This window comes from Crassostrea angulata, chromosome 1 (genome assembly GCF_025612915.1).
Source record: "Crassostrea angulata isolate pt1a10 chromosome 1, ASM2561291v2, whole genome shotgun sequence".
Taxonomy (NCBI): Eukaryota; Metazoa; Mollusca; class Bivalvia; order Ostreida; family Ostreidae; genus Magallana; species Magallana angulata.
Window position 1 is genome coordinate 32,986,282 of NC_069111.1, and position 144,179 is coordinate 33,130,460.

At 32.3% G+C, this 144,179-nt stretch overlaps 5 protein-coding genes and 1 pseudogene across 11 annotated transcripts; 2 read left to right on the forward strand and 4 right to left on the reverse strand.

Annotated features, from left to right (window-relative positions):
- Positions 1 to 18,155: 18,155 nt before the first annotated feature.
- On the reverse strand, positions 18,156 to 20,631 carry LOC128193216 (thyrotropin-releasing hormone receptor-like). Its single transcript, XM_052866551.1, has 2 exons — positions 20,191 to 20,631; positions 18,156 to 19,161 (listed from the first exon to the last, which is right to left on the reverse strand). The coding sequence occupies exon 2, from the start codon at positions 19,099 to 19,101 to the stop codon at positions 18,196 to 18,198; it is 906 nt and encodes a 301-aa protein (XP_052722511.1). The 5' UTR covers positions 19,102 to 19,161; positions 20,191 to 20,631; the 3' UTR covers positions 18,156 to 18,195.
- Positions 20,632 to 28,595: 7,964 nt separating this feature from the next.
- On the reverse strand, positions 28,596 to 31,314 carry LOC128192176 (P2X purinoceptor 7-like; annotated as a pseudogene).
- A 14,299-nt stretch (positions 31,315 to 45,613) lies between these two features.
- On the reverse strand, positions 45,614 to 58,631 carry LOC128173900 (uncharacterized). The gene is made up of 5 exons (XM_052839574.1): positions 58,088 to 58,631; positions 49,204 to 49,363; positions 48,605 to 48,726; positions 48,131 to 48,254; positions 45,614 to 45,971 (listed from the first exon to the last, which is right to left on the reverse strand). The coding sequence occupies exons 1-5, from the start codon at positions 58,143 to 58,145 to the stop codon at positions 45,629 to 45,631; spliced, it is 807 nt and encodes a 268-aa protein (XP_052695534.1). The 5' UTR covers positions 58,146 to 58,631; the 3' UTR covers positions 45,614 to 45,628.
- A 23,955-nt stretch (positions 58,632 to 82,586) lies between these two features.
- Positions 82,587 to 110,925, reverse strand: LOC128173812 (ETS-related transcription factor Elf-3-like). 7 transcript variants are annotated; one of them, XM_052839493.1, is made up of 10 exons: positions 110,875 to 110,925; positions 91,094 to 91,129; positions 87,796 to 87,869; positions 87,197 to 87,584; positions 85,531 to 85,773; positions 85,264 to 85,407; positions 85,037 to 85,141; positions 84,732 to 84,926; positions 84,421 to 84,613; positions 82,587 to 83,732 (listed from the first exon to the last, which is right to left on the reverse strand). In XM_052839493.1, the coding sequence occupies exons 1-10, from the start codon at positions 110,906 to 110,908 to the stop codon at positions 83,624 to 83,626; spliced, it is 1,521 nt and encodes a 506-aa protein (XP_052695453.1). In that variant the 5' UTR covers positions 110,909 to 110,925; the 3' UTR covers positions 82,587 to 83,623. The 7 variants fall into 7 exon arrangements, with proteins under 7 accessions (XP_052695453.1, XP_052695460.1, XP_052695480.1 ...); XM_052839500.1 differs by lacking the exon at positions 110,875 to 110,925 and adding an exon at positions 104,647 to 104,757; XM_052839520.1 differs by lacking the exon at positions 110,875 to 110,925 and adding an exon at positions 96,236 to 96,349.
- A 19,760-nt stretch (positions 110,926 to 130,685) lies between these two features.
- LOC128173911 (temptin-like) lies at positions 130,686 to 132,151 on the forward strand. Its single transcript, XM_052839582.1, has 3 exons — positions 130,686 to 130,900; positions 131,637 to 131,787; positions 132,037 to 132,151. The coding sequence occupies exons 1-3, from the start codon at positions 130,724 to 130,726 to the stop codon at positions 132,117 to 132,119; spliced, it is 411 nt and encodes a 136-aa protein (XP_052695542.1). The 5' UTR covers positions 130,686 to 130,723; the 3' UTR covers positions 132,120 to 132,151.
- Positions 132,152 to 139,091: 6,940 nt separating this feature from the next.
- On the forward strand, positions 139,092 to 140,705 carry LOC128173931 (temptin-like). Its single transcript, XM_052839598.1, has 3 exons — positions 139,092 to 139,338; positions 140,197 to 140,347; positions 140,565 to 140,705. Exons 1-3 carry the CDS (start codon positions 139,162 to 139,164, stop codon positions 140,645 to 140,647), a joined length of 411 nt encoding a protein of 136 aa, XP_052695558.1. The 5' UTR covers positions 139,092 to 139,161; the 3' UTR covers positions 140,648 to 140,705.
- Positions 140,706 to 144,179: the final 3,474 nt, after the last annotated feature.

Below are 144,179 nucleotides of genomic sequence, written 5' to 3' on the forward strand. Positions count from 1 at the left end.
TACAGGGAACTACTGGGACGATTAAAACGATGCATTACTGGTCCGATTTACTGACGCCAAAAAAATCCGTTGAATGAATGCATGTGCAACTAGTCCGAATTTTCTATTCACACACGCCTTGCCGGTAGAGCTCGCTTCGCGCCGGCGCTGCGCGCCGGCGAGCTGCGCTCGCTATTATTTCATTATTATATCACACGACACGTTCCATGAGAATCTTTTTTGTATCTCCTCGTAATAAAGAGTCTCCTCGTAACAAAAAGTTCCAATAAAAAATATTAATTTTATAATTATTTTAAAAATGATTAAAATTTAATTGGATAGGGTTATGTGTCTAGATGGCCGAGTGGTTAGAACCGTGGCCGCTCAGTGTAAGAGGCATATAGGTTCTAGAGGTCGTGAGTTCAAAGCCCCGCCCCGGCTGAGATAGAGTTCAAATATAGTGAATTTCACTGTGCTGTATATGTATTTATTTTTATATCAGCAATTCAAGTGTATTTTCAAGATTATATAGGAAATTACATACTCTAGTGTTTTGCAAAAATGTCTGGTAAGGTACCCTAATTTTTTGCAAGAAAGCTTGTCAAACTAGTAGTAAACCATCAACAAATTCCTGAAACAGGTTATATAAAATTGAGGAACGTGTCGTATGATCTTAAATTAGCAAGAAATTCTCACTTGATAAATAACAATATATTTGAATAGGTACTTCAGCAGTTGAAGAATAAAAAATGTCTGTACAAGTCATGAGTCTTCTTGTCATAAAGTACCTTATAATTGCTCTGACGATGCTTAGGCTCCGTGTGTAAGCATTTTTATATCATTCACAGTTGGGACAAATCTTGCAGTAGTATTGCTTACATTAGCTTTACATGTGAATTAACATACTGGACGGCCCCGGGCCATACCCCGATTTATATTATTATACCTCAATATGATATGTGTCAGGGCAATAAAACTTCATATTTCCCTGTCATCGTCATATTCTTCATTATATTTAACCCCCTCGAATTTTCATTCCATGCTAATAAAAAAAATCGAGGATGAGCATACAATTGTTTTGAATCCTTTTTATATCAGAAGTTGTTATAGAAAAAAACATGAAAACATTAACTACGTTAAGCTTTACTAGAATTGAAAAACGATTACAAACCGCAGCATTATATAAATAGTGCCTGTTTGGGAGGGTAACAGTTGAAACTGACACCCCTCGAAAACCATTGTCAACCGACGCGAAGCGGAGGTTGACAATGGTTTTCGAGGGGTGTCAATTTCAACTGTTATCCTCCCAAACAGGCACTATTTATTTTGTTATACTGAATGTCTTTTTTAAAATTTTTAAGAAAATTTTACTGCTTTTATATAGGAATAACGTGAATTCTACAGCGAACCGTACGCGCATAATTTTCGCGCATGTAACATTTTTTAATGTTACCCGTTGCCAAGTGCGTTGCTAACGCTGAGGGTAATAGTAAATATTATTAACTGCGTCTTAACCAATCAGATTTCAGTATTTAACATGAAAGTATAACAATCTAAATTATCACCTGTCGTCCGGTATAATAAACAATTTATTGCATGAAGTTTCGAGAATAATGAAGATTTATTCCCTTAGAAAAATCCTATTTCCCTCGGGCGTTGCCCGCGAGATATTTGATTTTCATGGGGGAATAAATCTTCATATTTCCCTCACAATCGTGCAATAAATGTATAATGTTTTAGCAAGATTGCTCAACAAGTCCAATTTTCAAACGATTTCCATATCCCTGGTAATAATAAATAAGGCCAGCATATGTTCGTGAAACACTGATACCATGTATGGCATTTTATGGCCAAGACAAGTCTTACAAGAGTAGACTAGAGACCAGGATCAATGTCATATTAAACACTAAAAATATTGTTATGTGATGTCCAAAGGAAATTAAAAAAACAAAGCTGTAGCCCCTTAAAGTACGTTATAGCAAAATAGAACAAAATCCAAGATCAAATTATGAATTACAAATGAAGTTCAAAGAACATTGGTTTGTGACACTAAAGAATAAATCTTCTTTTTTATGAAAGCGCTACCGCCTACCGTTAAAACTTTTGTTTCAAATGAATCAGAACTGTTTGACAAGATAATTACGAACGAGCTCGATATTTCTCAACATTCTCAATATATAATTTAAAGAAAAATCTACGTCATTTGAGTGTATTACTATAGGATGATTTTACTTGGAAGAAAAAGAATGAGATGCGCGCGCGGTCGCGCCGATTACAATTAGCCCATTAAAATTCCTGAGCAGAAAAAAATAATAAGATAAATATACCCCCCCTTCCCAGCCATAACCCTTGCCTTACATGAAGGTGACATGAAATATCATTAGAATTTTTTTTTCAAATATGCAGTCAGTTTTTATTCTGTATCAGTACACATTTTTAAAAAATATTCTATAATTTTATATACATTAACATTAAATGACCATTTTAGCCACACCCTGCATTAAGAATCCCTACCCTATTCACTTTATGAGTGTTTTGGTATCTCCCTAGATTAAAATCCTATTAGGAGACCTGGGGCTCGTAACATAAAGCATGCTAAGATTTTGACTTAAGTTTATACGTAGGGTCATAAGTAGGACTTAGGCGGATCTTAGGACCTACATAAGTCCTGCTTAAGTATGTCTTATACCGTAACATAAAGCAAACTTAGCAATGTCTTAGCTAAGTCTTCCTTATGTTAAAAAGTAAAACCAATATTTTCATTTCTTTTGTCGAATTTGAATGCATTGGTAATCAAAATATTGTCATAGGTTAATATTCTGTTTATTCTTGATATCTTTGATATTAGATGGGGTAGATGTAGTCGACACAATTCAAGTTGGCATGAATATACATACATATGTACCTAATTTTAAAAAAAAAAGCTCATAGGATGGATCTTACGCAATGAATTCAGTCTATTGTTGTAACTTCTTTGTTTTGACGAATATTCACTAGTCGTTTTCGAAGGCTGCCTGTGGCGTAATATGGCGATGCCGTTAGAACTTGATAGAATAATATGCTCAGTAGTGAATTTCTTTAAATGTTTTGTTATTATCTTACCTCACAAATACGACAATTCACATACTTTGAGTATACTTTCATCGTGAAGTCAATATACATTGTAAAGAAATGAGTCAATTGTCGTATATAAAATCGCAAAGGTTTTGTCCTTTTTTAAATTTCTTAAGTTTCGCGAGTTTACATATATAGTTACTTCTTCTTAACTGACCATTACGTGTTGACAACCTATTCAGCAGCCCAGCTGCATACTATATGAAAAATGTTACAGCTCATTACGACCGTTAAATTATATACCAATTAAATCAAAACATTTATATTGGCGAACATTAAGTTATTGATTTTGTGTAAATATGCGATAAATACACTGTATTCAAATGCTGAATTGAAATAATAAACAATGGAACTTCTAAATGTATGAAAACAATACTTAAGATATACTTAAGTCACCTCTACCGGCCGCCTACGTGTTAGGTATAATCACTCTTCTAGTTACGGACTTAAGTCTAAGAATGAACATAAGTCATACTTAAGCACTGTCTTAGACTTTAGTGCCCTTTATGCTACGAGTCCCTGAAATTTTAAATTTTGATAGACGGCATTATTTTCTTTCTTTGCATGCAGACAGTTTTTATTCAGTATCAGCAGAAGTAAAGAAGATGATTTTTTAAAAACATTAATTGCATAAACACTACTACCATTTTGGCCCCGCCCTAGAGTCAGAACCCCAATCTTTAGGGGAAATTCTTAATTTTGGTAGAGGGCTTCCTAGTCTACAAAATTATGAATTCAGTTTTCCTTATAGGTGTGTTGAAGTTAGAGAAGTTATTTTCTAAATATTTAATGCATTAACACTTTACATCCATTTCGGCCCCGCCCTAGAGTCAAAACCCTTACTTCAGGGGACATTAAATTTCTAATTTTAGTAGAGGACTTCCTGGTTAATATAATCATGAAGTCAGTTTTTCTTACAGATGTGTGAGAGTAGAGAAGAAGATTTAAAAACATTATATACATTAACACTATATGGCCATATTGTCCCCCTACAGCCTTAACCCCCTAACCCAGGGGCCATGAATATCACAATTTAGGTATAGAAATTTGTAGCCATCATAACAAAACATTAAGTTTTCCCCACATGCGTGGGAGTAAATAAAAAGATTTTTTTTAGGATTTAATACAATTTCACCAAATGGCTATATTTGCCCTGCCCTAGGGCCTAAACCCCTTTTTCATAGGTCATGAATTTCACAATTTAGGTAGAAGACTTCATTTCCATGATTTAATTTTTAACAAACATATTTGGGAGTAAAGGAGAAGATTTTCTAAGATTTTAATACATTTTCACTTTACGTCCATATTGGCCCCAACCTACAGCCCGAACCCTTGACCCTGAACTATGAATTTCACAATTTTGATAGAGGGCTTTATGGACATCATAACCATGCGTTCAGTTTTTTCCTTACATGTGCGGAAGTAAAGAAGAGTCTTGAAAATTTGGCATGTTTTTGCATATTTGGCCCCGCCCGTGGCGCCCCAGGGGTGGTAGAGTCATGAATTCAACAATTTCGATTCTCCATACCATAAAGATGCTTCACTCAAAAAATGGTAACAACTGGCCTTGTAGTTTTCAAGAAGAAATTAAAATGAAAAACTGTTAACGCACAACACACGACGCACATCGCACGACGACGGACGGAGACCAATTCCATTAAAATAAAGAGTAAAATTGAAAGCCATAAAAATTATGTGGAGTTTCCTACGGACTATGAAGGCAGCGATCACTGTTATATCCGCATGAGCCACCGAAGAAGGCATTTACATGAAAGTGTTTAATAAGAATGGATTATTCCGATTGCCATAATCATCACAATTCTGCATTGGATGCATTCATTTTAACTATTTTTGTACCCTTTTCATTACTTTAAAAGTCCCACTGTTGGAAAAAAGATCATAAAGTTATAACATAACAAGAGGCCCATGGGCCACATCTCTCACCTAAGCAACAAAAGCCATAATGGAATCAGCTTCATGAAGTCATATACAAAATATCTGGACAATGTAGTAGAATAGATCCTGTATAAAAAGATTTTTCCAGATATTTTCATGTTATATATTAGCCACCTTTTGTGACAGGATGATCATATTATCATATAAACCTACATCAAACTTTGAACCCAATGAAGGGCCCCATAATTGTCCAGAGGCCGCTGTCTTAACGATTGAGATATACATGTAGCCCTATGCCAACTTGAAGATTCTTGCATATAAATCTTTCAAAAATGATAAACCAATTTTTCCTATGCAAAACTTAACCCCTTAATTTGGGCCCACCCTACCCCGGACATCATTATTTTGACAATCTTGAGTCTACACGATATGAGGTTGCTTTTACTAAAGTAACAGCTTTATTACATCCCTGCGAATGTGTTCGGAATGTTTTCTTTATCGTTGCTAAGTATGTAATAAATCCAGAGGTGCTCGAATGAAAGTTTACGAGACTTCACCGAGATTTGTTCAGTTCCTGTGAAATTTCGAGCGGAAGTATAAGTGTTCGGATAATATTCTCAAAATACGCAAGTACTGGTCGATTTTCGTGTCATATCCTACTTTGATTTATGTTAAAACATCAACATCTTTTAAAAATTTGTCTTATTTTACATTCCAGCGGTTTTTTAAATTAAACGATGATATTCAGAACAGAGTTATCGTTCGTGTTCAACCACATGTAGAGTGGTTGGTAATTAAACATTGGGTTGCTTAATAAAATCATAGCCATGTTTGATGTTTGTGGTGTGCAATACCATGTTTTTTTTAAAACAAATGATGGGTGAATGTTTTGCATAAAATCTTAGTATATCGAGCCATTTTCAAGAAACACTCTGCATAAAATCGTACAGTCTGTTTTACTATTGATGTTATTACTAGGTCAGGCGCGGATCGAAAATTAATTCTTATGGTGGATCTCTACAACGCATGTTACATGTAACTGTCGCAACAGCAGAAAAAAACTATTTTTTGTATTGTTACATTTATTTCTAGAACACATTTAATGAAGATAAAGTTTGAAATCAATAAATCTCTAGAATTCATATTTGACTACAAGTACGTAGATTCTCTAAAATAGACTATAAACACGAGGCACGATTTTTACTGCGAAACTGCAAGGGTCAAATAAAACCATGTGATCTAAAATTTAAATGACAATAACATTCGCAGGGGTGTATAAGCTCATTGGTTTTGGAGAAGAAGATTTTAAAATATTTTTCTCTATACATACCTCTAGAAAATTTGACACCACGTTGTGGCCTCACCCTACCCCAGGTGATCATGATTTTAACAAACTTGAATCTTCCCTTACCAAGTAAGCTTCCACGCAATTACTCTTTTTCGGGAAAATGGTTTTAAAGAAGATTTTAAAGGTATCCCACTTCTCAATGTTCTTGTATCAAGAATTTCTTGATAGGTATATCATTGAAATCTGTAGACAAAACACTCTTGAAAAATACAATGGTAATGGGAGGTCAGTGTTCATCCCTCTGAGTTATGTCCAATTTAATTTGACAATTTTGCATTTAATATGCGATTTCAGCCTGATTAGGATTTGTTGTTAGTATTTTTGATAAAGCAAACTTTTTCTTGAAATATTGCTTTTAATTATGCACTATGGTCACACTGAAAAGAGGGATTACGAGAAAAATTTGTACAAAAGTGCATACATTTTTGTGTGACCATTTTACACATAAAATAGACAATTTCCATAATAGATACAGTTTGATTAAAAAAACCATTTTTAACATCAAGAATTTGAGAAGATTTATGCAGTTTGCCTATATATGTATTCAGTATCATTTTGACTAGTAAAACATGGGGGTCAGTGATGTCAAATTTTAGGTACATGACTTCAAAGGTAAAACACGCAAAATATGGCTTCAAAAAATTAAGACGTTTTCTAGTTATTTTGCATGATTTTATGCTAAACGACTATCACTCTCTCAAAATTTAGTTTTGAACAAGTCACACAGGACCTATAGAAAATGTCACAAACCCATCAAATGTTAAAAATGTGAATAATGAATTAAGTATAATTAAAAGAAAAGTATACTGAAAATTCATAAAATTGCTTGTTTCTGTCATTTTCGACTAAAAAACCTTCCGCACGAGAAAACAATTCCCCTGTAAAACTTGTTTGTTTCTGAAATTCAAATGGATTTTCTTTATGAATGTTGTGTAATTATGAAATTACGATCTATCTGTGAGGTTTAAATTAATAAAATCATATTTTAGAAAAATGTAATGAAAATCTGCACAATGAAATCAAAACGTGAGGAGTAAGATACCTTTAAGGTTTTTTTGTAAATAATCCTGTTAAAAAAATTCGCCCCCCCCCCAAAAAAAAAAATAATAATAATTTGAACAAACTTGAATTTACACTACCTGAGGATGCTTCCACACAAAGTTTTCTGGCCAAATGGTTTCTGAGAAGAAGATTTTTAATTTTTTCTCTATATATTCAAATGTAAAATTTGAAAACCCATTGCGGCGACACCCTATGGGGGAACATGATTTAAACAAACTTGAATCTACATCACCTGAGGCTGCTTCAAAACAAGTTTCAGCATTTCTGGTCAATAGTTTTTGGAGGAGATCATTAATCGCATGATCATTTTAAAAACAATCTTTCAACATTTGTACGCATGCCCTCAAGTTGTTTTTGCATGTGGACAACTTGAACAAGGGTTTCCTGTGTCTTATAATTCACATTAGTAATTGGAAACAGCAATTATTATTTGCATATTGAATTGACTTTCATTGTATTATAATACAATATAAAAACAAAATTTCCTAAGAGAATTTTAAAATTTCCCTCCTAACTTAAAAAAAAAATCGAATACGATACAACGGGTCAAAACAGGAGTAACTCCAAGTGGAGCGTCTCGAAAAAAGGAAATGTTTTTTACGTGTTGAAATATACATGTACACAAATTAAGTCCAGTTTGTAATATTTTTTTTTTAAAAATATGATGTTAAATCAGAACGTATTGTAAACATTGGTTTAAAAAAGAGGCCCAGGGGCCACATCACTCACCTGAGCAACAATTGCCTTAATTATGATCAAATTAGCATCACAGTATCAAAATATTTTGACAACTAAGTAAAGTAGATCTTGCAAAAAAAAAATTGAAAATCTGCCAATTTTGATCCACCTCTTATTTTTTTGGTAAATACCAAGCCCCTTCTGTTGTTGTACCTGTAAGAAGATTTTTCTCTATTCCTAAATACCCCCCCCCCCCCCCCCCCATTTCGTGGCCCCACTTTTCTCTAGGGAATCATGGTTTCATCAAACTTAAATCTGCATAACCAGTGCTTTCACACTAAGTACTGAGTTTTGGACTTTCCCAGAATATTTTTAAAGATTTTCTCTATATATTCCTATGTAAAAATTCAAACCGCCATCACGGCCCCGCCCTACCACTAGGGACTGTGATTTTGCAAACTTGAATTTACTCTACCCGAGGATGCCTCTACACAAGTGGCCAAATAGTCTTTAAAAAGAAGATTTTTAAAGATTTTCTCTACATATTCCTATGTAAAAATTCATCCCCCATTGTGGGCTTACCCTACCCCTGGATTATTATTTAAACAAACTTGAATCTATACGATCTTGGGATGCTTCCACTCAAATTTAGACTTTCCTGGCTTGATAGTTTTGAGAAGATTTTTAAAGATTTTCTTTATATATAGAAATATATCCCCCATTGTGGCCCCGCCCTACCCCCAGGGACCATGATTTGAACAAACTTGAATCTACATTATCTGAGGATAGTTGCATGCCAATTTCAGTTTTCTTGGCCAAATAGTTTTTAAAAGATTTTTTAAAAAGATTTTCTCTATATATTCCTGTATAAAAATCTATCCCCCAATTGTGGCCCTACCCCTGGGCACAATGATTTGAACAAACTTGAAACAGTACTACCTGAGGATGCTTCCACTTTAATTTGAGCTTTTCTGGCTTAATAGTTTTTGAGAAGAAGATTTTTAAAGATTCTCTCCATATATTCCTACGTAAAACTTGATCCCTCCATTATGGCCCCACCCTATCCCCGGGGACCATGATTTGAACAAACTTGAATCTACACTATCTGAGGATGCTTCCATTTATATTTGAGCTTTCCTGTAGATTTTTAAAGATTTTCTCTATATATTCCTATGTAAAAATCCAACCCCCCCCCCATTTTGGCCCCACCATACCACCAGGGACTATGATTTCAACAAACTTGAATTAATACTACCTGAGGATGCTTCCACTTTAATTTGAGCTTTTCTTGCCTAAAAGTTTTTGAGAAGATTTCTAAAGATTTTCTCTATATATTCCTATGTAAAACTTAATCCCCCAATTGTGGCCCCACCCTACCCCCCGGGGACTATAATTTTAACAAACTTGAATCTACACTATCTGAGGACGCTTCCATTTTAATTTGAGCTTTTCTGGCCTAAAAGTTTTTGAGAAGAAGATTTTTAAAGATTTTCAGGTAGTGTAGATTCAAAGTTGTGAAAATCATGATCCCTGGGGGTAGGGTGGGCCACAATGGGGTTGGAAGTTTTACATAGGAATATATAGAGTAAATCTTTATAAATCTTCTTCTCAGAAACTAATCAACCAGGAAAGCTGAAACTTGTTGGAAGCATCCTCAGGTAGTGTAGATTCCTAGTTGTGAAAATCATGACCCTTGAGGGTAGGGTGGGGCCACAATGGGGGGTCGATGTTTTACATAGGAATATATAGAGTAAATCTTTTAGAATCTTCTTCTCAAAAACTAATCAGTCAGGAGAGCTGAAACTTTTGTGGAAACATCCTCAGGTAGTGTAAATTCCAAGTTGTGAAAATCATGACCCCGGGGGTAGGGTGGGGCCACAATGGGGGTCGAAGTTTTACATTGTAATATATAGAGTAAATATTTAAAAATCCTGCTCTTAGAAACTAATCAGCCAGGAAAGCTGAAACTTGTGTGGAAGCATCCTCAGGTAGTAGTGTAGATTCCAAGCTGTGAAAATCATGATCTCGGGGGTCAGGGTGGGGCCACAATGGGGGTCGAAGTATTACATAGGAATATATAAAGTAAATCTTTAAAAATCCTCTTCTCAGAAACTAATCAGCCAGGAAAGCTGAAACTTGTGTGGAAGCATCGTCAGGTCGTGTAGATTCCAAGTTGTGAAAATCATGATCCCTTGGGGTAGGGTGGGCCACAATGAGGGGTCGAAGTTTTACATAGGAATATATAGAGTAAATCTTGATAAATCGTCTTCCCAGAAACTAATCAGCCAAGAAAGCTGAAACTTGTTTGGAAGCATCCTCAGGTATTGTAGATTTCAAGTTGTGAAAAATATGCCCCCCCCCCCCGGGAGTAGGGTGGGACCACAATGGAGATTTGAAGTTTTACATAGGAATATATAGAGTAAATATTTAAAATTCTTCATATCAGAAACTAATCAGCCAGGAAAGCTGAAACTTGTATGGAAGTATCCTCAGGTAGTGTAGATTCAAAGTTGTGAAAATCATGATCCCTGGGGGTAGGGTGGGCCACAATGGGGTTGGAAGTTTTACATAGGAATATATAGAGTAAATTTTTATAAATCTTCTTTTCAGAAACTAATCAACCAGGAAAGCTGAAACTTGTTGGAAGCATCCTCAGGTAGTGTAGATTCCAAGTTGTGAAAATCATGACCCTTGAGGGTAGGGTGGGGCCACAATGGGGGGTCGAAGTTTTACATAGGAATATATAGAGTAAATCTTTTAGAATCTTCTTCTCAAAAACTAATCAGTCAGGAGAGCTGAAACTTTTGTGGAAGCATCCTCAGGTAGTGTAAATTCCAAGTTGTGAAAATCATGACCCCGGGGGTAGGGTGGGGCCACAATGGGGGTCGAAGTTTTACATTGTAATATATAGAGTAAATATTTAAAAATCCTGCTCTTAGAAACTAATCAGCCAGGAAAGCTGAAACTTGTGTGGAAGCATCCTCAGGTAGTAGTGTAGATTCCAAGCTGTGAAAATCATGATCTCGGGGGTCAGGGTGGGGCACAATGGGGGTCGAAGTATTACATAGGAATATATAAAGTAAATCTTTAAAAATCCTCTTCTCAGAAACTAATCAGCCAGGAAAGCTGAAACTTGTGTGGAAGCATCGTCAGGTCGTGTAGATTCCAAGTTGTGAAAATCATGATCCCTTGGGGTAGGGTGGGCCACAATGAGGGGTCGAAGTTTTACATAGGAATATATAGAGTAAATCTTGATAAATCTTCTTCCCAGAAACTAATCAGCCAAGAAAGCTGAAACTTGTTTGGAAGCATCCTCAGGTATTGTAGATTTCAAGTTGTGAAAAATATGCCCCCCCCCCCCCCCCCCGGGAGTAGGGTGGGGCCACAATGGAGTGTTGAAGTTTTGCATAGGAATATATAGAGTAAATATTTAAAATTCTTCATATCAGAAACTAATCAGCCAGGAAAGCTGAAACTTGTATGGAAGTATCCTCAGGTAGTGTAGATTCAAAGTTGGGGAAAATCATGATCCCTGTGAGTAGGGTGGGGCCACATTGGGGGGGGGGGGGTGTTAAAGTTTTACATAGGAATATAAAGAGTTAATCTTTAAAAATCTTCTCAGAAACTAATCTGCCAGGTGATTCTTTATAATTGTTAAGACTTTGGCTCCAGGACAATTCTTCGGCTTCACAAGAAGGTTCAGAGTTTGATGTAGCTTTATATCCCATATATAAACAATTTTTAAGGATCTTTTTGAGAAATGCAATACTCAACTTGTGATATGAATATAAAATCATCCTGTTAGAAAAGGGACTTATGATGATAAACATAAAAATATCCAGGGGGGAAATGGATTTTATTTATACAGGATCTACATGTAAACTGATTGACCGCGATTATTTCTTTATTTTTATTTTCGTAAATTAATCAAAATTGAAACAGAATTCGCCGATAAGTTTTGCAATTTATATTTTCCTTTCCATAAGGATTATTTATGCAAAATTACGTTAAATTTGACTCAGTAGTTCTATTAAAATGCACCCCCCTTTTTCTACAGTTTCGATGTTTTCTCCGTTTTGAATAAAGATCGGTCTGTCATTTCTGCAATTTATATTTGCCTTCTCATAAGGATGCTTTATGCCAAATTTTGTTGAAATTGGCCCAGCAGTTTAAGAGAAGAAGTTCAAAATGTAAAAAGTTAACAGACGGACAGACGGACGACGGACAAAATGAGATCAGAATAGCTCACTTGAGCTTTCAGCTCAGGTGAGCTGAAAAATCGGTTGCCTCTGATTCACAAACAGACAGAAGTCCTTCACAGTCCCGCAAACCAAAACTTATCTGTAAGAAAGCATCTCTTTCGAAATCATATTATATTCAGAGAATTCCATTCGCATTTTTTACAGTAGAAATTGATACAACCCCGGTCTTACAATAGCGAATCTTAGCCATAGCTATGAGATCGTCTCTGAGCCAATATTTCTAAATCGGATATAATTGGAAACGATCCTCTTGTGTAAAAGTCTCTTATCAACAAAAAGACAGCTTGTAGAATGAAATGTCCAATTCTAAATATTTATGGATTTCTACAAAATCCCTATTGATTTCCCAATTCGGTATACTTGGTGAAAAAAAAGGAAGTGGGTGTAGTATCAATGCTGATATTAGTGTTTTCGTTTGGTAGTGTTTATGATGTAGTAGTAAGATGAAAAGGTTTTAAATCTTACCGGTATTAAAGTCACTACATTGCTTGAAATTTTGATGTTTTTCAAACTGAAACTTGAACTTAAATGAGAAGATTTGACATACTTTTTTCCGATATTTAAATGTTAGAATCGCAGGAATTTTGTTATTTGGCTTTTACGTGATCCATTGTCTCATTTTTTTCAGTTTAAGAAATCATTCTACCAGTAAAGAGCTGCAATTTTCTGCAACATGTAATAATACCTGTTAATGAGTAATACAGCTAAGTATGTTCAAAATTAATGCTACGTTTAACGTCACGTGAACACGACTGGGTTCGTGGAAAATATGCACCCCCCCCCCCCCAATAAGTGTAATCCACACCTCCCTTCCTCTCTTCGACCTAAGTCATAAATCTTGCTATTAATATAATTTATATGACTGTATTATAATTCATCAACATGTTAAAATGTTTAAATATTTCAAATGCAAGAAAATTGAAGTCATTAGCTTCTAATAATGACTTAATGAATACCGTAGGGCTCATGCGTATTTCTTTAGATATATGTAACATCTCGTTTTGGGGGAAAGGTGGTTCTAATTTGTGAAAAAAACGTCAAAAAAGAACCCAATCTCAATCGACATAAAAATCTCAGTCATATCGCCAACTTCGACCGTATTGTGACCTACAGTGTACCAATGGTAGGTCATTTTTAACGAGTTTTCTTTTTCTGATATTGGCGTAGTGTCCCTTTTTCTTCGTATTATGAAAAATTATTAAGTAAAGACCACGATGCTTTTTCTCTCATGCAGGATGTAGAATTAAGTCGCGATTTGAATAAACCAAACCGGCGCTACTACTTCAAACCCGGATTTGTTTTTTTGTTTTTTCTCAAAACCTACGGTTGCGGACGTTGATAAACGTAAAATCAATTTTGAATTGCGTAAAGTGACACGTTAACTCAAAAATACATGTTTCACTTTTTGATTATGACAACGAAAATCAGAAGAAATATACTAAATTTCATCATACGGAAGGTTTCACGTATCATAAGTCATCATTTATCAGTTTACAAGTCAATAAAACTAATCTGGAAAATGCACACGCTAACAAACCGAGTTGTTTTGGACATTGGATTTAGTGTCACGTGATTGCGATTGTTGTCTTAAAATAGTTACAGTGGGGTTAACACACTGAGAAAAGAATTTTAACGTGAAACTATTCGATGTTTGTGGTAAGAAATATCCATTTATAGAGAGTGCATATTAATAAATTTAAAGTCCTTAAAGACATCAGGTTTCAATGAGAGTCCATTAGCTCATAATATATGCCAGGCTGCATTATTTACATTCTCCTGCACTTGCGTGGCTGTTAAGCGAACGGGAAACTCAATTTTTTGTGTTGGCCCAACACTTAATTATTTTTTCTCTTTTTGATTTATTTTACTTACCTTTGAACACTGCAATTTTTCAAAAGTTCACATTTTTAAGATAAATAAAAATGTGGAAATCGTATACAAATTCAATATTTGCTAAATCATTGGTTTGTGTGTCACCGTGTCTCTTTATTAATTTATTTCAATTAAAGCAGTATTGCGTCTTAAATTTCGTTCAAAAGATTTCAATTTTGATATACTTTTTAGGGTCTAGAACTCGAGAAAAGTATATTTAATTTAGCTATATGAGTCATGGGTATGATGCAGTACTGTAGTTGAAATAATTTATAACGGGGATTGCTGCCACATACATACATTTAGAGTAAAATAATTGTTTTAAAAAGGTAAAAGCAAGACAAAACATCAATCTATTTCTTTTTATTTAACAAATGAGTGATTTCTCCGGTCATGTATAACTAGACACTGAAGAAAAAATACGTAAAGGGAGTATATTTTTTCTGCAATGATTGCTACTGGTATGGACGTTCATAGCTTGCATGAACCATCAAGGAAAGCGTTTTACCTAATTGATATAGTAAAACAATAAAACTATTTAATGATGTGGACAAAACATCCAGTGATTCTGTCGTCAGTCCGTGGAGTCCGGTGCTTTCAGTATTGCTTCGATCGACCTCGAAGAAGTCGGTGAGGTGTTTTAACATATGTTTTATACATGTTAATGTGAACAAGTGGTTTGTTTACTGAATTCAAATGCGCTGAAAATTATTGAATTTGATAAAATTCATGATCTAGTCTTGTTAATTGTTTGTCTCTACCCGATAGTCTATTTATTGTTTATATAGGTTTTAAAAAATATTCGATAGAAGTATTTAATGTAAATATGATAAATAAAAGAAACACTGGGCACAAAAGGTTACAAGGACACACCTAAACCGAACGAACCGCGCGCGTAGGTTAAGGGTAAGTTGGGTTTTGAAAAATACCAAAACAAACCCCGATTTTATTCTCCCCCCCCCCTCCCCCGCTTATTATTCTAAAATACTGTATTGTGAAGAGATTCAAAATGTTTAAAGCATTACGGACTGTAAATCAGACGATAAAATACTAGGATTATCAGGAAAGATAACGTTTAAAGAGGTAAACTATGTTTAGTTTGAATACTCATTGTATTTGTATTAATGTAATTTTAATGTTATCGTCCTCCCTCGTAGATTTTGGTATTTTGAAGTGACGTTAAACGTAGAATTAAATGTGGGCGGCCTTACTGTACATGCACATCGTTATGTGTAATAACTTTTTGATTCCTCATGTCACAATGCATCCAAAATTTACAAACCGATTATGTTTGACAAAATTTTCGTGTTCGTAATACTAATTTAACATTAAAGAAATTAGGGTAAACTTTAAAATTACTCAGATAGTGAAATGTATGCAAACTTTAAGAGATATGTTTTTGGTGAAATACTTTCAAAAGATCACAACTGGTTTGTGTTTGTTTATTTCGATATTTGCATCAATATCCTATTTAAAAGTTGAATAATAAAAACCAGATCCAAACTATGCCAAGGTAACATTGTTTGTAAATATACTTAATATTCTTATTATTTTATTACAATACATGTTTATTTTTAAAAGGTTTTTGCACATCAAATTCCGTAGCTTAAACATATGGCAAAACCATCGACGCTTTTCAAATCTGGTAGAAATTTCACCTTTTATCACGTATAGATTGCTATCTTGTTCATCTGGATAAATTGTGTTTGTTTCTGTGATTTAGATCAGATTAGTTAGTTCAGTTAGTTAAGATTCGATCTAATCGTTCCACGGCCTCACTTCAAGTATTCATTACCTCATGCCTAGATCTTTAAGGGATCTGCCCCCTTCCTGCCTTGAAATTCAGACTAATAAAATCTCAGCTGGGATAGTGTTGTACGGTTACAAAAAAACTCCTTCAGATGGCCCTTCCCCCCCGCCAAACAAAACATTCTATCCGATACCCCTTCTCTCGCCCATCAGATGGAAAAACCTGAAACCTTCATTGTGCATTTTCTAGATATTTTAACCTTTTTAACCTGAAACTTGCTGAATGGCTTAGTGCAGTGTCAGTATCCTTTTTATATTATCCGCTATTCGATATTACTTATATTTTTCATTAAAGGGTGTTTGTGTTTGCCTATATGATTAATCATATTTCCTTAATCAAGTTCAAACGGGCAAGAAGTGACAGTATTTTAATGTTTCAGGTGATGCACGACGTAAACTACGAGTCTTTAATGTCGCAATCAATAATTAGATTCTCTCTATTTCTCTCTCTCTCAAAGCATGAATGGTATTGTCGCGTTTGCGTAGACTAATTTTGGTTTTCTTTTACACCTTTATATTGACAAATTATTTAAAGTATCCAGTACTTCGAAACGTTTCCAATCATTGTGGACTATTAAAAAAGACACACTTTTTTTTTTTACATAAGACTTATTCAATTTAAGGAAAGAATACTCAACTTAATAAAACAACAATATGTTGAACGTTAAGGTTTAATTTGTGATTTGTTCAGTTTAAAAATTCATAGAAAAGGTTTTTTGAAAAAAAAAATGCAAACTTAATTCTCGACAGTTTGTTAAAATTCTTTCAGTAGATTCTGAAGAGCTTAGCAGACGAATTTTCCCTCCGACAATTAAAAAACAGCATTTTAACCTCATCTTCGTTCCTCAGAATTACATAGTTTGGCAGATCTGTTATAAAAGCAAACTAAGTTGCAACGTTAACAATAGCAATTTGTTCTCAGCATGTTGAGAACATGTTCTTGCATCAAAAAGAAAAAAAATATATTTCAATACGACCATTGCATTTCGTTCTCCATCTGAATAATATTCCGGTAATAAATGTTTAGTATATGAATTTCGATCTGGGTTGTTTTTGTACATGTACATTGTCCATTTTCTATAGCAAGGACAAATTACGGTTAATAAGGTGGTACCAAAAAACGCATGATAATCTGATAATGACTAGCCCGAGACAGAGGAGATTCGATTTATCAACTGCTGTAGCAATTTGCTTGTAAATTTACGGAGAACGTTGGAGAAGAAAACTGTTGAGTCAGGGCAGATACAGTTTTAGATCACAATAGACGATTTGAGATCAGCAAGATAAGCATAAGCAAGATAAGCATAAGCAAAGATTACGTTTACTTAGAGACTTAACTTTCATTACGAAATTTTCAATTGGTTTACTTCAAACTTGGTTTGAAGGTTCGCTTTCGTTTTTGTGTAATAGTATTCAAATATTCTGTTGATAAAAATATAAATTATTGGTTGTCAAGCTCTTTTGAAAAAATGTTTGATTGCACAATTAATTTAAACTTTGATGGTTTGTTTCGTTTTTGGTGTCTTAGAATTCAAATATTCCAGCGATGAAAAAAAAAGAAAGGTCGTCATGCACAATTAAAAAAAACTGTTTAATTGCACGAATAAATATTAAACTTTGGATCGGAAGGTAGAAAAATTACATGTCATTTACTTTTAGAATTTTCCGAAAAAATATTTGAAACTGTAATGATCAATCAAACATATCGGATTCGCAACTGAATATGTCTTTGAGTCGGGTAATATTTAATAAGTCGGTGGAAAAGGGGGAAACAGTTTTGTCATGTGAACTTAGCTGAAATGTACATTTATATTTGACTTTACATGTACATGACAGAACATAACGTTCTTTATGTGAAAAATACCGTAAAAGTGTTTCAATGCCAAGAACTCGGTTTGTTTCGGCCTGCCTACCCCTGTAAAGCGTTTTAACAGCAACAGATATTCACAGACTTGTATTCCACAACTATATTGAAATACAAGTAGATAAAAAATTAAACGAAAAAAAATGCAAAAGCAAAATATTTTTGCAATCTAAACAGCAAGACTGACACTGAACATATTTTAAAAAATATATTTTATAAGTAATACATTACTTACTTTAATAACATATTTTTTATACAACAACAGCGTAAAACGAAAAAAAGCACTTATACCTACATATGTAAACACAATATTATGAAAAACATAAATGAAATTTACTCCAGTGTCTTTTCTGTGGGTTTGACATTAGAAAATAAATAACAGGATTTATACTGTTTCCCACGCTTAGCATTAGGTGAACGATCAAATCCGTTACGTCTGAGGTGTTGGGCACAAATCCTTGAAACAACAGAATTATGACCTTGACAGCAATAGGAACCATTGTTATAATCTGAACAAATATGACAATTCCTGATATAAGCGTCATCCTTTTCGTGATTTGTGTGCACTCGTGAGTCCGTGATTTCTTCAAGCGATGGATTTTCAGTACATGCAAAAGAGCAATAGGAATCATCGTTGCTGCGATCAAATAAGAGATGTATACGATTTCTAGCACAAGAATATCAAACTCCTCCGTGATGAAAAGTCCGCACATACCGTAGAGAATTCCAAGAAAGAAACTCAAAGCCCATACTGCCACTGAGGCGTATACAACTCGTTCTGATGTGATGGAAAAACGACTCCATAATGGGTGCACCAAAAGAGCATATCGAACGTAAGCGAATAAAACAACGTGTAGACACGAACTTTGTACAACGACCATCCCAACTCCGGCAGAAATCAACTCGAACTCGACCGGCGATGGCAAAACATCCGGCAAAAAGACATTCCACGTCAAAATGATGAATCGCACTACAATGGCGCACAGGTCAGCAATGGCCATGCATGCTATCAAAAGGTAGGTGGGAGTCTTCAAGTGTTTATCACTGAATATTGAAAAAATCGTCAGTATATTTCCAATGCACCCAGTCGCCAAAATTATAGAGGATATTAATTTCCAGGAAAACGGTACAACCGGAGCAGATCCATGAGTTTTAGCCAGATCTTCCGTCAAATTTAGAGTTGCATTTAAAAGCTGTTCCAAAGTATTATTTCTCATTGTTCTCCATCGGCGAGAGTGTGTCTGAGAATTCAGATACAATCAAATGATATTAGTGCCCTGAAAAGAAATAAAAGTAAAGTCTTTTTGGGTTTTCCATCAAGTCAAAGCGATGTACATGTCAAGTAAATTAATAGAACCTCTTAAATGGTCCCCATCAACTTCGTAATTGGATTTTTCTCGCTGCGAGCATTTTGATGAAGATGTTCTATTGAGAAAAAGATCTACCACGTGACCAGACTTGTAATGACGTACATGATTTACTTTATCCAATGCTACAGATCAGATGACTTCCGAGTGGCTGAACACTTTTTCTGTGTATGTGATTTTATGATGAGAATAATTGATAGTCATCTTTTTGCAATTATCCGCCAATCGATTTGTATCGATTGGAGAATTTCCCCTCATAGGAAGTGGCATCAAAGCCTGTGGAGGAGACTTAACGAAAAATCCCCCACCGTACGTTGATGGACAATTAATTCATCGAAAGTTACTAATATTATCCGACATGAAATAATAGTATTAAGATCATAGACAATTTCTTTAATGTCTAGCTTTGTAATTGAGCCCATTTCAATTCATATGAAAACGTTTCCCTATGCATGGAAAATTATACTTATAATCAACTTTCATGAATATTATTTAGGTTTTTTAAGTGTTTGATTTGAGATTTCGCGTCGAGTTATGACGGAGACATGTACATTCATAAATTTTTACACAATGTACGAAAGTAAAACTACCAAACTTGAATATTGTATAATATGCATAATTAACATTTAAAAAAAATGAAGTTACAAGTAACAAGTTCTAAAAGTGTTTTTTTTTTGCATATAATTATGCTTAAAGTCTGTTTTGAAGTTATCATAATAAACATTAATGTTGCATGTCCATCCAATTTCTAATATTGTAAACCAGTTTGATTGCAATTAAATTGAAGTCTCTGTTCATTACTTTTGTCGTATCAAATAATTATTTGCCGAAAATCACGATCCTGTGGAAAATGTTTCAGATAATTTTTTTTAAACAATACACAGTTATCAAAATGACATAATGTTAGAGATAATTAAGAAATAATAAAAAATGTCTTACCAGTCAAGGAACTCTTGAGACTTGACCGTTTTTATGAATCATGAATTATCATCCTCTTGCACCGTATTGAATTTTCCACCGATTGCGTTTCACAGCAATTCAATTAATTCCTTTGCGGAAGCTGATACTGTAAAAATTCTTAAAAACATCCGACAATAAATTTCTTGTAAGAGTCACTCCCGTGGATATTAAAGTTCAGTTCTCTCTCTCCGGAATACACTGTACATCTGGTTGCTGGTAGCGTATAAATAATCTCTATCGATGTGTTCTCGCTTTTCACAGGCGCGACACCTGTTGATCCGAGAAGACGAGTAATGGCCGGGAAAACTTCTTGAAGGAGTCTTTCTCCGTCTTTTGGAGTGCAGAATGAATCTCTATTATAATAACAGTAACGTTTTGGGATTTAAAAGACGACCTGATGCTGTCATGTGCAATCTTAGAAATGTTTGCAGGGAAGAAAATATCTCGCTACGTTACGGTGGCGTACACTCCAGAGCCAAAGATTAATCACGTCGTCTTCAAAATAACGTCATAAAAAGTTTTTTTTAGAAAGTCTGTTACAAAATAATGACGTAAATTGAAAGATTTCCTTTAAATGATTTTCAACATACAGTTTGATTTTGTGTTTGTCTTGGAAAAATTACACAATTTAAAATGATAATTAAAAAAACACTTTGTTTTTGATACATAACACAATATGAATACTCTGTATTTGTACATTTGCAAATATGTCATTCAATAATTCACAGTCAGGTATTAAGGTAATAATATATTCCATACTGCCGAAAAACTATTAAGTATAATTTTCTAATTATATAAGCTTATTTTATTAAGATTAGAATATACTAAAATAAGCATAAAATTCAAAACTATTATCATACATAACATAAAAATCTACGCTGAATTTAGCTCTTCATTATTAATATAATTTACAAAATGAAGATTACATTCAAAGTTTCCTTTCCTATTTTTAAATGTAACTAAACATTTTGTTTTTACAAAACTGGAACAACCATTTTTACAAAGACCAAAGAAAAAGTAAATTGATAAGTTATCTATTATTGCTTCATTTAAAGGGTTTGAAGCCGGAAAATAAATGTCTAAGAAAAATCTCAAAAAAAATAAAAATCAGTCAAAACAAGATTACATGTAATATCAAAACCAATCCTCCCTTGTGATCTAGAGCAGAAAAACAATCAACAGACTGAAGGCTAGGCCACAGATGGCGAGACCTTTGTGGGATGACAGAGAGCCTTAAGTTTACGAGGTCCTGTCCACTGTTTAGGATTAGGGGGTGAGTCTGATGATGAAATGAGCTGGGATTATTATTCCACGATTTCCATTGTAAACATCCATCTCTGTCAGCGGTATACGGACTGCAGGACCATTCACTTAGAGGGGTTATGTAAAACGGATGTAGCAGACGGGGCCAATCAAAGGACACTTCTACAGTCACAACCAGAATAGTCTGATGGATAAATTCTAGTCTATTTAGGCTGTATTAAAATTATACATGTTAAAATGATTTTTTAAACAATATGTTTACCTACCGACAATATACAATTAACGGAAAGTTCATCAAATCAAAGATAGAAAAGAGTGTTATTTTTAAAAGTAGAATTAGGGTTTTTTGTAATATAATCTCAAATAAAATTTAAGTGCAAATTAAAATGTGAACAGAATATGCCAAAGCGTCTTTAGATTCATGATTCAATTAATGAACCAATTGTGGAATGTCAGGGGATACAAGGCAATGCTGCCGTACTATAGCTGTCCATTAGTAGCTGACGACACATTTCCAAGACAGAAACAGCGTTGCCAAACAGTGCCAATGACATCAATTAATGCTTCATTGTCTGTTGTCAATATCGCGTTGATAATTTGATAATGCTCGGGGATCTATACTTGATGCACATCAACTCCAACTGGCATTAACCTGTGCTAAGTAGACAGAAGAGGGGAAAGTGATGACGTCTGTATTAAATTACTCCTGTATGACATTTGACACTGGAAAACAGATTTTGCCTTCTTCGCATTAACAATCTTAGTTAAACATTCGTCTTTTTAGTTTGAGTACTAAACCGAGGGGAAATCCCCTATTTATGGTCATGGTAAAGATTTACAACTGCTATCAAATAACAATTATAAAAACACTTTAATATATGAAATGATAGCGTTATCATTTCACTTGCAGCAGAATCAATGGTTGTTAGTTTCATACATGATCTTTTTTCAAAATACTGCTTAAAGGGCATGGTCAGAATACTGGTCAATTTTTCCCCAGATTATAATGTTTACAATGCTTCAGTAAGGCATTTTAATAGGCAACCAATATATGAGTGTCATTTGTTGAAATACCCGTTTGCTATGTAAACAAAGCATTTGTTTACATTGTAAATGCTGAAGTGAAAATTCCTATTTTTGACCTAAAATGCGTGTGATAAACGTTAAAAACTGTTTATTTATGATTGAAGAATAAGAAGATGGACAAATCAGCTTGAAAAATATTTTTACTGGTATATTGAACCTATGTAAAGCAAAACAGGGCATGAGCCCTGTTTACACGATAAAGAATTATGAGCTCTGTTTCTTGCTTATTACTTAACGACTGACTCAAATTTCATTTGATCATTCCAAATGCATTACTAAAGCATTGCAACTAAAAAAAGCATAAAGGTATTTTCAAATTGCATGATTACACAATATTTACATTCCACTGTGTTTTTCCATTAAATTCTGTGATGTTTAAATGCCACTAAATGCAACACCTATTTACTGCGTATGAATTTACAAGTAATTTACATAAGTAGTTCTCAAACAGTGATTTCTGTGTTATCGGTTAAAAGATGTACATGTGTATTTTATAAATGTTGTCAAAACACCATGTTTTATAATTATTCAACAAAAAAGTTGACTTTATTGTTAAAAGCAACATTTCAGTAGTTATTTTTCATGGATTATATTTTCATGCTCGTCGATCTCATCTCAACAGTCTCTGTGATAACCAGTTTAAACCGGTTTTACAAATCAGCTGTTCTTGCTGTTACTAATTTACTCCCTCCGTGATCTGCACTTTATATCGATTTATTTTAGTAAACAATTGATTTCTTCAGTAAGGGAATGTAAATATAAGCATTAAATGATTTATTTTTGACGTCGTCGTGTCAATAACTGCCGTCAGGTGAGCAGACAAATAATCATAACGCGCTAACGCGCGTTATTCAATTTGTCTGCTCACCTGACGGCAGTTATTGACACGACGACGTCAAAAATAAATCATTCAATGCTATAAAAAACCCTTTACTTAGTGATTACATCTTTGATATGAAAAAGGATAACAACAAAGCCCCCGACTTATTGAATTATACAAAGTACTTTGAAAAGTGCGAACGTATCTCGATGGATAAAGTTCTACTTGACCTCTGGAGAGCTCTGCCAAAATACTTACCTATGATCTGACGCCCCTTGGTCCTCTAAATCATAAGCTTATTAGACGTTTCTGTTGAAATGGAAATAACAAGCTTATCACTGGTCTAATTACACGCATACCTCTGCAAATCACAAGGCACCTGATCCCACCTCTATCTATTTGGAGGTCCGTGTTGCTCTGCTTTGAATTTGTATTTATACCCCCGCTCCGAAGGAGAGGGGGTATACTGTTTTACCCTTGTGTGTCTGTCTGTCCGTCCGTCTGTCTGTCTGTCCGTCTGTCTGTCCGTCCGTAACAAAAATTTCTGTCGCATTTATCTCAGCAACTATTTATCGCAGATGCTTGAAATTTTAACACAGTGTTTGTTAAGGCATGCCATATCGTGGAATATATTTTTGTAGCAATCGGACGTCAACTTCCTGTTAAATGACGACTTTGCTTATTTTTTAACCAAAATTTTCAAACAAATTTTCGTCAAAGATTTCTCAGCAACTGTTTATCGCAGATGCTTGAAATTTTTACACAGTAATTGTATCGGCATGCTATATCGTGGGATATATTTTTCTACCAATCAGACGTCAACTTCCTGTTTAATGACAACTTTGTTTATTTTTAGCAAAACTTTTCAAACAAATTTCTGTCAAAGAATTCTCAGCAACTGTTTATCGCAGATGCTTGAAATTTTTACACAGTATTTGTATAGGCATGCTATATCATGGGATGTATTTTTGTACCAATCGGACGTCAACTTCCTGTTAAATGACGACTTTGTTTATTTTTAGCCAAAATATTCAAACAAATTTTCCTCAAAGATTTCTCAGCAGCTATTTATCGGAGATGCTTGAAATTTTTACACAGTGTTTGTTAAGGCATGCCATATTGTGGGATATATTTTTTTACCAATCGGACGTCATCTTCCTGTTAAATGAGTACTTTGTTTATTTTAGCCAAAATTTTCAAACAAATTTTCGTCAAAGATTTCTCAGCAGCTATTTATCGCAGATGCTTGAAATTTAAACACACTATTTGTTTAGGCATACCATATTGTGGGATATATTTCTGTACCAATCGGATGCCAGCTTTCTGTTAAATGTCGACTTTGCTTATTTTGCATATTCACATCAGAGCGGGGGTATCACTAGAGAGCATTGGCTCACAGATATCTTGTTCGTTTTATGGATTTTTGAGATGGTTCACGGTTATTTATTGTCATGTTATCTTTATTGTCAATCATTTCTCACGGGATTTTTATTATGATACACAAATCCCCAACAGTTGGCCACAGTAACTGATGTTAGTTTCTGGATATCCATTTTCGTTTTTTGAAAAAGGTGTTCTTAAAACATAAATCTGATTTTATTAGTTCGATGTTGTCTATTTATTAAAATTTTCCAGAGGAATTCAAATTTTGATCCAATTGATGTATATCGATCCAATAGATAATCAAACAGTTTCATTTTGTTTTTCTATATGCAGATACCTATTTTGCAAGTTATTTCATAGCAATTCCATTGAAAATTCACGTGCAATTATAAGGTACTTGTAGTCCGAAACACCCAAGAAATTAATTATTTGAAATATTCTCTCAAATACACAAAATGATTGCTTGGTATTATGTCAAAGTTAATTTAAATCCATTATCTTATGGAAGTAATATAAATCATCTCCATCAATTCCTCAAGGCACAAAAAATTGATATTTTGATAATTTCAAAACCTTCATTCGAATGGTGGTATTTGTTTTTTGTGCAATTTAGCCTCCTATCATAAAACAATGTGTACATGTAGCTTGTTTTCCATTCAAAGTGAAAATCTGAAACTTGGATATAATTATCACAAGTGTTCAGACTTTATGCCCATCAATTTTCAAGGTCAAATATGAAATCAATGTTAATCTAAAACCTACAGTCAAATTTTAATTATTTTCATATATTTAATTATGGGAATATGATACTCATACTTTTGAAATCTATTCGAATATGAATTTGCAATTTCTTCCTAGAGACCGTCAAGTGCTGCAAATTTTGAAGCGCTATTTTTACATAATATTACATCAGAAATTAACTTAAGTTTCAGTGTCTGTAAGGTGCTGTATAAAAAGCAGCCAAACATAAATGATATTTAAAAACGTAACTCACATGTAAGTGCAAAGCAAACTCTTAATTGTCAATTATGACTTTTTTCATTTGAGGCGATGTGGGCAAAAATTGTCAGGTCAAACTTATTTCAAATTTTATATTTTAATAGATTTCATTCCAAATTATCAGACAACTAAATTAAACAATTCGAAAATTTTAGTTTATATGTTTTGTATTACCTTAGAAAAATTAAATGGCCTTTATATTTATCGGTAATCTAGCTTATTAAATCATTCTTGCAAATAACAGGTCATGTACATATCCATAACGTCAAAATAATAGGAACATCTGTACACATTTATGGTTCAATAAATTGATCTCTTCACGTTCTGTCGAAGCTTATAGTTTTTCTTTAGTAAACCATTGTGTACAATATGTTTCTTTTCTGGTGCCCTCTTTTTATCTTTCTGCAAGAAGAAATGTTGATGTTTATTGGTAAAAGGAATGAGCACACTCCTCGTACATAAAGATAAGCACTATGCTAAGGACCAATTAGTCAGCTTGTGATCAATCATTGGCGTTGAAGTTGGTGAAAAATTATTCTGAGAGAGAGAGAGAGAGAGAGAGAGAGAGAGAGAGAGAGAGAGAGAGAGAGGACAGAGAGAAAGAGACCCACTTTCTCTTAAATATTAGTTTTATAGTGTCATTTGCCACGAAATATTCACAAATAGTTTTACTTAATTATCGTTTGATTAGGACATTTAAATGTCACTATGCTTCAAGATTTCAACAAGTGTCTGTAGAGGTAGAAAAATATTTGGACAAAAATCTAATCTCAATGTACTCTACATTCTTGTATATACTGCATTTCAAGAAGTAATTATAAATTTGATAAAATATTAATTACATGAGATCAACAGTGTTTACTGAAATGTCTTAACGATATATCATATCGTTACACACACACACACACACATATATATATATATATAAATTCGACCTGCATTTGCACTATAATTTCAACCTCATGATTTGTTGTGGCGGCGACATGCTTTTGATCCCGGCGAAGTTACAGGCCGACTGAGTCTAGCGAGCTGCTGACGTAAGCATTGGCTATCACCAAGTGGCAAAATAGACAGTATTTTTAAACGAGCTCTATACACTGAAGCAGAGATTCAAAAGATTTTCTGCATTTTAACTATTCACCCATTTTGGCCCCGCCCTAATGCCTTTTGGGTCATGTATATCACAATTTTTGAAGAGGGCTTCATATACATTAATTTCTTTTTAATCTACATGTATCAACTAAGTGGCAACATTTGCCCTGACCAAGGGGTCGTGAATTTCACTATTTAGTAGAGGTCTTCATAGACATAATATTAATAAAGCATTTTTTACCGCATGAAGATTTTTAAAACGTTGATTTTTTTTTTTGCATAATTGGACCAGTCCATGAGGCTCTGAAGGGATATAAAAGTCATTATTTTCACAATTTAAATTCCTTTTATCTTAGATATGCTTCAAACAAAAATTGGTAACTATTGGCCATGTAGTTTTCAAGATTTCAAGAAAAAGTTAAAAATGTAAACACTTCTTGTTTGTAGTTTAATGTATGGAAATATTTGGTAAAACTATAGTTAGACAAAATAAATTAGAGTGTTACCATTAAACAAAAGGATTTATCTGAGGTATCCAGGCAATCTATCTTAAAATCATGGTCAGTGGTACCCATAAAGAGATCTAAATGTCAAAACAAGTTGTTACAGTACCTGAGTAAATGTACTACATTTAGGTAATTTTGGTCCAATACTTAATTAACTTGCAGTATAGAAAGCCTAAATAGATCTACCAACTTTAATCATAAATGCTATTCATTCAATATAAATTTTCGGCTTCAAATACACAACACTTCTACGATATGTATATAATGTGATGAACATTAACTTATCCATCTTGATCTTAAAAATTTACACAATTGGTCTCCCGGCTACATATACCGTTTAATTATCGTTTTCTTCGGAACCGCTTCCTTGTTTACATGATTTTCTCATATACTAATACAGGAGTATAAACTTTGTACAAATATAGGGGAGACGCCGAATGCATTTAAATTCTAACTCCTCTACAGACTTTGAAGAAGAAAATGTCTTCGAAATCGGAATTACATGAAATTGTTCAAATCGTGAGCAATGAGTTAAGCAATTGGAAGATTGGTCTAGATCAAGTATCGAACACGAACATAGTACATGTACATTCTGATAAAAACTCTCTCTAGATTAGCAGAATAAACCTGCAAAAACGAGGAGGAAAACTTGCTTATAAAACATTTTATGAAACAAATTTTTATTAGCATTATGATAATACCTTCATTAAAATATTTTTGCTTGTTATAAAAAAAATTTATGTCGATTAAGTGTTATAAACTTCCAGACTACAACTGGCATTCACGGTGTAATGAATGATCAGGTCTTAGACTATTTACATTGAGCTTCACGGGAATCTATTCCATTCCGACACTTTATAAATGAGTGTGTCAAGAACCGAACTGCTTCACAGTTGACAGCAATCATATCACCGTTTTTTTCTTGAACAAACTTATTAAAGATATGATTGATATTTCGCGATACTGACGTTGACGATACCAAACGGATTTTCATTGTTATTTTTTTTCTGCGACATTTTAGCAATGTTAACGTAAAATCTATTGTAAAAACAATCAAATTTAAGTTTAATAGATGATGAAAACCTCCATATTTTATAACTTGTGGGGATGAAAATTTTTTGTTAAGTCCATCTTGTAAAGTTTTTGGTGCTATTTTTTTCGCTGATTATTTCGGAACTGATTTGTTAGTAATTATCTTCTTTAATTCAGATACAAATATTGATTATTTTTTCATTTTAATCCAAACGTCCATCTTTAAAGCCTGTGTATTGTCCAAAGCTGTCCGGGAATTTGTCTCTTATTTGCCACACACAGCAACTGGGCACAACACGCCTATTCCCTGCACCTAATCTACCATAGTGCCACAAGATAAACTGGCGGAAGGCTGTGTGGCGATACCCCCTGTTGACATCCTGGTCCCTTGGTCCCTTGGTACTACCAGAACATCTTTTTTGTATCTCTGGGCAATGGATAGAACTGCTTCATCTAGGACCAACATGCCATAGTCCTGAAATCATTGTTACATTATTTGAACAATCAATTAATCTTTTCATGTATGGAGAAGATGTAGATGTATTCTCAAGAATATTTAGCCATTGCGTATAGTATTATGGAGACATTTTATCTATTCTTACTGGCAATAATGAAGAGCAGTTCTCTGGGATTTGCTGACAGCACACCCTCTCTATGTCAGAAGGCATCTGCTTACAATTTCCACACGTTCACCAAGATGGTGCTTCACCTGGTGGAGGATGGTACCCTTCATGCCCTGATATTTGCTCCGACGATTCATCTAGAATATCGAAAACCAACGAGGGATCCCTATCACAGAGTTTCGCAATGAGTTGACAACTCTCACCTGTTAAATTGCTAACTGTTTCCTAAATTCAAATAAAGACTTATTAATGATAGTCAATAACATAACTTCTTAATCAGGCCTAAAAAAAAAAAGTACTGTGTGTTTAGGGTAACCCGACCTAATCTACAAACATGCCCCGATCCTAATATTTTTAGATGCATGTTTTTATTCGATTGTGATTTTCATATTATTTCCATTAAAACCCATTTTATGCTCACCGAGGCGAAGTCAGGGGTTGCTTATGCTATATCGTCGGCTTCGGCGTCCGGACCTTGTTAAAGTTTTTGTTGCAGGTCCTGTATCTAAGTTACTTCTTGTCCTATCTTCATCAAACTTGCATGGATGATGCATCTGGACCTACATGTGGACTTGAAAGACGGACCTTGTTGAAGTTTTTGTTGCAGGTCCTGTATCTAAGTTACTTCTTGTCCTGTCTTCATCAAACTTGCATGGAAGATGCATCTGGACCTACTTGTGGACTTGAAAGACTTGGATGCTGAATCTGGGCCATGAATAGCGTATGCTAGAGGATAAGGCTTTTGGAGCAGGCAAAAGTTTTTGGTGCAGTTGTCCTTTGATTGCACTTTCTAAGTAACTAGTGATACTAACTTCACCAAACATGCATGAATGGTACGTCTTATGATACTGATGCACCAGACAGGCTTGAATGCTGATTCTGAGCCATAGGTTTTGGATGCTGGATGAGATTTAGTTTTTTGGCACAGGACACATGTTTTATAGATATTAACTTGCATAGTTGATTTAATTATGATTTAAATGAGTTGCAGAGGAAGCTTCAGATGCAGAGCCTCATCTCCATTATCAAGGATGCTAAAAAAATCTCCTACCTCACTCAAACCTGCTTAATAGATATGTTTGTTGTTAAAGGATACAACATGATTCCTATGATATAGTAATATATGGTACACTATTATTTTATATGATACAATATCATATCATATCTTATATTGTAAAAAGTTATGTGATACAATATGATAGTGTATCAATTATTTGTACATTATGATGTGATAATGAATCATAATATTGTTGTGTATAGTATTGTATATTATGATACAATATTGTAAAATATAATATTGTATATACTATTTTATTACATGATATTGTTTTATATGTTATTGCAATACATAATATTGTATCATATGATACAATATTATATAATGCATCATATGATACGATATTGTATAATATATAATATCATATGATACGATATTGTATTATACGATATTGGTTTATATAATATAATATCAAATGTTTTAATATTGTGATGTATTATGTGATATGATATTGTATCATATTTTAATACATTATTGTTCCATATGTTATGATGTTGTATTATGTGATCAAGTACAATAATGTATTTACATGATACAATGTCATATTTTATGCTACTATATCATATTGTACATTATTTATTACATCATTGTATTGTAGTATATGTTATATATTGTAAGTATCATAGGATGCAATATCATTTTTTATATTATTGTATTGATAAATATTGTATCTTATAATACCGTATGAAATGAACATATGATTTCATCAGTCTCCATGTATATCCAAGATCATTAACTATGATTTTCATATAATATGATAAAGGTGATCTAATAAAGGTGATGCCTCGTCTCGGTGAGCTTTGCAATCTGTGATTACCTACGTTTAAATATTTAAAATAGGATTTTATATCTGTGTTTGTGCCCTCATGCTAAAAAAGTATGATAAAAAAATCCCAACCTACCTAACCTAATTTTTTTATCAGTGTTACACTAAACACAATTTTTTATTAGGCCTAACTGAATTAAAGTGTCAAAGCATAAGGGTTATAACTGTTTGTTAATACACACCAAAATATTTTTCTTTCAGTTTATGTTCAAGAAAATTTAATTGACAAGGGAACCAAATTTGGATATGTGAATGTGTAAAATAAAGAAACGCTGTTCAAACTGGGTGTATGTAAAATCAAAATATTTTGACTTGGAGACAGTTAATTTTGAGACAGTTATTTTATGTCATACGTGTAGTTTCTGCTTTCTGGCATTTAAAGCATCCTGGAGGTCTCGAACCCTCTTGCTCGTCATTCGTTTACCTCCTCTGCCCCGGCCTCGTTTTCTTGATCCAGCAGTTTTTAGTTTTTTCTATTGGCAAGCCAATTTCAGAATTTTGTAAAGGATTTATTTGCATTACACCAAACTAACAATATTACTGCTACTGCAGTATACGTTTAAAAACATAAAAATTGCGAGCACATATGCTGGCAATACTGTAGTGTACAAATTTCATGTAAAGTGTAGGCCCAGAGTGAAATACCTGCTATATGTGCATATATTTGCCTATCACAGAAGACCGTAAAAATACATTAATTAAATCTGATTATTTTTAAGACAGGCAGCGGAAAAAATATATTAGAAAATTTCAGCGATAAAGAAATTCTAATTAATCCATTTTTAAATTTCTTTACGAGTCAATAGAAAATAATTGATTTTGCATTTTACGCATTAACCCTTGGGGGCCTCTTTTCGTTATACAGTGAATCAGAGCTTAACGTTTTCGTTATCAATCGTCAATCAAGTAATTATCGATCTATATATTCACAAGTATTAGCTTGAAACATCGTAGCTAATAACAAAAATTAACTTTCAGTAAGACTTGAGTTAAAATTCATTCAAAGTTCGGTTGCAATCGTAAGTATTGTGTATACCTCAGCATCCATATTTGATGGTTGACCTCAGTTGACTCGAATGATTGACGTCCAAAAAATGGCAAATCTGCTGCACGTCGTGATTAAAAAAACACGCTGTTGCAAGTTTAAGGTGGCTCTATACACCCACGGTTTGTTCCAATTTTCAATAGAAGACCACAAAACATATACTTATCAAATATTAAAAGGATGATAGGGATACTATAGGTATTTTAAAAGAATTTTTTTTGTCAGATAATGGATATTTCCTTCGGACACTACTTGTTTATTTCGATAAATAATACGACACAACGTGAAGGTGTCAGATAACACATTACTTGTTAAGTAATGAAATTTCAAATTAAATTAAATATATTCATTTAACAAATTTTCAAAAGAGCGGTCCCCATATGATTCGCCTCAGTTTGAATCAGCCAGTACCAGAATTGCATTTTTCCAGATTTACCTTTTTGCGTACTGCGTCGTCAAAAAGTGGTGTATAGAGCCACCTTAACTCAGTTAGGGAATTGTTCTTAAGCCGTTTTATGCCGAATGTAGAATTAAACTATTATAAAATGGAACATATATACATGAAGTTTATTTGTTTGTACCAAGATGCAGCTCATATTGCTTCAAGTAATTCATTTATTTACTGGAAAATTTTACGGGTTAATCTCGTTTTCATATGTCGTATACATCTTTGTAAAATCTTGATATCAAATTACAATGTACTTATTTCTTTCTTACGCTTAGACTGAGAGTAATTTTTGTAGCTTCTTGGGGAAAATAATTGAAAATCGTTAACTGTTCTTTGAAATCTATAATTGGCATCTGTCACGGTTGAGTTATTTATTTAGAAATACATTTAGCTAAAGGCAAATAATGATAAATAATAGATTATTCATTATATAGGTTTCTTTCTGGAAAGTAGGAAAAACCCAGCTTACTATAGTTCATGTAGTCTAGAGTAATTCATGATATTTAAACATTTAGTCAATATTTATCAGTGTATATTTATTTTGGCGAATCCTGGCTTCGTGTGATTCAACTGTAATTCGATTATTGTACTTTATTTCACCATTTCCATTCATACCAGACATGACGCATATAAATTTAGCATGACTTTGAACTTGCCCAAATAACCTTGGGTCAAGGTCTTAACATACCTTCTGGTCATAGGCAATATTTGAGTGAATTAAGATTTCAAATGTTTCTCCATAAGAAAGACATAAAATAGACATAAATTATGTACTTTTCCCGCCAGTGACCTTGAACTTACCCGAATGACCCTGGATCAAGGTCATGACACACCCTAGGCCCGAATGACCTTAGGTTAAGGTCATGACACACTCTCTGGTTATAAGCAATATTTGTGTGTAGTAAGAACTTCCAATGTCTTCCATAAGGTATGGAACGGACACGAATTTTGCTCAGACAGATGGACAGAGGGGCAGACGGACAAAGTGATTTCAATATACCACCCTTAACTTCGTTGGGGTGAGGGGGTATGATAAAGACAAATTCTAAAAATAGAATCAGACGAGCAAAGAGCAAACGTAAGATATTAGATTAATAAGTTTCTGAAAGTCACAAAAACAAATCGCCCCCAATTTGACATTTTTCAATAGTTATAAGCAATATTTGTGTGAAGTAATAACTTCCAATGTCTTCCATAAGGTATGGAACGGACACGAATTTTGCTCAGACAGATGGACAGAGGGACAGACGGACAAAGTGATTTCATTATACCACCCTTAACTTCGTTGGGGTGAAGGGGTATGATAAAGACAAATTCTAAAAATAGAATCAGACGAGCAAAGAGCAAACGTAAGATATTAGATAAATAAGTTTCTGAAAGTCACAAAAACAAATCGCCCTCAATTTGACATTTTTCAATAGTTTTTGGAAAAAAACTTAACAAATTTTTAAAATGATAAGATGCCAGTGGGTGGTTAATTACAGAATTTCAGACAATTTGGGACAATATTGTTACAATTATGGACAATCCTGCAGGTTGCCAAGTCTAGGATGACTAGAGATGGAAAATTTTAGTCTTAGAAAGTCCACTGAAAACTCGCCAAGCTTGCTTTGAGAAGTCGCTGCCTTATTGCGGCTTTAACTGGGATTGAGAAACACTATATTGCCTGTTGTATTTAGTCTAAATTGATTCTGAATCAATTTTCAGACGGATTATCTTCCTTCAGACGACGTACAACGTAACCCCCACATTAACTGGATATAAATCTCCATATGCCATACCCAACAGGGTCATTGAAAAGACATTTTACTTTTTATCACAACCAACAATATCAAAAGATTTGAAACTATCCAAGAAATGGTGTTCAAATAGACAGAAATAATTTCGGTCTTTGAATTAAAAAAGAACGTAAAATCAGTAACGTTTCTGTATTAAACAAGATTTTTTTTAAAACCACTTATGCCCCTCCTTTTGAAACATCTCTGAAGAAAACAAACGGAAACTGCAAATAATAGAATTATTCAAAATTAAACTTGACCTAGATATTATATTGATAAACCTGTATACCTAATTTTATTTCAATATGTTTATCCTCTGCGAAGAAAATGAACGGAAACTGTTTGTGGACCGACCGATTTTAAAAAATTTCATACTTTCATAGTTTTTAATACGGCATGTGACTGTCGAATTAATGTCATCCGGAAAGTGATAATTTGTTTTTAGGCAATATGGCCGACGTTCGCTCATTTATCTCGACATTTCATATTATTACGCCCCCTTTGAAGAAGGGACGGCATACTGCGTTTCAGCTGTCAGTCACTCTGCCCGTCGGTCGCTCGGTCCAACAACAGTTTCCGCGAGAAAACAATACTATAGCATCTTATAATTAAAGGGACTTGGACGCAATTTTTAAGTCAAATATTGAGTTATAAGCAAGAAACAGAGTTTGAAATTCTTCTGTGTTAACAAAGTCTAAACATTGTTATTGATTACGTATGTGTTTTATTGTTAAAAGTTTCAATCAAATGTTGCTTTAATCTGTTTATAGTATTATTTGCGAACACGTGAATCAGTTTAACGCATTTGCCACGAGTCTTTTTGTCAAAGAAAATATTAATGGTTATTCCATACTTTACATTATTCGTAAACACATACAAGACTCGTGCTTACATAACAATGAAAAATTGCTTCTTTATCTCTCTTAATTATGACTTGACTTCTAATATTCCAATTTTGGTCAATCCATCAAAATGCGCGAGTAAATTAATCTAAAATCGTGTCTTAGTCCTTTAAATAATTGTGTTATAAACACTGTGCCGGATAATTATGCCAGTGCCAAGGTGGCATTTTTGCACCCGCATAAGATGCAGTGTCGGAAAAAACCATGTATACCAAATGATAAACCATTGTCTAGAGAGTATATAACCACTTTTGTTTTTAGTGTGTTTCACCTGACAGGTGAGATATTTACCTTTGAAAATTAATATCCCATCGGAAAATGATAATTCCCATAGGAGAATTGACTCTCCTACAGGAAATATTGACAATCCTATAGGATTTTTTGAAAGTCCCGTAGGAATTATATTTCCTATAGGAGAATGGTAATTCCTGTAGGAATTTGATTCAGACATGTAGTTTTCCTATAGGATATTAAGTTTTCCTATCGGATTTTATCAAATCCTATCGGAATTTAAATTCCTATAGGGAGTTCTTGTATTCCGATAGGAAATTTCAAATTACCTATAGGAATATTGATTTTCCTATGGGAAAAATTATTTTCCTATAGGAATTTATTTTTGAAAGGTGAATATCTTACCTGACAGGTGAGATACACTGATAACAAAGGTGGTTGTGAACCCTTTAAGCAATGGTCTATCATATGGCATATTTGAATTTTTCGATACATGCAGCTTAAGCGGGTGCAAAAATGCCACCTTGGCACTGGCATAAATATCCGGCACAGTGTTAATAGTTGTCAAAATGAAGCGAAATGTTTGTACTCAGATATCAACCAAATTTGTCTTTTTAATGTTTGTAACAAGTTAACGTTTCTTAAAGGGACTTGGACACGATTTGAGATCAAAAAATTTATTTTTATTTTTTATGTATAAAATGGTTCACTGGTGCATTCTAAACGATTGACCAATTAAATGTTAAAGTCAAGTTACAAGCGAGATACAGAGGTAAGAATTGACTGTTATGTAAACAAAGCTCGAGTCTTATAATTGTCTCCAAAAAATGTGATGTAGAGAATTACCATTCCTTAGACAAAATTACATGTAAAAACAAGTAAAACTTATTCAACATCTTCATAAATACTATTATCAACAAAAGAAATATACATTTGATTAAAACTTACACCAATACAACACATGACAATATTCGAGCTTTGTTTCTAAAACAGAGAATTGAATTATGAATTTTGTATCTTGCTTATAACTTGATATTTGACTTTCAAATTTTGATATTGCATTAAAACTTCTTTATTTATCAGGATAGACACTGAAAATGGATTTTTTTTTAATTTAAAATTTCAGTAAAAGCGTGTCCAAGTCCCTTTAAAGGCATTTAGCCCAATAATTTCTATATTTTTAATTAGTAAAAAGTTATGAGTAATGTTAAAGGTCATGTAGGACGGTCCTAAAAGTGGGTAACTAAAAATTTGGAAAGAATCATAATTAACCAATCACAATTTGTCACCTATATGTGGGAAGAAAGGAAAATGGAAACACTGCGTGTAAACACAGAGAAAACGAGAAATTCATCAATTCATCACTTCCCAAAAGGATCCATGGTATATTGCAATGACTGAATGACGATTGCAAGTTTTGTTAAATTAAATATCTGTTGTCTATTATCACTCGGATTAGGAAGGCGCGAGTTTTATATGACAGGGAGATATAGTTACGTATTCCGATTTTTATTAACAAGCTTGGATTCACAACCGACACGTTTGCTAAGTTAATGACACTTGTTTTAAAATAACGAATAACTGTGTTGGCGGTGTGGTTGTAGCTACAGTGTTTATTTATCATGGCAGCATATCATTTCCTCGCGGAAAACCAATAAAGTTAACATGCTGAGGAAATTCATTAGTTTTAAAGAAAAGTTGAATGTTCAACAATTTGAATTACCAATTTGCGTATAATTTTTGTTCTTCAAGATCATTTGGCTATACATTGTTCTTCAATTACTCCTCTTTTTAAGTAAACAAGAGGCCCATGGGCCACAAATCGCTCACCTGAAACAATTTTATCTATATTATACTGTGGGATTGTGAATGTGTTCAATCTTTTTTAGAAAATTTTAAACATTATTTAGAAGAAAAAATCAGCTTTCAGGTTACATTTACCAAGAAAATTTTCATTCTAGGCATCCTTGGTACAAGCAAAGATATCCTTAATATCATTTTTCTTTGGTTAAAGTACTATATTTACACAGCAATGTGTACCGAGAAAGAGTTGAGTGTTTCTTATGCAATGTCGTCTTTAAAGCTCTTCTATGAAGCACAGAAATTTATTTCTTATAAAAATGGTGAAAATGAGATTTTTAATACTCATTGGAACATCTGGAATCCAATTTTTACTTGAAATCCATATCTCTCTCTCTCTCTCTCTCTCTCTCTCTCTCTCTCTCTCTTCCTCTCTCAAAAAAAAAAATTTGCACTTCTGAATTATTATATTTAAAGCATCATAATCATGCATGGTATGTCTGCAGAATGTGTGAAAAAAACAAATAAAAAAACAACCAAAAAAAAACAATTTTATCTTTGGCATGTTATTATTCATAGTTCTTTTACACATCAAATGAGACTGAATTTTAAGCTCTAAAATACCCATTTGCAGTAAAAAAAAAAATCCCATTTCACTGAAAAAATTGAAAAATATTCGTTAAATAATTAAAAGATGATATTAGCATCTGTTTTGTATTTCAATCATTAAATACTTCTTTATCGATTCATCAAATAAAAATATTGCAGGTGTGATGAGGACATTAGGCATGTTAGATTTTGCATTCTCATCGATCATCTGTTTTATAGACTAAACTCAAAAAACATGGAAAGTCTATATATAGTTGATAAAGTCTATCAATTATTCCTACTTTTTTTCCATAACCATTTTTTATCTTTTGTTCCTTTATCTTTCCTAACTGTGTGTTTGTGAATCAAAACTTCGTAAGAACTAAGATCCACACCTTTTTGAAGTTGTTTGAATTTATGATCTTTGATCCCGATCACTTGGATCCCGATATGTAAGTAACTGATGTTGGGATCGAAATTCAAAAAAAAAAAAAAACAAAAAAACTAGTCGATAAACATATTTCCAGATAATTTATCAATGATAAACTTATCATGGAAATTTCTTTTTTCTTTTTGAATACTTCTCTTAATAAAAATGATTTAAACAATTTAGAATCTGCACTATCTTAGAATGATTGCACAGTAATCTCACAAACTGTAGCATTGTAATTCTTAAAAAGAAGAGTTTAAAATCATTTTCCCAATATATAAGTCTATGTTAAACTTTGAACATCTTTTAGAGCCGTACGTAGTATTAGTCCGGGGATCACGGTTTTCACAATTTAGAATCTACACTATCTTAGGGTATTTGTATATTGATCTCACTAATTTTAGCACTGTAGTCCTTGAGAATAAATTTTTAAAAACATTTTCCCTCATATATTTCTGTTAAATTTGTCTTTTTTAATCAACTTTGAACCCCTCTTGGGACCCCAGTATTGACCCGGGGGATCGCGAATTTTACAATTTAGAGTCTTCACTATCTATACAAGCTTTGGTGTAAATAATGGCATATCTGGTGCAGTGGTTCTTAAGAACAAGATTTTTTAAGACACCCCCCCCCCCCCCGAATTTCGCAGTTTCGCAATTATCTCCCTTTTAAAAAGGGTTGTGCCCTTTATTTCAACAATCAAGAATACCCTTCCCATAAGGATGCTTTGTACCAAGATTGGTTAAATTTGGCTCAGTGGTTCTAGAGAAGAAGTCAAAAATGTGAAAAGTTTACAGACGGACGGACGACGGACAACAGGTGATCAGAAAAGCTCACTTGAACCTTCGGTTCAGGTGAGCTAAAAATCTATAGACGAGTTACATTACTTTTGAGGTTTTAAGATCGTCATCGGAAAACTTTTCTCATATCGGTGAAACAAAGCTTAATCAACGGTGGGTTTCCGATGTCTTTAAAATCGCATGGTCATAATTTTGGTCTACAGGTATATTTATTTATTATTCTTTTGGTCGTCGTCCATCCTGCATTAACAGTTTTACATTAACGTCTTGAAACTACAAGGCAAACTATTAACTTCTCTGGGATGAAAGGATTGTAAATTGTAAAAGTTTTGATCATACACCCCCCCCCCCCGGAATCTTATTGGCTTGGCCAAATAAGCAATATAGGGTAAAATTTTCAAAAATCTTCTCTACTTTCAATAATTTTGGAGAAAAAAAAACTATATGGATGGTATGATGTCCATGAAGCTTTTTACCTTAATTGTGAAATTCATGGACCCCTGGGCGCGGGGTTCAGGAACCCTATGTAGGGCTAATATTTATTGCCCATAGTGTAAAAATATTGAATTGTTCAGTCACACGAGTCACAGACAACCTATTTGAATTGGTCTTCGTCCGTCGTCAAGCGTTGTCTGTCGTTCGAATACAGTTTTACTTTAACATCTTGAAAAATACTATGCAAATTATTACCATTTTTGGTTTAAAGCATCTCTGGGATAAAAGGATTGTACATTGTAAAAGTTTTGAACATACTTCCCTAAATACCCTACACTAAAACATCGGCTACCATTAATTTTGGAAAAACTAAAATCCATGATTATCATGTCCATGATGTCCTCTACCTAAATTATGAAATTCCTCACCCCTGGTTCAGGAACCTTGGGTAGGGCCCATATTGCTACATAGTGTATATGTATTGAATTTCTCGGTCACGGAGTCTCTCAAACGACATTTTGCAATTGTTCTTCCGTCGTCATGAGTTGTCCGTCGTTCATTAACAATCTTACAGCTTGAAAGAGGCTTTTTATCCGTATATCGAGCCAATGTAAGATAAAACATGACACGAACCGTTTGCATAAAAAGGTATGGTGAGCTCTGTATCTTGCTTAATAACACTCTACAACTGACACTTAAATTTTATTTGATCAAATATTCATTACTAAAGCATTTTAAACAATTAAAATAGAAAAAAAATTGATCAAAATCGTGACCATACGTTATATCTAAATCAAAAGTATTTTTGATAACTCCTAAATGGGCTTCCATACGACCATGCCTCTTTCACTTGTTCTTCAATAGTATATACAAGTTCTTTCCAACTTTCTGTTAGTAAGGCGCAAAATGGCTTGAAAAATTGTCATTACAGTCTACTGATAAGCTAGCAAGAAAATACGGAAAGCAGAGAATTCAGTATTTGGAAAAAAACCACCAATGCAATAACATAATTTTGGTGCCAAGAAGAGGAAACGTAAACTTTAAGATAGGACAGCTTGTAAGTTGTATGGAACCAAAAAGGTTTGTAAATAATTTAGATCTACTCGGAAGGAGATCCACTGGCATCTGTTGTGACCAAATGCATGCAAGGTTAAAATAAATCGGTCACACACTCCCTGGATGTATCATTTTGATCATCCGCGTTTTGGCTTGGTAAGCTCTTTGTAAGCTCTTGGTAGTCTTTGACGAAAACGCGTGAGATCCTCTGTGAGGAATATAGAGGTGTACTTTTTAATTGCTTTTTTTTTGCCTATCGGGTGCGATCGAGATACATCAACTGGATACCACGTTTGTCCTTGCACAGGTCGATGACCATACCATCAATGTCAAGGGTTCTAGTAGGTACGGAACAGTTATAAAAACGTAGGAGTTACGTCTATCTTACTGTTATATGTCCACCACTCTCTCCTCAAAACACCATATTTGTTTCAGAAAATGTTATTTCAGTGTCTTCAGCCATCTTACCATCTTTATTTTATCTTTTGGTTAATCTGTTCAGCCATAATCGTAGTGAAATATTCACGGTCGTCTCGAATGTGCGAAAGAGTCTTGCTTCGCTCTTCAGCTTCATGCATTGTTTGCTAATAATGTAGCATTAACCCAATTAATGTATAAAACAGCACAATTTTAAACCCATGAACGTTCCGGGAAATTCTAATTTTTGATATGAATACATGTTAGGGGCGCCAACAACCGCATAAAAAAGTTGCACAAGGTCATGTGGCCTCGAATTAAACCTTGATAATTTTAAAGACTATTACTTGTCGTAACATAAAAACTGTTGATATGACGTATGCGTTAGTTACATCAAATCAGTTTTCCGCATTTAAAATGGAATACTACACCAAAATTTTATTTTCATATTATATTTTATTCGTTTAAGAGACATTTCTGAACATAATTCCGTTGTTCAAGGAAGAAAATATATGCTCTCAATTATTTTTGACATTATATTTTGTTTGTATTTTTACGAGGAAGTTGAAAAACTGTTTTGGTTGCAAGTAATACACTGAAGGGATGGAAATTTGGTGTTAAAAAATGCATGATAAAAATATCTAACTAATCATGTCACGATAAATTGTGTAAAAATAATTGTTAGGTGTAAACTTGAATTTGTCCATAGAATTCCAGGACAAAATTACGGAAAACTGTCAAGCAATTTTACTTTGTATAGTGAATGCCATCAACTTTCCGAAGATCCATAAAGAACATTCAAGGCATTCGTCCAATTAATATTTTAAAGGTTAAATTTCTCAAAATCAATTGTCTCCGTTTCCTAATATTTTTTTGAAATATTAATTGCTCGTAAAGACTTGTTGGAGCTCAGCTCCAATCAATCACTCCAGTTTGCGCTCTTCCTCCGTTGTTTATGCAAATTTTTCTTGTCTGGGGGCACTGCTATTGTCATTTTAAACGTTGTTACATCATATCCACAAATACATATTTTTATGCTGCTGTCTAAAGAATTTAGACGGCATTCACGAGATGCATTCACATTCTAGTCTGAAGCAAAACAATAAAATGAGAATTTCAGAAGTCATGATACAAACGAGATATAGAGCTCAGGATTCCTTTGATGTGTACATAAGGTTCAGAACATGTTTGTTTATGTTATATTTATGTACATGTATGTTACACTTGAACCATCGTATTAATCTGGCCATTCCTATGCATGATTTATCACAATATCTTAATCTGTTTGTCATGGCAAGTACATGTAAATTGCAAACAAACACGCTTACAACGTTTACGTGGTGACTTGACAATTTTCACTATGCTATTATATCAGAAAACTACAAACGAATCAATACCCGCGAAAGTGCCAGGCAACAATAAATGTACACTTCCAGTAACTTAAAGCTTGCTTAGGACATTAGGGTTGGCAAGTCCTGTACATGTAATTTTTGTAATTATCCAATTGCTGCTTTTACATCATAATAGAAGTCTCTTTACTCTTTTTTTTTACATTTTGCAAGTATACAAAATCGCACTTGAAAGTGGTAATATCACGTAGTATGCGTGTAAGTAATCAGCAACGTTCTTAACGCACAGAATAAAACGAATTTACGGAGTGTTTACTTAACTTATTATTATTTGTTAGTGAGTTCAATAAAAGGTTAAAATACAAGCAACTACACTATTCATCTTTTGAATAATTGAAAGGTACAGATATACTATATACTACATGACTGGCAAGCTTATATAGAACACCCCCACCTGATACCAAAAGAAACCTAAGGTCCATTCTGCATCTTTGGCGATGCTAAAAATAAAGATTCTAAAATAAACCCAAACTTAATTAACATTTGATTACATGGGAACTATTTAATTTTTAGAATTGTTCTGTTATAACGTTAATAACATTTCCTACTATTGTATGTAACTATGCATCACTTTTGTAAAGAATAGCATATATTTAGAAATACATTTACCATATTGTGAATGACGACTTTAGTTGCTTTAAAACTCAAAATTAAAACTGCAACAAGTTGTCACATTGCATATATTGTTTCTAAACCAGATAATTAAATTCAAATTACAATTTGAAAAATGTATGTACCAAGATTTATTAATATAATTTATATTTAACTTCTAAATAGACTAATAATTATTTGTTTTGTTTGTTTGTTGGTTTTTTTTTTTTTGGGGGGGGGGGGGGGTAGGATACATGAGTAACTAACTGTCATTGGTCGTGTGTTCCTGTACTGTGAATCATCACCTGACAATGAACACTGGACTGGATAATTATGCCAGTGCCAAGGTGGCGTTTTTGCGCCCGCTTGAGATGCAGTTTCTAAAAATTCCTTAAAATATTTTTTGTGACGTTATCTTTTGTTAAACCGTGTCCAGAAAATCTCCTTCTGTCCTGCAACCATCAAATAAGTCACCTGTAGCTGTCCAAAAAGTTTCTACTTACTGGACGTCTGCACGTGACATATTTGACTGCTAAAAATAAATGAGGTATACACAAACTCACAGAAAAAAAATTATAGGAGAGAGAAAATAAAACTAGTTTCTCCAATTACACGGGAATTTATCAGCTTTAACGTGCAAACTGCGTCATATATTCATGAGAATTGAAATTTGCAGAACCAAACACGAAGAGAAAATTCTGGCAAAATCAAATTAAAACTCTTGCATCATTTTTAAAAAACACAAATTTATTCAGTTGGAAGTGCACGATTAACGTTGTTCTTTTGTATGAAATTAGATCAGAAAAGATTTCAAAATCAAAACGGACATTCTTAAATCCATGTATTGACATTTTAATCCGACATAATCTCACCATCCTCTACCGTTGTTTGTACAAAAATGATCAATGTGGACTAATAAGACAAGTGCAAAAAACTTTTTATGTAAACATGTATTGGGACTCCCATCGTTTGATCTGTTACACCTTCACGTACAGTGCGTAATAGAATTATTGATTATGTATAGAAAACTGTCCTTATGAGTTACCTATAAAAATCGGAAAATCAGGCCATTGCTACAGTTTCTGCCTAATGTGAAAAACGACGTTTTATGATTACAAAATGCTATCCGATACCCCTGCGCGTTTGCTCCATAATACACAGAGAAAACGTAATATAAACAGGCATATTAGGCCTGCATCATTAAATATTAACTATGACGACAGGTCACAGTAGGTTACAATTGCTCGTAGACTTCTTTTGAAACTTCTTTTAAAATTTGTTGAAGATGTCTTTCGTGGTAATATTCGGACGTTTAATGTTAAGCATCCTAAACTGTAATTAAGGTGGATCTCTACACCAAATAAGTGTAGGAGATTTTTGTTGCATGCTTTTGTTACCAATACTAGGCACAGTATTCAACAATAAATAATAGACCTCAAAATACAATACACTATTTTCTAGAGAATTTTTAAAATATCAGTCTGGTTCCAGATAACCCCATATTTACCAAATTTTTAAACATTTCTGTTTTAAAATTCTTATGAAAGTGATATGTTATTAAGTTAAGAAATGAAAAACAAAAAAATCATGAATGAAGTTTGTATGATTTTTATTGGAATCCACATAAATATGAAACTAAAATATAAAAAAAATTCTTTTAAGGCAAACTGCTGGATAAAATCCCACAAAAACCTAAAAATATAAACAATATTCGTTGGTTAATGGGATGAAGAAAAGAAATTGAATGAAATTGAAAAATTAAAGGAAATACTTAATTATTGCAAAAATCTTGGTATAAAAGATCCTGTTTAAGAGTTGTCTTTCTTTATTTTACATGGTCTCAAATATCTTGGGATCAATTTTTTCATTAATAAAAATCACGAAGAAAAATTAAAAAAGGAACAAGTCTATGCTAAATATGTAGATATAAGATTAGTAGTGATTATGATAATGTTTGAAGCTGAAAAATTATATTTTTGATGAATGCATTATATATATTTAACTCTTTAAAACAAAATATTAGTAGTTAAATTGCCTTTAACTTTTTTTTATGTACAATAGCAATTAGAAAAAAAACAACCATACGCATATTAATACATACATTAGATGTCCATAGTGATACACATGCACGTGTGGAAATGAAAAACATGCTCCTTTTAAGAATTCTGTCTTTCCCTCATTTGGCTTTCAAATCCGGGCCTCCTGTGCTATTGCTACCTAGCTGTATTTATTCTAACCAAAATACATTAGTTTAATGTCAAAGTTTCATTGAAAGATTTTACTGCAAATGTTTTTTTTTTAATTTGGGAAGTTAGGATCAATTCAAGAGATCGTACTACGGTACTTTCGTTTTATATTCATCATACATATATAGTTTAAATGAAAATTTGACATCTGCTTACCTATATCGATAATCCGCCACATATGTGTGATCGTCTGTTGCAGATGACATGACAAAAATGTATTGCCAATAGCAGCAGAGCAGGGAAACTGTATATTATTTAGATTCCACGTTTTCCGTACAAAACAGCTGATAATCAATGTTAGTTAAAAGCTTTAAACAGGAAGAAAATTGACATATTTTCTAAGCGTTTTGGTGATTTTATTCCTATCTCATCTCCTTAGTTAGAAGAGTTCAATTAAACGGTGTATAGCTATTTTGTACCACGACATAATGTTATCAATCCGGAACACAATGGCGTTTCGAACGGAAGTCAGACATGTTGTGACGATGTAGCCTTCCACCTTAAAGTCAACGTTTAGAGTGAAAACCAAACCAATTATAAAACAATGTAATTTATTAGAAAACTTTCTTTAATATTACATATACACTTAAAACAATTATGTATAAGCACCCCGTCATGGCCGACATCCTGTCTGTTGCTGCACTAACCGAACGCTTTCCTTTCGGACTCCCCTTCCTCGTTGTAAAATCAAGAGATGTTGCTATTGTAGTTGTAGATTTCGTTGTTGTAAAAACGGATATGTCGTCATGAGGATGACGTATAGAACAGCGGAAGTCTGCCCCATTAAATGATAACGACATTGATTGGTTAAGAATGTTAAAGTAAGTGTCTGCGGCTTCCATGGAACACTGTAAAGCCGTGACGAGATACACACATTTCACGTACTCGTTAGTGACTCTAAATGCAAATATAAATTCATTAAACTCCTCAATTTCGAAACTCGAACTTTGTAATTGTGAATTGTTGAAGGAGACTGGATGGTCAACGATCTGCTTTAAACTTAATATATAAAAGTTTTGGCCATGACCTTAAAATTAGGTTAAATCAAAATCCAAATATTTTCAGCAACATCCTAGTCATCTTCGCTAGCCAAGGGTTTACGGTCCGCTTCTCTCCTTCAGTAGCGACGACTTTTCGACATTCAATGTCTGCACTTTGTGTTTCAAGTCAAAATCGATCTTTGACAATTTGTTCAATTTAGAAAAACAAAACCCACAAACGTACTTCGATAAGCCATCATCATCTCGTTTAGTATAACCTAAAACTTCTGTAAGTTGAGATGAGACCCCGAATGTATGTGTAAAAATTGTTCTGCGGTTTTTCACAGGCAAAACCTCATGGCAAAGCCTGCACACCGCCATTGTTGTACACAATTCTCAACCGTCAAGACTCTTTTTTCGAACATTAATATAAGAGTTCAGAAGATTTAGGTGGCAGGGGACAGTTTTTTTGATACAATTCATTGTAGCCAAGGGATGCATGTCTTCGGAACTCTGTAACTAGAATTTCCTCAGTTCCCATTCAGCACAAATACCGTTAATTCACTCTTTATAAAGCCAATAACCAATTTCTGAAGAAAATTATTAGTCAAAACCTGTAAAATTCTCTACATACTGTTTTTTTGAGATTTTGACCCTTTCATATTTTGCTAATTTTTCATGATTTTTCAGCTTTTTAGACCTCCCCCCCCCCCGCTAATTCCCTGCAGAGGGTTGGCCTTCCGTACCGCGTGCATGCTGCTCTATCACATGTCAGAAACTTACCGGTGTATAGTTTACAATGTCCCATCCACCTACTTTTCGTGTTATTTTACCTCCCGTCTGTAACTTGCAATTTCACTGTGTAAAGTCAGCACAACGGTCATAGCCGCAGGTTTCGCATTTTACTTCTGATTCTCGTGTACCTAACATAAGGGGCCTACATATTGCATATCAATTTCAACAACAGACACCCCTCTTACTAATGGTAATCATTAAAAATCATTTCATGAATTTTAGCAACACTCATAAGCCTTCAAGTACAGCAACTCTCAATTTTACAAAAATATTGACGGGTACTTTATTCGAAACTGTCCCTTGCTACCTTAGACTAGTTGTTTACACATTCTCTCTTCTCGCACGTGGTCGAACATAAAACACTTTTTGATTGTAGATCAAATGTAGATAAGTGAAGCTACGAAAGGAGAACTAAATCCGCCAAGGGTTGTAGAGGAGAGAAGCGGATCGTAAACCCTTGACTAGCGAAGATGCATCCTAGTATATCTTTATAAAGAGCTCTTTTTAGGAGGTAATTATAGCCTTAATGAAGGTCTAAATAATAAAACAATCAAAACATAATATTTTTTTCTTCTATCATACATATACATATTTTTGCATCTTCAACAAGAGTGTTGCATAAGCATAAAACACTGTGCCGGTAATTATTCCAGTGCCAAGATGACATTTTTAAACCCGTCTTAGACTAAATTTTAAAAAAAATTAATCATATGAGAGACCCCTGCTTAAATGATATTAACCACTTTACTTTTTGATGTATATCATATGTCAGGTGAGATATTTAGTTTAAAAAACATATTCCTACAGAAAAAATATTCTTTTTCCATAAGAAAATATTTTATCTATAGGATATATGGAATTTCCTACTGGAATAAAGGAACTTACTATAGGAATTCTGTTTTCAAAAGGATTTTAACAAAACTCCCATAAGGATTTTAAAAAATGCGATGGGAAATCTTTTTGTTCTATAAGAAAACTTCCTGTTGGAATTAAATTCCTGAAGGAAATACTTTTCTCCTATAGGAAATATAACTCCTATACATATGATTATTAGAAAATCCTATAGGAGTCCAATGTTTCCTGTAGGAAAATCATGTCTCCTATTGGAACTGTCATGTGAGACATTAAAAACAAAAATAGTTAAATATTCTCTTGGCAATGATGTATCATTTGGCTTAATATATGGATTTTTTTTAAAACTGCATCTTAAGCGGGTGCAAAAATGCCATTATGATATTGGGACAGGCAAAATTATCCGGCACAGAGTTATAACTAACATACTCGCATATTTGTAAATTATATTGGTCCTCCCTCTTGAGCTGGTTCACTCTGGCTTGTCTCCTCTGGTGGCAAGATTTGTACATTAGCATTTGGTGGTTGAAGCAGTTTCTGTGCTTCAAATAATCTAGAATATATAACATAATAAACATATAAGTACAAAGAATGACAACTCTGGGATAAAACGTGCTTCTATGTACATTTATATTACACTGAGTGTTATCTTTCCTAGAACTAAGTCCATAAATTATGTTCGAGGAATTTGTTTCCGGCACATTAAAAACATAGTCCCTAAGAAATGAAAAAAAACTATCAAATTGTTTTTAAGCACAATTATCAAGAAATATTTATTAAGCAATCGCAGAATTCAAAGTTTTAAATTGTCTTCACTTGTCACACCACTTGGTCCTTGCTTATTACCTTGTTATAAAAAATGATGGACAGAACATTAAATAAATGAATTAGATGGTACTGTACCCTGGTAGTATGTCCCACAGACAGGCAGGAAGACGCTGTGCAATACCTGGATGTTTTGAATTGTATTCATGTCACATCCGTTTGTAATTGTTTTGGAACAATTCTGATACTGGCTCACTAAGCTTTGAAATCAAAACCCTGATTTTGAATGAATTCGTGTAACATTTTAAAATGAGCTGCAATTTTCATGTTTACTTTTTTTATACGAAAATATTATTTACCTACTAAAATGACAAAAATATTATGGTTTTTTAAATTTCTATTAGTTATATTTTGGTTGGAAAAGTTGTTAAAAGGCCTTAATTAAAGCAAAATTAAATTATATAATTGTTGTACTATACAAAAATCTATCTGCTATATAAAGAGAAATCTTTCTTTTGAAAAATATTAAAGGTTTGTTCAAATTTTACTTATATTTTATGCAGACTTATCATACTAGCAAGTTTTTGCAGCAAGATAAAATTCTAAAAAAAATATATAGCTTTACAAATCCCTATCAAAGAATCTTGACGAATTCGTTGCGATTTTTGGTGGAGAAAAAAAATATATATCAACAAGAAATAATAAATTTCGTTGTTATGCCATACTTCGGTTTTTACCTGCATATGTTGATGAGTTCTGATTCATTATATGCTGTATAGAATCCGGCGAGGGGAGGTAACTCTCTGACGTATTGCTGTAGACGTTGGGCCGGAAGTAGACACGTTTCTGTGAAAGACTCTGGACACACACTCAGAGCAACTTGTACCAGATACAGGACTAGCAAAAGAATAAAAAAAATTATCAAAAGAACTCGGCAATGATATTTCACCTTAACCATTTATTCAACCCTGCAAAGAGAAGTATGCACATGTATGTAACGGAATACAGGAAAATAAAAACATGCCATTGGAAGACACAATGCAGGCACAAATATTTGACGGGATACAATCAATTAAATCCAGAGAGACAAAATTTCTTCTCCCCCGCAAAACTGGGCCCTTGACCGAGACAAGTATATACATTAAGCCTCCGAGGAAATATGGATTGCATGCGATTGTTGTTAGATTTAGTGTTAAGCTCACAGAGCTATGTATGTCGGCTTTATAATGCATACAGAATTGCAGCACTGTTCTATTTATTGTCAAAAACTTACTAACACAGAACATATTTTTTTTTTATCAGCAATTGAAGGGATTCTCTTCGGTGTTTAATCTGGGTCAAATTCAGTATATTTACATGTGTCAAAGCTGTATGTCCGTAGTTGTATGGGAAATTTTTTTGTTTACAGTTTCTAAAAGTTCTCAAACTAATATCCCCTATAGAAATAATATTTAGTATTCCACATTCAAGTTTGAGTATACATGTATGAAGAGTAATTGATGAAATATTTTGACTTATGTGAGAAATTTTGTTTGATTCTTTTCAACTTCTTGTCACAAATCAGATGATTTTTTTTCCAGACAAGTCTGAGTGTCATTGTCAGTCCTACAAAATACTTTTGGCTTTTGCTGTTATGTCTAATTGCAACGATATATCCCAAGGCGCGCTTGTCACACATATGACATTGTCTATTAGTACAGTTGGCTGCCACAATCCTTACGAATACAATATATCAAACTTGTCTATGATATAAAATGGAAACAAATTATACCCAGCACTTGAAAATAAAATACGTGTCCAAAATGTATATTTTCTCTTTATTACAATTAAAACTTAAGTCTAAAATGTCCATCAGAATTCATTATAAGCTATGTATGTTTAGCAAAAATCAATTTTCGATAATACTTTAAAATTATGATACAAATAGGTGTGTGCATGCCAAATACTTTGAAAGATTTTTATACAGTATTTATAAGGACTCTAATGTCCTTTTTTTATAGAGTGGGTCTGCGCTCTAAGATTTTTGTCATTGTTTTATGATGATATCAAGTATGTTGAAAAAAAGAATACGAAATATTGTCGTAATGACCCAGAAAACTTCGAGACATTAGTTTGTATCCAAAATATCGAAGACACTAGAAAAAGAAAAAAAATTAAAAAAAAAAAAACAATATGTGCCTTCGTTAATGAAATTGATTTAAGGTTTCTCCACCCTCGATGTTTTTATGGTTTAATCTGTGTAAGTTTTGTTTAAATTTGATGATTAATATGCAAACAATCAAATTGAAGTTAAATATTGGTATGTTGCAAATATTTTGTTCATGCTGTAGGAGCTAACACAGGTACTCTATCAGGACAGTTATAGCAACGACTGCTCTCTTATCAAACATCACATTTATTTTAACTAATTTCGATATAATAAAGCAATTTTTAAAAGAAATTAATCGCAATCCTTTATTTTAAGTATTTTAATATTTTAAGGCCATTTAAAATTTGCCAGTATGAAAGCTATCAGATTTACAGTGCATTTTGATACGATTTTTCAACAATGAATAAGTACAGTTTAGCAACATAAAACGTCTATAACTTTTGAAATAATGGTTCAAACTCACTGAAAATTGGTACATTTGTAATTCATTATATATCCTATCGAAATCTGCAAATAAATGTTTACCTTGCCTGGTAAAAAGTTATGAATTGTGGTCTCTGTCAAGTTTGCCTTTATACGGTTTTATAAGTTTTTCATTGAATTCAGCGATTTCAACTCAAACTACTCTCTTTGAATTGTTAAACATTGGTGTCATTCCACTTTACATAGCTTAAAATGTGTTAAACACAAGTATAAATCAAGAAATATTGGCAAAACTATGCACCACATAACACTATTATTATAACCGATAACGGTAAAATATTCCGGAATGCTCACAATGACGTCACACGACAATCGAAAGACCTTAATGTTGCATTTGTTCGGACTTGAAACAAAGTACATGTAGGCAGAGCAGTAGAAATATACAAAACTTAATATATGTTTTGCTTAAAGAATTGGGATTTAACGTTATTTTGTGTTATATGTTAGCATAACCTGTCAATTAAAAAACATATGACTATGATTTGAAATATTGCTTAATATCATGATTTCAGTAAAAGTTACTATGATTACAAACAGAAGTTTTTGTTATTTGGATAATAATTACTAACTAATGATTAGCAATAAAGTTTGGCTAAAAGACCTCTGTAATTGACTTTTTGTATGTCGTTGCTTTTGACGTGTCAAAGACAAATTGAGAGACCGAAAGTTGTATTTAAAATAAAAAATGCATAATAATAGATTTTAAAAATAGTATTTAGACTGCATACTTGACATTTGGAATATTGGTACCATAAGTGCAAGTAAGGTTCACTGTCTTCCATTACAAAATGGGGGAGAAAACCGAAGTCGTGGTGTGAAATGATATTGATTCATCTGATATAAACCTATGTTCACTGTTCCATGATCTGGCCTCTGAGAAATGAACAAAGCCATAATAAGACGTGCAATATTTTGTTTCGTATCAATTTTAATACAAACTGACATCTGCATTCATTCTTTTCTTACAATTATTGGATCTCACGTTTCGTCTCATTACTTGAACGTGCGGGGAGCTGTCTCTTAGTGTTAGACCGTATGGAGGGAATTTGAAATCTTAGATGTAGAAAGACCGTGGACAAAGGTTAACAGACTCTGTTAGACATTGCTCAGGTATCGAACAACATCATAATCTCAAGATAGATTATGTATTTCCAAGGAAAAAATTAGTTTCTTATTACATGATTTTGGCAGTAGAAAGGTAAACGATATCAGAATTATACTGTAATTGTGAGTTGCAAAGATTTCAAAAGACATTTTAAATATTCTAGTAATGTACAGTGTATTAATATATAATATCAGAAAATATTTGTAACATTAATTGCATGTGTCACTGTATACGATTACATTATTTTGGCATTTTGCACAAATACATGTAGCCTTTATTTTTTTTTATTACAAATCAATAGCCTTTATTTATATGAACATTCTTATTGATAATAAACTTTATGTTATAATAACATGCCTTTTATACAGTTTTCATCATAATTGCACCAGCTTTACGATATTTTACGAATACAAAACCTGGGTTTTTTTACATCATTATTACAAGTACATTGCCCAATTTCGTGTTTTAAAAATATATATAATTTCAGTATATTTTTCGGTAATAGCGCTTACTTTTTACGGGAATCTAAACAAATAAAGCACAACTAGCTACTAAAGACTTCTGTTATTTTTTGTCGAACAAGCGCTGACAATATCAGAATATCGGCTCGTGTTTCGCCGTTCAATGATACATTCCAGATTGCCTTTCCGTAGCAATAAATAGAAAGAAATGTGTGAAAAATGAGGTTTTATATCTTTTTCTTGCCTTTTTATTGATAGTTTTGCTGTTTCTTTTGTATAAAAACAATGAGTGGAATTAGTAGCGCCCGCGCTCAGAATGCCAAGATTTGGCCGCCATCTTATCGACTCTGTCTCGCGTGCAAATGATCGCACTTCACGGGATTGAATGATAAATTGAATTGAAAAGGCGACCAATTTTATTAGTATTCAGCGGACCAAATATAATCTTTCGATTGGAAATACCCAAGTTGTCTTTTTCATTTTCTCGGAAGCCTCGAAAAGAAGAAGAGGGGAAAAATAAGTATCGAATGAGAAAAGATCCTACAAATGGTATGCTTTATGTTATTATATCGTTTAGATGAAGAATTGTGAAAGCCTTTTGATGCAGAACTTTTTCAAATACAATGAATGGATTTAAACACATTGTAAGGATTGGAATCATATACAATAAACCAATAGCCAAAATTAGCTTTAAGAATGATTGCATTTATGACAAAATGAAAACAAAAAATATCTTTTGATACAAAATAAAGCCAACTTCATCTCAGGATCAAATTCCACACTAGTTACATGTATATCCTTTGTTTTTTAATTGTAACCACATTATTATGAATTAAATCAATTAAAATAAGTTGTTTATTAAAAGTCTGTTGCGAAAAAAAATCATAAGGAGACGAAAACCTGCATAATCGAATACCCCCTTCCCAAACCATCCTTTTAATTCACCAACTCCAATGTTTTATCAAATTATCCCCACTCCTTTATCATTGACAAATCGTTGTGAAGATTTTTGATCGTAAAATCACACTGTCTACAGTGTTATTAACCGTATGCTGTCTGGCGAATTCCTTGTTTCCATTCCACAAACGATAACATTTATTTCAACACATTGGCCGGTCTGATGAAGTGGAATCAAAATCGGAATTTTCACTTCCGCTGTGTAACGTCTGCGTGAAAGTAGATGATGCGTGCGTTGCGGGTTGGAATCCGAATGTCCGATCTAATAATGAAGCCGTATAATCAAGGAACCGCAGAATTGGTAATGATATCAAACTAATGCTTTCGATATTGTAACAAATAAGTTGGGCCTACTATATGGTAAAGAACGTTATGGCCAAGGGTCAAATTTACATAAAGGCCATTATTGTGAATATAAGATTACATTATTAGGTCGGATAACATGATTGAAGCATCTCGTCGAATGTAAACCGGTTCGATAGCTCAGTTGGTAGAGCACATAACTAGAAAAATTCAAGGGACCTGGTTTCAAATCTCGGTCTGGTCCGTCGTTATTTCTCCCATCCCGTTACAGAAAGTTTAAGTACCCTATTTGTTCGAAATAATTGTCAGAAAATTACGAAATCAGAACAGTCGCAAATTATGTTGTGCAGTGCAATAAATTTCAATGTTGCTAAATATATGACGATGTCGAAATAGTCCAGGAAGGATAAGCTTAATAAAAATTTGATAAAAAGGGATAAATAAAATTCCATCAAGAGAAATTAAATTAATTAACAATAGTACAATCCACACTTTGCAAAAGTTGTTTGTGGGGTAAACCCAAAGGTCAAAAGGGAAAAACTCAACTTTTCCCATATTTATGCTACCTAATATTTGGGCGTCCTGTGATGAAAAACTCTTTGAATTTAATTTATTCCTTCGATGTATAGGTTGTCCTATCCTTGGGCAATCAAACTACACAACGGAAACGGATTTTTAATGTCAAATGACAAAGTTACAAACCTCTAAACTACAAAGGCTATTGCGAGAAATCTACCGGGTTTTTTTTTTCACTCAAAGACGCGGCTTGGTAAGGAACATAACAACTTTTGTCAGGTGTGGATATGTCTATAAACTAGAAAAAACACCGTATTTTTAAACGGATATATCCAAAGCTGTAGAGAAGTATTATAGAAATCATTGCTTCAGTCGAATAGAATTCATATTTTATACACTGTGCTTAATGTGATGGACGTACTGAGTGATGCCGGGAATGATAGAATAATGACGTAATTGATAAAATAAAATAGTCGAAATAACTTAACAAATTCAGTAAAGATTTGGAGACACCATAAATAGATAATGAATTAAAAGGCACCGCGCTAGCTATAAAAGAGGAATAAAAGACTGGAGGGAAAGTGTTCAAATACTACCGAGCCAGCAGGTCCTAACAGATTGCAGATCAATTACTAAGGCCATCTTGCAAACATTAAAAATTGATTCCATCAGAAGCTTCCAAAAAGCTGCGCCCCCTGTATTAACTAACAGTCTATAATATAACCTAATAAAATCTCTATATTAGGCGCTTGTATTACATCGCTATTCTGGGGGTAAATGTCTTGGATTCATTTTGTCTAAATTAGATAAAGATTAGCAACAGACTGATTTACATCAAGCCATAAGTTCCCACTTTGTAATTGTCGGTGTCCATCGATTGAGCCCCAATACATCTCTAAATCTTAATTTGAAGACAGCGGGAGTCGAGCTCGACACCTAAACATCTAGGAGTTAATCAGGATTTAGCAAGGGAAACTCTTGATGGGTGAACTTTGGATAAAATAGCTCCAACTATTTATATGATTGGTTTGGTTTGTTCGGGACAACATTTCAAACAAATTATTTGTTGAAATTATCTGTGTGTGAAATTACATCCCCCCCCTCCCCCTTCCCTACATGTGTGCATCTCAATTTAAATATTTGCACCCGATGTGAAAAAAGTGGTAAGTGTTAACTTTACTTCTCTCAAATTCACAAATAGAAGTATATAATATAATGTATTTATTAACAAGTCTCAGAACGTCATAAATTGATTTTAGATTGCGTAGTACATTTCTTATATCCATAATAAAAGTAATACGGCTCCCAGTAAATTAACAAAAAATAAATTTCGGAAGTTTTCTTTAATACTAATGCACCATGCAATAGAAAAGAGTAGAACATGATAGTGAAGTGTCATTCGGCTGAAAACGTGTAACATGTATTTCACCTCTATTTACTACACCGATTTAATCTTTCTCCACAGGATCCATAAAGAGTGATATTAAATACCAATAAAAAAAATCAATTTTTTTAAAAACACGTTTTCATAGGATAAATACATGTAATGGATAATGTTGTCCATTATTCATATGTGTGTTTACTCTTCACAAATGGATTAAGGTTTTTGAGTACTGGATACCTTTTTTATTTCTATTCAAAGATAAAATAAATCACTATAAAAGACACTTCTGCTTTCACCTGTACATGTTTACGTAAGTCATTGATGATAGGAAATTGTTTGAATATTTCATTGTCAATTGGTCAAATATATTAAAGAGGGGGGTCACTTTTACACATGAATATCATTTTACCAACAAATTTGAACCATAAAACTGAAATAAATGCATTTTCGGAATTATAGCATAGAAGGCAAAATATGACCAAAAAAGATGTTGTTTAGCACAAATACTATACCTGTTATGTTGCGGACTCTAAAATAATGGTCATCGACACGTATTTAGCTTACGGAAGTTATTTTTATCATCATTCATTGTTTTTAAAACTAAACATTATAATATACATTCTAATCACGCGTCTTTCTCATTCAAATGTCGTTTTTTGATAAGGACCTGTACACGTCAAAAACCAATAATTACACAACATTCCCTAGATCCCTTGGTATTTTGTTATAAATAAGGGCATATCCTATTCTCCCAAACAGGCACTGTTCGCCTTAACATAACGTAACTTTATTATTTCTCACATTTCTAGATATAATGAACAGAATTCTGATAGAATATAAATATACACATAAAACGTCCTTTAATTGTCACCTACCACGAGAAAAAAAAGGTCATTAAAAAACATTCTATTTATAAAACGTACTATCTTATCTACCCTCATGAACAATAGATTGTACGAAATTATTAATTCATCTTATATAAAGTGAAGAATAAGATCATTATTAGACTACGGTGTATGCCACAATTATCATAGAAAAAGTTCAATATATGGCAAAATGGACAAGCGCTGTTAACACATGAGATGCTACCAGTTCATCTGTTAAGTAAAGAATAAAATTATTTATATTGTATATGCAACAATAATCATAGAAAAGGTTCAATATATATAACAAAATTGGCAAGAGCTGTTACCACATGAGATGCTACCAAATATATAACTCTAAAGTGAATTAAAAGCAACAAAATGTCACTTGCAACTGCATACTGCAATTAACAATTTATGATCGGTGAACCCAAATGCGTCTACACTGTTGTATTGCTGAATAAATCCAAACAAATTTGATAACTGTTAAAAAGGGTATATGTAATTTGACTGAATCTATTCTATCGTCCTTTTCGTCTGTTTCATCGATGTCTTTAATTCAATATCTTAAGATACAAAAGACTCCAATTTCCGGCTAATCATTTTGAAGACATAACGAAAGGAAGTATTGATTTTTAATCCAGTTGCAGATTCTTTTTGTATGGATCTTTTACCAAATTCTTTATCTAATTTGGCGCCATGAACTTTATCAAACCTCTTGGTCAGATTGATATGCACACGAGATCTGTGACATGAATTCCGTACAAGTCTGTCTCAGAGAGAGAGAGAGAGAGAGAGAGAGAGAGAGAGAGAGAGAGAGAGAGAGAGAGAGAGAGAGAGAGACAGTTGCCAATATACAGCTTTATAAAGTAATGCTGGAATTATACTACGGACTCTTTGAAGAATTCACACAGCAACAATAACAATGGAAATTTCACACATTTTCTTGGCGTTATTTTTTCACAATGAATCATATTAACAACTTGTGAAAATTAAGACAGGTGAGCCTATACATGTAGCTATCCGGCTCCGTTAATGAACCTTGCAGTCTAACCGACAAAATGTTGAACTTTCTACGTATTCTTATATAAGATTTACATGGCCCTTGTGGACAAATGACTATGGCAGTACAAAAACCAATTATTTTCAACCAAGGATACTTGTCAAACTCGAAACTACCAATTACAATACAAATGTTGCTTCATTTTGCCAGCAGTACGTTATATAGGCCTCGTTATAAAATTCAAATGAGCTGTTTTTGCAAGAATTTTTAACAAACCTGTTTCAAATTCCTAATCGACATGTTGTACAAAAATAAGAAATTTTTGAAATATATACAATATATTTTCCATTTGAATTCGAAGAATAAAGCAATAAAATTGATAAGGTCATCAACTTACCTGGCAAAATAAGAAGAGATACAGAAAGAGTAGGGGGCGAATGTCCTCGGTACCCCATCAGAGAACGTGTCCCCAAAGGAATCCACCGCACCAACGATCAGATAGCGTGTCTCCCGACGTCGGAACAGCCAAATTTCCAGAAAATTATCAATCAGCGTTATATTAGAAGCGCCGCGGCAGTGTTCCGTTCCATGGTAAATGGATATCAGATCTTCCTTTTCAATTCCCCAAATACCTAATATCAGTAGATTTTATGTGTCGATTCTTCATATACACAAAAAAAAAGTTCATGATCAAAAGTTCAAACATGAAATAGCCTTCCCTTTATACCCGCATGGCCAGACCCGCGAGGATACGGAATGGTTAAAACCACAAGTCCTTATAAAGAAAACGGTGCACTTAGACATAAGTTATCGGTGCGCATTTTTTTGGTGTGGTATTCACTTAATTTCCAAAAGTAGAATCGAAAGTACGGCCCAAGACTATCGTAACTATGACACAGAAACGTTGTGGAACTCGCACATAAAGCTTCTCCAAAGTGTTGAATCGGAAAGCAATAAATACATCACTGCCTTGTATTTATAATACATCACATCGCCAATGTAGCGTCCGGCTTCTACATCCACCATTTACTGGACCAAGAGTCTGAAATAGGTAGCATTAATTGCATTTCCCGACATCTGGCTTGTCGGGAACGGTCCCTGGGAAATCGCTTGTATGTTTAACTTGTCAATAACTGTTATTAGAAAAGTACCCAAGCAAACAGAATTTCAGATAATACGAGGTACACCGGACCGACAATAAGAGATAGGGAAGGAAGCATTGGTAGAAATTATAAGAGAAGTGTTCAATATTGATAAAATAATTACTAGGTCTGATGTTTGGCCCCAGAATGGGTACAAGTGCATGTACTAAATGTGTACGCGTTTTTTCTGATTTATACATGAAACAACAAATGTACATGTACAGGTATAGGTTCGTGTAATTTTAGGTTATAAGATTAAGTAGACACAAAACGCGCGATTACAGTCTATCTTTTTTGCACTAAAATTCTGGTTTGTACATACTAGTACTACCTTGCTTTGGACAATTAGATGCTGAATAAGTTGCGCCTCCTGTCCTCTGTATGTATGTCAGCAACAAGACGTCATAGACTTTAAAGGGGCACGGTCACGATTTTGGTCAAATTTTATTTTTCTATTTACAATGCTTTATGAATGCATTTCTAATGATCAAATGAAATTTGTGTGCCCGTCGTTGAGTTTTAAGCAAGATACAGGGTTCACAATTCTTCGTCATGTAAACAAGGCTCGTGCCCAGTTTTTGTTTACACAGGCTCAATATACCAGTAAAAATCTTTTTCAAGATGATTTGTCTATATTCTTATTCATTTTAAGCATAAAAATACAGTTCCTAACGATTAACACCTTCATTTTAGGTCTAAAACTGGAGTTTTCCCTTCAACATTCAAAATGTAAACAAAAGCTTTGTTTACATAGCGAGGAATTGTAAGCTCTTTAACTCGCTTATAACTCAACAAATGACACTCAAATTTTGGTTGCCTAGCGAAAATACCTTACTGAAGCATTATAAACATTAAAATCGAAAAAATAATTTTTGACCAAAATCGTGACCATGCCCCTTTACATGATAACGCACAGTGTGTATGCGTAGGATAGAAGGAACACTTTGTTTTTTGAAATGATTAAGAAGCTGCGGACAATTTAATTTGTTAACTCAAGTTATTCTAAAAGTTGGTTCACAAGTCCAGTAGCATGTTGGGACAGTTTATTTTGCTAAGTAACATGTATTCTTAAAGGAGGTTTACAAGTCATGTGCCGATCCAGAAATTGTTTCCTGAGGGAGTGGGTCCAATGGATATTTAACACTGCTAAAGGGGGTCCGCGGCATCTTCTTAGTAATGTGGCCATGTAAAAAGAAATTTGAATTTTCGGGGGGGGGGGGGTGTTGGACCCCCCCTTCCCCTAGATCCACACATGCAAGTCTACTACTTGACATGTAGCATGTTGGAGATGAAAAGTGTAGAACATTAAGATGATTGATCTTGATCTGGGAGTTTCTACATGTACATCTTTGATTATGAAAGTGTATGAAATTTAAAGGGACTTGAGACGATTTGAGATCAAAAATTATATTTTCATTTTTTATGTATAAAATGGTTTACTGGTGCATTTTAAATGATTGACCAAAATATTGAATGTTAAAGTCAAGTTACAAGCGAGATACGGACTTTACAATTGGTTGTTATGTAAACAAAGCTCGAGTCTTATAGTTGTTTACAAAAAATGTAATGTAGAGAATTACCATTTCTTAGACAAAATGACATGTAAAAAACATTTTAAACTTGTTCAATATCTTCTTAAATACTATCATGAACAAAAGAAAGATACATTTGATTGAAAGTTACACAAATACAATACATGTGTAAAAATGAAAATATTCGAGCTTTGTTTACAAAACAAAGAATTACGAACCCTGTATCTTGCTTATGGCTTGATATTTGACTATCAAATTTTGACATTGCATTATAAACTTCTATATTTATCAGTATAAACATTGAAAATGGAAAAATAAAATTTGAAAATTGTAAGTCAAATCGTGTCCAAGTCCCTTAAAACTATTATTATTTATTTTAACAAAAATTAAGCCAGTACATATATAGAACATTATTGTTGATATTGTTGATAGAGGAACATCATTTTCATAATATATAAAAGATTTAAAAATTTTAAACATATTTGACCATAAAATGGATTAATTTTTTTTTTAATTCTTTGAAAGGTAAAAATATGGAAATACCAGGACTAACAGGTAAGAAGCTGACACTAAAACCCCTTGTACTACGTTGTTAGACAGCAAAATTGAGAATAGATAGATCTATTAAGTTATAATTAAACTAATTGTTTAATTCGACGAAAAGTACGTCACGATCGGGCGGTGGTTCCTTACCTTCTTTGTTATTTGCGTCTCTGAGTTTATATAATTATTGCAAGCTGTTGCAAACAGTATAATACACATTAAATTTACTTCTCTCAATAAAGTCACAATTACTACACATGCGAGGTCGTACCTCAATCCTATCGTCTCGTTTAATGCGCTTTTTATAAGTTATTAGTCCTCTACCGGTTTTCACCGGAGGGGACTATAGCTTTCCTCTGCGTCCGTCCGTCCGTCCGTCTGTCTGTCTGTCTGTCCGTCCGTCCGTCCGTCCGTCCGTCTGTCTGTCTGTCCGTTCTTCTGTCTGTCCCACTTCAGTTTTCCACCCTTTTTTTCTTTATGCGTTAGAGGAATAATATGAAATTTGCTGAACAGCTTCAAAATGTCAAACTACAGATCAAGTTTACACTTTTGTAGCGTCTGGTTGACATATTTTTGAGAAAATTAATTTTTTATATTCCAATTTTTTAACGTTCGGGTTCGTTATTTGGCTCGGTGTGTATCAAATAAACGAGGAATGTATGTTGTCAGTAATAATATCGTGCATTTCTTGGACCACTCCTTTTACTGTTTCTAACAAACAAATAAGTTCTGTAAAATAGTGTCAAGCATTGTGTTGTAAATTTAATCGACAGGGTTTTATGTATTATTACAATCGGGTTCGTTATCGGGTTAGTCTGTTGAGACGGTAAGAAATGATATTCTGCATAACAGTGCATTGTTTTCACAAATTTCTACAAACCGGTAAGGGACGTTTATTGCTTATGCAATACTCTCAGAATGCTTGTTCTTAAAGTACTGAATGCATCTCTTTTCAATTACTGATTCGCGCGCTCAAGCTTGTTTTTATTGTGGTTACGCTTTATGTTTTCAAAATATTGCGGAAATCATGGAAAATCAAACGACGAAATATTCACTTGAGGCAACATTGAAAATTCCATAATTTGGAATATGAATATGAAGGATTGCGAGTTTTGCAAAGATTACGTCATCAAATGAATTTGGGATCACTTATTCGCTGAAATCTGCTCCAAAACCTAGCAAATCGTAAAAGCAATATGCAAAATATTATTAGTTCCAACTCGAAAATTCAAAACAATCTGTCAAAAAAGCACGTCAACAGCGTTCCCAAACCACCCTCACGCTATACGTTCCCCTGACAAATGGGACCGTACTACTGTATTAATTGCTGACAGGAAGTCTGTGGTGAGGGTTCTATAATTACTTAGTTCTGTGCATTATCCAGTCTAACCCAGTGTCAGCATCTTGTGTATTCGGAATTCTGGCACATTTTGATGAGTGGTCCTGGGTTTTTTTTTTTCATAAAGCGGTGGATCTAATGATATGGGTACGACATATGCATCTAGAAATTCAAGACTTAATTGTACAAAACACTTTCTACGGATTCATTATTAATGCTTCCATTAAAGTGTTATAAATTGCCATTGTAATATGACTTATTTATGGGATGAGAATAGACTGACATATTTTGTAAAATGATACGTGATAATTATCACAAATATTATAAATTGTGCCATTTCAATTACAATAAACTATCTTTATTAATATGCCACATGATTACTATTTTTTATACATATTACAAAATGGTAACATCAAACAACAAAATGAAACAACAGCATGCAAATACAAAACAAAGGTAACGAAACAAATTAATTGAAAGAAAGCACTTATATGATATGACCTTCAAATGAACATTAATACATGTATCATTGATATTGACAAAGGATCCACAACAGTTTTACCAATGTATTCTTACAAATACTGTAAAACACTTTGAAAAGGTGTACCTCATTGCATTATACGCAAGTCTTCGGATTGTACTTTAAAATTTACCTTAAACGAAAATAAATAAATCTTAAGGCTATACCACAGACATTTATCCAAGCAATGACGAACTTTTTTAACCAATAGAAATAAAGATATTAGATAGAAGAAGGTCATAAATGTATGAATAATCTGGAGTAGGCCAGGTTAGATAAAGTACATTGTCAAAAAATTGAATTTTAGATTTGGTTAAAAGATTGAACCAAAAATAACATTAAATTCATTCATAACAACACTGTATATGATGTAACATTCTCAAGCTTCTAAGCTGTTATAGAACGAGGATTGTTGAACATTGGAAAACCAATGTTCAACATCTAGCGATAAGTTTAACTTTTATCTTTGTCTTGGAGTTTTCATTTAGTGTAGGCATAAGTGAGTACAATGGCGCTATTAACGCGTCAATTTAAATTTAATAAATTGCAATTGTAATAGGACTAACAGCATGAGAGTAAAATAAGAAATTTTTGGTGCAATGAAATATTGGCATTATCTCAAGAATCGCCAAAAAGTTGTATGACTATTCGTTAAAAGGGTGACATGATATTAATAATTTGAAAGAAACTTATTTAGTATTTTACAACTTAATGCTTAAAAAAAAAGCTTCATCACTAAATATTCCCCCCCCTCTCTCTCTCTCTCTCTCTCTTTCTCTCACTCTCTCTCTCATTTCAATCCATACACCTGTGTTTTTATTTACAGCGATTCGCTCCATTTATTGTCATACAGTTCGAAAGCTGAGTCATTCACTCACACCTTCTTAGACATCTCATGATTTACGGCTCGTGGTTTTAAATACGAAAAATATTACAACAGATAAACATGTCAGATCCTAAAAAGAAACACATTGAATCAGTTTTGCTACTGTATAAATTGTCCTGGTCACGTTCATTCTTTGGAAGTTTTAAACTGATCACAAAATTTGAATTTGTGCAATAGATAGCTATCCCTTGCAATTGAAGTAATGGTCCTGAACATGTATGATTATAACTAATAAGATTGGTTAATTAACAAACTAATATTTGTACAATGTACTTCATCAGCTAGATGAAAATTAGCAATCATTTTCTTAAAATATGACTGATTACTTTTTATCCTCCTTGCTTTAAAAAATTATTTTTGGGTGAATTTATCACCAATTGACTGCTAATATTCATGATATAAGAATTCAAGATATAGGTAAAATTGGGCGTTCCGATGGCAAAGGCGTAAATCAAGGTACAAATATCTGCAAAACCTCATGTCACGTCTGAAATTTTCCCTTATTCCCCCACCCACATTTTGTTTGACCCTGATTGACCCGTGTGTGGCGAGCTACTGATGACGAATCCCATGGGGTTTCAACAGACTGTCCCTATAAAGTATTTCGCTCTGTGTCCTGTGGTCGCTAAATGTCATCGTTGATTGTCGACCCAACACTTAATATGGCTGACGAATCGACAAATATAAACGTCTGGGGCTTATCTGTCTTTTAGAGGAAGACAATTGATTTTGATCCGTCTGCCTGTTTGTGTCTCTATTTGTGTCTCTTTCTGCAACGTAAATGTTTTCTGTAGAACTGTAGCTCTTTCAGACCTGGAGCTACAGACCTGCAGCTAAAAATAAAAGAGAAAGGCCATGGACAAAGGACTTAGGTAAAGGTCAGTGAAGGGTCAATGTCTTTAATGGAGGATGTGCTTCTATTGGATATAGTCATCGTATGAAACAGTGTTATACAAATATTATTATCGCGTATTGGCATGCAGCCAAATACTTGTACAGTACACGTGTAGAGGCTGGGTGGTCAACAACTTAACAATCAGGCATACCTTTATTTTTTTATTGATGTTTTAAGCTTTAAACTTTTATTTTGTTGAGAAATATACTATATCTTTTACAGTTAAAATTTCCGTATTTTTCTATATTTTATTTATATATTTTATATTTTTTTATTTATATTTTTTATTTTTTATATATTTTATATTTTTCTTTTATAGAGATCTTATTCTTAAGAAAATCAATATTTTAGCCTAAAAAGGCCACGAACATTGACCCCCCTTTTAATTTCAACCTTTCGCAATTTCCCCCCCCCCCCCACCCTACCCCTTTCTTTTTTAAAAATGTCCACTCTTTAATTAATATTGGAAAAGGAAAACTGAGGAGAGTTGCATAAAAACTGTAAAGATCAATTACATGTGGTTTGATGTAAAACATATACGTCGGGTAACACATTCATCCTGCAATGAAGTACATAATTATTTGATTTATACAATTTTCACAACTTGCCAAAGAGATACAATAGAAAACTCAAATTTTGATTTGTAACCTATTTGTGTCATTATTTCATAAAATTTCTGCAAAATTGGTGTCTGAATAGCGCAAATTCATAATTTATATACCCAGGCATTCCGGAAAAGGAAGGTCTGATAATTAGCTACTTCGTTTCCTTTTATCAAGTGACACTTAAAGAACTAAAATAGGGGATTATATCCGGAATTTTTGGAATGTGGGATGCTAGATTTTGGGTTTTCATTGTAAACACAAAATTCACTAAAGGAAGACTCTAAATAAATGAGCATTTCTCTAATTAGACAATCATTATTGATAATCTTTGAAACACCCTTTAGGCATACTTGACTTATAAGGGCGATTTTGTTAAATTGAATGAAACATAATAGTTTATCAATTTAAAATTTTCAGTCTGAAATGATAAAATAACATGGTTATTTACAATTTTTTTAATTCCACCAAGAAAAATGCAACTTGTTTGGGTGTAGATAGTGACGGTTACAGTGTGTTTGTGGTTTCATAAGTGTGTAATACTATGTTTTTAGTGTACAAAAACTTTTAAATTGTTAGCAATTATTTATTAAAAAGAAACATAGTTACTGTAAATACATTATAATCATTTTGCATACGTCTTAAGCATTGAAATAAGTCAAACCCTTTTTATTTACAAAGTAAAGTTCAGTGAATAAGATTTCGAGATAACGTTACTTTATTTGAATGAATAATTATTGGTTTATGACGATAGCGAGACGATACGACTTAAATGTAAGAGTTAGCAAGAAAACATAGTAAACGAACGAATTATCTATGCTATATGCTTATCTTTGTGTTTGCCGGGGGCGGTGTCCAAAGAATAATTCTGTTTGTTAGGGGGGGGGGGGTGAGGGGTGTCCAATGCCTTTTTTCGGTAAATTTACCATGTGAAACTAATGAATATGAATTTTCCAGGATGAAGCCCCCCCCCCCCCCAAAACCCCCTAGCCCCGACCCTCTCTAGATCTGCGCATGCCGTTACCCCACAAATCAGTCACTGGATTTTTAAGGATATACTGTATTCTTCTATTTGAAGAAAGACTTCGTTTCCCAATACATTTAAATAAAAGATGTATGGGTGTCTTTATGTTCATGTGTATTACAACACATTTGTCTTTTACTAATTAACAATTTTTAATTGTCAATGAGTCCATAATTATAATAGTCATGGACTCGTTGACAATTAAAAATTGTTAATTAGTAAAAGACACATTCTAAAAAAAAATCCTGTCGTGAGAGAAATTAACGGTCAGTCCCGAGGGCGATCACTGATTCTTCGACAATTCATTCAACTTTTCTCACTTTCATTGTGATGATTAGTACTGCAATGTTCTGAAATGGCACCTTGCAAGTTAATGGAGGAAATCTACCCATTTGGGTAAAAAGTATATATAGTGTGGTTTTCATATACATGTATATATAATAACAAGATCACTCTTACATGTATCTACATATGTTTACCTTTAAGGGTGTTGTTTACTCAGGGTTTGAGCTCTCGAATTCGGATTGTTAAAAAGTTCAATGTCATGAGTAAAATTTGTTCTAAACACAAAAAGTATCTGTGAAATGAATTATTACTGACTTAACATTCGATATTTCTACTATATTATGGGATTATGCCAAAACAAAAATAGACTTTTAGCCAAACAGAGGAAATTCGGACTAAATTTTGCAGTTTTTGTTTTCTGCTTAAACATTTTAGGAAGTACTCTAATATCAAAAGTTAAGATTTTATATTTTAGTCTATATAATTTTGCATATTTTGTGGTGGTTTTACCTCATTTATTCATTATGATAACCGTATGGCATAAATTTAAAAAATATTGAAATATGCTTAAAAAACAAGAAAAGACACCATCTCTCAAAATTTTGATCATTGACCTAATATAAATTATATGCCAAGAGAATAAGATCAATATAAGTAGTTTAAAACTATAAATGATTTTGTATTATCATCATTCAATTTTTTGTAAAATTGGATCAAAAATGGGTAGAAATTTGAAAAGTGATAGAGGAAATTCGGACTGGAATATTTATAAAAATTGTGAAGGAAAACTAAATGCTTTGTATGTATTTAGTGTCACTGCCATTCATAAATTGTATTTCATTTCAAAAGTGTTGAGCAATTTGTATTATTTTCACAATTAAAAAATCTCAATAATAGTGTAAAATTTTGAGTGATTTTCCTTAAATTTTCCAAAAATATACAATGGCCATTAACTCAAAAAGTAGGTCATTGACCTACTTTTTTGAAAATGAAAAATAACACTACAATAAAAGTTCAATAACACACAATAGTTGGTTTTTCATTATCATCAGTGGAATTATTTTTCATTCTGAGTAAACGTCATCCTTAAGAATTATTTTTTAGAATTTGGTTTTTTTCATCTTCGGAACCCACCGGTTTTCTAGTAAATAGGACCTTGAATGAGAGACTGTTCTTAGGTATTTGACTTCTATGAAGCCGATACATGTACTTCAGTTTGACTAAATTCATAAATACGTACTGTACACGGTGAACAGTAATTGATCAAAGCTATGAAATTACTTGAATTGTCACTCAAAGTACAAAATCCTGTCACACAAAACTATATTTTGAAATTTGTGTTTAAACAAATGGAACGCATCTCACTGTAATATTTCAGGGTCCATGGGGGCCCTTTTCTGAAATATTTTCCATTCCAGTTATTCCTTAATACGCCATTGATACGCCTTAATACATCGTCGCAAGCCACGACCAACATGTACATGTACGACTCTCTCTCTCTCTCTCTCTCTCTCCCTCTCTCTCGCTCTCTCTCTATCTCTCTCATGGAGTGATCTATGCGGACTCCCAACCTTGGCTTAAGACGAAGACAGTATTGATTTTTAGATAACATTTTTAATTTATCGTTATGCAGTTTTAAAGCGTTGGTACAATTAAGTAATTCATTCATCCAATATTCAAAAAATTATCAATTTAAACTTTTTAATATTATCAATGGATTAGTTTAAATTTATGATTTTTATAACTTTTAATGTAATTTTCATATATAGATATAGATACATGTATAGCATAGCATAATTAGCCTCATGATTGTATATAATTCTACAACAGTTAATACCGAGATCAAAGAGATGCCGCGGACACTATTCTCCAATATAACACGAACGTCATCAGTATATAAATTATCAGAAATACCCATTTTTCTCGCACTGACCATGAAAGTACAACTTCAAACCGTAAAAAGTTTTAAAACTATGTCATTTTCACGTGTTAGTTCCAGTAAAAACGATGTGTATTGCCTCAAATGATCAATGCAGCTGTTCCTAGGACATCCCTAGCACATTTTCACTGCGTGTTTTTACATGAAATATAAAACGTCTAGTACAAATATGTAGTAATAATCGTATTGAATTGCCCTTAATATATTAGGAACATGATTCAAAGATATTTTATGAATAAGTAAAGAGTATTAATAATCCAAAGAAAAATTATGTCGTCTGCATGTGATTCCTTTGATCGATACACATGTAAACATTACTGACAAAACCATTGGGGTTACACGGAACAGCCGTCAAAATGACATAGATCGTCTCTCTATAGGAGAAACGATCTGTAGAAATACTGGGCTGTTAGTAGAATAGAAATAAAACAAAAGAAAAAAAGAAAAAAAAGAAAAGAAAAATATTGACAGTGATTGGCACATCACTTACCCTCAGAAGCGTTGAATGTACTTGAGAAATAAAGTACGAGTTTTCGTGAATGTTGCAGAATAATCTCCTCGGTCTCGAAATGTTGTTTGAAATATAAAAGGCTCGGCTAACGTCTCGGCTTTTATATTTCAAAAACAACATTTCTCGACCTCGGAGGTTATTCTGTCACATTCACGAAAACTCGTACTTTATTTCTCAAGTACATTCAACGCTTCTGAGGGTAAGTGATGTGTCAATCACTGTCAATATTTTTCATATACATTTCTAAACAACATTTTTCAAGCCTCAGTTACGAATGTGAACGCACGTATGATGCTTATTTATCACCTCAATTCAAAGATAGACAACAGTGGCTTGCTCCGGAAAATGTCACTTGAGTTGTCTCTCTTTGATGGTGTTTGTCCTACTCGTGAAATACTGTTGAACGTGTACAAAAATGTCACAAATTATGGGAAGCAAAATCATTACATGTTTATGAGAGTATAAGTATACACACTGAAAGCTCCATGATAACTTCGAGAATTGTACGATCAAGTTGCAAAGAGAGAGAATGGGGTTATGAACAAAATTCTATCCCGTATATTTTTGGTCTAATAAGTTGAATTCTTTTCAACATTTTATCATAAATTTCACATATGTGAATAGAATCAATGACGTTTAATGTAATCAAAAGAAGTTTAGAAAGTAATTGTGAAATTTGAACTCCTGTATTGCCATTTAAACTATGAATAACACCGTTGAAAATAGTTCATGACAATGACAGGTTTTTTTTAACTGCATAATTTAGTATTGCGAAAAATCCAATAAACAATAGTGAATATAATACAATACATGCGTTGACGGTTGAAAAATGGAGGAAAAAAGAAGGGAGGGCATATTGCTTTGCTGCTGTCTTTCGGTTTGTCCACCAGCAGTTTCCGATCATTTTCTTCACAATATTTACATCCTAATATGTTTTTCCATTAAATTCTGTGATCTTTTAATTCCTCTAAATCAGTAAATGCAACAACTAATCACTGCATAAAAATGGCAATTAACCTATAGAGATATTTGAAAAGACACTGTGTTGAAGGGCATATACTAGAAGTATTTAGTGTGCTTAACAATTTTATTTGACAATTAATTGAATGATCTTTTTTTAGTTTCGTAATATGAATGAATAATAATGCTAAAACTAATAAGACACATTTATGACGTCAAATTGAAAGTAAGACGTACATGTATAGTAAAATGTTAGTGTAATACTGTAAAAAATCAAATGTAAGTGTAATATAAATACTGTAAAAAAAATTCAATGTTAGTGTAATACTATAAAAATCAAATGTAAGTATAATACAAATACTGTAAAAAATGAAATCTTAATATCAAACTGTAAAAAATCAAATCTTAGTATAAACCTGTAAATAATCAAATGTTTTCAAGGTCTCTGAACTCATGTCAATCGTAATTCTAAATCTCAAAAAATTCGATGCTGTTTATTCCCCTTATTGTCTTAGCCCCTAAACTCATTACAGGTACATAAAAACAAAACATTAAAAATAGATTGGCGATCGAGTAATTTAGAAACTTGTATACAATGAAATGCTATTTTTGCATTGGTGCGGTCATGTGTGTTTGTTCTATTAATAGGTTGTCGACATTTTTTTTCGCTGTGAACGGTTGTTTAACTTACCCTAAATATTTGCAAGTCTCCATAATCAAACGTATGCATTTTCAAAATTACACAGCGGACATGAAGCTCGACTGACTTGGATGAAATCATTTAATTTATTGATGTTTTCAAAAAATATTATTGTATGTTTGTGGTACATGCAAATATAAAAGTTTGCACTCAAATCTAAACACACAAACGAAGTTAGAATTGATAAAAGTCCAGAATATGTATTAGGACTGTACTTATACATTGTATATGCTAAATGGGTTTATTTTACGCTAGAAAGTCGAAGTGCGTGCAAGGAATTTTCAAATTTTCAGATACGTAACATATGTTTATACATGCACATGCATGTGTATGGCATGGTTACTTTTTCCTCTGAACTATGATTTTCTTTAATTGTCTAACATACTGTAGATTTAAATATCACATTGTGTTTCTTTATTTACATCGTGCGTGTAAATTGAAAATTGTTTAAGATTTTAAACGCGTTTTTTTTTTATTAAAATAAAGAATAAAGATAACAATTCCCTCCATAATATAGACTTTCTTCATATCAAGCAAGTTAATCGTAGACAACATGATTTAAAAATAAATCTGTATGTTTTCTTTTTATCTTTTTATTTCCTCTCCAGAACGCAGAATGTGGCAGTTAATCCTGATACTGTGTAACAGTTTGATGTCAAATTCTATGATCGTAAACATCGTCTCGAACGTCATCAATGATTCTGTGACCAACGGGGGGTTCCCCTTTTCGGAACGTAATGTACGTATGTTATTCGTCTTTTACATACATGTATCAGGTTCATATGTACTTACATGTACATGTAAGCTTAGAAAACAACTCCACCTTCTTTAACATGTACATTGCTACATGTATTTTCAATTTAAACATATGATTTTATTAAAGGAATTCTGTAATATAAAAACAGTACTTCAACAGGTTTAAGCCCAAGATAAAGCTTAAACCAAATCAAGGGACGGACCTAGAAAGGAGATTAATGCTACGTCTTTATTAAATGTAATGCAGTTTTTAATTTACGAAAGGTGCAATTTAGATAAAACAAACTACGTGTTGCTTAAAAATGTTACAACTATCTTAGTAGCATGTATGCACACATTGCATCTCTGTGATTGATAACAACTAATAAGAATTTATTCATACAACTTTAGAAAAATGTGTCCTTTAATGTTTTTTCCCCTTCAAATGTGTTGTTTTTATTAATTCCAAAGAACATGGCTGTCTGGATTTCAAAACAATGTTTACTATCACATCTACAGGGAAAACTGAAAATGGCGAGTGAAATCCAATCGTGTTCTTCCTTAAACTTAGAATATGTCAGCGATTTTAAAAATAATTATATATAGCCGTATAACATGTCAAAGTCTGACGTCATACATTGTTTTATTTGATCATAAAGTTCCTTGACGTGCTATATCTGTTTTTGTCTTTCATTAATATTTCATTAATATTTCTTATTAGTATGATGTCAATAAGAACAAGATTTTCAAGCGTTTTGTAGTTTATTTTACAAGAAATAAATACCAACAGAACATATCAAATTGCTGCGGCGCTGCTGTGTTGCTCATTGACACAGAAGCAGAAAAAAATCTTTATGATTTGTATAAATAACATACAAAAATAACTTACAACAACAAAAGCACATAAATGAGATTCAAAAAAAGAGACATTCATAAGTTAAAAAAAATACAAAATCAATTCAAATGTTCAAAGAATCTAGAACACAAATTATGCTCAATTAATACGTTATTTTCCGAGCAAGTCATACCGCAAGTGAAAAGCACGTCAACAGCGTTTCCAAGCTACCCTCACGCTATACGTTCCCCTGACAAATGGGACCGTACTACTGTATTAATTGCTGACAGGAAGTCTGTGGTGAGGGTTCTATAATTACTTAGTTCTGTGCATTATCCAGTCTAACCCAGTGTCAGCATCTTGTGTATTCGGAATTCTGACACAGTTTAATGAGTCGTCAAGGGTTTTTTTTTCCATAAAGCTGTGGATCTAATGATATGGGTATATGCATATGCATCTAGAAATTCAAGACTTAATCGTACAAAACACTTTTAACGGATTCATTATTAATGCTTCCATTAAAGTGTTATAAATTGCCATTGTAATATGACTTATTTATTGGATGAGAATAGACTAACATATTTTGTAAAATGATACGTGATAATTATTCCAAATATTATAAATTGTGCCATTTCAGTTACAATAAACTATCTTTATTAATATGCCACATGATTACTATTTTTTATACATATTACAAAACGGTAACATCAAACAACAAAATGAAACAACAGCATGCAAATACAAAACAAAGGTAACGAAACAAATTAATTGAAAGAAAGCACTTATATGATATGACCTTCAAATGAACATTAATACATGTATCATTGATATTGACAAAGGATCCACAACAGTTTTACCAATGTATTCTTACAAATACTGTAAAACACTTTGAAAAGGTGTACCTCATTGCATTATACGCAAGTCTTCGGATTGTACTTTAAAATTTACCTTAAACGAAAATAAATAAATCTTAAGGCTATACCACAGACATTTATCCAAGCAATGATGAACTTTTTTAACCAATAAGAATAAAGATATTAGATAGAAGAAGGTCATAAAGGTATGAATAATCTGGAGTAGGCCAGGTTAGATAAAGTACATTGTCAAAAAATTGAATTTTAGATTTGGTTAAAAGATTGAACTAAAAATAACATTAAATTAATTCATAACAATACTGTATATGATGTAACATTCTCAAGCTTCTAAGCCGTTATAGAACGAGGATTGTTGGACATTGGAAAACCAATGTTCAACATCTAGCGATAAGTTTAACTTTTATCTTTGTCTTGGAGTTTTCATTTATTGTAGGCATAAGTGAGTACAATGGCGCTATTAACGCGTCAATTTAAATTTAATAAATTGCAATTGTAATAGGATTAACAGCATGAGAGTAAAATAAGAAATTTTTGGTGCAATGAAATATTGGCATTATCTCAAGAATCGCCAAAAAGTTGTATGACTATTCGTTAAAAGGGTGACATGATATTAATAATTTGAAAGAAACTAATTTAAAGTATTTTTACAACTTAATGCTTAAAAAAAGCTTCATCACTAAATATTTTCGTATCTCTCTCTCTCTTTCTCTCTTTCGTACCCTCTCTCTCTCTCTCTCTCTCTCTCTCTCTCTCTCTCTCTCATATCAATTCATACACCTGTGTTTTTATTTACAGCGATTCGCTCCATTTATTGTCATACAGTTCGAAAGCTGAGTCATTCACTCACACCTTCTTAGACATCTCATGATTTATGGCTCGTGGTTTTAAATACGAAAAATATTACAACAGATAAACATGTCAGATCCTAAAAAGAAACACATTGAATCAGTGTTGCTACTGTATAAATTGTGCTGGTCACGTTCATTCTTTGGAAGTTTTAAACTGATCACAAAATTTGAATTTGTGCAATAGATAGCTATCTTTTGCAATTGAAGTAATGGTCCTGAACATGTATGATTATAACTAATAAGATTGGTTAATTAACAAACTAATATTTGTACAATATACTTTATCAGCTAGATGAAAATTAGCAATCATATTCTTAAAATATGACCGATTACTTTTTATCCTCCTTTCTTTAAAAAATTATTTTTGGGTGAATTTATCACCAATTGACTGCTAATATTCATGATATAAGAATTCAATACCTACTTTTAAAACAACCATCTTTTAGGTAAAATTGGGCGTTCCGATGGCAAAGGCGTAAATCAAGGTACAAAAATCATTCGATTTGTATTTGCAAAACCTCATGTCACGTCTGAAATTTTCCGTAAATCCCCCACCCACAGTTTGTTTGACCCTGTGTGGCGAGCTACTGATGACGAATCCCATGTGGTCTCAACAGACTGTCCCTATAAAGTATTTCGCTCTGTGTCCTGTGGTCGCTAAATGTCATCATTGATTGTCGACCCAACACTTAATATGGCTGACGAATCGACAAATATAAACGTCTGGAGTTTATATGTCTTTTAGAGGAAGACAATTGATTTTGATCCGTCTGCCTGTTTGTGTCCCTATGTGTGTCTCTTTCTGCAACGTAAAAGTTTTCTGTAGAACTGTAGCTCTTTCAGACCTGGAGCTACAGACCTGCAGCTAAAAAAAAATGAGAAAGGCCATGGACAAAGGACTTAGGTAAAGGTCAGTGAAGGGTCAATGTCTTTAATGGAGGATTTGCTTCTATTGGATATAGTCATCGTATGAGACATATTATATATAATTATTATATAATATTATTATCGCGTATTGGCATGCAGCCAAATACTTGTACTGTACACGTGTAGAGGCTGGGTAGTCAACAATTTAACAATCAGGCCTACCTTAATTTTTTTTATTGATGTTTTAAGCTTTAAACTTTTATTTTGTTAAGAAATATACTATATCTTTTATCGTTAAAATTTCCGTATTTTTCTATATTTTATTTATATATTATATATTTTGTTATTTATATTTTATATTTTTTATATATTTTATATTTTTCTTATATAGAGATCTTATTCTTAAGAAAATCAATAATTTAGCCTAAAAAGGCCACGAACATTGAGCCCTCTTAATTTTAACCTTTCGCAATTTCTCCCCCCCCCCCTACCCTACCCCTTTCTTTCTTAAAAATGTCCACTGTTTAATTAATATTGGAAAAGGAAAACTGAGGAGAGTTGGTTAAAAACTGTACAGATCAATTACATGTGGTTTGATGTAAAACATATACGTCGGGTAACACATTCATCCTACAATGAAGTACATAATTATTTGATTCATACAATTTTCACAACATGCCAAAGAGATACAATAGAAAACTCAAATTCTGATTTGTAACCTATTTGTGTCATTATTTCATAAAATTTCTGCAAAATTGGTGTCTGAATAGCGCAAATTCATAATTTATATACCCAGGCATTCCGGAAAAGGAAGGTCTGATAATTAGCTACTTCGTTTCCTTTTATCAAGTGACACTTAAAAAACTAAAATAGGGGGTTATATCCGGAATTTTTGGAATGTGGGCTGCTAGATTTTGGGTTTTCATTGTAAACATAAAATTCACTAAAGGAAGACTCTAAATAAATGAGCATTCCTTTAATTAGACAATCATTATTGATAATCTTTGAAACACCCTTGAGTCATACTTGACTTATAATGGCGATTTCGTTAAATTGAATTATCAATTTAAAATTTTCAGTCTGAAATGATATAATAACATTGTTATTTACAATTTTTTAAAAAAGAAATGCAACTTTTTTGGGTGTAGATAGTGACGGTTACAGTGTGTTTGTGGTTTCATAAGATAGTTAGTGTGTAATACTATGTTTTTAGTGTACAAAAACTTTTAAATTGTTAGCAATTATTTATTAAAAAGAAACATAGTTACTGTAAATACATTATAATCATTTTACATACGTCTTAAGCATTGAAATAAGTCAAACCCCTTTTATTTACAAAATAAAGTTCAGGGAATAAGATTTCGAGATAACGTTACAATGTACTTTATTTGAGTGAATAATTATTGGTTTATGACGATAGCGAGACGATACAACATAAATTTAAGAGTTAGCAAGAATACATAGTAAACGAACGAATTATCTATGCTATATGCATTTATTTTTGTGTTTGCCGGGGGTGGGTGTCCAAAGAATAATTCTGTTTGTCGGGGGGGGGGGGGGTCAAATGCCTTTTTTACGGTAAATTTACCATGTGAAACTAATGAATATGAATTTTCCAGGATGGAGCCCCCCCCCCCCCCCAAACCCCCTAGCCCCAACCCTCTCTAGATCCGCGCATGCCGTTACCCCACAAATCAGTCACTGGATTTTTAAGGATATACTGTATTCTTCTATTTGAAGAAAGACTTCGTTTCCCAATACATTTCAATAAAAGATGTATGGGTGTCTTTATGTTCATGTGTATTACAACACATTTGTCTTTTACTAATTAACAATTTTTAATTGTCAATGAGTCCATAATTATAATAGTCATGGACTCATTGACAATTAAAAATTGTTAATTAGTAAAAGACACATTCTAAAAAAAATCTTGTCGTGAGAGAAATTAACGGTCAGTCCCGAGGGCGATCACTGATTCTTCGACAATTCATTCAACTTTTCTCACTTTCATTAATGATTAGTACTGCAATGTTCCGAAATGGCACCTTGCAAGTTAATGGAGGAAATCTACCCATTTGGGTAAAAAGTATATATATGGTTTTCATATACATGTATATATAATAACAAGATCACTCTTACATGTATCTACATATGTATACCTTTAAGGGTGTTGTTTACTCAGGGTTTGAGTTCTCGAATTCGGATTGTTAAAAAGTTCAATGTCATGAGTAAAATTTGTTCTAAACACAAAAAGTATCTGTGAAATGAATTATTACTGACATAACATTCGATATTTCTGCTATATTATGGGATTATGCCAAAACAAAAATAGACTTTTAGCCAAACAGAGGAAATTCGGACTAAATTTTGCAGATTTTGTTTTCTGCTTAAACATTTTAGGAAGTACTCTAATATCAAAAGTAAAGATTTTATATTTTAGTCTATATAATTTTGCATATTTTGTGGTAGTTTTACCTTATTTATTCATTATGATAACCGTATGGCATAAATTTAAAAAATATTGAAATATGCTTAAAAAACAAAAAAAAGACACCATATCTCAAAATTTTGATAATTGACCTCATTTAAATTATATGCCAAGAGAATAAGATCAATATAAGTAGTTTAAAACTATAAATGATTTTGTATTATCATCATTCAATTTTTTGTAAAATTGGATCAAAAATGGGTAGGAATTTGAAAAGTGATAGAGGAAATTCGGACTGGAATATTTATAAAACTTTATTATAATGCTTTGTATGTATTTAGTGTCACTGCCATTCATAAATTGTATTTCATTTTCAGAAGTGTTGAGCAATTTGTATTATTTTCACAATTAAGAAAATCTCAATAATAGTGTAAAATTTTGAGTGATTTTCCTTAAATTTTCCAAAAATATACAATGGCCATTAACTCAAAAAGTAGGTCATTGACCTATTTTTTTGAAAATGAAAAATAACACCACAATAAAAGGTCTATAACACACAATAGTTGGTTTTTCATTATCATCAGTGGAATTATTTTTCATTCTGAGTAAACGTCATCCTTAAGAATTATTTTTTAGAATTTGTTTTTTTCATCTTCGGAACCCACGGGTTTTCTAGTAAATATGACCTTGAATGAGAGACTGTTCTTAGGTATTTGACTTCTATGAAGCCGATACATGTACTTCAGTTTGACTAAATTCATAAATACGTACTGTACACGGTGAACAGTAATTGATCAAAGCTATGAAATAACTTGAATTGTCACTCAAAGTACAAAATCCTGTCACACAAAACTATATTTTGAAATTTGTGTTCAAACAAATGGAACGCATCTCACTGTAATATTTCAGGGTCCATGGGGGCCCTTTTCTGAAATATTTTCCATTCCAGTTATTCCTTGATACGCCATTGATACGCCTTAATACATCGTCGCAAGCCACGGCCAACATGTACATGTACGACTCTCTCTCTCTCTCTCTCTCTCTCTCTCTCTCTCTCTCTCTCTCTCTCTCTCTCTCTCTCTCTCATGGAGTGATCTATGCGGACTCCCAACCTTGGCTTAAGACGAAGACAGTATTGATTTTTAGATAACATTTTTAATTTATCGTTATGCAGTTTTAAAGCGTTGGTACAATTTAGCAATTTATTCATCCAATATTCAAAAAATTATCAATTTAAACTTTTTAATATTGTCAATGGATTAGTTGAAATTTATGATTTTTATAACTTTTAATGTAATTTTCATATATAGATATAGATACATGTATAGCATAGCATAATTAGCCTCATGATTGTATATAATTTTACAACAGTTAATACCGAGATCAAAGAGATGCCGCGGACATTATTATATAAATAGTGCCTGTTTGGGAGGGTAACAGTTGAAATTGACACCCCGAGAAAACCATTGTCAACCGACGCGAAGCGGAGGTTGACAATGGTTTTCGAGGGGTGTCAATTTCAACTGTTATCCTCCCAAACAGGCACTATTTATTTTGTTATACTGAATGTCTTTTTTAAAGTTTTTAAGAAAATTTTACTGCTTTTATATAGGAATAACGTGAATTCTACAGCGAACCGTACGCGCATAATTTTCGCGCATGTAACATTTTTTAATGTTACCCGTTGCCAAGTGCGTTGCTAACGCTGAGGGTAATAGTAAATATTATTAACTGCGTCTTAACCAATCAGATTTCAGTATTTAACATGAAAGTATAACAATCTCCAATATACCACGAACGTCATCAGTATATAAATTATCAGAAATACCCATTTGTCTCGCACTGACCATGAAAGTACAACTTCAAACCGTAAAAAGTTTTAAAACTATGTCATTTTCACGTGTTAGTTCCAGTAAAAACGATGTGTATTGCCTCAAATGATCAATGCAGCTGTTCCTAGGACCTCCCTAGCACATTTTCACTGCGTGTTTTTACATAAAATATAAAACGTCTAGTACAAATATGTAGTAATAATCGTATTGAACTGCCCTTAAGATATTAGGAACATGATTCAAAGATATTTTATGAATAAGTAAAGAGTATTAAAAATCCAAAGAAAAATTATGTCGTCTGCATGTGATTCCTTTGATCGATACACATGTAAACATTACTGACAAAACCATTGGGGTTACACGGAACAGCCGTCAAAATGACATAGATCGTCTCTCTATAGGAGAAACGATCTGTAGAAATACTGGGCTGTTAGTAGAATAGAAATAAAACAAAAGAAAAAAAGAAAAAAAAGAAAAGAAAAATATTGACAGTGATTGGCACATCACTTACCCTCAGAAGCGTTGAATGTACTTGAGAAATAAAGTACGAGTTTTCGTGAATGTTGCAAAATAACCTCCTCGGTCTCGAAATGTTGTTTGAAATATAAAAGGCTCGGCTATTTCTCAAGTACATTCAACGCTTCTGATGGTAAGTGATGTGTCAATCACTGTCAATATTTTTCATATACATTTCTAAACAACATTTTTCAAGCCTCAGTTACGAATGTGAACGCACGTATGATGCTTATTTATCACCTCAATTCAAAGATAGACAACAGTGGCTTGCTCCGGAAAATGTCACTTGAGTTGTCTCTCTTTGATGGTGTTTGTCCTACTCGTGAAATACTGTTGAACGTGTACAAAAATGTCACATATTATGGGAAGCAAAATCATTACATGTTTATGAGAGTATCAGTATACACATCGAAAGCGCCATGATAACTTCGAGAATCTTCAAGAAAAGTATCTACGATCAAGTCGCAAAGAGAGAGAATGAGGTTATGAACAAAATTCAATCATATATATTTTTGGTCTAATAAGTTGAATTCTTTTCAACATTTTTTCATCAATTTCACATATGTGAATAGAATCAATGACGTTTAATGTAATCAAAAGAAGTTTAGAAAGTAATTGTGAAATTTGAACTCCTGTATTGCCATTTAAACTATAAATAACACCTTTGAAAATAGTTCATGACAATGACAGTTTTTTTTAACTGCATAATTTAGTATTGCGAAAAATCCAACAAACAAAAGTGAATATAATACAATACATGCGTTGAGGGTTGAAAAATGGAGGAAAAAAGAAGGGAGGGCATATTGCTTTGCTGCTGTCTTTCGGTTTGTCCACCAGCAGTTTCCGATCATTTTCTTCACAATATTTACATCCTAATATGTTTTTCCATTAAATTCTGTGATCTTTTAATTCCTCTAAATCAGTAAATGCAACAACTAATCACTGCATAAAAATGGCAATTAACCTATAGAGATATTTGAAAAGACACTGTGTTGAAGGGCATATACTAGAAGTATTTAGTGTGCTTTACAATTTTATTTGACAATTAATTGAATGATCTTTTTTTAGTTTCGCAATATGAATGAATAATAATGCTAAAACTAATAAGACACATTTATGACGTCAAATTGAAAGTAAGACGTACATATATAGTAAAATGTTAGTGATATACTGTAAAAAATCAAATGTTAGTGTAATATAAATACTGTAAAAAAATTCAATGTTAGTGTAATACTATAAAAATAAAATGTTAGTATAATACAAATACTGTAAAAAATGAAATCTTAATATCAAACTGTAAAAAATCAAATCTTAGTATAAACCTGTAAATAATCAAATGTTTTCAAGGTCTCTGAACTCATGTCAATCGTAATTCTAAATCTCAAAAAGTTCGATGCTGTTTATTCCCCTTATTGTCTTGGCACATAACTCATTACAGGTACATACATGTACATGTAAAAACAAAACACTAAAAATAGATTGGCGATCGAGTAATTTAGAAACGTGTATACAATGAAATGCTATTTTTGCATTGGTGCGGTCATGTGTGTTTGTTCTATTATTAGGTTGTTGACATTTTTTTTTTCGCTGTGAACGGTTGTTTAACTTACCCTAAATATTTGCAAGTCTCCATAATCAAACGTACATGTATGCATTTTCAAAATTACACAGCGGACATGAAGCTCGACTGACTTGGATGATATCATTTAATTTATTGATGTTTTCAAAAAATATTATTGTATGTTTGTGTTACATGCAAATATAAAAGTTTGCACTCAAATCTAAACACACAAACGAAGTTAGAATTGATAAAAGTCCAGAATATGTATTAGGACTGTACTTTTATATTGTATATGCTAAATGGGTTTATTTTACGCTTGAAAGTCGAAGTGCGTGCAAGGAATTTTTAAATTTTCAGATACGTAACATATGTTTATACATGCACATGCATGTGTATGGCATGGTTACATTTCCTCTGAACTATGATTTTCTTTAATTGTCTAACATACCGTAGATTTAAATATCACATTATTGTGTTTCTTTATTTACATCGTGCGTGTAAATTGAAAATTGTTTAAGATTTTAAACGCGTTTTTTTTTTATTAAAATAAAGTATAAAGATTTGTATATAACAATTCCCTCCATAATATAGACTTTCTTCATATCAAGCAAGTTAATCGTAGACAACATGATTTAAAAATAAATCTGTATGTTTTCTTTTTCTTTTTTATTTCCTCTCCAGAACGCAGAATGTGGCAGTTAATCCTGATACTGTGTAACAGTTTGATGTCAAATTCTATGATCGTAAACATCGTCTCGAACGTCATCAATGATTCTGTGACCAACGGGGGGTTCCCCTTTTCGGAATGTAATGTACGTATGTTATTCGTCTTTTACATACATGTATCGGGTTCAAATGTACTTACATGTACATGTAAGCTTAGAAAACTACTCCACCTTCTTTAACATGTACATTGCTATTTTCACTTTAAACATATGATTTTATTAAAGGAATTATGTAATATAAAGACAGTACTTCAACAGGTTTGAGCCCAAGATAAAGCTTAAACCAAATCAAGGGAGAGATCGGGAAGGAGATTAATTCTACGTCTTTATTAAATGTAATGCAGTTTTTAATTTACGAAAGGTGCCATGTAGTTAAATCAAACTATGTGTTACTTCAAAAAAAGTTACAACTATCTTAGTAGCATGTATGCACACACTGCATCTGTGTGATAGATAACAACTAATAAGAATTTAGAAAAATGTGTCCTTTAATGTTTTTTCCCCTTCAAGTGTGTTGTTTTTATTTAATTCCAAAGAACATGGCTGTCTGGATTTCAAAACAATGTTTACTATCACATCTACAGGGAAAACTGAAAATGGCGAGTGAAAATCCAATCGTTTTCTTCCTTAAACTTAGAATATGTCAGCGATTTTAAAAATAATTATATAGCCGTATAACATGTCAAAGTCTGACGTCATACATTGTTTTATTTGATCATAAAGTTCCTTGACGTGCTTTATCTGTTTTTGTCTTTCATTAATATTTCTTATTAATATGAAGTCAATAAGAATAAGATTTTCAAGCGTTTTGTAGTTTATTTTACAAGAAATAAATACCAACAGAACATATCAAATTGCTGCGGCGCTGCTGTGTTGCTCATTGACACAGAAGAAGAAAAAAATCTTTATGATTTGTATAAATAACATACAAAAATAACTTACAACAACAAAAGCACATAAATGAGATTCAAAAAAAGAGACATTCATAAGTTAAATAAAATACAAAATCAATTCAAATGTTCAAAGAATCTAGAACACAAATATGCTCAATTAATACGTTATTTTCCGAGCAAGTCATACCGCCAGTGAAGTGTTATAAAAAATCAATTGTTAATATAAAAGAGCTTTCCAAATTACTTCGAGTTCTCTTGCTTAAAAGTTTAATGGTAATACTTTGAAGAACAAACTACCAACCATTACTTTGAATACAAAACTAAAACAAACTTTCAACCCCCCCCCCCCCCCCCCCCCCGAACAAAAATTTCATGTGTTATTACCAAATTAAGAAAACAGAATATGAAAAAAATTAAGTAGTTATATGTAACCCTCTCACGTAATCATATGCATTTTAATCCTCAGTATGTACAGTAGATGAATATTTTACAAGGAAATCATTTCAAACACAGCTTTGCATAATGTACAAAAACGATTTTTTTTCTTCAAAATTTGTAGTCTCTCTCACCACTGTCTTCAGATACAATAAATAATCACAATCATACAATATAATATAAACAAAATTGTGAGGAAAGAATTCTTCCTTTTATTACTCTTGCTTGTCTTTGTCTTTTCTCCCTATGCGCGTTTTTCGCCATTTTGGAGAGACAGAATCTACGTGTAAGCGCATGCGCACGTGATTCCAAACAGTTTGGGACTTGAACACACAAAACTGACTAGAGACTGCTAGTCAAACGTCCAGAAATTTGCCAGCATCCGTGAATCCATGGAAACTGTTAAAAACAGCCATATTTTTCTCTGGATGGTCTGCGTGAATCTTTTTTGCTGATTAGCAAACGTCATTTAATACAGTACTTAATTCTTGCAATTCTTCGATAGTCAGATCGAGTGCCGTTTTTCCCTCACTCTCTCCATTGCAACCCGCGAGAATTTGTACACAAGTCTTCTGCCTTCAACTCTTTCCAAAATTCCCCTCTTGTAGTAGTGTCTGCAATACATGATAACAACTAGGTAAAAATCGATAAATGTTTTGTCAAACAACCAAAAGTGGTAAAAAGAACATTTTTGAGACAAATGTGAATAACATTTTCTTAGAATGCTTGATTTACAGTCCTGGAAACTTCTTATCGAATTTATTTACGTCATTATTAAGAAATTACACGATTCTAACTAACACTGACTAAACATGCTTTTACGACAGTAGAAAATAGTGACGAAGTTGTCAAGTCGATACGACAATCACCTTCTGTTTGCTTTACGAAAAAATACCCTAGCCTAGATTTTAATAAATCGCAACAAGCGGATTTATTGTCTGATTTAGAAGAGGATGTGTAGATGATTTGTTTTAAGATAAACCTACTTTCACGGTCAATACAGCGTGGGGGGGGGGGGGGACATGCACGATAAAGACATAATTATGAGTCAGTCGAACGCCCAACAGTTCGATTCATTCATGTTATTTGTTAATCATTGTGTATATCGATTCGATTATCAACTTTTTATATCGACCTTATGAGAATTGCCCTGCATCGAGACAGTGAGTAGACAACATAAGGAAATGGTCAGCAATGGTTTGTAATGAATCAGATCTATCCATGCGTGTCTCGTAATGGCATGAATGAACAGAAATAACCTTTTTCTACTATAATTAGTCAGATTTGTGATGCACTAGTTACCTCATTGCTCGGCTAAGTTTTTCGTAGGTCATATTTTCGTTGTTTTTCAGGCCTCCCCATAACTGAGCCACTGCCTCGGATTGAACAAAACGGAAAACACCCTCCCTCTGGTTCTCCCACCTAAGGAACTGTGGGTTGTACATAGGGTTCATCAAAATCTCGTAAATGAACTCCCATAGATGCTGGTTCTTCGCTACAACACACGGATAAAAGTAAAAGAGTTACTGATTTGTCTGCTTTAAAAACACGTAGATTAAAAGTCAGGATAAATACATCAACGTTGGTCTAGAGTAAAGTTAAAGTATAGTTACCTTTCTTCTCTCTTCCGTTTTCCTCGTCATGATGTTGACTCTTGATTCGGGGACGGCCCGGGCGCCGACGGATGGGTTGGTGAATGTGTTCCTCGTGTATGTAGGGCAGGCGTCTGGCCATGTTGAAGTTGGAATACATGATTTGGGAGGGAATGTGTCCGTATGGGGGTAGGGGGTGATGCTTTAGTTGTGCAGCTGGAAGATAAAAACCGCAAGCGTTACCAGTCAAAGTCATGAGAAAACAAAGTTAAAGTTCTAGTGTAAACAGAACTGTTTAAATTTCTTGATTATGTTTTTTTTTTTACCTTGGAATGGATTTGGCATCGGTGGCATGTTTTGGCATTTGTATTGGGTCATTCCCGGAACTTCGTACATATATTGGGATGGGGCGGACTCCATTTTCCCCATATCTAAAGTTAAATAAAAATTACAATATGTGTTACAAAAAAATACAAAATTAGTAGTTATTATTTCAAGTTTAGTCGTAAAAATTATGATGAATGAAAACGCCTTTTTGAGAGCTTAAATTTACCTTGGACGGAATAGTACGATGGAGCGAGAGGCGTGGAATCGGAATTCATAGTTATGTGTTCCCTTGGCTTTGCTGGGGAGAAACTTAGATCGTTAGCCTTTGGACTTAGGTGCCCGGGATTTTCGCTTCTTTGTTGATAGTACACTAAAGCAAAAACAATTAATTAATCATTAGATTTGACAAAAAAAACCATTTGAAAACTGACGTTAAGAGAGAGAGAGAGAGAGAGAGAGAGAGAGAGAGAGAGAGAGAGAGAGAGAGACTTACATCCATCACACAAATCCCTGAACATTTTATAAAACAGGCGGCCGTAGGTAGGCTCTAGTCGTAAGAATCCTTCCAGACCCATTTTACAGAGGTTGATTCCGGCAATGTTACGGAAATTCTCCGCGTATAAGTGTTCGCAGTCAATTCCATTCTTCTCGGCGGCGTAAAAGACCCAGTCCAGAACTTCCTGAGACGACCAGTGTTCTGGGTGCTTATTTGACCAGCGAGCGAATTCATTGGAATCTGTTTTAAAACAAAGAAAAAATGAATAAATAAATATGATGTAAGATATAAACGAAATGATCTTAACATTTGTCACATAAGTGCAATTTGGTATTCTTTAACGGGTTCTTTGGGAATTATGAACGTTGTTTAGAATCAATCAAATTAATGATTATACCGAAATAAAAGAAAATTTTATTGAAAAGATGATTGGTGAAAACAAGTGATGATTAGACGCAATGATAGGCAGTATTCTACGATCAACGGGTTATGGGCATGTTGGACAAGAGACAGATTTGTGTTAACAACTTCAGACACGGGTTTTTTTCTTTTGTGAACTCTTTTTATCCTTTGTTTTAATATCACAATACTTTTTCGGGGTGAAAACGGTACGTTTTAGAGCTTAAACAAGTTGCGGCCAGGTCGAATCAATTTTGATCTAATGTATTGGGAGTTAAAATTAAAATACAAGCGTTCTTAAAATTTTTGGATTCCTTCTTAAAACGTACAGTAGATGCGATTAGTACAAATGCATGTATTATCTATAATATAATAAAATCTAAAGCTAAATACAACTTATATTAACGATTATTATCGCATCGATTTTTTTTTTATTTACAATTGTGATACATGTACTTTAATGAAATTTTAATAAATAAAATATACAACATGACTATTTTGAAATAGTCATGTCGAACATTTTATTTGTTTAAATGAATTATATCAGAGAGGACAATTGTACTCAAAGAAACCTTTTACAATGTACGAGCGATTAATATGATATTGCCCTTACGAACTCGAATCGACTTCGAATTCTTTTCATTCTATTTTAATATTTTAATATAGAATATGTTACAGAATCCTAGCAACAAAAAGCTCTTGTTTTTCTTTGAATTGATGCATTGAATATTACATTAAAACGTCAAGCTACAAACAAAAAACTAAAAATTTAGTACAATGATTTTCCCCTTGAGTCACTTAAATTTGGTCGTGTAAAATTAATGACATCGAATTGACACGGATGGTTTTACCATTTTCACAATTTACAATAGACTGATACAATATACAATGTATTGAAAATGCCACATTCTTAATTAACGAGCCAGCTCAACTCTGATTCGTTGGGCGCTTGAGCTAAAAATTAACTATTGAACAATTATCTGCGCAACATTTTCGTAAATATTAAAATTCAAATGATCTTTAGGTTGGCGTTGCTTTCACCTGCATTTTTCTCGATTAAAAGTACAATCGCTATATTCACTTGTTATATGTACAAGAAATTACTCTCGTAAAAAGTACCAAATCCCAATTACTTTAAAGTATGAAAACTGTATTTGAAAAAAAATCAACCCCATCGAAAAAAGTTTCCATGATAGTTACAAGTAATTTGATGATAAAATTAAAAAAGGAAATAAAAGTAATAAAACACAAAACTTCTGCATACCTGACATTTTCGCTCTTTTATTTGGTGGATATTGTCTGTCATAACTTGCGTTTCTGTCTTCACACACGGGACTACTATCCATTAATTTAGCACAGTAAGGCACATCATAATTTCCCGGTTGCGTCAGTCTCTCGTGACTCTCCGAGTAGTCTGTGGGGTAGGATTGGGCAGGGTACCCCTGGTAAAAGTCTGTAGAGTCCGGAACTTTGCACGCTGTGTCCGGAGATTCTCCCCGCATCTTGGCAGGATCCGTTGTGCTATTATTGCTACTGGAACAAAATATAGGCTCCACGATATTTTCAAAGTGATTTTGCTGCTGTTGTCCCGTGTAATCAGTGCCTTCTATGTATGTCTCCTCAAATGGGAATGGATCAAGCATATCGCAAATCTGCAAATGCAAAATGACCAAAGAAATTAATTGTCAGATATTTAAGAGAATATCGAAATAAAATCTTATTATTTTTCGAAAACTGCAATTTAGATTAACGAATGCACACGATAAATGGACTTCCTTATCACCTTCACACATTGTGGCGCAGAAATAATCATTTTGAATCAGCTAAGAAAAAACAAGTGCATCTAGTATCTTGGATACATACATATTGAGATGGGCTAACAGACGGCATTGTCAAATTGGATGTCACATGGCCAACAGGGAAAACTACGTCACTTCCTGTAAAACAGAACAATACAATTGGATAATCAGACACGTGTAGCTAGATATAAATAAACGACGCTCTGTGCCAATGAAGGCCGCCAGGTAATTTGATTGGCTGCTTGCATAGCCATCGAACTATTTCATTCACAAATGTGTGTCACAACTACAATCATTTAGCGTTGACAATACAGGTAAAAAAAAACAAGTAGCCAATGAAAAGCATGAGACAGCCGGAGAGCACTTGACCTGTTTAATGCATAAGTTGTAAATACACACGGGCAGGTGACATAGCATGCAAGGGGAAACAGGTATATTGAAATTAATAAGCGCTGACGAGAGGAGACCGAAAAAAAAGACAGACATCGTGGCAAATTACGAAAAGTCAATCGATTTTTTCTTTTAAAATAAACAGATGTTGTTCTGAACTGTAATAGTGATATAACATAAAACACTGTTGGGTTATCAATGCTTCTGTTCATTAGATTTAGACATATTAGCCTGCAGTCTGCATTGCGTGATTTTAGCGGTTTATTTAAGGGGAAAACAATCAGTAGGGATTAGAGCAATACACGTTTTGAGTTTTATTATACAGTGTGGGGACGATAAGAGGATGGGGTGGGTGCCTTGCAAATATTTGCTTTTACCGATATTATCATTTTTTTTTTCAAAATTACAATACTTTGTGTTTTGCAAAAATTAATTGTAGATCGTGTCAAACGTATTTTAAAATATATATTGCTGACTATTATGCACTAACTAACTTGCTTACATGTACATAATTACATACTAAAATTCATTTGAGTAGTAATTAAAAGCTTCTCTTTGTTGTAAATATTCTACAGAACAAAACACATTTCCAAAGTTCATGAGAACGAATTCATGATTTTAACTCTCCAAGCAACAGCGATCACGTGACAATGCGGATATACATTCATAAGATAAATGAATAATTTACTGTCGAGGATTTATCAGGCATTTGTCGGAAGACTCTGTTGTATTTTGAAATCTTTGTTATTGTCAAGGTGAACCTTTTTTTTCTTAATTTAGTTTTTGAAAATAACAGATGCTTTTGCATGTTAGTTCCTGACTCAGAAATAAAGGCAAGGTGTTTTTAATAGGTAAATGACTACTACTATAACTGAACGAGTTCCTTATACCGTATAAATTTCAGTTGTAGTTAATGTTAATCCTTTGAGTTTTAAAAATGATATTTCACTTTAATAGGTCTTTCATTTTGTGTAAAAAGTTCAGGTAGCACATTTTAATACTCATTAAGTGGTGTGATCAGCGTGAAAAAAAATGCCTGTCATAAACAGTGTGTTGCCAGTGACGAATGATTTTTTTTTTTCAATCTAAAAAGAATAGGTTCTCTAAAAGCTTCCGGTGTACATTCCAAATTGCCTCCCACAATTTTATTGAAACAATTACACCTAGTATTTCATTGCCACACAAAGCAGATCCGGAGTGTTGTCATCCAAATCAAATGTCGCCCCCTTCAGCTAGTAGCCCGACCTTCGCGTGTCTGAGAGCGGGGGAGGGTGAAGGTACCGACTTTAAAGCCAGGAATCTATCTTTCTTTCTGCAGGGAACTTAACAGAAATGGCACTTCGTTTGTGTATACTTTGATGGAGTTCGGTGTTATGATAATATATTTTTTTGTTGTTGAAAATATCGACTAATGGCCTGTGGCGAAAGAAATTTAGTTTGACTTTCACTTAAACGGTTATTGAACAAATGGCTCATGTGGGGATAAAATCATTTTCTACATTAACCGACTCGTACACATGCAAATAAAGAGTCCATATATATTTCTAGAGTTCACCCTATAAATAAACTTGATTTTGGGGTGGGTTTTTTTTTTGGGGGGGGGGGGGGGGTAGGGGGGTAGTGAGTTACACTAAAATAAATATTATGAATTCAAAAATATAACTGAGATTAATAAATTCAGTAAGATAGGTCTCGACTGTGTTGTTTAATGAATCCAATATGATTTAATGATCCGAAAATTATCTCTTTCGCCAAGAGGCCAACGAATGATATCAGGCGGCAAGGGCGCCTTTAAAAGGTGATTCTGAAATGTTTTCTATAATATCTTTTCAATCGAATAAAAAATAAATTGCGATTTGTCAAATCTCATATTATATGATTATCCTGTTAATTGACAATCTTCAAAACAAATATTTTTTAAGTTCATCACGACAGATTCGTGTACTAACCCCGCAGGTGCGCGTGTGCTTGGTTTCTTTGCATGTGTCACGTGTAGAACCTTGTTATTTGCTAAATTACAAAAAAGTTGTGTAATTATTAAAGTGCTTCATATTGCACTTTTTAGGCAAAAGGCGATAAGGGAAAAAATGAAAAGTTTAATTTCAAGTTCATTTGTATCTCTCAAATCAAGAAGAAATATGAATTTCTAGACGATTTCGAATTCTCTTTCAAATGTGCCATCCACGTTTATCCTGAAAGATTTTGTAGTCTACATGTAGTTCAATACTGTAACATCAACACATAACATACCGAGTTAAAAGATTATATCTCATCAAAAATTTAAAAATCAGTATCTACAGAGTCGAGCTTGATTTATCCTTGGATGTCAATTTTATTTTTGAATTTGCGATTTTAAAAAAAATATAACCGGATCTTGGTCTTCTTTTCATGTCCTTTTAACCTTGGATTTTTCGTCTGAATTAATTTTAGAAATGAAATCAAACATTGATTAGCACAGCTCACATACTCTTCAACATTCTGACTCATCTGTTATATACACCGAATGTACAATAGGATGTTTTTAGTTTTCCTTAAGAGTAACGTACATTGTAATTTACAAACTGGCGCACGCACCTGTGGTAAGCAATAAGTTTAAATTGTGATTAACATTGACCGAATAAACATAAATTAAGCAAATAAAATAGTTTTGGCAAACTTTGTTTGCCTCCGCAAATTAAGTCAGTCAATGTGTGTATTTTATGGTACATGTGGGATATGTACCCGTTTCCAACCGAAGGCAAACATCAGATATTTTATTTCTCGATGCGATAATATCTACGCAAGATTATATTGATATGTTGAACGATCGAAGAATAAATTTGGACGAAATCAAACAGACAACATCAAACTATCTCTTAACAGAGATAGACAAAATGAGTTCATCACTCTTGCAAACTGCAATTAGACTAGTGACCTTTTAAAGAAAAGCATTTTTTTCCGAACAATACATCAATAATTGTGATAGAATTTACCTTGAGGATTCTGCGACTCGACTGGAGCAAACGCATCTGAAAGAATCAAATAAGGCATATACAATTTGTGTCGCAGCTAAATGACTCGTACTTGACGCTTAACCTTAAGCAGATAAGAACAATTAGCATCACGTTGCCGGTTGGTTTTTTTTTTCTGCTAAAGAGCGCACAAAAACGAAGATTGCCCACCGAGACACCTGTTCACCGGAGATATACTTTTGCTTTCCTAGAAAATTACTAAGGACCTACATACACTGTACATGAACCTCCGCGGGATGATTATGTTTTTTCTCTGAAATTTTTCGTCCTTGAAGATGTCTTAATTTTGGACCATCTTCAAATTCGAAAGTCGTTTTAAATGTCATATAAAATCCTTGTCACACTACTACGAAACAACACGATAGAACAAATACACGTATTTTAAGATCCGAATTGCGTATGAATTCCAGACAGATATTTCGTTTATGATGGAATTAGTCTCTACAACACGCCCCAACCCCCACCCCAACTGGTTATTAAAAAACCCAACAGTATCAGATTTCAGATTAAAAGATTAATTCCTAAACGAGCAAAAATAGTTTAAACTTTGTCAAAAATGAAAAATGATATGTAATCATGATCATGTACATGTAAATCCCTCCCTCATCACCATAAAAAAGACACGTTTAAGAAAAATAGAACAAATTAAGAAAAACCTCAACAAATATAATATATTAAAAAAAGTCACTAAATTACTCCGAAAAGAAAACTAAATCAGAAATAAACACAGATCAAAAAACTCAAAAAACCCACTCACTTTTTGGCATTATGAATGCCATGGACGCGTGGAACTGATTTTATTCAGTTATCATTGGCTGAAGAGTTTCAAAGTAAATATATGGTAACTCCTATCGTAATAGGATATTTCTCTACACTAATTAAAATTTGAAAAAAGGAAACGACTTGCATAGTTATTGATATACAAGTGTTGGATATTGTTAGATTTAAGTCTAGTAATCATGTAGTTCTCAACCAAAAAAGTAAAATCCAAAACTTCATGGTCATTACAAAGGCACAACCAGCTTTTCCGGAACAATCGAGTGGAAGTCTCATAATAACTTAATTTTATCAATTTCATCTTTCCAATAATTGATGCCATTTTTGAAAAACAGTATGAACACTAGTGTATCCAGATAAAAAACTCGACATTTATTAAAATGAATTCATTCGGCATATTTTATTGACAAAAGTCAACATGTTATTAAATAGAATTCGAAGCTCTACAACTTAGATAGTCCGTTTATTTATTCGGGTCTGAATCTACCGGCCCTTTTTATGCGTGTCCTATTTAGAACGCATAACACCGCATGGTACACGAGAAACCGAGATAGATCTCGATCTATTACATCTACACTCTACCTCTTATGAGGAATTGTGACGTAACCTCAGTAGTACTGCGAGGTAAAATACCAATATAAATGCGTGTATACATATTTATTACTATATCTTACAAATTGATAGAAGAATCATGTTCTGCTTTGTTTGTTTTTCATCGCTGATTATTACACTGATACCACAGGGGCCAAGCCCGTTTTAACATCAATTTCAATGTCTTTATTTATGCTTACATTGAAATAAATGTAAAAACGGGCTTGGCCCCTGTGACTGATACCAAAAAAAAGTTTATAATATCGATATCTGCCTGACAGTGAAATCTACCGTGAAATATCAAGCTTTAATTAGTGATAGTCTACTTGTAATGTTCTATAAGTTCACACTTGATTTAAACAATAAAATCCTTTCTTTGGTAATTCATGTGGTTATGAAGGTAGCGACACTGCAATGATCGCAACCTTCATATCCCGCATGAATCATTTCCATTTTTCTTTCAACATATTAACTGATCGTAAAAAGTAAGTAAAAGTATTGTACATCAGTAAGCTTAGATTAAAGAAATAGCTAAAAGGTCTTATATTGTATACTGAATATTTCGTACAATCCGTGATTTTTCTTCGGTTGCTGAAGGTTACGACCGATCCATAAACTGGTTAGAACTGGATCATGTAGATTTTAGTCTTATCAGTTTGTATGGAGCTGTGAATTACAATCGATATCCGTATGAAATACATGTAGGGGAAATCATATTAAGTGGATGTAAATATATTAACCTAAATCACAGGCCTAAAAATCTCATGGCGGAATGTGTCCTTTTTCATACATAGTATTATGATATCATGTATGTGATGTTTACTATAGGAAAAATATACAAAATTGACTAAGAAGGCTGAACTGAAAATGATAGGGGGGGGGGCTTTGTACAAAAATAAAAAATATTTGTTTTGCAATATTCGATGATGAAAAATAAAAAAAAAAAATTGTGGAATTTGTTTTGTTTTTTTGTTTTTGTTTTGGTGATTTAATATTTAGAAAAATGGGATATTTTGCCCAAGGAAATAAATAAAGTCTGTTACGAAAACTTTTTTTTTTCATTTCAGTTAATAAATATGTTGCATGGTTTTGTAAAGGTTGTCAATTAAAGATTAAACTATTGTCACTAATATTTACCAAATCACCAACAAAATGGATAATGTAATAAACATGTACGAGCGCCAGTATGTAACGAAAATAAATAAGTAAATAAGTAACCAATATATACAACAACAAAAACGAAAGGTATAATAGTAAAACTCACAATCCATTAAAAAAACCTAAATACATATAATATGATATATTTATCATATATTTAATTCAATTCAACTCGAAGAACCTCTCATTACAAATTCTAGGAGGTAAACATTTGCAACGAACTGTAGATAAGGGAATGTGAAGAGAAGAAGAAAACACCCAGAATGCACCCTGAAATTAATGAGAATCAAAGTTTACTCGAACAATCGATCAGAAGTAATAATCGATGAACTTTTGTTTGAGGGACAAATTGAATTATTCTTACCCGTACATAGAAAAAGTCCGAGGTCCAAGTTTTCAAATACACTGTCTGCGCAAGTTGTCACTAAAGGGGTGTATTGCATAAAGCTCGTAATTTGCAATGATTGATTAGCCAGAAGATCTTGTCCCGGGGGTAGAATTAACTAATAAGTTGGGTGGGTATTCACAGGTATATGTAGACGACAGTTCAGACCGTTTTATATACGTAGATGACTTTGTGCGTACATACCTATATACAGCGTTGCAATTATGTGTTAAGTACAGAATGTTGACATGGGGTTCGAATTTTATTTTGTATCTATTAAATTCACTTTTCTAAATGCCTTTCATATATAAAATAGAGACAAACTAAAAAAAAGGGGTAATTGTTATATGAAAGTTAATTTTCTATGATATGACCAAGGTCACTTTTTGATAAAAAAAAATCCCATTATATAATGAATTTGAATAACTGACATATTATGGAGTTTCTCAAATTCTGTTATACGTTTGAAAATATGCAGTCGGTTATGACTGAAAGGCTGTTCTTATTATAAAAGAAGAAAGGGGCCGATTTACTAAAAGACTCTCTATTGAGACAGAAGAACTGTTTTCATTTTCTTAGTCTTAATCACTCGCGCATATCTAGAATTGTTTGTTAAAATAAACTATACGGAACCAGTTTACTCACTCACCCATCCCCTTTTAAAACAAAATGATAAAAAAAACAACACACTAAACAACACTAACAACACACTAAACAACACAAAACACACTATACAACACTAACATTACACTAAACAACACTAAGAACACACTAAACAACACAAAACACACTAAACAACACTAACAACACATTAAACAACACAAAACACACTAAACAACACACTAAACAACACAAAACACACTAAACAACACTAACAACACACTAAACAAAATAAAAACTCCAAACAAAAAAAAAGATGCTACAAAATGCAATAAACCGCTCACACAACGTTATTACACAAATTTATATTATATTACATGTACTATTAGCGGCGTAAGAGCTTTATTTTCAGCTATTTGCGCAAAAACTCATGAATAAAGCACTTCTAATTGCAACTATCAGATGAAGGATATTCTTTTTATTTGATTGGTATTAAAGTTTTTTGATTCTCATAATTTTCTTTAAAACAATCCCTTCTTTTATGAAAACGTCTACAATTTCGATATGTTGGCACACATATTTTTTTAATTTATCAATTTAGAATCATTTGACAATTACCTATTTCTTACAAAATTCTTATCATCACCTATAACAGTAAGATTGACTTTATTTGCTAACTTTAACTAAATATGGTTTATCATTAATGCGTGTAATTACTTCCGGGACGTAAGAGTTATTTTATTGGTCCTATTTACATTGTTTGCGTCTTCAAGCTAGTTTTCAAATAAATAATTTCAATTTTTTTGGTACATTTTATCCATCTTTTAAGGACATTCAAACATATATTTAATTTATAAATGGTTGGTAATCATTAGAAACAAAATGTTTACTTTTCATTATTGTCACCATTAATTATTCAAAATATTTAGATTATGCATATATGTACATGTATCATAATTAAGTATTTATTTATGAAAGTTTTTGCATATATGTAATAGATTTAAAGGTAAACAAAATATTAGAACCACAAAACACTATAATTTTACATGATCAGAATTCTACATGCACATCAATGTGTTTCTACGAATTCTAATTTTTTTTAAAAACGAGCGATGGTTGATTGTTATATTTAAATTAACCTTTATCGAATTTAAATTTACAATTTTCCGAAGTTAAAACTATTTTTACAAAATGACTTTTTGTATCATAATTCAAAAAATGTATCTTTTATTTCTCAGGTTTGTACTAACAAATGTTAAAGTAGCAAGTTTTGCACGTTTAACCACAATGATATTTACATGTGAATTTTAAATGACCAGCCTATTGCTCGTATTTTAAAAAACCCATGTAAATTCAATACCACTTGGAATCAAATCATTTTTAATTTGAACATTAAAAATACTATGCTCAAAATTTATAATACGTTCGTTCATACATACTTTTGCGTCTTTCTTGATAGATAACAAAAAGATGCGAAGTAAAACCAGTAAAAAAAAAAGTAGAAATTGATAATAAATAAAATAACATTGTCTTATATTTAATTGTTGTAAAATTTGCATGTTTAAATTAAAATGAAATTATAGCACACCTACCTATCTCTCTGAACCAATGTATTATTGAAATATTTTATCGCAAACTTAACTGGCGAGCAAGCGACAGGTAAGATGTAGTATTAATACAATGTGATTATATATCTATTATTCTACTGGACAACTAACGCCAACGCAATCAGCTCAAGCTTGAATGAAGAGTAAATATTATGTCACGTGTGTGTTTATCAATGGTATCTTTGGTTCGGCACACCTTTTTTCTTATCTGCAGAAATTCTTTATTCCCAAAATAATAGAGCAGAATTTTAGTACATGTACCTGCAATACTGGGATTATCAAAATAGAGTTTACTAAAAAACTTTCACCCGTCTTTCATTACTTTGCTTTGCTCTTGTTGACTATGCGCTTCATTAAAAAATCAAGCCTTGAAGTAATTCTATAATAGCGAAATACGCTTCCAAATTTTCTTGTTATGTACAATGTGAAAGCTAGTACATGTACATGTGTACCAATTTATAGATTCTGAAGTGCATGCGCATTCATTTTTAATCATGTGTTGAGGGTATCACACAATGACATATAAATTATGAAAAGTTCGCTTTATAAAATAAAAAATTAATATTGGAACGAACTGTAAACGGAAGCATTTCTGATAAAATGAATAAAAATATTCAACAAAAGAATATATATTGTGATTTAAGTAATTAGTTGTATAAACAAGCATTCTGAGAGTATTGCATAAGCAATACACGTCCCCTACCGGTTTGTGGAAATTGTGAAAACAATGCACTGTTATGCAGATTATCGAACCCGAACATTAAAAACTTGGAATATAAAAAATAAATTTTCTCGCAAATATGTCAACCAGAACGCTACGAAAGTGTAAACTTGATCTGTAGTTTGACATTTTGAAGCTGTTCAACAAATTTCATATTATTCCTCAAACGCATAAAGAAAAAAAGTGTGGAAAACTGAAGTGGGACAGACAGACGGACAGACAGATGGACGGACAGACGGACTGACGGACGCAGAGGAAAGCTATAGTCCCCTCCGGTGAAAACCGGTAGGGGACTAATAACAAAAAGTATTTTTCACATCTGTCTCCTACATGCAATAACAGTTACGTAATGAATTGCCTTATATGTCTATTTCTGGCAGATTCGAAAATTCACCATTGTGAGAAACGCATTTTTAATTGTTATTTCCTGTACTGGGTGTTGTAGATTAAGATTAGTATAGAGACTGAGTGACCAATCCTGTTCTATAATTTACGCATGTCTCAACGAACAGGTGTTGATTGAGCAAGCATTATTCAATTTTCTTTAACCGTGTTTTTCAAATACACTGTTCCAAAGTAAAGAACAATTATACGCAGTGCATTATTATTTGTTTTGAACACTACTTGAACACGTATCTCTCAATCAGACGACGTGTTTCATAATGATGATGATGATCATCATCATCATAAATATCGTCGATGACGAAACAGTCCACTATTATATGAACTGATTTACAACACATATTTTGCCATTATGTTCATAAATTAATTTCAAACGATATCAATGCATTTGTCACCAGTATATACCCGAAATAATACCAAAATTGAAACTTTTTTGTTATTACCAAATACTGCCACCTGCCCGATAATTCTTAGCAGACGGTACAGTGACATTCATTTTGTTTTGATTTAATAGTAGCAAGTCTAATCTATTTCAAATACATATTACAAACCATTTTGCAACATCTTTCGAAAGCCTTATTTTTACAGGATCTGCTTTTACCGGATACGGATTAAACATGCACGATAATTTCCTTTTGAAATGAGGTTCATTTTACGGCGCATGCGCGCATAATGCACATGCTATTATTTTGAATCAAATAAATGTTAAATTGACTCAATCTGCAATTGATTCACAGGAAGATCCCCTTCCCCAGGAAAAGAGCTCGTTTCAATACTTTGTCTTCTTAATAGCGTTTCAAAACAGTTCGTAGTTCAAACGCTTTTTTAACGGTATTGTTTCAATGAACATTTACGGCTCATATATATTGACTTTGATTTGATTGGTGAAAACAACTCCCCTGACAGCAAAAGTCTATTCTATAACAATTTCAAAGACAATGTAGGCTAAGTTGAAGCAATTTCATCTCCAAGTGGAAAAAAATGAGGACACAGGCATAATATTCTTATTGTTGGTGTTAGTACGAAGATGGCGATCCTTAGGAAAACCGTGATATACACCAACTGACGTAAAATATCAATTAACCTTTTGGAAACATTATAGCGTTTATCATTTGTTTGACTCGCAGTTTATACAGCCTCAAGACCTTAATACGGTAGTTTAAAAGGAAAAAGGAATAGCGCACCATGATAAGACTTTTTCTAAACCAGATTTAATGTCATACATCTCACTTGATTCGTCGTCCGTAAGAATGATTATTAACTATCATGTTATTACTGAAACCGGGAGTGATGTTGCTATAAACAATTAAACATAACACCGTTGTATTTCACAACAGTGTAAAATTCAATAATATGTTTTCTTATTACGTCAATGAAATTTGCTAACGTAACTTTTATTTTTCTACAGTGTAGATGTTCTTGTCCCAAGGAATGAAGAAAACAAGTTAAGCAAGAGTTACATGTTGGGGATACGTACATGTTCATGTGTTCTACGTTGATCAAATAGTCCCATGTCTTGTCCTTCTTATAATTTTTTTCAACATTTGAACTTAAGCGGATGAACTTAGGCACAACTCCAGTTTAACATGCATGTTTAGCTATTAAATCCCTTTCCGAATTAAATTTACTCTGAATTAACATCACCTGTTCGTACTTTGATCGTTATTTATATTTTATGAATCAAGATTAAAATAAAGCCGTAATCTGTGGAAGTGATTCATCAAAGTTTCAACATCATGACTTGTCCAAATTCGGTAGAATTTGTGTTTGAAAAACATATTACTCTGTTATGACGTTGGAGATAAAATGCAGGCATGCACAAGAAGCAAAGGGGCGGGAAAACTGTATCTTCCACTTACCTAAATGCATTCGCAATAATGTTATCTTCTGTACTATGAAAAAAACTTTGGAAAGACAACTCATCCTTCAACGTTATCTTATAATAAAAGTTATTTTAAAACAAACCCTCTCCCCCTTGTTAAAAACTGATGTTTGGCAAATTAGTCCTTCATTGGAATTTTTTTTGCTTTTTAAAGTTTTAAAGATATGCCCCGCCTCAAAAGCCATATTTGAAGAAAAAATACGTAAAACAATACGTTGAATTAACGTTATACCAATCACTTCTGACTAAGCGAGACACATGGTCTTTAAAAACGGTTGACTTTAATTGCCTGGAGTTTTCAGTAGTTTGAAAATAATTATTATACTCTATTGTTGTGACAAAAATTTAAAAACTTAATTCTAATTCTAAATTGGATATAAAGTAAACTTATTTTAAAAACTATAGCTTCTTGATCATCAAACTTACCGTAGTGCGAGCGACGGAGCTAGTCTTTTGAATTGAAACTCTCCTACAGGCTGGCAAAAATTTACGTTCATCGATTAATAATGAAATAGTTGAATCAAGACAAACTTTAGATAAAAGAGTTAAAAGTTTATTACGAAAAAAGAAGAGAAACACGTGGTGCAGGATTCAGTAACGCGCGGATCAATACTGTCTCTGTAACACACGGATCTACTCACACACTTCCCGTTTCAGCGATTGGCCTAGATTGACCAATCACGACCGAGTCCTGAATATATTCATTTGCAGCATCAATAACTCAGCAGTATGTATAAGTCAATCCTAAACTCAACTTAAATAGATGCAATATTGATTAAAAGTAGATAACCAACACGTTTTCATCTCGTATATATTGAAACATGTTTGGCGGAGATAAGACTCCATTTTGGAATGTAAATTGTTGTATATAAATGTTTGCAGTGCTTAATTCTTGTCTTGAAGTCTTTACACAAATGTACTTGATTCTACCTGTAGATCAATGGCTGTGCATTCCAAGACCTCCTTAAATCGTTGAACTCTAGCTCTGTTCATCAAACAACAAGAACTGGCCTGCGGTTAATTTCAGATGATAGAAAAATATTTCTATCGCATATTTTGACGTGTTTTTTTGGGTCCCTTTATCTTTCACAGTACACGAAATAGATACATGCTCGAGGGAAAGTTTAGTTAGCTTTGATTAATACTTAATGCGGTTTTATTGAGAAATTTAATATACATTTCCTTATTAATAAATATGACATCACCAAAAGTCAGGCGATTCAAATCATCTTCATTTACACAAGGAATATCAACCGATTAGCAAACTGCGCCATGATGTCATTTTCATGGTTAAAATTTCAAAGAGAATTAAATCGCTTTAGTGCTATATCTACAAGGAAATGTTGAGTGATGGAACAAAAAGTTTTTATCAAATCACCTGAGGTACTCATAGTGTGCACCCGTTGTGAAATAAATTATTATGAAAAACCATTAGCATGACGTTGTATTCTTTTATCTCTATCGCAATATTGCATATAGTGTAAAATAATAATCAAAATCGATATGAATTAATGCTTGTAGTAAAACTCGGTAAAAAATGAATCGTTATCATTAGCTACACATTTATGGACATTGACAGAGGGAAATAAAGTAACGACGAACAGGCCAAAAAATTATGAAAACTTGCCTCAAATATTACTATACTACCGGCGATGAATTTAAACCTTGCCTTTAAAATAATAATTTCGTTCGATGACGTAATTGACTCGTTATCTCTATCGCCTAAACACAAACTGTATTGTAATAGATAGATAGGAATCTTCGCTTGCTAATGATACCTTCGGTATCCGCAGTATCGCTTTAAATAAAGTATATAAAAAAGGATTAAGGGGGTACCACGCTACGATGACGTTGAGAGTGCTTTAAGTGGCAGTTGACAGTTTGACGCTCCAGAGCCTACTTGTAGATTTAATTTGTTTGAATGGGAGATTCAAAGATGAAATAATTCTGTCAAGGACTCGGTGTCTCGGTGACTACTTGTCATACCTAAAGTTACAGATGGAAGAGCCCACTTACGGCATTGTTTTCCCGCTCAGCGCTTCACAAACTCACGTTAAATCTGTATATTTTGACACCGCCAAATTCGGTCAGCAGTTCTTCTATAATAATTGATAAATATCTGAGGTTTTGAAATACCACATACTGATTACGTGGTGATTTTTTTTCTTAAAAAATTCGATCATTATCAATAATATTATTTACAATGTATGTATGGAAAAGTTATATATTGTCGTACGCTTGAAATACAGATACTTGATGAAGAAGAAACTTTTCATACACAAAAAGATGTGTTTACTATTATTTGATATCTAAAGCTATCTGTATATGTTGCATGTAAAAAGAAACAAAGGATTCATTGTAACTTAAGATAAACTGTACAATAACTACTAAATATGCTACAGGATATACTTAGATGTAAGTTATATACAATTTAATGAAAAAAAAAAATTAAATGCCTATTATATATATTTTAGAAATAAAGCATAATCGTAAAATATTAATGAGTTAACATGAAAGTTGTTTAAATCATATACGCATACAACGTATAATGTACAATCAGCGATAGCATGACAGAAATAGATTGACATTAGGCATATGCCATCTAAAATAGCGCCGACTTCTCTATTAGGTACAAGGAAGCACTGAATTACAGTAGTGTATAAATATTAGGGACTAGACTAAAAACGATAAGGCGGAATATCATACTTTAAATCGCTAAAAACCTTGGCCTGAATAATTTAATTGAGGAGGCTGTGTGATCAACAAGTAACCGTTAAAATCTTCCTAATGTTTATTCATCTGACTTGTTTTTGCTATAAACTATGATTTAGCAAATAAAAATGTTTTTAATATGTTTTCTTCAAAGTGTTCTTATATCTTTATATAGAGCTTTTCTTAGTGAGGAGAAACCGGCACGATCATTTCGCCCACTTAATTAAGCCAATTTACAAGTTTCTAAGGAATGTGCATCAAAGAACGAAAACAACAAAGATAAGTCTTTGTTGAGTCCTACTATTCAATACAAAAAAGTTAATCAATGATGTATAAATTAACACAATTCTGATGAAATTCTTAAAAAGACGCAATGAAAATGTGCGTCCATTATTATAATATGTTCATTTATTTGAGAAAAAAAAACCACATACTATTTGGTCAACTATGTGGTTCATTTTCATTAGTAGCCGAAATTTTAAGACGCAATTTGCTTGAAAGACTTAGACTTTGGTCAAGTTCAAAACACTAAATTCTGCACGATCGTATGTATATCTATAGATGAGAGAAACTCCTTGAACGGTTGAACGGTAAATATCGATAGTTTAAATGCCGGTTTTTCAAGAGTTTCCGGGTAACAAAGTTCGCTGTTCAAATAGATACCCTCGGATAGTTCGTTATCTTAATATGTTTTCAATTTCTGTTGTAAGTGCTATCTCCCTATATACAATTTACCTGCCCTGTCTCGTTTTTACTGTTTTCTTGGTTTTTTTTTTTTTTACATTCTGTTATGAGAATGTAAGGGAGATAGTGGGCAGTTAATGTTGACAGGTTCCTTAGCGTGGGTCAGAGAGATTGAGGACATCAAGGTAAACCTCAAATCCAACGATTAGAGTTTGTTAGTCTTCCATTATGGACGTTTCGGTGTGAATGGGTTAGTCCTTGTATATAGATACTGGGTTATCTCTCTCGATCAAACGCCCGCACTTCAGCAGGCTAGGATACTTCCGCGTTCATGTACCTTGTAATGTACCGAAATGTACAGGAATAGGACAGTCAATATCGCTTAAGACAATAGTTAAGATGTTGTTAAATATACAACGAAGCAATATTCCGAAACCTGTTATAGTTAACAAGGCAAAAAAGGGATAACAAAGATATAAGATTTATATAACTATCTTGGATAAGAAAAATCGATGTGCGTATGGGATTACACCAATTGAAATACGCTTTTTTCATTAAAGGCGGAAGACAACAAAAAATATCTTACAACCTTTTTCTCATTGTGGTTCCTATATTCATCTACTTAAACTAATAGGAATGATCAGTGAACGCCGAGTAGTATGTTACCAGCCCTCGGGACACAAACATCAATGTACAAAAAAAAGAAGACAAAACACAAAACCTTGAAAACGATTACGTGACATCTTCCAAAATCACCGTATTCTTATGTAAATATGAAGGATCATATACTTAAATCGAAGTCCCTTTATGTTTATCGCTTCAATCATTAGAGCACTTAATATCAGTAGTATTTATTTCCTGTAAAAGCTTGAAATGGTAGAACTTAGTATATATTGGGATATTAAAAGCTATTAAACAGCAATTTTACCACCATCAAAAGATTTATTACAGTCCATAGTATCCATCTTGCGCCAAACGCATGCGCTTTTAACGATCTATACATGTACATGTATGTATTTAAGAGGTAACCAGTCAACACACTAAAATCTATAACCAAAGCGTAACACTGGGTTTCTAGATCATCATGTTAATATTATCGAACACGTTAAGTACAGATACTGGAATTATACAAAAACTGCTTTCTTGTAGTGGTCACATTACATTACGGTGAAGTTCGACCATTTAAATATCAATATCTCGCGTGTACTTTCTTTGACAATTTTGCAAAATCATTTTTTTAATTATTACACCCAACGTAGATTATTTGTTCAGATGGCATTATTAATTCAATTTTTCGCAATGTGAGTAGGCTATTGTGACATAAGGATAAGAAGACTCCATTGCACGTGTTGCATGAAGCATGCATCACTTTGACTGGAGTGCTATGAATGGTCTTCCGCATTGTTAACTTAAATAGCAAGTTTCACTTTAACGAGAGAAAAAATCAGCAGATGCATGAAACAAAAATAATTTTTAGCATAAAAATAATCACTGTATATTTCTTTGAATTTAGGAGAGGTCGCAGTGCCTGCCTGTGCTATGCGTCTAACACCGGAGGTTATGATCACCTGTTTATACATCGAACATGCAAACTAACAAATTGTCATGTGGAAATTGACCGTCTGATACTGAATGTTAACATGCTTGAAATATTCACAACATGTTGATTTTAACTGCCGTCATGCATTTCACCCACAAATATTTGAGGAGAAATATACACTTTTATCTTTCGTGTTCAAATTTTTGTTCTGCAGCGATTTGACATTTTTTGTTTGTTTCTAAAAGCTACTGAAACATGTTTAAGTAAAACTTAATGCATGGTATTTGTTATTCCTGCAAAGATTCCACAGTCATTTCAATTATCCGAAAAAGCAATAATAATGGCTTAATATATAGCAATTGATGACAAAAAAGCTCTAAAATTGTTAAATTGCGCCAAGTGACCCTGTTCTCTAAACACCTAGTAATATTGAGTATCATCTAAAATTTACATACCTATCGAAGATTCCATATCTTCTAATAATACCATTTTAACTTATGAATCCAGATTTGATAGACTTTGTAAATCTATGTAACAATAATCCCCACCGCGATCTTTTGTGGTGTTCTGTGGTGTTCTTTTTAAGGACACCTCTTCATTCAGAAGATTGCTTTCTCTTCCGTATTGAAGGTTTTTGTGCAATAAGTGCTGGTATTGGCCCTAGTTAACCTTCACTTTGTTAAAACATTGACAGAGAGCTTTTGCTGAACGAGAAAAATATGTGTGTTGATCTTTTCTTTCTTCCTTTTTTACTTACTTTCGGGGTTTTCTAATTTTCCAGTCTGCCTGATGATATCAGAGTTTTTTGTTGTTGTTTTTTTTTCAATTTTTGAGATGCAAAAGACTATAATTAAGAAATGTCGATATTTAATTATGCAAAGGCATTCAAACTTAGCGCAGTTTTCATTTCGAACATTACAAATTGTACACATGTACATGTACTATACATAAAAACACTCTACCACCATACCATCCGAGTCGGCAAATTTAGTACATGAATAATTTGGGCTGGTATTTTAGACTAGGTAGTATTAAAAACTGTCGTTTATAACACAAATTCTTTAAATAAATTTGTTGTCAAACTGTTTTTGTCTAATTGGTGGTCCATATTTCTTCCTTGTTTAATGGCAAGACAAATTGTATTTTTTTTTTAAACCTAATCACACCGAGACCATCTTCAAGCTAACTCTAACGACAGATAAAGATAAAAATATAATACGTTTTGATGCACATACCACATTTGATTGATAACTTGCCTTTCGCCATTCATCTTTTTCATATTTTAATCTTTTATTGAGGAGCAAATCGCGACCACATACTGGTGAAACTTTCAACATTGGCCTTTTAACAGTAATGATTCTTTATCGTGCCAACACCTAATATTGTGACTCGAGACTTCATCTAATAAGTTTCAACCTATAGACAAGCCGCTTGGTGTTGTAAAGGAACAGGTACTAGTTTATTGAGCTGCGGCCAAATATTAAACCTGCAAACTTCGATTGCCGATCGAACGCTCCCTTAGCAATTTCCAGGGAAAAAATCAACTAGCCGACACACAACTCCAATTATTCCGTCTTAATTAAGAGTGAATTTAAAACAATTTTTTTCTCTCTAAAATTTACTTAAGATCTGCAATTGATTGAAGTTTATTCATTCAAAGACTTAAAGAAATAAATAAATAAATATATATATATATATATATATATATATATATATATATATATATATATATATATATATATATATATATATATATATATATATATATATATATATATACACACACACACACACACACACACACACACACACACACACACACGAAAATTAAGTAATAAATCTACACTTTATTTGTTTTGCAAGAAATCAAAATTTATCGAGACTAAGAATAAAATAGATAAACAAGTACTAAATGTACCCGCACAACGCAATGCCTTCTCTTACTAATCAATTAGTAAGCAATTATTCCATTTGGTTTGTAAGTAGGCCCTTGTAAATCAATGAGGAAGCAACTCGACAACTGCTCTGCATAATTGTCATTACGTACATGTATGTATATTAAGTAAAACAGAGACAGATTTTTCAATTTTTAGCGGGTTTTTGAATTACTCATAGTAATCTCGTGTAATAAATTTATTATCAAATTCTCAGCGTTGCAAAGACACACCCAATTATGAGAATGGGTGTATGAAAATACTTCATTTTAAATTAAAGTACCCAAAATCTGATAACTTTTCAAACGCCACCCCCCCCCCCACTCTCAAGATTCACCCTTTCCCCTTCAAGATATGGATATTGTACACCGATTTTGGTGTCACGAGAAACATTTCCAAAATTCAGTTAGACAATATGGACTATGAAAATTAAATAAAATTATTTATTTCTATTAGCCAAATAACTCAATTATACAAGGTTTCCACAACTTTTTTTGGTATTTGAGGGAAGGGTTGTAACTGCTGTCAATACAGTAAGTTTAAAGTTAATGCTTAAAATAGAACTGTAAGATAAGGTGACTTCGACATCAAGGGTTTTATAATACCTAAATATATATTAAATCAAATTACTGTATATTGGGAAAATGAAACATATACAGTCATGTCTAGTGTAAAGTGAAATGATTAGCAAAAATATATTATTCTATGGACTACTTAAGTTTTATATATATATTGGCTGCGTTTACTAATTAATCATTTGTAGGAAATTTTTAAAAACTATTCAACTGAATAAATATTTTAATCAAGTGCTGTCTGGCATTTACTGTATTATTAAACACGTGTAACATTTGTTCATAGCTTTAAAAGCACATACTCAGTATCAATCTAGGAAGCATATCAGTTCCTTTAATGAATTCTATTTCTCAAAGAAAAACAGTCCTAAAACATTGTATACAAGAAGAAAAAAAAATATCAAGACGCATCATTTTTATTTTGTAAAAAAAAACCAACTAACTTTTAACATGTAAAATAAAACTGAGTTCATTTTGAAGCTGATCACATGTCGACAATTTAGACAAGACTTAGAATATGGGGAGAGAAAAAAAATCCATAATTCTAATGATTTATTTGATTCCCATCAGAATTTCCAAAATACACATTAATAGAGGATTATTTTTTTCTTTTTCACGACTCCGTCTCCTGCATACTACTTATAGCATTAACGTGGATGGTTCAAAGTGCGCCCGATAGGTTTGTTTCCTCTAGTCCAACGTGATATTGGAACTTAACAAACATTTCTATAATTTCCATTTCCCCTTTTCCGTGAAATATTTACCCTTTTTTCCGCCAAGATATTGTCACTTCATAGTTTTTATCCTATTTCCTTCATACGGTTATTATATTTAAACATTTGGATGAATTTTTATTGCGAGACCTCTTGGCAATTTAATTCACTTTTTGATAATTGAAGTATGTTGTATAAACATAAAAAGGTCTTTGAAGCATTTGAAATCTGAGAGAACTTATGTGATAATTATTTTTGAAGTATTTTCAGCAATCCCCAAAAACATGTTATATTTCAGCCTAAAAACTTCTAAATATTTTGATTTGAAACACAGACATCAATATATTAAAGTGATATATTATTTAAAAAAAAAACTCGATCACAAACCATAAAAAATACACAAATTTTATTAAATTATTACTAGTTTTTTTTTTACTTCAAGTAACAAGTATTCAATATATTGCTTTTGCAATAATTTCATTTATTTGAAGTTAGTCTTGTGTGCACTATAATATACGGAAAAGAAGATAAAAGATATGTGTTCAATAAAAACCGCATAATCCAACACAAGTGTCATCTTCTTTTTAAAATTAAAACTAGGATTTTCTACCCTTATTATTTTTATCGTCCCTTTACTGTATTTCTTTTATATTCTTTGTACTGTAATAACAGACACCCTGTCTTTATTCGGACATAAAATTGCTCTTCCAGCGAATGTCGGTTTAGACAGGCTACACTGTATGCAAAATCGTCAGTATCATAACTCCTGGTATTAATAAACGAATTCATGATGAATGAAAAAAGGAATTTTATTCAAATATGTAAATATATCTAGTCATTAATACAATTTATACGTTTAGTTCGACACAAGACCTATATTTCAGCTGCTTTACATGTTAATGCCGCATTGAAACCTTATGGGATTACGCTTAAAGTACAAACACGGCTGGGTGATAAAGATGTCAGAGTGTGCATGGTGTATAATTACTGACTAGAAATCGGTGTTTTGTTGAATACATAATATAAGGAAACGAGTGATAGCTAATTGATCAAACAAATGATTTATGGCTTCAGGATTAATATTTCGTGTTCAAAGCTGCACTTCTGTGTAAATCGAAATACATGCACATCATGTAATGATGTGTATTAAAAATTACGTTTATTAAAATGGAACATAATTTTTATTTCTTGCAGTATTTTAAGACGTGCACTATTCACCGAAAAAAAAATCAGTCAAATAAAGCAAAAAAGCAACTACATGGGCAATTAAAGAAAAAAATTATATTTACATCTTTTATCTAATCATTGAACATTTAATTTGAAATGTTTTGATTTAATTTCTGATGAAGTTAATTACAACTGTAAAAAAAGAAATCAACATAGTGTGTTCCAATAGCTTCCAGTTTTTATTTAAAATACACTGATGGAAATGAATAATTGGAAAAAAAGGAAAGGCGTTTGTTTCCCTAAACTGGTCTCTAAGAGAGAGGAAGGAAGCTATACATTTCCAATGAAGAAGCAAAATTGCACATTCTGAAAACGAATTTTTTTTTTGAGTTTTGAATGTAAAAAAAAATAACGTCTGTTAAACTATATATTTAGCACTGGCAAAAACCTAAATAAAAGTTTTTAAATGTGGGTTCATTGCAAATAGATAAATTATAAAGTTTCTATGCATGCAGGTCTGCAATGGTTGAATGAACTAAAAGTTTTCACAAATAAAAAGAAGTCAGTGCAAAAACAAAATTTCAATCTTTTAAGGATAATAATTTTCCCAGAAATAATATTGAAATGTACACGTAGGGTGTATAAATTGCATACTACCTCAATGTCATGTCAGTGCAAAATTTCATCTGAAGAAACGATCGGCTATTGGTGATAAAAACAGAATTTTTTGTGTTTTCATTTTCAAAAATTCACAGTCACAGGTGATAACAACTTTTACTAGAGGTGGTTATACAGTCTGTAGTCGAAAGTCAACTTTATGACATAATATTGTTTTACGGAAAATGCATAAGGATAGGTGCAAAAATACCACCTTTGCAATGATATAGACAAACTTCTTGAACCGTACATAAAGTTCATTTCTGTTTGCTATATAAAATTATAAGATTTTATTACTTTGGAAAAGAGTATCCTTTTTTATCCTTTTTGCTGGAATCTATATGAACATGAGCACGAACACAAATACATGTAATCATTACATTATATATTCAAGAATAGGCATTTAAAGGTGTTCATCGGCATAACATAAGAAAACCGTTAAGCTGCACATATCGATGGGAAAAAAAACAATCTTCAAGTAAAACTAATAGTACGAAAATTGAATAAATTATGAATTTAATATGCTTCATCATCGTCCAATGATAAATTTTTCACAACATCATTGTAATGCATTTGCTTTCAGATGTTTTTTTTCTTTGGAAAAAAAAATCAACAAAATAATGAATTGCGAAAACTAGCATACTTTATGATACTAATAGGGAGTTCATGATACCCAACTGATAGATGATTAAGGGCGCTTGGGTCAATTAATTAAGAACCAACTTACCGTGTATTCTGGGACCTGTTTTAAATCCCCACTCTGAATTAGAATCATGCATCGTGCTTTGTAACTACACAGACAACTTATGACAAATAATGAGTTCTTTTGTTTTTAATAAAACTTTTTATTTACCAAAACAATTAATTGGCGCTAAGTGCTACTTCATTTTTACCCAAAATTTCCCCGGTTTTCGGCTACACGTACTCTATGTTATTTTTAGCACTAGACATTCTCAGCAAATTCTGTACAAGGGCAAGATCAACGTTACGTCATCGTTAAGAAACGCATGAATGCACATTTTAATCAGCTTCCTTCACGTTAAAAAAAAATCACATTCTCATTTAACGCAAATTAACACTTTGACAGGGAGAGGTAATTAGAATTTTGAAATCTTTAAATTAAAGATCTGTGATGAAAAACTTGACATTTGTATCTAAATTTACCAGTCATGGTATCAAAAGAGATGATTTCGCTTTTATTCATGGCATTTGTTGTAAGGAGTATAGAAAGTATAGAAGTTTGATAAAGTATGTTGCAGTCGATTTGCATAAGGCGACCTTTGTCGTTCAAGGAAATTACAAATGCACTATTACGATAGCATTTCATTATTTACGCTACTTTAACCTCATATCGAATGTTTTATTATTTAAAGAAATCAAAAATTTGTCCACCAAACTAAGATAACATGTTGCAAATTAAGCGACAAAAATATGATTTAATAGTAATAAAAATATAAATATTGTTAGTCTTCTCAAAATAAGTTTTTTTTTTTATACAACTTTAAAATTTCATATTAAGTCGTTGATTAATTTAAAATGATAAAAAATAATTAACATGAAAGAAAAAACTTCCATGTTAGAAAACTCAACACATTAAAACGTTTATTTATAAAAACCTTCTAAACAAAGTTTCTACTTACGTCCAGCTTTATCGTTGTTGTCCATTTCCGACATTAACCCTTGTGCCCCCAGATTGCTACAGAGAAGTAAATTCTGAAACAATAGATAAAATACAAAGTTTTTGAGGAAATCCGGCTCAATTTGTGTGATGCTATTTGATCGCGCAAGTTCAAAATAAGCGCTTTCACTCTAACGAATTTCAACCCAAGTAAAAAAAAAAATAGTGCATGTGCATTTAATGCTTCATTTTCTTTACATGTAAAGCTTTTAGACATGCGAAACCGGAAATATAGTTGTAAGCTTAAATTGTTTTTAAACAGAAACAACTAAGAAATAACAATTAGCGTACTAAATGCGTTTCTATGCATATTAGATATAATTAATAAACAATGTACTTGTATTTTGCAATATTCGTCTTTTGGTTGTGATCTTTAAATCAGTTTGTGATAACACTTGGTCAAATGCTTTTAGATGTACATAACTGTTAGAATTTAAAATTAAAGATTTTTAAATTGAGGAACAGTAAGTACATTTGCAAACTCAGACATGCAAAATGTACTAAGTCTTGTAATTAAAAACTTGGAAAGTTAATTCTATGTTTCATCATTTTAAAATTTCATTAACCCAACTCAATTTCACAAAAACCGCATTAAAATATATCATTTGCCGAGAACCATGAACAATCGTAACAAAAACAAACTATTTATGCTATGAAATTAAATAAAAGCTGTACATTATTCTCTCTAAAATAATGAATGAAAGCAATAATATTCAAAATATCAAATAACTGGTAAAACTAAATGGTAAAAATGTCGATGGAACTAAAATATAAATGTAAAAGAATGACCAGACAACCCAAAATTATATGAAAGATGCAAACTCATGAATTTGTTTCATGTTAATTTAAAATATATGTAAGATAAAAAAAATAAAATAATTTAACTGAAATTCAAGAGTGGAATTACACTGCGTAATACATTTGTCATTGTATTACGTAAGAGAATGTTCGTCCAGAAAACGAATATTTAACAGACAATTGTTCATACAAGAGTCTTAGATTAAGTTTCGAGTAAGGCACCAACTCAACCGGGAAATCCATGTTTCAAACATTAGGACCTGAACTAGAGAATTTGAAAGTGAATATAACCAATCAAGTTCAATACAGGAAAAGGCGTGAAAATTACCATATCTATATAACAAAAACATTGCAATGAGGGTGATGGTATTGGTTGTCATAAAGTGAAATAAAAATACAATTATTAATCATACCCCTTATTGTTATAATCACGCTTTTTCCGTGTAACTGACAAAGCCATGTTCTATATTTACTTTTGATTGCGAAAATATATACATTTATAGAGTAATAGTCTTTGGCAGGGGCATCATGGAATTGTATTATTTTGATATTTTTGGGAATACTTTAAATCAAACGGAGCATTGTTCATTGTGCTAGATAAAAGGCACTGTTTTAGAAGAACTCCAAATTCGACATAAGATTTTAAATGATTGAATCACTAATTAGAAGTATGCACGTACTTGTGCCAATATACACCCTGATACCCCAAAAGCCCTTATTTCGAAAGCTTTAAAAAGCTGATTCATTTGACAGAAAAAGTAAAGTTGAAAAAAAAGATATATGAGAGATATAAAAATTGAGTATCATTTGATTATTGGTACCATAAGGTTTCTACGATACTTCAAGTCCTTAGTTTTGGCCTCTGTACCTGATATTAAATGACATTTATTGCGTTTTGGATCATTTTAATTGGTTTTGACGGAAGCAATTGACCTTATCTTTAAAGTGTGAAACAGTCACTAGATTTTTTAATTTTTTTTATTTTAATCTCTTTAAGCGCCTTTTTTTTTAATTTGCTTTGTCTAAAAATAATAGATTTATTATATATACAAATGCAAGTAATAATATATAATATTATCAAATTATGACAGAAACATGCAGAAATATTTAAAATAGTATTACTTTCTTCAGGACAAGCAACGTATCATTTTGCATTTCGTCCCTGTGAATTGCATATAACATAAAAATGAATGTTTCTTTTATTTTTCAAATTGTAATTGGGTGTCCTTTATGTGTTATTAAAAAAATTTCTACACTAAACGTCAATCATGTATTAAAAAGGTGTACCCCAAATCATTGAAAAAATCTGCACTATGTACAATATTTCCATATCCCAGATATGTTGGAAATGAAGAGAAATGCGGAAAAGGATATTTGTAAATTTCAATTGATAAATTAAATGCAATATACCTTTCGTTGATGATACAATGTAACATGATCAACTAAGTAAAAATATTTAGAAATATCACAGTTAAAGTAACTGCCATCAAATAGGACTTGATGTGTGTAGCATGATGTGAATGTATATGTACGTAAAACAGAAACACTGATTAATTATACACCGTGCTTACTTCAAGGAAAATTGTGTCTTTTTCCCCTTTCCTTTTCCTTAAAAATGATCTTATAACATTAGTTGATTCATGGGGATATGTCCTATTCACTTGGTGGCGTTTAATCCAAAGGTTTACTAAATTCCGCTCTTGTGGTGTGCCTTACTTTGCATGTTTTTATGGAGTGTTTTAAAAGTATGTACATTTAGGAATGATATATATATTCCAACACATTCGCAGTATTGCCGATTAAAAAAACGTATTCAAAGGCAAGAAAAGGAACATTTATAAAATGTGAGTATTGAGCGTACAGTTATAAAAATTTTCGACATTGCTATACATAACTTAAGTTACATGTACAATTGAAACTTGTCCATCAAAGGAAAAGATTGAATTTTATATGTTTGGTACAGTACATGTACATGTATATCTGAGTCCTGATACGCTTTAGCATTCTTATAATAGCATCTATTATCTATTATCTATGCCTTCTATTGACATTCAAACACAGGTTTTTTTACATTCATCCGTAACGATATCAATCAGGAATGTTTACTTTCACTTTATAGTCGGCGCATACATTATATATGTATTAATAATTGTGTTTGATGTATTTCATTGCTTCCCAATGTAAATATAGTTATACGCTTTTTACAAAAAATAATCATCATATACATGTACATCTTAACATTGTTCTTTTAGTTGATAAACTATATTTCACTGTTAATATCTCATGAAAAGGAGATTTGAATAGAACTTTTTTTTTCATTCGACTTTGAATATCTGAAACGAACGCCAAACTCCCAGTGCGCATGTCATGCACGTGTCTTTCCGTAATGGTATCACATCATTCTGAGGACCCTGCTGAACAAGTCATTATGACTGACATAGCGTGGACTTAATGTACATAAATTAATGTCACTGATACACTTACTCTAGTTCATAAATTTCGATTTTTAAACGATTTAATTTATTAACAGAATGTTATGCTGTACTAATAAACTTTTCATAATAGTTTTAAATAGGTTCAACGGGTTTTTGCTTTTAGAAATTACACCATTCAAACACTAATGCAACTTCAACAGAAAACTTCAAGATATATAAAAATCGATGGCTGGTATTACATGCAACAATAAAGTTTCTTATTTATTGAGCCCTAATGAAAAATAGAGCTCTCGATCTCAACAGAAATTTAGAGATCAGATATGTTTCCTACACTTATACATGTACCATTTTATGGCCTAAACATCTGAAAATGGATTTGGCAAACGTTTATATTTGTACATGTAGTCTACAGGGCCTTCGAAGCATATATTTTGCAAACGTAATGCATCAAACGTAGCAAGAGAAAGAAATAGAATTGTCAACGTTTGTTAAATATATACATAACGAACCTTTTGTTCAGCATAGATCAAATTGAATTAAAGATTTAAAAGTTACTTATACAAAAGACCATTTTTGAGGGCTAAAATGTTCAGGTGACTTGTTTTGTGAGAGGTTTTTTTTTATTCTTATTCATATAATAAGTTTGGCCCACTTTTTGAGAAGATGGGAAATAGTCGGTGCGAACCCACTCATTGAGCTTGGTTACCGGATACCATTCATATATGTACCAACCGAGAGTTGAATTGGAAACGTATTTGTCTAAAACAAAAAAAATATTGCAAATAACAGTACGGGAAGGAACCACTTATCAAAATTAGCTTAAAATAATCAAAACACTGAGATACACTGAGGAGTATTGACGCAGTACGCGGTTAAAACAGTCTCAAAACGATTGCATTTATTACGACTGTATACTTTATTCTAAATAGAACATATTTCAGATATAAGTTGTTTCAGTATGCATGTCTTTGATGTGCAATTATAGAGTAAAGAGATTCTGTATAGAGTTAACAGTTGTCACGTCTCAGTAAAAATGTTTTTTAGCTGTTTATTTTATGTAAAAGCCCATAACAACGGCATAGACTTTTAACAAAATTGTTCGATTCAAGCAGAGAATAAAATCTTATAAATTGCCGGTTCACCTTCTAGCATCACTCTAAAGTTTCGAACCTATTTATTATTATAATGTTTTATATCATTTATGGTTAGGTTAGGAACCCAGTAGTTTACATTTTATGAATTTTACGACTAAAGTTTAATCAGCAAAATTACTTAACTTGTCAACAACAAAAAATATAGACTGCATATATTAAGCAATAAAAAAATTCGAACAAATGCAACACAAAATGACATAATAAAACTTGTAAAAAACGGATCACTCTTTAGATAAAGTTTGGAAATGTAAAAATATACTACAGCTAGAATGCATTGTCGTTATTATCATTAATGAGTTGTTACTTGTATTTTTTTGGTCATTTTATTACTAATAATCAGTTATCATCATTGTATCGATATTTCTGTTTTCTGATATAATTTATTTTTAGTTTGAAAGTGTAAGTTAAATAAATTTTCATTATTATTTTGAATATCATATAGAAAAATATTTTTTGTTGAATTATATAGTTGCTGAAACTCCAAATAGGAGTTTTACAAAAATGTCGTCTAAAAATTGCACAAAATATAATATTGTAACGTAAAACAATTGATGATTTTTTCCTGCATATTAAACAAAGACCAATTGGGAAATAATCATAAAAATACTTACTTAACATTCCACAAGATTTGGCAATTCCTTCGGAAGAAAAATCAAATAATGCAAAACCGAATCACTTAGCAGAGTCTATTTTATCAAACCTTCGTGTAAAGCTTAAAGTTTAAAACTATTTGCAAGACATGAATTTAATATTCATGGAATATCAATATTCATAAATAACCTAAATATTTTCTGAATTCATAGATTGATCAAATCGTAAGACTGATATAATTATGTAGAAAAAAAAACAATAAGAAGAAAACCATTTGTTGTCTCTATTTAAATCATTTTTTCAAAAACATTGCAAAAACATCCATTGTTGTGATATTTCCTATGTTGAAGTGTTTCCGAGTACAAAGAACTCCAAGCGCCCGTTTCCTCTACTGTAAGACAATATTTCCCCAGAACGAACGTAGCGTACAACAGCATTGGGTCACTGTGTGTATACGTAATACGTTTATAAATATATTACTTTTTTAACTATCAATAAAGAGAATAGTGCAAAGCAATAACATTTATTATTCGAATCTCGAAATTTCAAAATGCAGAATGTTATATCTAAACATACTAATAACAGATATTCGTGATGTAAATAACAATTCATTTGGTTTACTCAAACGTAGCAGACAACACAATCATATCAATTATTATTTTGCATTTATTATAAAAAGAGACGGATTGGAAAACTTTACGTCTAGTAAGTGAACATCGACATCAAACAAATGAAGGGAGAAATATATCAAATAATAAAACAGTTTTACACAAAGTGATAACGCCGGTACTCTGTCTCTTTAAATAGGGATATTCAACTTGTGAGTTCCAATTTATGAGTTTATACATAATAAATGAAAAACAAAATCGTGCGTATGCATGCATCATTATGTGAAATTGATCAAGAATGAAGATAATTCTGCAATAATTCGGAAAACTTAGCAATTTCGTATGCCACATGACCATATTATACAACCATCACAACCAAAAGGTTATCACTTTTTTAAGGACACATAGTCTTCAATGATATTGTCTATCATGACCACTAATAATGCATTAAAGTCTTGGTAATTAATCAGTATTTATATACATCTTTTTTATAAGAAATATAAGAAAGAAAAGAAACAAAAGAAACACATATGAAAGAAAATTGTAAGATTAAATTTTTTCTCTATTGAAACACATAAATATAAAAATATATTCAAACCACATTGCCAGATAGAGAGAGAGAGAGAGAGAGAGAGAGAGAGAGAGAGAGATTTACTTTTCTAACTTTTTATTTTATCAAATTTCAGTGTCATCTGTGGTTATGCAGTTGGAAGAAGAACAAAATCAAAAAATCTTTTTATCTCTTAAGATAAGTAAAATAGATTTTATAGATTTTACGAATTAAAATATAAAGGTTTAATTTAGACGTTATTTTATCTTGTAGGTAAAATAGAACCATTTCAGTTCTTTACCAATGTTTACATGTATCATATGAATTTTATCAATAAAAAATAACAGAAATATGTAGACCCAAAAAATCAATGTGATAAGAAACAAATTGCTTTTTTCACCATCAAAAGAAAATGTCTTATCAGTCTTAATTTAAATACTTGTTTACGAATATTTTTACTAAGATACCGAGGGTTTGCTTGTCTCGTTAAATTTTTATCTTTTTAATAAATAAAACAAGCATAAAATTTAATGCTTCCAAAAATCTGTGTTCATATAACCTTTCTTTATTTTAAAAGAAACAAAATGATTTTCTTAAGACGTGTTTGATGTTAAAGTTTACTCACATAAGAATGACTCTTCCTCCACTGCATCTAAAACCACAGATTCAAACTGGGAATCAAAAACAACTGAAGGAAATTGTTATAACATTAAACCTATATCATTAGAAAAAAGAAGAAATCAGTCGACCCGAAAAATATTATGAAAAATATCCTCATGCTCTCTTGCATGCTATTATTTTTATACTTACAGCAAAGTTGTATGAAAAATGGGTCACATCAAAAATTAATGCAAAAGTAATTTATAAGTCGTCAGCACGTTGTTTTTCAGTTACTTGGGAGATTTTAAATACTGTTTCTTCACCAGTTAAACAAATTTGGGTGTATTCGTTTGCTACCTCCAGAATTGGATCTGAATATCTCAAACAGATCTCCATTATCTACCTTCTATTTGGAAAGTAGACAACGGAGATATACCAGAGATCTACAGGAGATCTCCATACTTCAAACGAGCAAATTAGGATTTCTCTTGCAGCTCTCCAATCGACCAAAAGCCAAGTCATTAAATCTAAACATGACTACAGTACATATTTTCATGCATAGTTTTCCAAACCAATGATTGATTGATTAGTTGTATGTTGTTTTGCGTCCCGTTGGGAGTGTTAAAGAACAATGACGAATCTTTATCGTGCCAAGAACAAACACCGTATGAAGTCACAAGCACCTACATGTACTGTCAGACTCATTGCGGATAAATTCTGTTGATATGACATAGAAAGGATTCGAACATCGACGTCACGCATAGAAAGCGTTCTTAGCGTCTCAGGGATCTAGAACTTCAATGTGTTTAGATACAATGAAAACGTGTAGTTAAGATTGTTTTTATTATTTATTGACATACAAAGCAGTCTAGCATTAAGAATATGGTTAAATTGTGAACTGGCGAAATATTTTACCTATCACACAGTATATTGCTAAGTAAATTTGCAAATGTTATTAATAGAACATGTAATAGTGGAATTGTGTTTGGTCAAACTGTATTTAATTTCAGTCGTCATTTCCGTTGAATGACTTTAGTTTTTGTGCAAACTTTACATGTACCTGTTACGAATGACACATTCGAAAGTATAATTATTGCAGATAGAATAGTCGGAAAACTTATTTTGCAAAAAGGAGTTGATAAAAGCAATTATTGTTTCAAAAAATGCTATTGATTTTATTTATTATTTTTGACTAAAATAATTCTTTAGTATGGGATAATTGTTATTTCTTGGTAAAAAGATTGATTTTCTTGCTAGTATAACTCTTTAACGGGAAAAACTTAACGTTACAGCCAATACATACGTTTATACATTAAGGGAATCGTATATGAGAATTTCCGTTCCGTCAATAGCTCATGTGTTTGTTTCCTTAAATGAAGATTTGATAATGGAGAGTAATTATACATTCTGTATTTTTGAAAATCTTTTTTGTAAACAATTATAATGAAGATCTGAACATGTTACCTTGTACATGTATATGCACAATAAACTGACCAAAGGAGTAAGGATATGTTTGGTGTTTTGTGGGGGTTTTTTAAATTTATTTTAATTTTTACTTTTTTTAAAAGTTCTTTTTCAAAGGAACTACAAAATCTTGGGAGTTGTCTCATAATAATCAAATTGTCTTTTGAAGTCCCGACTTTGAAATCACCAAAGTCTCCATCTCCTACTGAATTTGATACATAAAAACATCATCTCTTAATAAGGTAATCAATACAATCATAACAATAAACTCAAGTGCATGTGAATCTAATTTAATTCGTATTAACCATTTGTCCAATCAATCTAACCGTCCATTCCTTATTTCCTACTAGGAAGAGGAGATACACCTTTCGTCTTTGGCATGGCGATCTGACAGTTTACAGAGATATTACGAACTACCACCCACCAGCCGGTATGAACCGACGTTAATATTCCAATCGATGTAAGCATCGAATACCGTCTGTCAATTTAATGCATACCTGTCTTTATCGACGGAAACATTCACTTGAATTTGTTATATAATTCATTATTGCTATAAAATGAATAGGAGTGATAAAATACTAATTGGAAATATTAGATGGCCATCGTTTTAAAATTATCAGGGGTTATTAGTCCCATAGGACTCATGAATTGTTGCTTAATGTCTGATGAACACGCGGGAGATATTTGTGTGTGAGACTCCACTGTTAAAAGTTCAAATGTCATGAATTATGCATAGCTCTAGTATTTATGTTTAGAATTACGATCGTCCACTTAAAACACAGGTACGATTTCATTAGTCACTGCTTGTTCATCCAATCAGATTGCAGAAACCTTAGTTCATATGTTTAATTTCAGAAAAAGAAAAAAATAATCTTCAAATTCTAGACAGGCAATAATTAGTAGATCAGGAAACAGTGTTAAGAGTTTGACCTTGATTCTTTTAGCATGTTAGAAACTTTATTTGCATGCGCATGTTTTGTTGTTTATTTTCAGTGACGATACGTATGACATTTCTAAAAATAATTCTTGAATTACCCTTTATTTCTTCATAGCTACCGTCTAACAATTCATCTTTGCCAGCTATATTAAGACATTAATATAATAACTAGGCCAATATATAAATCTCCAAACTTAAAACGATGCCGTTCACCAAAGATGTTGCTGAATGTAATGCATATTCATGACCAGTGCTAACTGTTTAATGCTATATTGGCAGATTTGATTTCCAACTGACCCAGTTGCTGAAGTTTACAAACATTTTTCTCTTAATCTCCGTATTTAAATATGAATAAATGTGTATGTGTTTATTGCGGTTCAGTTGACCACCGATGTTATTATATAGAAATAAGTTGATAATTTATTAGGATGTACATATAACTTAACAGTTTTTTATTTGACTATTACCGTTATATTGCCATGTTTTATTAGTTAAATTCGGTTAAACATGTGATGAATACTAAAACGAGAACTACACCATGTACAATTGTACAGTCAGATGTAATTGTTATGATTCGAAAACAGGTGTTTGCTTGCGGATAAAAATATTTGAAAAAGTGAAATCTAACAAAAAGAAAGTGCATGTCAGTAATAGGATCAGTGATATTTCAAATGCAATGAAGGTCGTATGATATTTTATCTGATAATTTATTGCTTCCTTATTTAAAACGTAATAAATCAACGGCAACCTGCAATTTTGTATATCGTTTAATAATGCATATGTTTTTCCAAGCATCATTCATCTCTAAAACAATGGAAAATATGTACCAAACAGAGACCATCATGAGGGTGTAAATTAAATTAGAATTTGTTAATTTTTAAGATTTTAACAAAATTTCTGACAAGACCGGTACACGACGTCATGAAACTATTGGATGCGTTTTGGGGTATTACAACGTCCATTACTTTATTGTTTCAAAAAGTTGTAATAAAAGATGCATTATATATATTCTCAGTGAATTTTGTCATTAAGAACTCCCCTTTTATCACTCCATATGTTACATAAATTACATATTAAAAAAAAAACAACTTTTGACTTTGAAAAAAAATCAAATAAGTTAAAAAGGAATAGACTCCCTGGACATAATTTCTACGGTAATCCTTCGAATTAACAAAATGTATAGTTGAATGACAGGACCACAATGTATCGTTCATGTTGACCTGATCACTCAACATTGAATAGAAATTGCAACCGCAATCAAATTTTTCGTGATTTTATTTTTTCAGTTTGATATCTTTTTTGTCAAATTTGAGCACTGCTTTCAGAATTTAAATGAAGAAATGGTTTGCTAATGGTGACAGACAATTAAAATGAACATAAAATGGTGCAGAAAATTTAACATGCAATGCATTCTAAACATAGTCGTGCATTATCTATCAAGGCGTTTAGACACTTCCGAAGCCAAAGCTGAGCTTTTGATAATTATTTTTGGGAAATGCTTATCAGTCTAATGGACCTACATAACAGAGCGATAAATCTGTCACTCTTCGTTGATAATGAATAAGATTAACATGTAATATCCTTAAAACTATTTGAATATTTCTCACGGTAGTGTCTTCTGATTGGTTAATTACTGTTTTGTACTCAATTTTCATTGGCCAAGATAGCATCCACCAAAAAGCATGTTAGTGTCTGCTCTAGAAGTCCCCGCCACGACCTATGTTTACTCATGCGTAAAATTGTCTGTCTCAGACGGTGGTTTTGGAACACATCATATATCAACTTTCATGTTACTCATTAAAGTGAAGCAGCAAAATCGGCCCTGATAGATTTATAGCATTTTTATTCAAATATTCTTTAATGCATTTTTCGCATTCAATTTTTCATGTGTATTAATCAGGTAGTACTTTTACGTGTAGATTTGTACTTCGTGTTTCCGCAATTGTATTTACGGAACTGACACGAAAAACAATATGTGGTGTTCAAGTGCAACCTGATTTTTTCATTTAATTAAAAGTTACCCTTACTGATAAAGCTATTTTAAAAAAAGATAATTATTAATATTAGTTATTTTATCAATTTTAACAGCTGTTTAATAAATGGGATATATCAAAACCCTTTGAAGAGGTAATATAAATCTTATTGTTTTCACCAAAAAGTACACATTATTAGTTATATAATATTATAATAAATTTGCTCTAATTGATACATATTTCATACGTAGTGTTAATTAAAATAATTTTTTTGTGATTATGAATTTGAAAATGTTTCTGTTGCTAATGCAATGAGATTTAAATATTTCAAGCTTTATTTTCACGTGTACCTTGTAAAAGTTGGACAGTCAACAAATTCACATATTATCTACCCTAAGATGTTAACCAAAACTCCTTAAGGACGTTGTTTACTCAGGGTTTGAGTTCTCAAATCCGAATTGTCAAAAAGTTCAATTTTATGAGTAAAATTTGTTTTAAATACAAAATGTATTTATTAAATGAATTATTATTGACATAACAATCGATAATTGTATTAAATTATGGAATTAGGCTCTGACAAAGTTTGACTTTTAGCAAAACAGAGGAAATTCGGACTTAATTTTTCAAATTTTGTTTTCCACTAAAATATTTTTGGTAGTTCTATAATATTTAAAGTTAAGATTTTATTTGTTAGTCAACATAATTTTGCATATTTTCTGTTGGTTTTATCTTGCTTTTTCGTTTAGATAATTGTATGGCACACACTACAAACATATTGAAAAATGCTTAAAAATGATAAAAGACACCATATCTCAAAATTTTGATCATTGACCTCATATAAATTTTATGCCAGCAGAGAAAGGTCAATATACTTAGTTTAATACTATAAATGCTTTAGCATTATCATCATTCAGTTTTTTGTTATATTGAATCAAAAATGGGTAGTAATTTGAAAACTGATAGAGGAAATTCGGACTAGAATATCTATAAAAATTGTGAATAAAAACTTAATGCTTTGTATCTATTTAAAGTCACTGCCATTCATAAACTGTATTTCATTTTTTAAAGAGTTAAGCAATTTGTATTATTTTCACAATTAAGAAAATCTCAATCATAGTGTAAAATTCTTATGGATTTTTCTTAAATTTTCAAAAAATATTCAATGGCCATTAACTCAAAAAGTAGGTCATTGACCTACGTTTTTGAAAGTAAAGAACAACACTACCATGTAAGGTCAATAACACACAATAGTTGGTTTTTCATTATCATCAGTGGAATTTTTTTTCATTCTGAGTAAACGTCATCCTTAAGCCATTAAATTATATAATTTAGTAAAGAAAAATAACTAAAAACTGAAATTCATTTATTTTCCTTTACAAAGCTCATCTGAAGGAGATATTTTAAAAAACGGCCATTTCCATTTAGCCCTCATATTTTTCAACAATAAATGGTTTAACTTGAATTCAAAATGTAAAAAACCCCTTTATCATTCAATACGTATATTAAACACATTTTGATTATATAAAAACCTGCCAATCATTCATGCAGTGATTTTAACATATTTTTGTACTTATCTTATATTCTATGCTTTTAAAGTTTTTTTTGTTCTAAAAGCAACTTAAGGTGTTGTTCTACTGGATGCACCAATTGTAGAAAGGACAAAGAGTGTGAGGCGCCAATATGCTTACACAAATATCCACGATTATACAAAACATTGCAGTATTTGTCAGTATATCAAACTTTCTATTCGTCTCTGTGAAAAACACACCCAAAGAATCTAATAATTTATGTATCAAATAATTCATGTTTTAAACATGGGAGTTTTAATAAATAACGACGAAAAATAAAATACAGATAGTTGAAACATACCATCTTTTTTTATTTTATCAAAGTCTAGTTGTTGCAATTCTAAGCGGTAATTTAATTTCGATCAAGTTGTTTTATCTCGTGGGGGGTGTTGTTTGTTTGTCGATTTTCTTTGAAGGATTATTCCAACATTTTGTCTTTTAATCTTAATTTTCAGAGGGAATGAGCTTAAGGCAGATAAAATGCCTTTATTATGGCAAATAAGCTACTGAAAAATAAAATTATCACCACATCTTATTCTTTTAAAAATTTGCTCGACCGATAGATATTTAACAAAAATAGATTAGGTCCGTAATGTAAGTCCGTAAGCTCATGTGCAAAATTCGCATATAGAATTTAAACACCAATTAATTATGAATAAAATTGATGACTCATTTGTTAAAACACATTTGGTAACCTTACAGAACTTAACTTGTTAGGTTAATGGTTCGCTATTACATGTACCACAAATATTTGATGCAATTATTGTTTTTTCTTCGAGCAAAGTTTTTATACTGACCATTGTTAGAAATTGTGCTTTGACAAAATTATATTAATTATCATATCATGAAAAATAGATTTTAATGGAAAAAATAATTTAAAATTGTATTTTACAGATAATCAAATGGGCATTTGGCTCCTTACAATGGAACTTAACAAGATGCGTCACATTGCAACTTGCGTAAAATTCATGCGCAAAACACAGGGAAGCTAGTCCGAGTAACACAATTATAGCTTCGCCTTTGAAGCACTCGTTTTGTTTGCGGCTAAAATCAAAGAATTGTCTTCACTCCCCTGAATGCCAAAAATACAAATGGCATGTTTTCCCCGCCTTCCAAAAACTCTCCGCAAATGTAGGGCCTACATTTCCAAAACAATATGAGTAGGCCGGGGAAACAAGCTACAAACATTAGATAATGAATTCAATGAATTTTGTTAATGCGACTTTACGCAAAAAATTATAAAAAAGGATTTCGTAACATAGTATTTTATACCCTGATTTCGGAATTTAACGTCTATCACGTGTTACTCTGACGATCAATAAATTGGGTCAAGGGTTTGGTTAGTCGTTTTTATCTTTTTGGACGGTCAGTCTCACAGTGTAATATTTAAAATTACTCGGCAGGTGACCCGGAAGATGACAGTGATTGTTTCTCAAATATCGAAACATATGAACACTTTGTTTCAATAGTATACAGTCACCTAGAAGCTGAATATATTTGTAAGTGCACTCAAAGAACATTATCAGTTTAGAAAAATAAATGACCAAAAATCCATCAATTTTTCATAATAATTAGACGGTAAGGCCTCCTTGTCTGTGGTTAATCTATAGCCCACGTGTTGTCGGCACACTGTTTGTTAAATCAAGGATGATAAATCCCATCTTCATGTAACACGTGTGTTTCAGTCAGCTTTTGAAGCACTTTTCAAGTTTACCTCAAAACATAATATTTTTCCGTTTCGTTTCCTTCCAAAATACTTTGACTTTTTGGTTCGTATATCAAGAAACAATAATTATTATGTTTATTGCAAGAATTTTAAATATTTGATGGTGCACCTTCTATCCTCGTATTATATACTGACACATGAACCCGAAGGCGTAGTTAAAACAAGAACGACTATTTTAAACCTAAAGCTATCCTTTTTCCAAAGGACATCATTCACAAAAGGCAATTGTAAAGGGCAGTGTTCCAAAGACCGTTTCTAAATTAGCGAATATAAAAATATGCATCCCTATCAAATGTACAGCTCTGCAAACCCACCATTACAGGCTCTTGCTCTTAGTCGGAAGATTAAAGTTTAGCATTCTCGCTCACTATTTTCATAAATAGTTAACATTTCTAGATAATTAAATAGGCACCATACCTACAAATAATTTTATTATGCATTATTTAAAACTTCGACTTCTTCCGACGAACAAAAATGGAACTTGTAGGGGTTTTTTAAATTAAGGGATGAAAAATTTTCATATACTGATTTGGACGGTGAGGGGGAGTGGGGGGATGTCAAAAAAGTCGACAGGTAAACGGGGTTCAAGTATCTTGCCAACATAATTGTCCTGTCGACCAGTCAATATGTCTACATGCCGACATGTCAGTCCATCGACTTGTCTACTTGTCTACAAACATTAATAACAAAAAACACCATTTACCATTTACCATTTTTATATATAAAAAAATTCCACTCTAAGACACGACGTTTATATCCAACGGTGTTTCAACACAGAAACAGATTTTGAATGCCTCCTTGGATGTGAATTAAAATAATAAAAAATAAGCCAAGTCAAAAAAAGTGGCTGACGAAAAGTCCTTTTCCTCCGATGTGGAGAAACAACCGAACATTTTAGTGTAAATTAGATAAACTCATCTATAAATACATATTTTTGGACAGGCAGAATTAATCAATTAAGTACAATGTATTTAATTGGTTGATTTTCCTCCCACAGTGTAAGTTAAGGTTACTAGGTTGCAACTCCAGCGTTCTTCAATGGAATATGAAGATTAAAATGATACTTACCGAGTACATGCATGTGAAAACATAGTTATTTTAAAACAAGTTAAGACTGATATTAAGTCTGGATAGTGTCATATATGGACTCCAATGTTGTGTGATTTCCATGACACTCGTGCACTAAACTAAACATGATCTTGTCGCAAACATTTCAAAGAAAACGCCAAGTACATGTTTGGAAAATTTATAATATTTTATCATATTATATCATCCAGTTTTGTTGCATATATATTCAATGGGAATGGGTGTAGTGAGTTGGTGTTGGACAAATCAACTATAACAGCTGTTGACATCCACAAATTAATTGTAATTCAATAATAACGATTGATTCTCAACAGGTGGGTACACCATCTGAAAATTAATTTTTAATCGGAACATTTCAAATAATGACATGAATATTTATGCTGTTAATTTACAAATATTTTATTAATACAAAGCTCTATATGCAAAAAAAATTGTATTTAAAATTTTGTCTAATATCTATTCTATTTAAATTATTAATTTCTACACTATGTTTACTCATATCAACAAGTTGAACACATAATAAAGGAGTGTACCTAGTACTTCTTGCATCATCTTTTAACACCAAAATGTGTTCTTTTTAGAATTTGTCTTGCTAATTTATTACATAGATATTGTTCTCTCCTGTTACCTTTTTTGAATTTAGGAACATGTCTTCTATAAAACCATGCAAACTTTAAAGTTAGCAGAATCAGGCCTTGTTAATACTTGTTTTATTATGTTTGTATGCCTATTTATCCAACCATTATATCCTTTCTCAGTTTCTAAAAATGATTTTATAACTACGCCTTACATGTATATATAATTAAAATAACAAGCATTCTGAGAGTATTGCATAAGCAATACACGTCCCCTACCGGTTTGTAGAAATTTGTGAAAACCCAATGCACTGTTATGCAGAATATCATTTCTTACAGTCTCAACAGACCAACCCGATAACGAACCCGATTGTAATAATACAAAAAACCCTGTTGATTAAATTTACAACACAATGCTTGACACTATTTTACAAAACTTATTTGTTTGTTAGAAACACTGAAAGGAATGGTCCAAGTAATGCACGATATTATTACTGACACCATACTTTCCTCGTTTATTTGATACACACCGAGCCCGATAACGAACCCGAACATTAAAAAATTGGAATATAAAAAATTAACTTTCTCGAAAATATGTCAACCAGACGCTACAAAAGTGTAAACTTGATCTTGACATTTTGAAGCTGTTCAGCAAATTTCATATTATTCCTCAAACGCATAAAGAAAAAAAGTGTGGAAAACTGAAGTGGGACAGACAGACGGACGGACAGACAGACGGACGGACGGACTGACGGACGCAGAGGAAAGCTATAGACCCCTCCGGTGAAAACCGGTAGGGGACTAATAATCAAGATGTACTTATTGCGGGAGAAGAACTACAAGAACAGAGGGTGTATGTGTAAGAGTTTTATTATTTAAACAAATTATGTAACCCCATTACTATATTGTGTTATATCAGATTGATATTATAACAGTAAAAGTCTCACAAGTCAAGAAATATTAAACGTGTTATATAATATGTAAAATGTCTACTTTAAAGAACAAAAAGTAAAAGTACAATAGTAGAAAGTTTGAACATGAATTGCATTGAAAAGTTGTATGTTTTCTAAAGTTTAAATATGTTTAAAATGAAAACAAATATAAGTTGTTACATATTTTAAAAATTTTTCAATGTATTCTAATAAATAAAATGTTAACAGTTCTCATTTCAAAGAGGTCATAGGGCATTCTATTAAACGACGTACTTTTGTCTCTCTTTTAAAAATGGTTTAAAATTAAAGAAACACATGTAATACATTGTACCTATCCTTGAACCCATGCAATTTATTTCTCAAAAAGAATAATTCTCGCACTCCTTTAACCAGGTATGAATGAGAATTAAGTCACTTTAATTTCACGAAAGCAAAACTAATGCATTAATATTGTTGATAAACATGCATTGTTGTCTCACCCTTAACAAATGTCTCCCGCATTACACATGCAGTTAAACATAACGGACACTCCTATCTTTACGCAACAATGTGAAAAAAAACAAATCTTCAATCATTTTTAACAGTTTTTCAAAAACTTCTAAAATCAGGCTATTCATCCTTTAACAAATGAAAGTTTTGTCCATGCTTAAGAGATTAATATCATTGTATTTTGTCAGCATTTGCATATTCAAAGAGAAACAACTCATTCACAAACTTTTCTAAATTAAATTTACCGTATCTGGCACATGGCCAAGACTATAGCAATATACTGTTTGGAGATGTGGGAAGTCTAGTGCATATTCGGTACATTTATCAACAATGCATTTGCTTTGGGTTTTTTTCACATTTCATGTATTTCAATAATTGTAAACATGTGCCATTTTCCCTAAACAAATCCTAATCTTATGATTATCCATGTACAAATATTTAGCGCTTTGTTTATATAATAGTTATACATGTATCTAAATCCATATATGTTTTTTCTCTGTTATCATCTCTTTTGATATATAATTACTTCAATCAATATCCGGAAACGAGGAAATTAATAAAAGTAGCTAAAGTTTTTTTTTTTTTTAAAACCGAACTACCCTGAATTTGTTGAGCGGCTATTTTTCCTAATTATTTTAACTACACGTGCAGTCACTTTGGTAAACAGCCTTGTTATGGGCTCATTTTCCTAATTACCTGTTTACAATGTTTTGTTCATTTCTGATCAATTATCACCCGGAAACAAGGTAATAAAAAATAACTAATGATATTGATGCGTTTTATATTATCAAAATGATAATAACTCATCTAGGGTAGTCAATTGCTCAAAATAGAGTATTTTAGTTTCTTCATTGTAAGTCCGTTAGATTTTTAAAATGATCGTTTTCATTCTTATGGTTTTTCAAATTTGTTTTAACTTCAATTTAGTATTGAACTCAGTCAATTATTAAAACAGTAAGGAAATTGCCTTTTAATTCTCACACACTCAAAGTATGCAAACAAAACCCTGTACTGCAACTGGAATTTTCAGTGAATTTTTAAAAATCTAGACAAAATATAAATAAGCCATCATGTTTTCCTTGATGTTGTAACTTATTCGTTCCTTTTGACATTCTGATATCAATGTTTCTCTTTCGATGTTTCATTCTTGTATGCAAAATGTTGTTCATCTCTTAAAAATAAGATCATTAATTCTGTGTGAACAAATACTTATCGTTTGATAAGTAAATACCCTAGTGAACATTTTGATTTGAAGTTTATTTCTTGTGTATCGATCAATGTAAGCAATTTATATAAAATCGGTGACTTTGCTTGCCAGGACCCTTGTATAGGGTTTTAATTTCTAAATAGATTCGATTTTATGAAGAATGTGACATATCTTATTCTTTAAGTCACGGAGTCAAACTACATATGTACAGCACACTAAAACGATACGACCCGAATAATAAATAAATATAAACAACCCATATCTTGTCTACATACATGTAATACTTTGAAAAAGGTTTCTCATTTTTAACGTTTCTCACCTAGTATATAACGTTTTGAAATATTTTTTGTATACTTGAATATATACCATTACAACTTTGTAAATGTTGATATTCTTTATGAAACTAAGCTTTTTAAATTGCCTTGTATCATGGATTGAAAGAAAGACAACTCAACTATTGTTCTTATCAAACGCCTGATGTTAGTCGTCAGTGTTGTCTTCAGATCGTTGGGGCGATTATTTTGTTTTTAATAATACACTTATAGTAGAAATCATATTAAGCAAAGTAAAGGTCAATACTCACCGATAAGCGTCATGCCTATATTTCTGCACAGATATCTGGAGATATCTAGTAAACTGTAGGTTTATTTACGGTTAGCAATAACTATCATGCAATTATATCCAACATTGTTAACTGTTTATTGATTTATAGACACTAATATGTCTATCAAATAAAAAAAAACAAAATTTCAATATATAAATGATATTTTTTGTGCTCTCTACAGGTGTTTATTTCAAGTTTGTAACCGAATATCTTGGAGAGCATACACTTAAAAACAAAGGAATTCCAAATATTTAAAGTTTTTATCCGTGCTTCTCTCACTGCCACAAGTATCTTCACCTTCTTCGTAATTATCATTGAATATACCTTTATATCTCAATCATGTCAAATTAATGGATTCTGAAATTATATAACTATAGGCAACCAGTCGGTCACGTTTGATCCCCTGATCAGGCCGGAGAATACTGATAGGTCAAGCAGTCAGATAAAATCTGGACACCGTATATATAAAGACTTCCTTTAGCGATTTTCCGCTCATTAATAATTCATAACCAAAATGATTCGACTAATCTTGTGTGTTGTCGGAATATCCTGTGTATTCTCTGCTCCGCAGTATAGAGATTTGATTCCCAATGGCTATCAAGTGTTTAATCCTTGTGGAGCGAACTTTTGGGAGGCTGTAGGTCATTATAATGACGTTCACCACACCATTGACAAAAACCCATTCGGAAAGGTAAAACCGAAGAAAACGGATATGTTTGACACTTCATATGAAATATTCTCAAATCAGCAGAAAAACACTCTTTTATGAAAAATACCATGATGCATAAGAAATATAGAAGGAAAATAGGCAAAGAACATGCAATGCCGATTAAAACCACGTTGTGAATTTCAAACATTTGGAATCAAACATCTGATTTGCATTTTCACAATTGATGCATGTACTTTAACCAATGAGCTTTGCATCAACCAAATTTATTGAAACAAACAAATTAACAATACATTGGAATCACCATCTTGTGAATTTATTTCTTAAAAATATGGTTTACTCTTGTGAGTTACCTTAAATTAAAATCAAATGTATGAACACCAAACTCTATACTAAAGTATTTAACTAGCTAAAGAGTTGCTAGTTACTAATATACAGTTACATGTAGCTGATCTTTTTGGCTTAGGCAAAGTTATTTTACTTAATTTTCAAGGTATATAAACCTATAACTATTATTTACAACACTCTCACAAGCTGTATTTATTTAAATAATTATTAATACATGTAACTTAAATAATCAGAGTTCTTGTAAAAATTGTAATTTTAATTTTAACGTGTCTGTAAAGGTTTTCTTTCTAACTAGTATCTTTAATGCTCTCTATCGTAGGTTTTGAATTTTGAAAGTTACGATCAACGTACATTAAACTAGACATTCCTCAGCTGATCTAACCATTTTGATTCATTATTTTGTTTTATTCAGGACTTTGCTGCAGCAGGACGAACATGGACTGTTGATCTCTGTCAAAAAGACTCTGACGGGGATGGAAAATCTAATGGTGAGGAGCTAGGGGACCCAAACTGCACGTGGACAGCAGGATCCACCCCATCAGGCAAATCAACGGGACAACCCGGTGAGTTCTCTTTATATATACATTGTACTGTTCATTGATTTTTAAAAACAATTAAATGATAAGCCAACGTTTCATCTTAATACTATTGGTGAAATTACATAAATGATACTTGTTTCGAAGTAAATATAAGCAAACATTTGCGTAAAGAAAACTTTATTTTAAAGTATATCGTGATTTCAACCGTTTTGCTGTATATACAGTACTGACGTCTTAAATATTTTGTTTCTTTTAATTGTTCCCTTTTTGTAGGTATATGTGAGCCTATTCGTTCTGGGGTTTGTGCATCAGTAGCCTTTTCTTGCGGATGTCACGGTCATCAGTGTGTGGGTTGAATACTCAATAAACTATATATTTTATCCAATAATGTATGTTTTTATTTTTTATAATAAAAGGCTTATTTGTCAAGTTTGTACTTTCCCAGTGGGGTAGAGAAATTGATTGTTTGGCAACAAGGTTAAGACCAACAGAGCTAAAGCAATTCTGCAAATAGCAGATTCGGGTTTATAGCATCATGGTGTAACATCTCCGATTTATCCACGATAATTTGAAGTCGTAACATCTCATGCAAACTACAATTTGAGGGTTTAATGCTTACCCGTCAATTTAACTTAGATGCAGACTTCATAGAAATCGTTTTTATTTTTCTCAGGAATATCACTCAGCAATCTTGGCTATTACTATCATAGAGTTACAAAGGAGAATGTGCAGCGGTCAAGGTATTTACTTTAAAGGGGATCAAGGCATACTGTAGCGGTCAGACCCAACCTAACAGAAAGTAGACCCCCAACTAAACCCTGGGTTTACTTTCGGGGTTAACTAGAGTAGACTCAGAGTTAACCCAAAGTAAACCTAAAGTAAACCCAGAGTGGACAAGGAGAGTAAACCCTGTTCAGAAGTATATCCCTGACAGCAGACGCTACATGTGTATTTGGAATATACAGTTACTGTACTAGGGGCAGGAATTACAGGCAGTTAGATGGCAAGATAAAAGACAGGTCTGCTTCATAATTCAGTGCGTAAAGTGGACCACAAAAACAAATTCCAAGTAAACCTAAAATAAATCCCGATGGGACCCAAAGTAAATCCCAAGTGGACACATATTTTCAAACAGCAGATCCAGAGTAAACCTCAAGTAAACCCCGAAAATAAACCAACGGTTAAGTTGGGATCTGCTCTGGTGTTGGGTTGGATTTTATTTTTACTGTACGTTTTAAGACTTTTATTAATAATTTTTCAGTTCATTTTTTTTATCAAACTGTCTTTTTCATAATGTACATGTAACAACAAATCTCAGCGATCAATATGAACCGGTACCTTTAAATAGTAAAATATTTTTATTTTCAAACCGTTATTATTATAATAACATTTAGGAAGGAGTCTTATTTGGTATTCGAATTGTCAAAAGTCAATTTTATTGAATGTTCATTAAATCAAGATGGAAGAAAATTAAAATACCATTCTTTCCCTTTTTTACTATCATACAACTTGGCATAGATATAGTTATCAAAGTTTAGAATATTACATAGATTATCTTTTTTGGGGGGGGGGGGGGTGGGGGGGGGGGGGGGTGGGATGGCGTAGAAAAATATCACCTGTTTTTGCAATTTGGAATTGCCGTAGATTTATGATTTTTTTAGCATTTTTAAAGCAAAAAAATATCAATGTTGGATTTCTTCAACTAATGTGAACTTATGATAAGATAGTAAGGTTTCAGAATATATGTTTAAAATATAATTAATTATCACATTAAATTTAAATAGCTTTTTAGATGCTCATTCCACTTAGATTGGTGTGAAATCAGATTTTCTCTCTAATTTAAAAGTCAAAACATGTATATCAGCCTTTTCTATCAATTTATATCTTTATGTAAAATCAAATATAGTTTATTATTGGAAGAATAAAAAATACTCAAAATATTTTTAAATTAAATAAAATTAAAGGAAAGGCTAAGCAATATCAATTTTAGTTTAAATATTTGTTTCAATTTAGTAGTACACGCTGAAAGAAACTCTGATATTCTATCATTTCGTTGAATAACAGAAACTCTATACTTTAAACAGATGTCTGCATAACTGCAAAAAGCTACATTTCTTTTATCCTTCTTTAAGGTATTCAATGTATAATGAAGGGATATTCAACAATTTTGAATCATTTAAATTAGTTGGATATGTATTGCTAGATAACAATGAAAGTGAAATGAACCAAATTCACATGACTGAAAACACATAAGAAGCCGGTCGTTTTGCACCTAAAAATTTTTGAAAGAGTTATCTCCCCTTGATGAAAAAAGAAAATTTTAATTTCCTCAAAATATCTGCGGTAAATGATTCATTTTAGTTCGTATTTCAATAAAAAGAAGGTTTATGCATGCATTAACCAAGAGAGTTTTACGAATTTTAAGTTACTTTTAAAAATATCTCAAAAAAACATAAGTTTCCCATAGACTTCAATGCAAAAATCAAGGTGTGATTTGTTGGACCATAATCAAAATTTTGAAAATTCCTTTGGTGGAGTTTTTTTTAATTTGATAACACCTTCAAAATTATATCATGATTAAGAATATCGGACCATTCACTTATTAGATACAAAATGTGGTCGTTATACATCGAATACCTTAAGTTGAGAGAAAAATGTAGTGACCTTGACCTGACCTTGATGAGAAAACGGGATGGTCAAATTTGATTAAACTGATACAGTCATTTGGTTATATGATCTGTTTGACAAATTTTATGAACTTCTTAATATAAGAAGTATTTCTGATAACGAGAAGACTTCTTCCTTAAATCAATCATGTAAACTATAATGATAAGAGTCCCATTTTTTACACCTCTATAAATACATTTAGGCAAGGCGATAATGTAATGTATTCTGTCATTATAGGAACAAAGATCATTCAAGTTAAATATTGCCGATTCAAAAAAATTTTTTCTATTTTGACTGCATCAGCAATTAACATCTTTTGTGTACACTACGACCGGATCAATCCCCGACTATAACTAATACTATATTTTGGTCATAACTTTAAAGTGCAAGAAATCAATTGCGATTTTTTTGTGCAACAATTGGCAGTTTGTAAATCTCGCATAAGAGTATCACATCTTGGACGTAATTTCGCATAATGGAACCACATAAATGTATTGGGCGAAGTTTGCAACGATGAACTCTATTAGTGATCTGAAGAAAAAATCTGTCTGGTGTCTGGAAACTGTGTCAAATTATGTCAAGATGTGCCACGGTATGCATATGTACATGTTACGGATTTATAGAGTATATAGTTTGCATGAGGATATGACTTTAAATTACATTATCGTCACGTGTGAAGACGAAACCGTTGAACAGCTTATATATAAGAATTGTGCATGACCTAAACTAGACAATTCCTGTCTCGTCGAGTAAAAGAAACTCAAAATGATCAAACTAGTGTTATGCCTGTTTGGATTAATAGTTGTATCCGCTCACCCCTATTACAGGGACGCTATCCCCAACGATTATGCTGTGTTCAATCCTTGTGGGTCATCATATTGGGAAGCCGTGGGACACTATGTTCCCGATCACCACACAAAAGAGAAAAATCCATCTGGTAGAAGAATTTTCTTAAAAGCTTTTAATGCCGTATTAAGCGGTATTTTCGTATGTTATATGAACTAATTTTATGAAGAAATATACAACATACGAAATGACCGGAAAATAGATAAATCATTATTATCTTTTCTGGGGCCCCTTAATGTACATAAAAAACATCTCAGTCTTTGTTTCATTTGTCTCCGAAGGCATTGTATTTCTACCGACATATAAACGTCATAACGAAAAATTTTCAACTTGCGACCGTAACTGTTCATAACGAACAGTAAAAAATTAGATTGGAATTTCATATACTATCTTCAATACTGTAAAAAGAAAATTTACCAAAGGTTTAAATTGCAGAGTTTACAACTAGAGTGTGAAGAAAAAAAAATGTTTTTTGAAAAACATTATATACCACATACATGTATCTGCTAAAATTTTCTAATAAAAAAATAAAAAATCAGATTGGAATTTCAAGTACTAGCTTCAATACTGTAAAAAGAAAACCAAAAGTTTATATAAATTACAGAGTTTACAAATTGAGTGTGGAGAAAAAAAATATTTTGTTTTTTGAAAAACATTAAATACGACATATCTGCTATAATCTTCTGATAAAAAAATAAAAATTAAAAATAAAAGAGCATAGTTTACTGTACATACAGGGTAAAAATATATTAAAAAATAAAAACAAAAACCGTACATGATAGAAAATACACGTAGGTATAAAACGTAATAAAAATGAATCGAAACCTAATATTGCAGTTTCACAAAGGTGAAAGCATCTAACAATGAAGTAGTACAGAAAAAAATAACCGTACTCTGTTGCCTGTTTGCTACGCCTTCGCCGCTGCTGGTCACGTGTGGACCGCTGACCTCTGAAATGCCGACTCGGATGGAGACGGCAGGTCAAATGGCGCGGAGTTAGGAGATCCGAACTGTGTCTGGACCGCGGTAGCTACACAGGTCATCTGCTTAGATTTCTCCCAAAATGAATGAACAAAATACTAGTATCTAGCATTGTTTGATATTTAACTGAAAAGCTGATGACAATGACAATTTTTTTTTATTTTTGATTGATCTAATCATAACTTACATTGATGACAGAGGCTGCAATAGCATTCTCAATGGTCCTGTCATTCTAAGTCATTCTGTCTTAACCTTTCTTAATAATCTTTTGATTTTAGTCCAATGCCAATGTCCTTAGCAGAAATGTTGCAGATTCTTTATTGACAGTTCCTGGTACATGTTTTATGTTGTTAACTCTCCTTGGGAATTTGAATATTCTTTATGTTGATAATGTCAACAATTGTTTCAAATTATGGATGTTGGTATTTTAATCGCCAACACATCATTGATAAACCAAAAGCAATTAGAAGTAATTATAGACTCCAGCAATAACTTTTACTCGATGAATATAAACTTGTCAGAAAAAAGCATAAAAATTTCGTATACACTACATTTTCAATTCTAAAACAAATAAAACTACATTCTTTCAAGATACCGTTTAATAGTAATTTTTTTTTACTTTTTGCAAACCTTTATATTATTAACGAAGGAGTCTTATCTGATTTTCGACTTTTCAAAAGTCATTTTTATTAAATGTTTATAAATCAAGATGGAAAGATATTAAAATATCATACTTTCTTTTCTTTATTTTGCTATCATACAACTTGGCAAATAAATATTTATGAAAGTTTAGAATATTTCATAGATTATACTTTTGGCGGAACACAGGCGTAGGATAATATCACACGTTTTTGCAATTCAGAATTGCCGTAGATTTTGGGTTCTTTTCAAGAAGATGGGGGAACAAGATTGCGCAAATGCCCATTTGTGTTTAGTTATAAAATACAATTTCAAATTTAATTTTTTCCAACTTAATATTCTTGATGTTATTATACAAATTTACAAAAGCACAATTTCTAACTTTATTCAGTTTTGAATATTTTAACAAACGATAAGAAGAAAAATTAAATTGTAAAGTTTTGGTGGTATTGAACCCACAACCTAAAAATCCTAGCTCAATTATGTTACCCGTTGTCTGGTGCACTAACCACTGAGCCATTACAGTCACAACAAACCCCATTGTTTAAATGCTTTATGCCACTTCGTCCACAAATTTACGGATTTGTATTATTTTTCTAAAACGTTCAATTGTTGCGATACAAAATGACATTTTTAAAGTATAGTGGGTCTTCTAGCCATGTCTCCGTTGGCTGAAATCGGTTTGATTTTCTTGAAACCTTATATAGACTACGACAAAAATATGGAGCTCAGGCCTACTCTATAAAAACTAAAGGCGTTGAAGTTCTAAAAATGAAACTATTTGCAGATTTTGACACGCATACGCCAGTTTAAATCAACCCACTCCAAATATTTAACATATTTATGGGTTTTAAATCAATGTAATGGTATATATTCATTGTTTTCAATAATTTAGAGAGAAATTATGAGAGTTGTTGATATTTTAATTATTTAGTATCTTCGCTATCCTTATATAGGCAGTTTACACGCCTTATTCACCCATCTTCTTATAATTCTTAAAGCAGATGGATTAATGTTTGATTTTTTTCAACTATTGTGAACTCATGATAAGATCCTGAGGTTTTGGAATATATGATTAAAATACAATTTGCATTACATTTTTAATAGCTCTTTAGACGCTCATTCCACAAATAGATTGGTTTGAAATAGGATTTTCTCTCTTATGAAAACGTCAAAACATGTATACATGTATTAGCTTTTCTATCAATTAATATCTTTATGTAAAGTCTTCATAATATGTAAAAATCAGATATAGTTTTTTATTGGAAGAATACAAAAATAATCAAAATATCTTCAAAATTTAAGAAAATTAAAGAAAAAGATAAACAATATTAATTTTATTTCAAATATTTACTTCAATTTAGTAGTATAAGCTGATAGAAATTCCGATATTTTAGCATCCCATTGAAGAATAGAGACTCAATACCTGAAACAGATGTCTACACAACTCCAAATAGCTACATTTATTTTCATCATTCTTTAAGTTGAGAAAAAAATGTAGTGACCTTGACCTGACCTTGATGCGAAAACGAAATGGCCAGCTTTGATTAAACTGATACAGTCTTTTGGTTATATGATCTGTTCGACAAATTTCATAAATTTCGTTATATAAATAGTATAGCTGATAACGAGAAGACTTCTTCCTCAAAATCATTACAGAAAACTATAATGAAAAGAATCCCTAAATTTACACCTTTACATTGCGTTGCATAAAGGATACAAATATATACATTTAGGCATGGAGATAAGGTAATGTAGCCTGCATTATAGCAACATAGATCATTCAAGTTAAATATTGTCGATTCAAAAACATTTTTTTTCTATTTTGACCGCATCAGCAATTAAATGTTTTATTCAAAATATTTTGGTCATTACTTTTAAGAGCACGATATCAATCATGATTTTTTTTACAAAAATGGGCAGTTAGTAAATCAATAAATAATTAAGAGTATCACATATTTGGAGGTATAATGTGCATAGTGGTTTCACATACATGTTTGAACACGTACGTGAACTCAATTAGTGATGAACTCTATTAGTGATCTGACGAAAAAATCTGTCTGGTGTCTAGAAACTGTGTCAAATTATGTCAAGATGTGCCACGACATGTATATGTGCACATTACTCTATATATAGTTTGAAGCAATGACTTGAGATTACAATTACGCCACGTGTGAGGACGAAACCATTTATCAGCTTATATATAAGAATTGTGCGTGACCTAAATTAAACAATTCCTGTCTCGTCGAGTCAAAGAAACTCAAAATGATCAAACTAGTGTTATGCCTGTTTGGATTAATAGTTGTATCCGCTCGCCCGTCTTACAGGGACGCTATCCCCAACGGTTATGCTGTGTTTAATCCATGTGGGACATCATTTTGGGAAGCCGTGGGACACTATAATCCCGATCACCACACAATAGAGAAAAATCCATTTGCTCTGGTAGAAGAATTTTCTTAAATGCTTTTAATGCCTTATTAAGCGGTATTTTCGCATTTTGCATTAAGTAATTCTATGACGTTCGCAAAATAGGTTATTTCTTCAGAATTATCCTTGCAAGTGAATAATGTCAATAATATCAAAAACATATCACACCTGATTATATCAACAAATATATCACACCTGACTCAGGTGTGATATGTTTGTTGATATAATTGACATTGTTTCAAAAATATTTCTTTAAAAATATATATTATTTTGCCAACGTCATAAAACTAGTTCATACTACATACTGTACAAATTACATAATTACATTAATGTACATTCAGAGTAAAGATATATTTAAAAAAAAAACAAAAACCATATTGGATAAAAAATACATGTAGGTATAAAACGTGATAAAAATAAATCGAAACCTATTATTCCAAGTTCACATAAGGTTCTAACCAGAGGGACCAAGCCCGTTTTAACATTAATTTCAATGTTACCATAAATAAAGAAATAAAAAAACTACCAGCTCGCTTCAAAAGCCTAATAAATCAATTATTTTTTACAACACTTGCAATATGCATGCATTTTTCAGAAAAGTAATGTCTAAGATACACTCATGCCGAATTTGAAGTTGATGGGTAGTAAAATAGCGGAGATATACGTCATTATTCTCTCGAAGTCGCCAGTATATTTTTACTCGGACATTTACCGGTCCAGGGCTCACGATGGGAATTTGCCTATGACATGAGTTCGACCCCTTTCTTTATTCATGGTTACACTGAAATTAATGTTAAAACGTGCTTGGCCCCTGTTGTTCTAACAATAAAGTTATACAGAAAAAATAACCGTACCCTGTTGCCTGTTTGCTAGGCCTTCGCCGCTGCTGGTCACGTGTGGACCGCTGACCTCTGTCGTGCAGACTCGGATGGAGACGGCAGGTCAAATGGCGCGGAGTTAGGAGACCCGAACTGTGTCTGGACCGCAGGAGCTACACCTGAACGTTCATCCACAGGTCATCCTGGTAAGATTTTTCCCAAGGAGGAATGAACCAAATATATAGCATTGTTTGATATTGTACTGAACAGCTGATGGCAATGCTAATTTTGCTGATATCTATGGCAAAACTTTCCTAGATCTAAACTCTTCATTGATTTTAGTTTTCTATCGATTTGTTTTTAACTTCCTTGTAAGCTGCGTAAAAAGTATCATTTATTTGTTTATTGCTCGTTTTTTTTTAGGTATTTGTGAGCCTATTGGATCTGGGCCCTGTGCCTCCGTAGCTTTTACCTGTGGGTGTCAGGGACAAGCCTGCGTGGGTTAAATTGAATCTTGTTTCTGTTGTGTGTACTTTTATATTAAATTATTTTTTGAATTTTGAATTTTCTGTTGAACATTTTTTGCAAATGACCTAAATCTTAAGAAGTTGTCAATTCTTAATTAAAATTTTGAATATCGCAAAAAGATTGAAATTTATTTTCCTAAATGGAAACGCTTAAATGAAAATATATTTTCAAACATTAGAAGTATTTGAAATACTGAAATTTAGCAGAGATTTTTTATATTCTTTCATGCCGTAAACCCATAAAATACCAGTAACAGTTATTGATTAGACTTATTATTTGGTGACATAATATTGAAAGATTTTAGTTTTATACTAGTAATTGATTTTTGTTCAGAAACTAGACATGTATCGTTATTTGATTCATCTAACAATTTATGTGCTTGTCGGAAACGTTGCAGATTATAATTATTTATTGATAATTCCTGGTACATTTTTTTTTATATTGTTAACTCTGATTAAGAAATTCGAATATTCTTTATGTTAATAATGGCAGCAATTGCTTCAAATTATTGGATGTTGGTTTTTTAATCGCCAACACATAATTGATATACTAAAAACAATTAGTAGTAATTTGATACTCAAACACTAACTTTAATTCGATGAACATAACTTAAAAAGGCATAATTATTTCAAATGCACTACATTTTCAATTCTAAGACAAGAAAACTACATTTTTCGAAGATTTGATATGGTATAAACTGTTTAAAGGTATAATGATAAAAAAAAAATTATTCGAGGTATTTAAAAATCAAAGGTTGTATATGCACAAATAAGTTATTTTTAGGAGACTAGATACGTTATATGATAATTTTATCTAATTATGATTAACCAATGATATGCACAAATATCGCCTCCACTGTAAATAAATGACAAGAGCTTCTTATCTTTCTCCTCAAAATTATAAATGTACGTTCAAACATGGATGCATACCCGTATTTCAAGCTGATTTGTCTATCTTCTTACTCGTTTTAAGCATAAATAAGCATCCTCAAACGCTTTACATTCATTTTAGGTCTAAAACTGGAATTTTTACTTCAACACTCAAAATGTAAACAAAAGGTTTGTTTACATAGCAAAGAATTGTTATCTCTGTAACTCGCTAATAACTCAACGAATGACACTCAAATTTTGGTTTCCTATTAAAAATGAATTATTAAGGTATTGTAAAAATTAAAATCGGAAAAATAATTTTGACCAAAATCGCGACCATGATAAATTCTTTTCTTTTCTTTCTTTCTTTTTTTTTTTTTTTTTTTTTTTTTTTATAAATTTGAGGTATTCAAAAATCAAAGCTCGTATATTAGGAGACTAGTTACGTAATATGCCTAACCAATGATATGGACAAATATCGCTTCCACTGTAAATAAATGACGAGAGCTCCTTATCATTGTTTTAGATAAATTTTTAATATACGTTCACACATGGATGCATGGTTGTGAATTCTGTTAATATTTTACATCTAGAATCTTATATCACTGAGACATGACGTTGTATAATTTTCCCCACTATATAGGAAGGAGAAGGAAATTTAGACCTTTATGTCAATGAGATTTCCCTGCATCATGTGCTTGTGTCAGTATTTCAAAATAATTGCGTTTATAAACATTTCTACATAAATTTTGTGCAATAAATGCTATAATTGATAGTATATTTTACATTTACCCGCTTCATAATTTAATCTTGTACGCTTTTATGTAATAATAATTTATGTACTTATAAACATTTTCTTATATGCTTTGCGGAAAAAAAGCTTTAATTGCCATTATGTACATGTATTATCCACTTCGCTCGTTTCAACTAGTATGCCGATCGTCTTCAAAGTCGATGCCTTCTGAGTATGTGTATCATTGTGACATGAATTTTTAGTAGTAATTACCCGAAATGAGACGTTCGCCTTATGTAGACCTCCGTCCGCCATTTATCGATTATCTAAGGCAGTAGAATAGCTAGGGGTGATTTTTATTAATGACAGATGTAATGCACCATTCTGGTTTTATCGGTAGTTAGCTTAAACTCCAACATATCAATAATATAAAAAAGCAATTAGTACCATTTAGAGAAGTAATTAAGCGAATCAAATACTACTTTTTTCGAATCACGCACATGAACTTGTCAGGAAGCTGAAGAAGGTCGTTTACACTACATTCTCAAATCTAAGACAAGAAAAAACTACTTTTTCCTTAGATATAATGATTTGTATAAATTGTTTTTTAAGTTCTAGTGATAAATTCTTTATAAATTTAAGTGTTGCATAGGAACACATTTCAAGTTCAAGCCAGCATTTTCTGTTTATTTTTTTTCTATTTGATACATTTTGAGTTTTCACAGTTTAGGACTCGGTATTCTTACAGAACGTCAAAGAATTGCATTTTTTTTAGGATATCAGGGTTACATCACACATGCTCTTAATAAATACAAGCATTGTGTTTAGTCTTTATTTATTATGTAAGGTCATGGTACAATAAGGGCATACAAGATCAAGGCGTTCAGCCATCTTCGAAACGAAAAAAAATAGAGAGCTTGAACTTTGGGTAGTTGTGTGACACAGCATTGTGACGTATGCTTGTCTATTTCATTCACTCACTCACAGTAGGCCACTCGGACGTGGCTCTTTGAAATCAACAAGATTTGTCTGGCTTTTGACTAAAGACTATGCAATCGGTGTATATTCCGCTTGAAACTAGCGTCATTTTAACTTGTTTTTGACGCATGAAACAGAAAGTTATATCCTACTGAGAGTCCAAGACCTTGATAAAAAGGTTTACTAGAATCATTTAAACGTTACAATATTAACTTGTTTATAGCTCGAGCTCACAGTTGGCGTTTCTAGCCTATTAGTCACCTCATAATTTATACCTTGTAAGGAGTTGAGCTGTTATAGAATAAGTAAATAATCTTTTGTCTTGGCAAACTAATATGCTCACTGATTACATATTTTAGCGTTATATTGTACGATTTCCAACAAACTCATTATAAAAAAATTCGAAATCACAACAACATTTCTCTGACGTTTGTTTTGTCCAACAAAAAGACGACATGCTTCATCACTGCAAACCACGATCAGAGAATGTACAGACCCGGGAATTTAACTCAGATGCAGACGATCGTTCTATCAAATATTGATAGATTAAGGACACAATTAAAATTGTCAAAAATAACTTAACATTAGATGTAACTGCTACAAAAAAGCTTCTACAGGTACACAAAACAACAGCAACAACAAAAAAGAAGACTAGGTATGTAGTAGTACGATAATTTTATCGAATTATGATTTGTAATTCATGTAATTATCAGCTGTTTGGTTCTATGAAATTTGGAAAAGTAAACTTTCCTTTTTCGAATGGAAGAACAATTGCCTGCGAACCAAAACATGGATCGATATCGCTTCAACAGTAAATAAATGACAGGAACTTCTTATCTTTCTTCTCAAAAATGTTCTAAATAAACTATAAATATAGGTTCAAACATGGATGTTAAAGCAGTTGATTCAGCTATTATTAGAGTCATTTCA

Bases quoted from the DNA above. Each gene is read 5' to 3' on its own strand.
- LOC128193216 (XM_052866551.1), bottom strand. From the start codon at position 19,101: ATGAGAAATAATACTTTGGAACAGCTTTTAAATGCAACTCTAAATTTG.
- LOC128173900 (XM_052839574.1), bottom strand. From the start codon at position 58,145: ATGGGGTACCGAGGACATTCGCCCCCTACTCTTTCTGTATCTCTTCTT. The intron at 49,364-58,087 runs GTAAGTTGATGA...TTCTTTTGCTAG, and splicing joins ATCTCTTCTTATTTTGCCAG to TCCTGTATCTGGTACAAGTT. The intron at 45,972-48,130 runs GTATGTTAGTTA...ATTTGCATTTAG, and splicing joins TATAATTTACAAATATGCGA to AGTCACTAACGAGTACGTGA.
- LOC128173812 (XM_052839485.1), bottom strand. From the start codon at position 94,101: ATGCAATACACCCCTTTAGTGACAACTTGCGCAGACAGTGTATTTGAA. The intron at 91,130-94,022 runs GTAAGAATAATT...TGATTCTTTCAG, and splicing joins CGGACTTTTTCTATGTACGG to ATGCGTTTGCTCCAGTCGAG. The intron at 85,408-85,530 runs GTAAGTCTCTCT...TTTTTGCTTTAG, and splicing joins CAGGGATTTGTGTGATGGAT to TGTACTATCAACAAAGAAGC.
- LOC128173911 (XM_052839582.1), top strand. From the start codon at position 130,724: ATGATTCGACTAATCTTGTGTGTTGTCGGAATATCCTGTGTATTCTCT. The intron at 130,901-131,636 runs GTAAAACCGAAG...TGTTTTATTCAG, and splicing joins ACAAAAACCCATTCGGAAAG to GACTTTGCTGCAGCAGGACG. The intron at 131,788-132,036 runs GTGAGTTCTCTT...CCCTTTTTGTAG, and splicing joins CAAATCAACGGGACAACCCG to GTATATGTGAGCCTATTCGT.
- LOC128173931 (XM_052839598.1), top strand. From the start codon at position 139,162: ATGATCAAACTAGTGTTATGCCTGTTTGGATTAATAGTTGTATCCGCT. The intron at 139,339-140,196 runs GTAGAAGAATTT...CCTGTTTGCTAG, and splicing joins AGAAAAATCCATTTGCTCTG to GCCTTCGCCGCTGCTGGTCA. The intron at 140,348-140,564 runs GTAAGATTTTTC...GTTTTTTTTTAG, and splicing joins TTCATCCACAGGTCATCCTG to GTATTTGTGAGCCTATTGGA.